At 49.8% G+C, this 137026-nt stretch overlaps 7 protein-coding genes across 36 annotated transcripts; 2 read left to right on the top strand and 5 right to left on the bottom strand.

Annotated features, from left to right (window-relative positions):
• Positions 1-397: 397 nt before the first annotated feature.
• On the bottom strand, positions 398-13980 carry NFATC2IP (nuclear factor of activated T cells 2 interacting protein). 2 transcript variants are annotated; one of them, XM_084755848.1, is made up of 8 exons: positions 13514-13980; positions 12667-12739; positions 9328-9448; positions 8746-8826; positions 8470-8656; positions 6518-6662; positions 6274-6383; positions 398-2605 (listed from the first exon to the last, which is right to left on the bottom strand). In XM_084755848.1, the coding sequence occupies exons 1-8, from the start codon at positions 13661-13663 to the stop codon at positions 2447-2449; spliced, it is 1026 nt and encodes a 341-aa protein (XP_084611974.1). In that variant the 5' UTR covers positions 13664-13980; the 3' UTR covers positions 398-2446. The 2 variants fall into 2 exon arrangements, with proteins under 2 accessions (XP_084611974.1, XP_084611973.1); XM_084755847.1 differs by having other exon boundaries at positions 13289-13979.
• Positions 13981-26810: 12830 nt separating this feature from the next.
• Positions 26811-33877, bottom strand: CD19 (CD19 molecule). Of its 2 annotated transcripts, none has more exons than XM_084773191.1 (15): positions 33712-33872; positions 33207-33467; positions 32720-32914; positions 32305-32586; positions 31050-31157; positions 30775-30823; positions 30463-30551; positions 30053-30154; positions 29824-29922; positions 29669-29737; positions 29531-29587; positions 29375-29431; positions 28439-28525; positions 28222-28328; positions 26811-27543 (listed from the first exon to the last, which is right to left on the bottom strand). In XM_084773191.1, exons 1-14 carry the CDS (start codon positions 33797-33799, stop codon positions 28237-28239), a joined length of 1635 nt encoding a protein of 544 aa, XP_084629317.1. In that variant the 5' UTR covers positions 33800-33872; the 3' UTR covers positions 26811-27543; positions 28222-28236. The 2 variants fall into 2 exon arrangements, with proteins under 2 accessions (XP_084629317.1, XP_084629318.1); XM_084773192.1 differs by having other exon boundaries at positions 26816-27433; positions 33712-33877.
• A 10290-nt stretch (positions 33878-44167) lies between these two features.
• Positions 44168-59695, top strand: RABEP2 (rabaptin, RAB GTPase binding effector protein 2). 2 transcript variants are annotated; one of them, XM_084773189.1, is made up of 14 exons: positions 44168-44563; positions 44734-44917; positions 45299-45508; positions 50029-50186; positions 54390-54500; positions 54582-54926; positions 55555-55650; positions 55741-55839; positions 56429-56584; positions 58007-58184; positions 58282-58293; positions 58380-58435; positions 58687-58803; positions 59145-59695. In XM_084773189.1, the coding sequence occupies exons 2-14, from the start codon at positions 44857-44859 to the stop codon at positions 59244-59246; spliced, it is 1701 nt and encodes a 566-aa protein (XP_084629315.1). In that variant the 5' UTR covers positions 44168-44563; positions 44734-44856; the 3' UTR covers positions 59247-59695. The 2 variants fall into 2 exon arrangements, with proteins under 2 accessions (XP_084629315.1, XP_084629316.1); XM_084773190.1 differs by having other exon boundaries at positions 44169-44884.
• Positions 59650-77238, bottom strand: ATP2A1 (ATPase sarcoplasmic/endoplasmic reticulum Ca2+ transporting 1). 2 transcript variants are annotated; one of them, XR_014777456.1, is made up of 22 exons: positions 76907-77238; positions 76581-76598; positions 76156-76238; positions 74676-74780; positions 73394-73532; positions 71736-71816; positions 70966-71051; positions 70533-70830; positions 70186-70352; positions 67216-67304; positions 66892-66994; positions 66528-66659; positions 64217-64342; positions 63908-64126; positions 62418-62753; positions 62016-62236; positions 61716-61918; positions 61434-61519; positions 61209-61342; positions 60902-61019; positions 60323-60755; positions 59650-59927 (listed from the first exon to the last, which is right to left on the bottom strand). XR_014777456.1 is itself a non-coding variant. In XM_084773181.1 (22 exons), the coding sequence occupies exons 1-22, from the start codon at positions 77022-77024 to the stop codon at positions 59902-59904; spliced, it is 3006 nt and encodes a 1001-aa protein (XP_084629307.1). In that variant the 5' UTR covers positions 77025-77238; the 3' UTR covers positions 59650-59901. The 2 variants fall into 2 exon arrangements, 1 of the variants encoding a protein (XP_084629307.1); XM_084773181.1 differs by having other exon boundaries at positions 60638-60755.
• Positions 77239-81425: 4187 nt separating this feature from the next.
• Positions 81426-90632, bottom strand: SH2B1 (SH2B adaptor protein 1). Of its 6 annotated transcripts, none has more exons than XM_084773187.1 (10): positions 89386-90630; positions 86524-87548; positions 85979-86080; positions 85676-85767; positions 85394-85569; positions 83555-83758; positions 83206-83417; positions 82905-83073; positions 82384-82483; positions 82042-82208 (listed from the first exon to the last, which is right to left on the bottom strand). In XM_084773187.1, the coding sequence occupies exons 2-10, from the start codon at positions 87457-87459 to the stop codon at positions 82190-82192; spliced, it is 2010 nt and encodes a 669-aa protein (XP_084629313.1). In that variant the 5' UTR covers positions 87460-87548; positions 89386-90630; the 3' UTR covers positions 82042-82189. The 6 variants fall into 6 exon arrangements, with proteins under 6 accessions (XP_084629308.1, XP_084629310.1, XP_084629309.1 ...); XM_084773186.1 differs by having other exon boundaries at positions 82069-82208; positions 82852-83073; positions 89386-90632; XM_084773182.1 differs by lacking the exon at positions 82384-82483 and having other exon boundaries at positions 81426-82208; positions 89386-90631.
• A 19958-nt stretch (positions 90633-110590) lies between these two features.
• TUFM (Tu translation elongation factor, mitochondrial) lies at positions 110591-114153 on the top strand. The gene is made up of 9 exons (XM_084773897.1): positions 110591-110747; positions 110856-111050; positions 111523-111689; positions 111910-112014; positions 112101-112398; positions 112478-112582; positions 112698-112849; positions 112947-113066; positions 113813-114153. The coding sequence occupies exons 1-9, from the start codon at positions 110705-110707 to the stop codon at positions 113984-113986; spliced, it is 1359 nt and encodes a 452-aa protein (XP_084630023.1). The 5' UTR covers positions 110591-110704; the 3' UTR covers positions 113987-114153.
• Positions 114154-115779: 1626 nt separating this feature from the next.
• ATXN2L (ataxin 2 like) lies at positions 115780-128607 on the bottom strand. 21 transcript variants are annotated; one of them, XM_084773879.1, is made up of 24 exons: positions 127833-128606; positions 126331-126367; positions 126171-126227; positions 126014-126085; positions 125647-125797; positions 124696-124820; positions 123320-123411; positions 122307-122507; positions 121062-121237; positions 120820-120930; positions 120283-120474; positions 120088-120159; positions 119787-119857; positions 119337-119632; positions 119180-119249; positions 118590-118736; positions 118417-118489; positions 118138-118328; positions 117785-117914; positions 117576-117697; positions 117210-117422; positions 116833-117076; positions 116524-116683; positions 115780-116289 (listed from the first exon to the last, which is right to left on the bottom strand). In XM_084773879.1, the coding sequence occupies exons 1-23, from the start codon at positions 128114-128116 to the stop codon at positions 116529-116531; spliced, it is 3282 nt and encodes a 1093-aa protein (XP_084630005.1). In that variant the 5' UTR covers positions 128117-128606; the 3' UTR covers positions 115780-116289; positions 116524-116528. The 21 variants fall into 21 exon arrangements, with proteins under 21 accessions (XP_084630005.1, XP_084630008.1, XP_084629998.1 ...); XM_084773882.1 differs by having other exon boundaries at positions 115780-116266; XM_084773872.1 differs by having other exon boundaries at positions 116524-116560; positions 116887-117076; positions 127833-128604.
• Between the last annotated feature and the right edge of the window lie 8419 nt (positions 128608-137026).

The following is a 137026-nucleotide window of genomic DNA, read 5'->3' as shown; positions in this document are numbered from 1 at the left end:
CAATTATTTCAGTGTTATGATTCTCCTAAGGTATGGCATGGAGACCGTGACACAGGCTCCCTGTCTCACTGGAGTCCCACTGAGTTCCAGTTCTGAAAGTCTCTGTGGAGGGGTCTATAAGAGTTCTGGCACGTATCTTCCTAGCACTCAGGAGGCAGAGGCAGGCAGAGCTCTGCGGGTTTGAGGCCAGCCTGGTCTACAAAGCAAGTCCAGGACAGCCAAGGCTACACAGAGAAACCCAATCTCAAAACCTCCTCCCTCAAAAAAAAAAAAAAAGCCATGGTTTCTGTTAGGCAAGGACAAGAAAGAATGGGTGTCTGGGAATAACTAAGGGTCACTGTCACAAGAACTTCATTTTGGATCACATGAGAGCCACAAAGACAGAACTCCTCAAGTGTTCCTAAATTAAAGGCATCTCCCTTTATTGAGCTGAAACTGAATACATATTAGTGTCTTCAGATTCAATAATGGGCATACAAGAGCTGAAAAACCTGGAAGATATACCATATCATGGATTATTTAAACATTATAAAATCCAAAGTGACAATCTCACAAAAAAATTCAGAAGTTGACATACTTTTGTGAAAAACAGACTACATATTAGTAGATTAAAGGTTTTTTTTTTTTTTAGTAGACAACGCTTAGAAAACTGGCTCATTATAATTAAAATAACACTTGCTCTCCCACACATAGGTGCATCTCAGATGGTTTATAAATGACATACAATAGTCAGAAAGCAGCACAGCCCAGCAGCAACCAGCGAGGAGCAGGTTGAAGGTTCAGAACAGTCCACCCACACCAAGGCAGACCAGTCAGAACTCTAGTCTCACTTAGTGATCTCAGTGTGACAGAGGAAAAAAGCCAAAGAACAAAAGCCATAAAGCTAAGAGAAGAAAAGGGAAGTTTCTTAAACTAGCTTAGATGTCCAAAGATCTCAACCCCAAGGATTCCCCACTGGAGCCCTCCCACTCTAGAAGGTCTTTTTCATTTTCCCTTAAAAATAAATAAATAAAAACAAAGCAACAAGCATTCTAACAACAGCCAACTGTCTACATTAAAATTAAGAATGTCTGTTTAGTGAAAATTCCCCTTGGACACAAAGTGCTGTTCTGCAGGGTATTTGCCATTACCCAGAGCACAGGCAACTCCTCAAGAAAAAGAAACACACAAAAGGAAGCCTCACAAGGAGACCCATAAGGTGACAGGCATAGAGATGGTGGCTGGATAAAGGACATTAATGTGTGGTGCTTTTTACACTTGGACTGCTACAATCAGAAAGTTTAACAGCACCAAAAGCTGGTAAAGACAGGAAAGAGAAGCCCCAAGAAAGGCCAGTCCACATTCTGAAAAAAGCTCTGGAAAACCAGAAAAATAAACCTGTATAACAACAGCCCCACCGTGGACGAGTACGCCAGAGAACTACCTATATATGGAATATGCTGTGGCCTAGAATATGGTTCCACGGAGCTGGAGACTCAGGCATCTCCCACTTAAGGCAATGTGTGAGTAAAATCATCTAATGCCACTATGTAGCACCACAGCAGAGCAACAGCGGATCCAGAAGGTGCTAACATGGCTAGAGCATCACCCAAACTGAGTGGTGACAGAAGGTCTATTGCACAACACTGTAATACAGTAAAATTACACGCATTCAGAAATATCCAAAGATACAAATATACTAAGTGGGTGCTAACAGGAGAGCATGAGCGAGGGAGGATCAAACACCAGAGCAGGCCCAACCTCAACAGCTGCATGTGTTCAGATGTAGCTGGACGTACATGCCATGAAGTGCGCACCAGACAGTGGCTAGAGCCCTGGAAGAGTGGATGCGCTGGCTAAAGACACAACTGTCGTTAGCCTTTTAAAGGAGCCCACTTTTCTACCACTCCTCTGCTTCAGCATATGCCATCACTTGTTTATTTTCCTACAACCAAGGATCCCATCAGGGAAGGTACCTCAAACTGTATCTTCTGCCCCAAATGAGAATTAAAGTCATTGTTGGTTCCCAATTGTGGCATAAATCCCAGGCCTGGGCACCCAAGTGCAATGGCCATTTAGTTCAACGCGCTCAATATATGCAGTTTCACAGAACAGATGTTTGATGAAGTAAGGGCACTGGTGAACATGAAATGGTAGGGAAACCAATATCCCTTCTCTGTGCCCCAGGAGCTACCAAATACACAGCCACAGCCACACAACTATCAAACAGTCAACTGCTTGAGTCTATGGTCAACAAGACAGGCCAAAGGTCATGCCTTGGTTTTGGCTCAACTTCATACATCCTTAGCATGTGCACAGTCTAGGATTCAATCCCCAACACCAAAAATAAATAAATAAACAAGTTCTAATTCATTTTGTTAGCCCCACGGGGCAAAAAATAATGACAGTAAAAGTGGGAGCTATTGTCCCCAAGTCTTGGCTCTGCATCTGAACAGGGAAGGAAGCTTCAGCCCCAGACTTCGATGAGATCTCCAGACTCCATGCCCAGGTCAGCTGGCAGCTCCTTGCCCGAAAGTTTTGTCCCATCAAAGAAGAAGGAGAGCTTGCGCCCGGAGAGTCCCATGGCCTCCTCATAGTGTGACATGAGGACCTTAAGAGGAGAGTCCTGTATGGAGACACAAACAACAGATATAAAATTGTGAAAGGTAGGCTGGGAGAACCCACAGGGACAGGCAGAGAATGTAGGACAGTGACCGTGAGCGCAGTGCAGTGGTCACACACACACACGCTTTCAAGTCCAATGTGCTAAGTTCATTCCCCAGCACCAAAACAAAAAAGTTAACTTTTAGCCAAATATGCCGCACCTGCCTGAAATGACATTACTTGTGGGGTGGAAGCAGAAAGAGCCCAAGTTTGAGACAAGCTTGGGCTACATAGTGAGATTCAAGCCAACCTGGGCGACAGAGTGAACTTCAGGCTAGCCTGGACTACAAAGTGACTCCCAGACCACCCTATTGTATATAAGGAGACCCTGTCTGAAAATAAACTAATCAAAACAAATAAAGCAAGAAAAGAACATAAGACAAGGAAGGCAAGGGCACATCAGGAGACAGAGACTCCTGGAGGGGAAGGCAGGCTTCTCTCTAGGGACTAGCCACTGGTCCCTCAGGAACTGTGGAGTGGGGCCATGGAGGACAAGACTCCAGGGTGCAGGCTAATAAAAGTGGGAGCCTCAGTAACAGCCCCTCTGAAGGAAAAAGTGAACACAGATTCTTTTTTTTTTTTTTTTTTTTAAGATTTATTTATTATGTATACAGTGCTCTGTCTGCATGTACTCCTGCAGACCAGAAGAGGGCACTAGATTTCATTATAGATGGTTAGATAGATAGATAGATAGATAGATAGATAGATAGATAGATAGATAGATGGATGTGGTTGCTGGGAACTGAACTCAGGACCTCTGGAGGAGCAACCAGTGCTCTTAACCTCTGAGCCACCTCTCCAGCCTGTGAACACAGATTCTAAAGTAAGTTGTTCTGTGTGACTTAGAAGGGTGTTATGGGTTGGAACTGTCTGCGCCAAAGACACCCTGTCCTGTGCATGTGAATGTGGCCTTATTGGACTTAGGACACAGAATCAAGGTGAGATGTGCTCACACCTCATTCACATGGCTAATCTATTATGACTTAGGTCTTCACAAGAGGAAACAGAGACACCAGGAGTACAGCAAGGAACTCTGGCTGCCACCAAAGCTACAAAGAGAGAAAGAAGATTCAACGTGGAGCTTCAGTCTATAGAACTTTAAGAATCCATTTCTGTTGCTCTAAGCCTACCAGTTGTGGTAGAGTCACTCCTTGTTCTTCAGAAGTGATATATTCAAGACACTTAGCTGGTACCTCAAGTCAAGCACCAAACCCCACATGCACTATGCGCAGTGCACGCCTGTGACAGTGTTAAGTTATAACCAAGAACAACGGGGCAGTGATACAGCTCAGAAGGTGAAGGCACTACCTGGAGCATGAGGACCTGAGTTCCAATTCACATTGTAGAAACAGAAAGCTGATGCCCTCCACTTGTCCTCTGACCTCCATACATATCCCATGGCCTATGCGCACATAGACACACATGCACTATATATAAATATAAATATATATATATATATATATATATATATATATATATATATATATATATATATATATATATATATCTTGGCTGGCCTCAAACTCAGAGATCAGCCTCCTGAGTGCTGGGATTAAAGGAATGTAATCACATCTGGTAAATCAGAAGAACTTTAACAATATGATATGTATGCAGTAAGAATTATGATTATACAAAAACGAAACAAGAAAAAAAATTTTAAAGTGAAGGTGTTTGCTACCAAGCCTAATGGCCTAGTTCAACCTCCAGAACCCAAACAGTGGAAGGAGAGCCACCTTCCACAGCTGTCCTCGGACCCTCACACACGCACTGTGGTGCAAGCACCCACACAAATATACAAACACAAAGAAAACCCTAAAACTAAAACAAAAGTAAGAAGTATAACTCTGGGCTATGGTACTAGCTCAGTGACAGCGTAACAGCTTAGCATGCACAAGGCGTGAATTAAATCTCCAGCATCACCAAATAAATAAATGTCATCATCACTGTATATCATTGTTACTATACAAGGGTCCTTTCCAGTTGATGGGAAGTCAGGATATGGGAAAGGGAACTGTGGTGGTTTGAATGAAAATGGCCCCCATAGTCTCATGGCGGGCAATTCCACTGGCCTGTTGTCAGGGACCTAGTAGCTGCTTACATCATGACCTCCAGCCCCACCTCAGCTGTTGCCACTGCCACCACCAGGTACTTGTCTGCTTTTCCCCTTCCCCAGGTCCTCCCTCCTGTCCGCTCCCCAGCTCTGTTGCATGCCTAATTTCTCAGGGGCACGCCTTGGTTCAGCCCGCCAAAGGAACTTACCCCACACTGCCTTGTATTTCATAACTGTGGCACTATTTGAAAGGGTTAGGGCTGTGGCTTTGTTAGAGTACATATGGCCTTGTTGGAGGATGTGAGTCACTGAGGTGGCCCAAGCCAGACCCAGAGTCAGACTCCTCCTATGCCTACTGACTGATGTACAACTCTCAGCTATCTCCCTGGCGCCACACCTGCCTGCACACCACATGGTGACAGCCTGAAGCCTTCTGAACTGTACGCCAGCCCCGGGGAGATGTTTGCCTTTATAAGAGTGAAGCGGTCATGGTGTCTCTTCACAGCAATGGCACCCTAACTAAGACAGGGACACAGGGTGCTAGCAGAAATGGGAAGGAGGCCGTGGTGGTGTGAGTGAGAGCGCCCCATAGCTGCTGGCATTTGAATACTTGATCCCCAGTTGGTAGCACTGTTTGGGGAAGCTAAGGAGGGGTGGCCTTGTTGGGGGAAACAGGGTTTTGGGAGTTTAAAAACTTCCTGTCCTAAAAAAACAAAAAAACAAAAAAAAAACACTTCCTGTCCTGCCAGGTGTGGTGGCACATACCTTTAATCCCAGCACTCAGGAGGCAGAGGCAGGTGGATCCCTATGAGTTCAAGGCCAGCCTGGTCTACAAAGCAAGGCCAGGACAGCCAAGGCTACACAGAGAGACCTTGTCTCAAAAAAACAAAACAAAAAAACAAAAAAACAAAAAAAACCAAAAAACCTTCCTGTCCTTTAGGTGTTTCCTGCTCTGGTTAGCAAGGGCAGCTCTCAGTAACTATCCCAGCAGCCTCACAGGCTGCTTCCACTCAGTCACCATGGACTCTAACCTCTGGAACTATAGCAAAAAACAAACAAACAAACAAAAACCACCCAAAAACAAAAAACAAAAACCAGCCCTCTTCTGTAAGTTGCCTTTATTAGGATTCTGCTTCAGTCTGCCTACCTGCCACAGGGGCGTGGCCCTGCCCAGGGCCATAGAAAGAACAGACCCTCCTGGTGGTCTCTCTCTACTCCCTTACTCTCCTCTCTCTCTTCTTACTCTTCCTGTCTCTGTCTCTCTGGGGTACCCTGCCCCTTTCCTTCTCTCCCCATGCTCATTTAATAAACCTCATATAACACAGTATCTGGTGCCTTGTATCCATCATTATCTTATTCTCATATATAAAAGCCTTGGTCATGGTGTTGTATCAGCAACAGCAGAGTAACTAATATAGAACTTGAACAATGTTCTTTCTCACCATGACGTAGGCTGGGTAGGCACCCAGACACGGGATAATTTGCAGCATGAGTTGGGAGGCGTCTATGCCCTGCCAACTGACCAACTGACAGGAGACTGGGAAGGAAAGGGGCGGGGCATGGACAGCACTTCTACTCACAGGAGAGAGTGAGATCTCCAACATCTGGTGTCTGTCCTTCCCCTGCACCCGGAGCTGGAGCTGCTGGGGTGTCTCTGTGGCCTCTGAAGAACTTGCTAGCACCACACAATCTGTGAGAAGAGGATTGAGAGACCAGGCTGAAATGAGAGTACTGGAAACAGAACCTGCCTCTAGAACTCTCCCCACAGCCCCACCACCCCCGGCAAAGCTTCCTCAAGGCTTCTCTTCCTTGCCCTCCACTCACCAATGATGTCAGCCACTCCAAGCTTTAGGGTCCTAGGGGTGGCAGTAGGAGACAGTTCTGTCTCTCCATAGAGCAGAAGAATCCTGCTTGGGGATACCCCAAGATGATTGGCCATGTGGTCCACCACATTCTGAAGGGGCTCCGACTAGAAGACAAAGGGATCCCCCAGCCTTGAGAGTCCTCACCCTACCCTGAGTCCCCAGCCTTGAGAGTCCTCACCCTACCCTGAGTCCCCACCCCAAACAAAAGCTCCTGGCCTGAGCTACTGGCTGAACAATTCCGCTGTGAAAATTCCCCACATGTACCTGGCAAGTAGCACAGATAAATTAAACTGCTGGGGCTAAGGAGATGGTTCACTTAGCAAAGTGCCTGGCATGCAAGCAAAAGGACCTGATTTTGGATCTCCAGCGCTCCATGAAAAGCTAGGAGTGACAGGTAGCCCATGCGACGGCCACGCTGAGGAGGTGAAGATAAGAGCTGCAGCAGTGAGCTCCAGAGTTAGGAAGAGGCAAGTGAGGAAGACCCCAGACATTATCCTTTGGCCTCCACAAGCATATGCATGCACATACTCACACCTGCACTCAGACACACATCCACAGGAACATACCCATAAGGACAACACACAAACACACAAATAATCAAATAGATAAACGCAGACATGGATTTGTGGACTAGGAGGTAAAAAAGGGAAAAGAGGGTAAGGCCCCAAATATACCCCAGACACTGCTACCATTTTTTTTTTTTCCTTCCTTAAAATCAGAAATCTGGGCCTTTGAGGAAATCTCCCATTACAAAGTTAGGTAAACTCATTCTTTTCTTCAGTGTCAGAGATGGAACTCACATACACCATGACAAGTTCTCTGTCACCGAAGCACAACTCCAACCACTCTCTATGTTCGAAGCACCCTACAGAGCAAAAGAGCAACACTGATAAGGCCACAAGCCACCAGTTTGCCATCTTGGGCTTAGCTGCTTGCCCATGCCAGGTCCGTGTTCATGAGGGCTCATTTCTGCCAGCCCTCTTGAACTGACCATCCTACATAGATACCAGCCTTTGCCAGGAAGCTGGGGAGCTCAGGAGCATTGTGTGCTATCTGCTATGTCCGAGGCAGGAAGAGCATAAGAGGGAAGCACAGGGCCCTGAAGGAGAGAGACAGAAGACTCAGCCTAGAGAAGAATTCCTTTAAAAGGCTTCAGGTACTGGAGAGACGGCTCAGCAGCTGAGAGCACTTGCTGCTTGTTCTCCCAGAGTCCTGGTTTTGGCTAGCAGCACTGTATCAGGCAGCTCACACCCGACTGTAGCTCTAGCACCTGGGAACTCAATGCCTCCATCCACAGGTACCTGCACTCATGTGCACATATCCAAACGTAGACACAGACCTAGATATAATTTGTGGGGAAAGGTTGTTTTTCAAGACAAGGTTTCTTTGTGTAGCCCTGGCTGTCCTGGAACTAGCTCTGTAGACCAGGCTGGCCTCAAACTCACAGAAATCCACCTGCCTTTGTGCTGGGATTAAAAGTGTATACAACCCCTAGATATAATTAAAAAATAAATCTTTTTTTTTAAATGCCTCATAAAAATACCATGTATTTCTGTGTGTTTGTTTTTCAAACAGGGTATAGCTATGTAGTCAATGCTGATTTCAAATTCTAGATTTTCACGCCTCCCCTCCCAAGTGCTGAGACTACAGGTATGTGCCAACATCACACCTGGCCTGAAGATGGTATACTAAGTAGCCTTGGATAAAGTTGGCCAAAAAGAGATAAAAATGAGGAAAGCTATGCACAAAGAGAACAATGGGTCTAAGGGACGGAGAGATGAAAAAGTAGGAGTAGCCCCAGAGAGCAGGATGGAAAAGAAGATGGGCCCTTCCTGTTAGCATACTACATTTCGGTGCCCGTGTCTCCAAGGGAAGACACTGATCCAGCCCGTGCTGGTCCCAAGCACTCACCGTGCTGACAGGCAATCTGACTAGGTCAGCCCGGCACCGGACCTTGAGTGTAAAGAGTCGATGACTCTGTGGCAAGACAGGCCCCTCCACTACGACCACCTCGTCATCTACGTTCTGAAGGGCTGGAGTATGGTGCTGCTTGGGGCTCAGGCAGGAGCGGAGGGCCTGGAGGCGCTTGTTCACTTCCCTGGGAGGGGACAGGACATTGGCACAGTTGAGGCTGAAGCCCTCTCCAATGCCCTGCTGCAGCGCAGCCGAAGCCCCCGGCCCCCGCACCTTAGCTTCTGAAGCGCCTCGGTGTGCTTTCTGTTTTTGTTCCTCGAAGAAGGTCGGGACGAAGGAGAAATGGCCTGGTCCCTACAGAAAGCAGAGAAGGGCAGGATGGCAGCAAAGGAGAGATTCCAGCCCACGCTTCCCTTCGTGGGCTGGGGACCTCCAGGAACCTGAGTGGAGGACCAAGAGGAAATCTTCCGGCAATGGAAACACCTCACTTTAGGATTGTCATTTTCCAGGGAAATGTCAGTTATCCAGCAGACACCAGGCACTGGCTATTCAGCTACTCACTGATTGCCACGCTGCGTGATCAGCCTTGTTTTACAGATGAGAAAGCAGAAGCAGTGTGGACAGGGACAGCAGGTGGAACCTGAGCCACACCCCACATTTTCACCACCATGCCTAAGGACGGTCTAGAAGGTCCTGTGTCACCCTCCAGGATGAGCCATCCCCCTCTACACTGGAGCCTCACCTTCCATCCCTTCTCCTTAGCCTTTTGGGAGCCACCCAAAAGTCCTGCTTCCTCGGCTTACCCTTCCAATGCCCTTCCTGCTCCCAGGGCCTGACTGCCCCAGCCTCACTCACGCAAACGTCTCCATTTTCTTCTCTTCTTTCTCATGCTTATTCCTCAGCTTCTTCTTCCAGGGAGAACTTCGAAGCAGGGCGTCCTCAGGGGAAGGACTGCCAGAATCCGTCATGTCTGCCTCTAGGGGCAGAGGAGAGAGAGGAAAGAGCTGGCTTAAGAGATGGCTGAGGAGGCCTGGTGTGGTGGCATGTGCAAAACTCAGTACTGGGGAGGCTGAGCCAGACGTCAGGAATTGGGGCCCGCATGGACCAGAGAGCGTGGGGTTTTTGTTCTGAAAATAGGTAGGCAAGAGGTAGGGGGTAGTTCAGTGACAGAGCACATGCCTAGCATCCAAAGGCCCTTGAGTTCAATCTCCACAGACCAAAGAGGAGGGCAGGGCAGCATGCTAAAAGAAAAAGATAGGAGGCCCACATAGCAGTGTGAATGTATGTGTGCACATGTATAAGTGCATGTCTGAGTGTGTATGTGCACATGTGTAGACCAGAGGTCAACCTCAAGTGTCATTCCTCAGGCACCATGCGTCTTAGTCTTTGAGATAGTCTTTCACTGGCCCCAGCTGGTCAGCAGGCCCCAGGGATCTGCCTGTCTCCAGCTCCCCAGTGCTGGGGCCTTCAGCAGGTGCCACCATGTTCAGCTTTTTTCTACCTGGGTTTTGGGGCTCAAATGCAGGTCCTTCGGCTTGCTTAGTAAGCACTTTACTGAGTCAACACCCCCAATCCCTATATAGCACTTTTCAATATTAGAAGCGTATTTGAGCAGGGTGTGGCGGCACATGCCTTTAATCCCAGCACTTGGGAGACAGAGGCAGGCGGATCACTGTGAGTTTGAGGTCAGCCTGGTTTACAAAGCAAGTCCAGGACAGCCAATGCTACAGAGAGACTTTGTTTTGAAAAACCAAAAGAACAAAATAAAACAAAACAACACAGAGAAGAAGGGGCTTAGAGATTGCTACTGACATCTAACCATTAGCAGTTAGGATCCTAAAACTTCTATGTGGGAAAGACTGTAAGCTTTGTCACAGGTGAAAGCAGTCTTGGCCGGCTTTACCTTTGAACACACCATGGATACCTTGAAATATCCTGGGCCTAGAATTCAGGAAGCGGACCTGGGGACACCACCTGGACTATTGTTTTTCTAATCGACCCTCAATGGGAGAAGGAGACCGCCCTTCACATGTGAGGCAGGCAGAGAGGAGAGATAACAGCAGGTTGAGACCAGGCTTGAGCACACGTGGATCAGCGAACAGGCTGGACCAGCACGCAGGCCAGAGACACCAAGGGACCCGTCCCATTGAATGGATACCGGAAGTTTCACTCTTGTTTCCCTTTAACCTTTTTTCCCTCTTGTGTAAGCTAGTTGGGTTGTATAATAAAGTTTAATTGTTAAGAAACAAAGCCTACAAGTGGTGCCCAACCTGGGGCATGAACCCTCTCTATATGCAATGTCCCCTACAACAGAAAATCTTCCAGTCTAACTCATCAGTGACACTGAGGTTAAGAAACATTGTCCTAGCCGACGTGGTGGCGCACGCCTTTAATCCCAGCACTCGGGAGGCAGAGGCAGGCGGATCGCTGTGAGTTCGAGGCCAGCCTGGTCTACAAAGTGAGTCCAGGATGGCCAAGCCTACACAGAGAAACCCTGTCTCAGAAAACCAAAAAAAAAAAAAAAAAAAAAGAAGGGGCTGGAGAGATGGCTCAGCAGTTAAGAGCACTGACTGCTCTTCCAGAGGTCATGAGTTCAATTCCCAGCAACCACATGGTGGCTCACAACCATCTATGATGTGATCTGATACTCTTCTGGCCTGCAAGTGTACATGCAGGCAGAGCTCTGTATACATAATAATAAATAAATAATTAAAAAAAAAAAAACAAAGAAAAGAAACACTGTCCTGCAGCTGGAGAGACGGCTCAGAGGTTAAGAGCACTGACTTCCTCCAGAGGTCCTGAGTTCAATTCCCAGCAACCACATGGTGCCTCACAGCTATCCATAATGTTATATGATGCCCTCTTCTGGCCTGCAGGTGTACTCGCAGGCAGAGTACTGCACACATAATAATAAATAAATCTTTTTTAAAAAATTGTCCTAACTAAATATGGCAGCTGCTGTAGGACTGAGATCCTGCCTTTTTTCCCCCTTTAAGATTCATTTACTGGCCAGCCTGGTCTACAAAGTTAGTCCAGGACAGCCAAGGCTACACAGAGACCTTGTCTCAAAAAAAAAAAAAAAAAAAAAGATTCATTTACTGGAGGGAGGGCATAGTTTATGCTACCACACATTTGTTGGGGTCAGAGGACAACTTTCTCTCCTTCTACCTTGCTTCTGAGTCAGGATCTCACTGGGTGCATGAGCTTCCAGCAGAGTCTCCTCCTGTACCCAACGTGAGTGGCAGATGTGCACCGTCCCATCTGGCTTTCTGTGGGTGTCAGGTCATCAGGCTTACATGGCAAGTGCTTTTACCCATTGGGCCATCTCCCCAACTCCAATTCTATACTCTTAAAAACCTCCCAGAAACACTCTGTACTACTGGACATGGGTATCTTTTATATTGCACTTTTATGTTACAGGTGCTGTCCTAAACCATGTACATGGAAAATAAAATATATATAACCCCTTTAATTCTCACCAAAAATCCTTTAATAGGTCCACTACTATTCATATGTTCCTGATGAGGAAAACTTGCCCATGATCACAGTCATAAAGGATTCAAACACATGACTCCTGAGCTTGTTTGTGCTCAGCCTTTTACACTCCCTCACTTAACAGGAAGAAGTCTTGGTCTCAGGTCTATGCAGACTGATTACTCCCCTATTGGCCTTGACTTTTTAATCACCAGCCTTTACAAAGGGTTTGCAAAAAATCCTATCAGTAGGGAAGAATAAAGAGTGAGCAGCCCTGATAACATTCAAAGAAGCGTCTTCTGACCCCCGTGTTCCCAGGGAACAGAACACTGTAGGAGCAGGGAGTTACTAGAACACAGGGTCTCAGCATTCCCTGCGCCTCCATTATGATAACACAATCAGAATGGGGAGGGGAGGAACCTCAAGATCTGCACACCAACCTATCCCTGTGCCTGTTAGGGTATGAAGGGGGAAGAGGTGCACATGGCTACTAAGTGCCTTCTGATTAATGAGCCAGCTCCTTTCTGGACCAGAACTTTTCCCTCGGTCAGACGCAAGAGTCCCTTTCCCCAATCCCAGTTAGTATCGGGGACATATGTCAATGGGACAGTACCCAAGCACCACTCTCCAGACCCTAGATTCCACTGAAGCACAGAGAGAGAAAACAACACTGACTGCAGAGATGTAAACTCTAGGAAGCCTGGGAAAGCCCTCCCTTACCGTCTTCAGGCTCTGAGGGGCAAAGTTTCAAGAGGGATGAGTTATCTGGAATGAGGTTGAGGCTGCTCTGTACCTACAAAGACAAAACGGGGAGAGAAGGTGGGTCCCACACCCTGCCAACTCTACTCAAGCCTGGAACGACTTCTCCTCTCATATCTAGCTATCGTCTTCTCTAAGGACTCCAACCTCTGAAGGGCATTTGGCTTCCTCATGATCCACAAAGATGCAGTACCCTCCTCCCACACTGTTCACTAAGGCTCTCTGAGGATGCAGGCTTAGTTACCCTTTCTTAACCACTTTGCTAGCCCCGGCCACCTAGCTCACCAGAATACCTAAGGACCCTTGGTTCCCGGAAACCCCCAGTCCTTTCTGAATCCCCATAGATGCCTCCATCCCACCCCCTAATAGCCAACATCCAGCTTGGATGCCCCAGATCCTCTCTGGTACCCAGTCCCTCAGCCTCCCTCTGCCTGAAGACTACAAACCTGGATAACTCTATACTTCCAACATTCCCGAAGCCCCACGTATCCCCAATCTCCAGGTATCCATCACACACACACACACACACACAACGCCGGGCTTAACACTCCCTCAACAACCCTCCTTGGGAACCTGGCGGCACCTTCCCGGAGTACACAGGAACCACCGGCGCCTCGCCGGGATCCAGCAGCAGCCGCCGCCGCCGCCGTCGGACCAAAGTACGCGGGGCTCCTGCAGGCCCCTCGCCCGCCCCTTCACTGTCACTGTCGTTGTCCTGCCCGGAGGCGGCCGGAGCAGGGGGGCGGGCGGCCGGCACCTCTACCGGGTCCGCGACGATTTCCAGGACCTCCTCGTCGCTGTCACTGACCAAGTCCACTAGCACTGTGTCTGGAATGAGCCGAGACGGAGACTGCGGGGCACGAGGACGCCGGCCACGGGCGACGCGGGCTCCCCGAGAGCCTCGGCCGGCGCCGCCACCGCGGGACCTCGGACCCCGCTTCCTCCCGGGTTCCGCCATCTCTCACACAGCTTCCACACACACCGGCCTCGACAGCGTCGCCAGGCCCCTAAGGGACTCTACGTTTCATTGGACGAACAGCCTGCCAGTCAGAACCTCTTCCCGCCCACAACCCCTGGCTCCGCCTACCCACTTTTTCATTGGTTAATGTATCCGTCTATCACGCACCCTCCACTAAAACAAAGGCGCCAAAGATTCCAATGCCTTTGGTGCAATCAAAAAAGGTTTCGATTCTATACAGTTCACCCATTGGCTAAACTTCCTTCTAATCCAACCTTCCCCAGGAACCGCCCATTGGAAGAATTAGTCTTCCGGATTGGGAGAAGAATTAGTCTTCAGAATCAGTCTTCCAGGTTGGTGGAATTCTGGGAATTGTAGTCCTCGTACTCGGAAGTATCGAGTAGGCCGACTATTAGAAGCTGAGGCCTATGTCACTCCTTTGTCTCCTCAACCTCATTGTGACAGGAGTTCCGTTCAACACTGAACACTTTCATACATGTCACCTCGGACATCCTCTACAAACACAATAGCAACACATCATACACCATAGCACAGCGCAACTTAGAAACACCTTTTAGAGCCGGGCGGTGGTGGGCTTTAATCCCAGCACTCGGGAGGCAGAGGCAGGTGGATCGCTGTGAGTTCAAGGCCAGCCTCGTCTACAAAATGAGTCCAGGTTAGCCAAGGCTACACAGAGAAATTTTGTCTCGAAAGAACAAAACAAAAAACAAGAAAGAAAGAAAGAAGCAAACAAACAAACACCTTTTAGAACAAACACAAACTAAAATAAGGTGCTTGTTTCTCCCTGTTGGGAAGAGAAGAAGCTTTGGGCACTTCTCCTTTCTGTCCTTTGAAATACAGATGTTCTGCGGTTTACAGCGAGATTACTCTTGAAAAAAAGCCTTGCATTTGCTATACCTAGCCTACAGATGTACACAGTGTGGACAGAGCACGGGGTTGACGACTGCAGGCTGACTGGGAACTGTGGCCAGCGGCTCCTCTCCAGCACAACGCGCTGTCCATGCTTGGCTGGTTTGGGAAAAGATACCAACAACTTCGAAATTCGGAGAGGAGTTCCTACTGCTGGTCTACTGCTTATCCGCTGGTCAATACTATTGAGAGGGCTGGCCACAGCTAAAGGGCCATGGCTAGAATCACGTAGCCTCCGCAGGCACCAGTCCCACAGCCACAGATAGGATTCCCCTAGAAGCCTTTAACAGAGGCTGTGAGCTCCCCCGCGGGGGTCATACGGATAGTAAACCCCTGCATACTATTTTTACATACTATTTGAGTCTGGGGTCTTCCTTCAGCGGTTTTCAGACCCTTACACTATAAGTGTTTAAATGATCTAAGTTTATGAAGGCTTTTTAGAGGCACACCCAAGCTGCATCTCTTCAGGGCATGCCTGAAGCAAGCACAATATCCACATAAGCTTTTAAATAAACCAATTCAAGACAAAATAAAAGTACAAAAGGGCCCCTAGGGCGTTTCCTCACAAGGGTTTACCTTGTTTGCCCCTTGTTGACCGTATTCATTAGTCTAAGGCCGGCTTTTGCTACCCCGTCTGCATATTCCAGAAGGTTTAGGCCTTCTTTTGGAATTAGCTTGGCTCTGCTTACAATTCCTTTCAAAATGACCGTGCTTGCCATAGTCAAAATATTTGACAGGTTGATTTTTTTCTTAAAGCTTTTAGGGATTCCTTCTCCTATTAAAGTTGCATCATACGTATGAGATCCAAATACCCACTGTATTTCTAACCCATTCATCTATTGGCGGTGATATCCTTGCCTTTAGAGACCTAATCACCTTTTTGCATGCAGAATTAACATTTTCTTCTTTTCTTTTTGTTTGTTTGTTTGTTTGTTTTTTAGACGGGGGTTTTTCTGTGTAGTCTTCGCTGTCCTGGACTCTCTTGGTAGACCAGGCTGGCCATAATTAGCATTTTCAAAAGCCAAAGAGTCAATTACTACCTGCCTAGCTTCTGAGTCTGATTGTGGAGGAATGCCTTGAGTGGATGTAGCAGTTGTCAATAAAGCGCTGTTTGACCAATCAGCTGAGCAGAAGGACGTGGAAGGCGGAGCTTCCGAGAGGAGGTTGGAAGAGCAGATAGCAAGACAGTTGACTGTTGGGAAAGAAGCCGCCCCAGGAGTCATCAGATTGGCAAATTATTGGTATATATATAGGTTTTGAGGCCATAGGATTAGAGTAGTTTAGATTCTGCCCAGAGTAGTGGTTGCAGCTTTAAAATACACTATAATCTCACTGTGTGAGTATTGGCACCCTAGGCCATACTGGTAAGTTAATTGCAATATCTGATATTCTTTTATTTATAGCTGAAGTCAATCTTTTTAAAAAAATAAAAATCAATGAATGCTTCCTTTGGAATTTGTATGATTTTAGTAAATGACTCAGACCTTTTTCTGTTTCTCCAACCTTGTCCCAAGCACTTAAAGTTGCTGTTTGACATAGTGCCAAGGTGACATAATCATATTCAATCTGCATTTTACCTCAACGTAATGACTTTTATCTAGCAATTGATCTTGGGAAATATTGTTTTATTTCTCTGTTTTTTATGTCCTTAGCTTTTTTCCATCATAATTGCCACTGTAACTGAGGACCAGCTTTTAATATTGCTTTTGTCATATCTTTCCAGTCTTGAGGGATTACTTTTTTTTTTTTTTTTTTTTTTTGAGACAGGGTTTCTCTGTGTAGCCTTGGCTGTCCTGGACTCGCTTTGTAGACCAGGCTGGCCTCGAACTCACAGTGATCCACCTGCCTCTGCCTCCCGAGTGCTGGGATTAAAGGCGTGCGCCACCACGCCCGGCTTACTCTATTTTGAATAGACCAAGAATTTACTATCTGCTTCACAAAAGGTCAGTGTATACCATATGAAACAATTGTTTGTAGGCGTAAAGGTATTGTGTAGTTTAAATTCTGATTTCTGTCTCAATGTTGGGTAAATACTGTTCTCCAATTGTTCTCTGGAATGCCAATAAAGCAGCTTACAACCAATCGCTGAGCAGGGGAGAGAATAAGGCTGGACTTCCTGCCAGGTAGCTGAGGAGGAATTAGAGGAGGAAGTAAGGGATCGAGCCAGGGTATTCAGCCAAAGAGATAGAAGTGCAGGAAAGATCAGGAGAAAGGAGCTGAGCAAAGCTACAAAGTGCAAGTACCCGCTGGGAGGATGTTTGCTGGGTGTCAGACAAAATAACACAGAGGGTTAAGAATAGACATAAACTGCTCAAGATTGTGTTGTGAAGCTTAATTTTAAACAAATATAAAAGAGTCTCAATTACTTGTGTGATAGCTAGATTAAGAAATAAGTTAAGAGAAAGCCAGGCGGTGGTGGCGCACGCCTTTAATCCCAGCACTCGGGAGGCAGAGGCAGGTGGATCGCTGTGAGTTTGAGGCCAGCCTGGTCTACAAAGTGAGTCCAGGACAGCCAAGGCTACACAGGGAGACCCTGTCTCGAAAAACCAAAACAAAAAACAAACAAACAAACAAACAAAAAACCCTAATGTTTGATAGGTTACCTCTTCCAACAAAATAAGCCAATCCAAGCAAGATTAGAAGTATTAAAAGGGCACGTATATCTCAGACCTGGGGCTTCTGGGCAAGATCAGCAGCCTTAGGACATGAGGCCAGAGGAAGTAGCACCCAGACTATGGTGGGCAGGGTTCTTAAGGATTATAGGTGAAGGAAAATGAAATGTCTGCCACATGCTGGACTTGTGCCCAGCTGTGGTGGAAGTTTTGGTTTCTTTAAAAAGTCATTTAAGGAGCTAGTTGTAGTGGCACATGCCTTTAATTCTCGCACTTGGGAGACAGAGGCAGGCAGATTGCTGTGAGTTCGAGGCCAGTCTGGTCTACAAAGCGAGTCTAGGACAGCCAAGGCTACACAAGAGGGAAACAAAAAACAAAAAAAAAACCCACCCTTATTTTTGTTATAGAAACAGGTTTTTATTTTAATCGCAGGTGTGAGATATGGAGCTGCTTTTAGTTTGTCCACAGCTGATAATTGCCTCAAGAAGCTGACGGAGGGCGTGGCCTTTGCCAGCTGCAGTTAGTGGAATTCTGAGGACTCGGGGAGGATATAAATATCGGTGGGAGCCCGGGGAGAGAAGGACACTTTGAACAGACTGTTGGAGGAAGAAGGCTGTTGCTGTTTGCTGTTTGTTTGCTGTATATCCTGACAACTGCGATTGGTATTGTCCCAAAGAACCCCACCACCCAGTCGGGCATGGTGGCGCACATCTTTAATCCCAGCACTTGGGAGGCAGAGGCAGGTGGATCGCTGTGAGTTCGAGGCCAGCCTGGACTACAAAGTGAGTCCAGAACAGGCAAGTCAAGGCTACACAGAGAAACACTGTCTTGGAAAACCAAAAAAAAAAAAAAAGAACCCACTACCCTAACCACCCAGAAGTAGCCAAAGATAAGTCCTCCCTCTCTCCCCACTAACCTCTTTTCTCTCCTACCTACTGTTGGGGGCTGGAAGGGATTAGGAGAAATAAGGAGTGGAAAAGAAAGAGACATAGAGGTCTAAGGAACGCTATTTAAATTGATAATAAAAAATAGCACCAACACCCAGGTATAGTCATCTGGGGGCAGCTTGGGAAGGTGGCTGCTCCAAGTGAGGGAGTTGGGGCAGTTCTCAGAATGCCAGGAATGTGGAGGCTTTCCTCAGAGGAGGAAGAGTTAGAGAGAGAGAGAGAGAGAGAGAGAGAGAGAGAGAGAGAGAGAGAGAGAGAGAATGGAATTTACTGCATCATGTTGGGGAGGGAGGGCAACCAGAAATGTCAACCAAGTAAATATTTATACTAATAAAGACACAGGAGGCATAAACTGAGGTAAAATCAGCCAGACGTGGTGGCGCACACCTTTAATCCCAGCACTGGGGAAGCAGAGGCAGGCGGATCGTTGTGAGTTCAAGGCCAGCCTGGTCTACAAAGAGAGTACAGGACAGCCAAGGCTACACAGAAAAACTAAAACAAACAAACAAACAAAAAGCTGAGGTAAAATCCTGCTAGCTCAATGAGGTACCTTTATTTTGTGAACTATATACAAAATTGTCGTGGACCGGTCTCAGTTGGGTATAGGTCCTTGGGACTGAGAGTTCTCGAAGTGCCGGTGGGCAGAGATAGGCAAGTGACAAACTGAGACAAACCCAGAGGTACTATTTGAATCTGAGTATATTTTGCAGACAAGCAAGCTAGGTTTTTATACATTTTTGAAATGGGAAGGGTTTTTTTTTTTCATATAATTTAAAATACAGAATGCAGAGTAACAATATTGTCATCAATCCTGAACTGCAGTTCTTAAGTCATTAGCTTGGTATCAGTACATGTGCCCTCTTTATCAAAGGTCAATGTTCTCTCATTATGCCAAACATCTGTGAGTCAAGACAGTTTTTTTCTTGGCTCTTCTTTTTAGCTGAGCATCACTATCTGGAGCTTTCTTAAACACTTTATTTGTAAGTCATAATATAAACTCTGATTAATTCTTAGTCATGTTTTTATTAACAAGTGGGACTGAACTTGGTGGTCAAACCGCCTGAGTGACCCTTGGCTGCAGTCTCAAGTTAAGGCGTCTCCTAGCAACACAGTTACATTTGAAAAGTTCTCGATATGACAGTAGGTCTGAAGAACAAAAACAAAGACAGCATATTCCAAAACAAACGAGTGAGAAGAAAAACCGCAGTCATTTCCTCCTGACAGGAGCATCAGACCTATTCCAGGAGGCTCCCCCTTGGGTAAGGGTCGTCGCCTCGGGCTCTATAGTAACATTTGTCACACAGACTCCACTGGAGGGGTCGTGACACAAAATATCTATTAATAAGCCTGACTCTACAACTAAACTACTTTAGAGATCTCTTTCTGTGTCGTTCAACCTAGCTAGTCCTCATTTCTCTTGACTTCTCTAAACCCACGAGGGCTCCTTAGCTCCCTTTCCTAGAATTCTGTCCTACCTGGGTCCTGCCAGCTGCTTCTCTGTTGTTCCTGCAAGGCCAGTGAGAGGGTCCCTGTCTCTTACCAGGAGCTCCTCCCATTAAGGCTCTTTCAAGCGAGAGAGAGAGAGAGAGAGAGAGAGAGAGAGAGAGAGGGAGAGAGCGCACTCTGAAAGGTCTAATTGCTTATAAAAGAAGTCTGTGGCTGCCCCCCCCCACACCCTTGGCAGGGTGACCCATGTCACTGTCATGGGGGGCTCCAAGTCAGGTCAGTAGCTACTGAAGCATTTCCCCTTTACAGTGGGATGGATAGCTCAACTTTGCCTCAGGTCATAGAGCAAAGACCACAAGACCTCTCCCAAGAAACTTGCCTTAAAACAGGCAGGAACTGCCCGTTCTTCAGCATTTTTTTTTCAAGACAGGGTTTCTCTGTGTAGCCTTGTCTGTTTGTCTGTCCTGGACTCACTTTGTAGTCCAGGCTGGCCTCGAACTCACAGAGATCCGCCTGCCTCTGCCTCCCAAGTCCTAGGATGAAAAGCGTGCGCCACCACCGCCCGGCTCTTCAGCATTCTTATCTATGGAGGCTTTTAGTGGCACATCCAAGCATCTCTTCAGAACACACTTAACTGTATCTGACAGATGCAGTATCTATTTAAACTTTTGTATTTGCTAAAACATAGGTTTTCTATGTACAAGAACCAAATATCCTGCTGGCATTCTCTCATGCTCGTAGATTGTCCACTGGAGACATGCGATTATTGCCAGTCAGTACCATGGCTGTGCATATGTTAATCCTTCTGATGGCTTAGCAAACCCCCTGCCTTTTCAAAACTCAGCAACTCAAGCCACAGCCTTCTCTTTGAAATACAGACATCAAAGGAGTTAGTTCCCCAGTGTCCTGGTCTAAGTGAGAGAAAGGGTCAGAGCCTAGATTCAGAGGAGCTCTGTTCCAACATTCAGCTATCACTGTCATAAATTATAAAGTTGTTGCATCACTCTTGCCCCCCCCCCCCACAAAAGCCAATTAGCTAACAGAGTTTGTCTCCCAACTTACCATAATATAGTTCAGATGTTGACGGACCTGGAGCGATGCCTCAGCATTTAAAAGCCCTTTCAGAGAACCCAGGTTCAGTTCCCAGCACCCACACGGCAGCTCACAACCCTCTAGAACACTTATCTTGTTTCAGGGTATCCAGCGCCCTCTCCTGGCCTCTGTGGTAGCTTCATGCATGTGGTGCTCCGACAAACAACCAAATACACACACACATACAGACACACATAAAAACAAATCATTTGAGCCGGATGTGGTGGTGCACGCCTTTAATCCCAGCACTTGGGAGGCAGAGGCAGGTGGATCATTGTGAGTTCGAGGCCAGCCTGGTTTACAAAGTGAGTCTAGGACAGCCAGGGTTACACAGAGAAACCCTGTCTTGAAAAACCAAAATAATCATCATCATCATCATCATCATTTTTTTTAAGTTACAATGACTTTGTGTTTTACTAAAAGATGTTATCAGAAGCTGCAAAGATGGTTCAATGGTTAAAAGCACTGGTTGCTCTTCCAGAGGACCCTGGTTCAATTCCCAGCACCCACATGGCAGTGCACGATTGACTGTAACTCAGTTCCAGAGGCTGCAATGTTTTTTTTTCCTGGCCTCCTCCAGCACTTGCATGAGCATAGGGCACATACATGCAGACAAAACAACTCATACACATAAAAGTAAAGTAAATGAATATTTGTTTTTAATTTAAAAATCAAATTGGGGCTGGGTGGTTGTGACGTATTCCTTTAATCCCAGCACTTGGGATTCACCAGAGGCAGGTGAATCTTTGTGAGTTTAAGGACAGCCTAGTGAGATCCTGTCTCGGAAAAACAAAACAAAACAAACAAGCAAACAAAAACATCAAATTGGAGTAACCAGGCCTAAGAACGTATCAGACAGGCCAGACCAAGGAAAGAGTATAACTTCCTCATATGGAGCCCATGAGGTTACAGACACCTAACACTGTGACAGAACATCCCCACACTACTAACCTGTCCCCTGATACCTGAGGGACGGATACACATGGACTGACAGCAAAAGAGCCTCTGACTTTCCCTGGAGCTTCATCTTGGCTCCGGTCCCCACTGCTGCCTTGGCCCTCCTCCAGTGCCTGCCCCTGCGCACCTGTTGGACTGTCCCAACCTGGGCTGAAAGCCACCTCTTCCCGCTTTGAACCCTGTTTCCAGCAGTTCCCTCCTGACCCTGGTCTCATTAGTTATCAATACAGACTGCCTCGGCTCTTTTCTGAGAACTTGTGAACTCCCTTTGTGCAGTAAACCATATATAAGCATGTAGATATACTTTACCATATGCTGCATTATGAGAGTTAATATTAGTAATTGTGACTGGGGTAAAAGAACATGCATTCACTTTAGCCGACCACTAGAATAGGTGGATTTTTATGTGACAAATTGATGCCATTAAGACCACTGACTGGAGCTTGGAGAGATGGCTCAGTGGTTAGGAGCACTGTCTGCTCTTTCAAAGGACCTGGGTTCAATTCCCAGCACCCACATGACAGCTCACAACTGTCTGTAACTCCTGTTCCAAGGGATCTGACACCATTATACTAATGCACAAAAAATTAAAATTTAACTTTAAAAAATAAAAAAAGACCACTGACTGGAGAGACAGCTCAGAGGTTAAGAGCACTCTCTGCTCTTTCAAAGGTCCTGAGTTCAATTCCCAGCAACCACATGGTGGCTCACAACCATCTATAATGTGATCGGATGCCCTTTTCTGGTCTGCAGGTGTACATGCAGACAGAGTACTATGTACATAATAAATAAATCTTTTTTAAAATAAACAAATAAATAAATAAAGGCCAGAAGAGGACATCAGATAACATGATAGATGACAACACGTGGTTCCTGGGAATTGAGCTCAGGACCTCTGCAAGAGCAGTCAGTGCTCTTAACCTCTGAGTCATCTCTCCAGCCCCAAAAGAAATAAATCTTAAAAAAAAAAAAAAAAAAAAAAGATCACTGACATTATGAATTTATTGCTACTCAGTAAATCATGTCACTGAAAAAACACAAACATGTTCCTGGCATAATGTGCTCGGGACAGTGGCTCTGCAGCAAGTCCTTACCCCCTGAGGCATCTTGCTGACTATATTCATTGTGAAGGGTTGGATGTCAAACCTGAGGCGGCTTCATGCACGCTTGGCCAGTGGATTAGTCAAGGTTCTCCAGAGAAACCGAACTGGGAGCATGAATTCTATTGCCAAGGCCGCAGCAGAGAATAGTTCACGCTCAAAAGGTTTCAGAGTGTATGTGAGCTTACTCAGTCGGGTTAACATGAAACGGTCTGGGTAAAGCAGATGTAGTTCCTGAGTCTGTGAGGCTGGATGTCTCAGCAGTCCCAGTCTGGTGTGGAAGGCCTGAAGAGTTTCTGGAGAGCTGCTGGTCACCCTCAGTCTACACTGGAAGCCCAGGTGAGTTGGTTCCGGTATCTGCCGCAATGGCACAGGAAGAGGATGGAGGAGCTTGCCAGCGGAGCGTCAGCAGCAGACGACAAGCAGAGCTTCCTTTTTCCACATCCTTTTATCCTTTTATCCCAGCGGTTCCTCCCACCTCAAAAAATCTGATTGAAGTGGGCGTAGTGGCACACACTTTTAATCCCAGCACTCAGGAGGCAGAGGCAAGAGGATCAATGCGAGTTCAAGGCCAGCCTGGTCCACATAGTGAGTCCAGGACAGCCAAGGCTATACAGAGAAACCCTGTCTGGAGGAGAGGGGGGCAGGAATCTGATGAATAACATCCTGTACAGTACCTAGAGGCTTGCATTTAATTGACTCCAGACCCAATCAAGTTGATAAGTACCCTCTGAGCTATGATCCCAGCCCACTCCCCCACCCTCCCCTTCAAAAATTTTCTTTACTTATATATTTTATGTATATGAGTGGTCTGTCTGTTTGTATGCCTGCATAACAGAAGAAAGCATCAGATTACCCCACACACACACCCACACACACACTTTTTTTTTTAAAGACAAGAGTCTAACTCTATAGCTCCAGCTGGCCTGGTCCAGAGCCTCCTGCCCCAGCCTCTTGAATGTTGGGATTAGAGTTGTGTGCTACCACCCATGGTCAGAATGGCATCTGGATAGCTACCCACAATCCATTCAGGACACTTCTCCTACCACATAACAGGCAGAACCCCTCCCACACCTGCCCCAACTCAAAAGCACCCCAGACTCAACCCTAGACAGGATCAAAGACACACAGCCACCAGCAGATGGGGCTATTTTCCTGAGTGTAACAAAGAAAGACAAGGTGTTCCAGCTCAGCTCAGTAGCCAAGTTAGTCTAAATGCCCTGTTGCAGACTCAAATATGTTGTCCTGTAGTAGTATACATAGACCAGACTGGCCTTGAACTCACAGAGCTCTGCCCACCTCTGCCTCCCAGAGTGCTGAGATTAAAGGCGTGGGCCAGCACGTCCAGCATTCAGACAGTTCTTGCAGAGGACCTGGCTTGGGTTCCCAGCAGCCTTATGAAGGCTTACAACACCTGTAGCTTCAATCCTAGGAATATGTTGCTCTCTTTTGGCCTCCACAGGTGCTGACTGCATGCTCATGGTACACAGATAAGCATGCAGGCAAAACACCAATACACACCAATACACTTAAGACAAAAATACAATTTTTATAAGGAAAATTTTTCCTCTATGTCTGAGATTTTGAAAAATCAAATCTCTAGAAAAACTGATAAGTTAACAAGGGACCAACCTGTTTTATTTTTGTTTTTGTTTGCTTTTCAAGACAGAGCTTCTCTGTGTATCCCTCCTGGAACTCACTCTGTAGACCAAGTTGTCCTTGAACTCACAGAAATCTGCCTGCTTCTGCCTCTGCCTCTATCTCCCTGAGTGCTGGGATTAAAGGCAGGCACCACCGCTGCCACCACCTGGCACATTAACCAGCTGCAGGGGCACACACCTCTAATGCCACAACTCAGGAGGGAAAAGCAGGAAGATCAGAAGCCCAAGGTCATCCTAGGCTATAGAGACATCTGGAAGCCAGACTGGCACACATGAGAACCTGTCTCAAAAATAAAAATAAAAAGCCAGGCACAGTGGCACACGCCTGTAATCCCAGCACTAGGGAGGAAGAGGCAGGTGGATGTCTGTGAGCTTGAGGCCAGCCTGGTGTTTAAAGCGAGTCCAGGAGATCCAAGGCTTCATAGAGAAACCCTGTCTTGAAAAAACAGAAAAGATAAACTAAAATTTCTAGGTACTGGAGAGATGGCTCAGCAGTTAAGAGCATTTGCAACTCTTATAGAGGACCTGGGCTCTGTTCTCAGAACCCACACAAAAACTCACAACCATTTCTAACTCCAGTTCCCCGGGGATCTGATGACCTCTTCTAACCTCTGTGGGTTCCAGGCATGGACAGGGTACACATATATGCAGGCAAATACTCATACACATAAAATATGTATAAAAAAGAACACTGGGGCTGGAGAGATGGCTCAGAGGTTAAGAGCACTGTCTGTTCTTCCAGAGGACCTGAGTTCAATTCCCAGCAACCACATGGTGGCTCACAACCATCTGTAATGGAATCTGATTCCCTCTTCTGGTGTGCATTATCATATAAATAAATAAATAAATCTTTTAAAAAAAAACACTGGAAAGTTTTTTTGTTTTTTACGTAGTCAGTCTCACAGAGAACTTTGAAATGTCTATTGTCAGAAAGACTGGGTTTCAGAGACTGGAAAGATGGCTCCGTGGTTAGGCTCTCTAGCTGCTCTTCTGGAGAACCCAGGTTCAATTCCCAACAACCAAGTGGTGGCTCACAACCACCTGTAACTCCAGTCCCAGAAAATCCAACATCCTTTTCTGGCCTCTTCAGGCACCACACAGGTGTGTGGTGCACAGACAGACCCAAACACATAAAATAACAAAAACCTTAAGACTTTTTTTTTTAAAGAAAGAGAGAGTAGGTTTCAGATGCCAGGCTGAGTTCCAGAAGGCCACCAGAGCCTTCTGGTGGTGGCAGGGAGAACAGGACCAATGGAAGACATGAGGAATCAGTGACCAGCGCCAACTCACAAAAAAAGGATGCCTTGGAGCTCGCTCGTGAACAGTTTCTGGGGCTGAGGACTTGCTCTGAAAGGCTTTGTGGTTGTCGTTAGTGTAAGAGCAAGGCTCCACGTGGAGAGACAGAGCGACTCCATGCTCAGACTTCAGCTGCGAGGTGTGGGACGGCAGCTGTGTCACTTAGTATCTAATGGTTAGTTCCTCTCCTAAGAATTGTGTCGGGAGGGAGGAGGCTGAGCTGTAGATGGAGCACAGGCCAGACACAGCCAGAGCCCGGCAGGTAGGCTCCAGCACCACAGTGTACACAGATGCAGAACCAGGCAGAAGAACTAGATTGAATGGCCTCACCGCCTAATAAGCCGACAAGTCTTGGAATGCTAGTTTTTTCCTCTGCCTGCCTCAGTCTCTTCACCCATGAAGTTGTCAGAGCATCAGTGTACTTAGAGGGATCTTGTGAAGATAATGAGTTAATAAACATAACTGATGAGCCGGGCGTGGTGGCGCACGCCTTTAATCCCAGCACTCGGGAGGCAGAGGCAGGCGGATCGCTGTGGGTTCGAGGCCAGCCTGGTCTATAAAGCGAGTCCAGGACAGCCACGGCTACACAGAGAAACCCTGTCTCAAAACAACAACAACAAAAACAAAAAGAAAACCCATATAGGAATAAATACATTCAAATCCTTCTCCTCCTACACTCTCACGAAGCAACAATGCGCGCAGATCCGTATGATCCCAAAACTGTGTGGGGATTTGTCCCCACCACCAAGTGACTAGTTAATTTTTCAGGGACACCAGGGACAGCCTTGGATCTGGTTGAATCCTGACACTGTCTCCCTGGAGAAGTTAGGTCCCACAGACCCCAGTTGTTCTACGTGTGCAGTTGTGTTTGTTTTGAGACCAGATGGCCTTAAGTGCCCCCCTTCCCCGCACCCCCCCCATCTTTCCGCCTTAGGCTGGTAAATCCTAAGGCTGCCCATTAGTGCGCCACACCTGTGCTTTTGAGAAACTGATACAAATCAGGATCCATTCCCACAAGACTCTTCATGCGAAAGCCTCCAGGTGTTCAGCTGAGCAGCCGAGGTGTTCTCCAAGCCCGTCCTCTCTTTTCTGCTTTTGTTTCTGTAGTCCAAGCTGGCCTGGAACTTAAGATCCTCTTTGGTCATCCCTCCATATTTATGCACAGGCAAGATTGATTAGTTCAGTGGCCATCAACTTAACCTTTCAGTTCCCCTTCCTGGAGGCTGGGTGGGCTCAAATTCCCAACCCCTCTAATCGTACCTGGTCTCTCTCATCCTGAAGCTACCCCAGTGCTACCAACCATCAGTTAATGGTACATACGGACACACACATGGACACACACACACACATCATTTCAGCGATGCTAAGAATTCTAAAGATCCAACAACAGGAAATACAAGCAGAAAGCAAACATATATTTCTCGAAACGAGTTTGGTACAAGAAAAAAAAAAAAGACAAGCATACGGGCATTCAATTGTAGTTCCAACTAGTCATGAGGTGAGGGGATCACTTGATCCCCTAAGTTTAAGGCCAGGATGGGCACATGTGTGCTGGTTAGTTTTGTTGTTGTTGTTTGTTTTGTCGCCTTTACACAATGAGTCATTTGGGAGGAGAGACTCTCAGTTGAGAAGATGTCTCTGTCAGGATGGTCTGGGGAGCATTTTCTTGATTACTGACCGTGAGAGGGCCCAGCCCACTGTCGGCAGTGCCACTCCTGGGCAGACGACCCTGGATGGTATAAGAAAGCAGGCTAAGCAAGTTGTGGAGAGCAGGGCAGTAAGCAGCACTGCTCTGTGGCCTCCGCATCCTCAGCTCCCGCCTGCAGGCTCCTGACTTCCCTGGAAGACAGACTACAAACTGTAAGATGAAACAACTCTTTCCTCTCCAAGTTGCTTGGTTTTTGTTTTTTTTTTTTAGTTTGGTTTGGTTTGGTTTTTCGAGACAGGGTTTCTCTGTGTAGCCTTGGCTGTCCTTTGTAGACCAGGCTGGCCTCGAACTCACAGCGATCCGCCTGCCTCTGCCTTCCAAGTGCTGGGATTAAAGGCATGTGCCACCACGCCCGGCTCCCAAGTTGCTTGTTTATTATAGAAATAGAAGCCCTAACAAAGATACATATCAAAACTTCATATCTCTCTCTCTCCTCTCTCTCTCTCTCTCTCTCTCTCTCTCTCTCTCTCTCTCTCTCTCTCTCACTCTCTCTCTCTCTCTCTCTCACACACACACACACACACACACACACACACACACACACACACACACATTCTAACCAAGGTTATTTCAATGATGGACACCTTCTGCTTGGGATGTCCAGATTTCAGAGTCAGATGCAGTTCTTGGGGCCTGAGGAAGCCTAGGCTATGCAGAAGAACACAAGGAAGGGAAGGAGTCTAGGTCCCATCCCCCAGGCCCTGGAAGGCCAGTCCCTTGCACTCCCCACTGCACTGCACTGCCATCCTTGTTCATTTCCCGCTCCCTCCCCGCCCCCTCCCCTCTCCCAGGGACTGTGTCCAGCTTACCTAGTCACTTGGGAGTCACTTAGTACACCAAGCCTCCATGTGGCCCTCTTCTCCCCATGGTGGCTCTGGGTCATCAGACTTATTCATGTTTTCATAAGAGTCTGCATCTAGATAAGATTTTTTTTTTTTTTTTACAAAGAAGAAGAAAGTATAAATAGGACGGAAGAAAGCCCTGGAGGCGGGAGGGTCCAGAGGACAACAGTGCAGAAGCACCCACCTTCCTCATGACTGGGGCCAGACCGAACTGGTCGGAGCTGAGGAGCCGCATACAGGATCCCTCTCATATCCTCATAGGACTGGGACCCTGCTTCAGCAGGGGATGGAAAATTAGAGACCCAGAAATGCAGCTGGGGTGTGGGGAAGGGAAGGACTGCCACAAGAGGGAGTTAGGCAAGGGAAAACAGAAGCTCCTCATGTCAAACTAGGAAGGACTTGCTCAGCATCAAGCTCCTACTCAGTTATAAGATGGCCACGGCTAAAGGAACGGAATTAGGGGTCAAAGTCAAGGTCATAGGAAACTACACAGACAGCTGGAGTCAAGCCTGAATTAGACTGGGGTGAGGTCGAGGTCACACACCCCGGGACCCCTCCTCCCTCCTACCCTCCCCACCCCCTGTAGGCATACATTGGGTTCAATGTTTTTGTTGATTGGTTGGATTTTTTTTGGTTTGTTTCTGTTACAAAGCTTTAGCCTAGGCTGGCCTGGAATTCACTAAGTACCTCAGGCCAGCCTCAAGCCAATGGCTATGTTCCTGCCTCGGCTGGGATTCTAAGCATGAGAAACCGTCAGGCCCATTTGGGTCAATATTGGTGTTCAAGGTAAGAGATGGTAAAAACACTGGGAAAACAGGATGGGGCCATGGGTGGAGTTAGGAATCAAGTTTAGGCTAAGACCAGGATTAAAGCTGGGGTGTGGTGGCACATGTCTTTAATCCCAGCACTTTAGAGGCAGAGGCAGGCGAATCACTGTGAGTTTGGGGCCAGTCTGTTCTACAGAGTGAGTTCAGGACAGCCAAGATAACACAGAGAAACCCTGTCTCAAAACAAAAACAAAAACAAAAACAAAAACAGGATTAAGTTTGGGTTTGGGGTCAGGGCTAGGATTATATCAGTTGAAATTGACCAAAGAAGCATGGTCCTAAGCACCCCTCACCAAGTGAGGATGCTTCCCGGCTAGGGTCCCACGCAGACCCATGGGGGCTCAGGAAGTCTGGAACAAGAAGAGAGAGATGTCACTTTTGCTCCTGGTTTCCAGCCTCTTCCAAGAATGACTGCCCTCACTCCCTCGCTCCCTCACAGGCATACACACCCATCGTCTTGCCAACTGGTTGGGCCAGCTCCTCATCTGCATTTTCATAAGACTCAGCTGTGGAAGAGAGCACATAGGAGTTGCTCCCCTGTGGTAGGAGCTTTCCCGGCCACCAGCCCCACAAGAACCCCACATTACCACTGGAGAAAGAGTCTTCCTCCTCTGGACCTGTGGGGTCATTCTCAGGGTTCTCATAGCCACTACCATCTGGGAGAGAAAGCAGGGGCATCTCTAACAAAGGCCCACAGCCCATGGTTGGGGAAGTGTTGGGACCAGAGGGAGTGGGACCTCACCCTGGGAAAGCTGGTCCTGCCCAAGGTTGGAGTCATTCTCATAGAACTCGGAGCCCTCCTCGCTGTCAGGCTCTTCATAGGCCTCCCCTTCTTCCAGCCCTGAGTTTGGGACCAGTGTGGAGAACTGAGCGATGTCTCTCTCTTTCTCTTCCTCCACCCCCCCAGTCCATTGATCCCACCACAAGCTGCCCCAACACTCTCAAAGTGAGGAACAGTCCTTCAGTCTGACCTGTCTCGTCGTTCTGGGCTCCGGCATCATGGACTTCAATGCGTGGGTTTCCATAGGACCCAGAGACACTCCCTAGGCCAGCAGCCCAACGCTGAGCATGGGCTGGTGAAAAGAGTGTTTTCAGATGGCTATCATCAGAGTCAGGGTGGGAAGCAGACAATGTTTAAGCCTCTTCAGAAAGCCTCGGTGTGCCTGGGTAACTGGCCTTGAACCATGGGGAAAGGATCTAAATCTGGGCCTTGGCCTCACGTTCTAGGATAAGGTTGTACTCTGGCCAAGGCCCAGGGGCTGGACTTGACTGGGCTCTGTTCTCAGAAGATTGGAGAAGTGAGGGCGATGCATAGCTGGCTAGCAGGGGAGGGAAGGGCCTGAATTGAAGGCCCCCCAAAGTGAAGGGGGTGTTCCCTCACCCTGGCTGGAGGTGGGTGAAGGAAGGGAAAGCACATTCCCGTACTGGTTCTGAGTTCCGTTTCCTGAGGGAGGTGTCACTTTGAAGAATCTGGTGGGAGAAAAGGTTGGTGCACCTTGAAGCTAAACCACACAGGGAGTCCCAGTTCCAGTCCATTCTGGAGGTTAATTGTGTGGGGATGAGTTTGAGACAGTGCCAAGGAAGGTGACCTCTGAACTTGGGCAGTATTTCAATCAACAGAGATGGCACCAATGCTGGCCCCAGGGACAGTAAGAGTATAAAGCTTGTGGCAAAAGGGCTCCGGCATCTTTACCTTCTGGCGGGGTCTGTCATTCGCTTTCTTTTCCTCTTCAGGATAAAGGCTGGAGAGATTTAAAGAGATGGATCAGGGGAGGGGCTGACTGGCAGAGGAGGGATTTGTGGGACACAGGGGAGGCCATATGGGTCAATAGAGGAAATGGTTTTACAAACACTAGGTGCCCCGGGAAGCTTGAGAAGATGGGGCTATGGACACGTCGGATTGGCCAGTGTGGGCTTGTTCTGAGAAAGATGGGGAAGAATTTGGGAAAATTCGGGGACATGACTCACCTTTTCGAAAATAGAGAAAAGCCACCAGAGAAACCATACAGAAGGTAACATATACTAAAGTTACAACTGGGACCATCCATCCACCGGTCCTCAACATCCAGAGCCACACTGTGGGGAGGAAGGGGCTATGAGACAAAAACCCCACAATGCATCGTATCCCCAACCCAAGGGACCCGAGCAAGACACAGACTTAAAGGCTTAATCTCTGCGGAAGGCTCTCCTCCCTTCCACTAAGAAGAACTGTTGTTCCCAGGAGGGCAAGGATTGTGCCACAGAGCACAAGGCACTAACAAAGCACACACAAAACATGGCTATTATCCAAACAATATGAGGATTAGGGAAGGCTACCCCTGCAGTTCAGGGTGACCGTGGTCAAAATGTAGGGCAAAGGTGAGTCTACCAATTTAGAGTGGGGATCCAACACATGTTGAGACCAACTCTGGAGTGGAAGTTGAGGTAGCATTTAAGGGTTATGGTCAGCATAGTATGGTAGTTTTGTAATAGGGAGACAGCCTAGGCAGGACATTGTGGCCAATTTGATGGGCGGAGCGAGGAAAAAGAAGAAAGTCAGGCTCCTAAATTGGGCAAGTGGGCCCATGTATGTTCTTCTGGTTGCTCCATTTGTACAAAGCTATCCACAAGAGTATATATGAGCCGGGCATGGTGGCTTTAATCCCAGCACTCAGGAGGCAGAGACAGATGGATCCCTGTGAGTTCAAGGCCAGCCTGGTTTACAAAGTGAGTCCAAGACAGCCAAGGCTACACAGAGAGACCCTGTCTCAAAATAAAAGCATATATATGATAAAGATGCTGAGTTTGACTTTATATATCAAGCCTGAGATGTCCATGGGACATCAAATGACAATTCCAGGAGATGGCTGGGAGTGGGGAGTATAGAACCCAGGTGATAACCCAGACGTGGTAACCTAGGAGCCATCAGAGTAATGGATGGTAAGTGAGAAGAGGGTGTGGATAGGAGTGAGTACAAGACCCAGGACTCTAACAGGGAGGAGCTGGGGAGGAAGAAGCCACCAAAACACTCTCTCATTCTCTCTCTCTCTCTCTCTCTCTCTCTCTCTCTCTCTCTCTCACACACACACACACACACACACACACACACACACACACAGTGCTAGGTATGAAAACTAGAGCCTCATACATGCTAAGCACACACTCTACCACAGAACCACACCCCTAACCCTTCCAATTCTTCCAGTTGGTCCACACAGATTCCCAGGATTGGGAGAAACCCTACCTGACCTTGCAATGACCTTCACATGCATCTCCATCATCAGGTTTCCTTGGAGACAATAATAGGTACCACCGTCATCTGAAACTGTGGCCTGGGACAGGGACAGAAGAGACCCCCAAACCCACATCTCTCTGACTGGGTGCTCTCCACCAAGGCTTAGGCTCAGTAATGAAACATTAGTCCTCTTGGGATGCACATGGGTCCAGGAGAAGGAGCCTCCTACCACTGGGACAGGGGGTACGTCACAGGACAGCCAAAGTGTGGAGCCAGGGGCCACAGTGAGATCTAGAGCAGGGAGAGAAAAGGTAAGGACAGTACAATCCATGGGGGCCCTGTCTCCCCAAACTCCCCAGTTCCCAGCACCATCCCTACCCTCGGGCCTCCACTTCCCAGCATCCCCACAGCACTGTCCCCTTACCTCTGTTGACTAGGCTCTGATTCAGACTGAGTCTCCGTGGGGGACATTCAGGCACTGTCCCCCTAACCTCAGGATGGTCTTTAGTCCACACATACAGCGGGGAACCAGAAGCAGGCCTGTGGCTCCCCGAGGACCTGTTCCCCGAGTCGCAGCCCAGGTCTTCTAAGTCTGAAGCATTCAACCGGAACAGCTCCCCTGGGAAGAGACCCCAAAGTAGACACAGATCATGAGAGAGGTGGGGGGCAGATACAGCAACCCAGAAAAGCAGGGCCAGAGATACAGGGAAAAAGCAACTCTAAAAGACAGAAGAGTGAGACAGAAACAAGCAGTAGCTCAGAGCAGTTACCAAGCCATAGAAACCAGCTGCCTAGAGCCAACTCCATCCTCCTCAGCCGAAGTAGCCCCACCAAACCGAAGAACTTCCTCAGTCCATGGAGAGCCTCTCTTTCCTACTAACCCCCACCACCCAGCCCTGCCAGGCACTCACCACTACCCTCCACGTTCACCGTCCAGGCAGGATGCCAAGCGTTCTTGAAAGGTCTCTTCTGGCACAGGTAGAAGCCCCCCATATGGTCCGAGACATTGACAATCACTAGGAAGATGCCCAGGGGCCCCACGTGCAGGCCCAGGCCTGGGGACCCCAGGCTCAGCTCCAGGAAGGGTGTTGACTGGTTCCCTCTATACCAGGCCAGCTTCTCAGAAGAGACAGTTGAGTTCGGGAGGCACGGCAGCACAATATTGCCTCCCTCTGTGGGGAGAGGAAGAAGGCAGCCTCAGCCCCCCTTCCTTCCTCATAAACCAAAGGACCTCGGAAGTCCACCATATGGGAAGCCCTGAGGCTCTTTCTGAGTCTCCCAGAAGTTTACAAATAAGAAGATAGAGGATCGAAAAAAAAAGGCCGGTTACTCAACCCAGAACCCAAGCTTCCAAGCCTAGCTCCTTCCCCTCAGACATACAGACATACAGACACACAGACATACAGACATACACACCTTCTACCTCCACCAGTAACTGCTTCTGGGGTGTGCCTACTCCAAAGGTAAGGAAGAGGAAGAAGGAGAGGGGGAAAGGAGATGGCATGGTAGCCAGGCTCCCCGGGGCACCCAGCTCCTGTGTGGCCGCGCAGAGGATGCTGGGCAAGCAGAGCCTGGTGGGCAATGAACCATGAGTGTCTGTGGGGGTGGTGGCGGTGGCAGCCGCCTCTATAGAGGAAAGGGGTGGTCACACCTTAGGCCTCCGTTTGCAGGCACTCTTCCAAATCCACGACACTTGTCCCCTCCCTGTCACCCTGAATTTAGCCCAAGTAAATGACTTTGTGTATGATTTGGCAGGGAAGTCTTATCAGCTAAGGCTAACGTCTTCACCATCGCACGCCACAGTGCTTTCCACTTTTCCTGGTAAATATTTGTCAAATGAGTGGATACAGATTTAGGGATCTCCTTTGTCTCCCCTTCAGCAGACTCCAGGCTCTGACCCTATTTCACACCTCTGCCTCCAAAGTGGTGGGATGCCTGGCTTCCACATTTTCTCTGTCATCTGGGATAGCATTAGGATTTTATTTTATTTTGAGACAGGGTTTCTCTGTGTAGCCTTGGCTGTTCCTGGACTTGCTTTATAGACCAGGCTGACCTTGAACGCACAGCGATCTGCCTGCCTCTGCTTCCCAAGTACTGGGATTAAAGGCATGTGCCTGGCTAGTATTAAGATTTTATGTTGGGTCTGGTGATCCAGGCCTATGGTTCCAGCTACTCGAGAGGATCAGAAAAGTCAAGGCAGCTTGGACTACAGAGTGAGTTCAAAGTCAACCTAATGTACTTAGGGAGACTCTATCTGAAAATTTAAAAAAAATTTTTTTTAAAGTAGCAAACAGGTTGAATGCAGTGGCACATGCCTTTAACTCCACCACTTGGGAGGCAGAGGCAGGTAGATCTCTGAGTTCAAAGCCAGCTTGTTCTATAGAGTGAGTTCCAGGACAACTGGGGGTACACAGAGAAACCCTGTCTCAAAAAACAAAAAAGTGGAGGACGTAGTTTAGTGATAAAGTATACACAAGACCCTAGATTTAATCTCAGCTACCTGCAGCACATAGCTATAGACACAGACAGACAGACAGACAGACAGACACACACACCATATACTGATTCCAGCTTGGGCTACATAGCAAGACCCCACCTTAGAAAAGGAAAAAGCAAATGGATGGAGGCACACACCTTTAATCCCAGCAGCTGGGAGGCAGGAACAGGCAGAGAGCTCTGTGAGTTTCAGGCGAGCCAGGGCTACCTAGTGAGACTCTGCCCCCATCATCTTCAAATAATGCTAATACTAATACTAAGGCATTGTGAACTTGATATGTAATATAGTCCAATGGTAGAACACTTGCCTACCATATATCATATACCTGAGTTCCCACACAAGAAAAAAAAAGCGGGGTGTGTGTGTGTGTGTGTGTGTGTGCGCGCGCGCGCGCGCGCGCGCTTTGGTTTTTCAACACAGGGTTTCTCTGTATAACCTTGGCTATCTAGACTCACTTTGTAGACCAAGCTGGCCTCAAACTCACAACGATCCACCTGCCTCTGCCTCCCAAGTGCTGGGATTAAAGGCGTGCGCCACCATGCCAGGCTTAATAGTGTGGCTTTTTTTGTCCTAGCTTACAGTTCAGTTTCTGAAAGACAGCATTAGCTAGTGGCTGACAGTGGAGCCCATGCATCTGCTGCAGAGCCACAGAGGAACCCATGCGGCTGCTGCAGAGCCATGGTGGAGCCCATGCAGCTGCTGCAGTGGAACTCATGCATTGCTGCAGAGCCACGGTGGAGCCCATGCAGCTACTGCAGAGCCACGGTGGAGCCCATGCAGCTACTGCAGAGCCATAGTTAAATTTCCTCATCTCTAGTAAGAGAGTTGACCCCAGAGACTGTTCTGGGGACAAGGCAGTCAAAGCTGGGAGAGGGCTGGACAGCTGTGCGGGGAGCAAGAGGCACTGTGCTTTGCTAGAAATGCCTTCTGACTAAGGTCTCTATCTTCCAGGTAAGTCCTGCTTCAGTTATGGAGGAGACTCACAGAGACAAGGTTCAGGCCTCAAGAAGGGGAGGAAACTATCTAATGTCACACAGGGGTGGTACAGTGTCTATGTGTGTGTGTTGTGCATGAGTGTGTCTGTGTGCGCGTGCGGACGCCTTTCACTGATGACAGCACGCAGAGGAAAGACTAGAGACCCCAGAGACCTGCTTTCTTAGTTGAGTCCCAGGCCTATCTCTACTGGGCTGTGACTTCCTGTTTGCCCCAGGCAAACCTCAGGGGACATCACAGGTGGTGGGGCCCTCACTTCCCTTGATTGAGCTAAGGGGGCAAGAAGGGAGAATGAGACGCAGGAAGCAGAGATTTCTAATAGTAGGCAGATCCCCGCCCCCACTGCCTAGCACCTAGCAGCGTTGTTTCTCCCTTCTAAGACCCCACAAAGGCATTCCATCCAACTAAAAAACAAAACAAAAAAACACTCCAGCCCGTGTTGGGAGGAAATGGGGCCATTTTCCATTTAGCCCTCCAGCTCTCTTCCTCCTTTGTCACATTTACCTCACCGCACATCCCTCCCACTCTCAGGGCCTTCGCGCACCCCGCCTTCCCGCTTGGCTAGCTCCCCGTCATTGCTTAGTTCTCAGTTCCAAAGTTACTTCCTCAGAAAGGGCTGCCCAGAACCCCCAGGTACTTCACACCCCTGTTATATCTCCTTTCCAGCATCTGCCCCAGTCTTAAATTACACTTGCTATTAGCTAATGTCCTATGTACATCTTGAATCAGCATGCAGACTGTTCACTTCTTAAGGCACTGGCAAACTGAGCCAGGGCCTTGAGCGAGGGCTGTCTAGGAGGAAGGGAGGATCCACAGCCCTAGGCTGTCCTTGCTGATAGAGGTCTTCTTCGTGGTCCATAGATGGGCTCTGGTTTAGGGGGGGGTTAATAAGCATTTATTGGCTAGAGGAAGAAGGGAAGTTGGGAAGAATAAAGGAACTCTTCCCTTGAGGTGGAGAGACAGCCTGCTTCACGGCTTGAGGACCTCAATTCAGTCCCCAGAATCTTGTGTAAAAATGCCAGGCATGATCTGGGGAGATGGTGTGGTGGGAAAGGGCTTACTGCACAAGTGTGAAGATCAGAGTTCAATCCCCAGAGCCCTCGGAAATGCCAACTAGCCTGCCTATAATCTCAGCCTTCTCAGAGCAGACTGACCAGCAAGACTAGCCTTAATCGGTGAACTCTGAGTTTGATTGAGAGATCCTGACTCAGTGAGTAAGGTGGATGAACAGGGGAGGATGAGTCTGACATCTACCTAGGGCCTCTAAATGAATGTACACACACATACACACACACACACACACACACACACACACACACACACACACACACGTCTGAATAAAAAAAGAAAGAAAAAAAAAAAGGAAGATATGATGACCCCTAAGTGTGGTAGAGGACAAAGTTTACTGTGGATATGAGAGAGAACATAGCCAGGGCAGAGACATCTGGGAACGTCCAGAGTGAATGAGACCCCTGAGCTGGGCCATGTGAGGAGAGGGGGAGGGGAAAGCCAGGAAGCCAAAAGAGGAAAAGGTAAAAAGGACCAGGTAGCCCCATGGCTGGACTGTATAGGAAAGAGCAGCTGGGGGAAGGATAGGCCAGGCCCTGAGCTTGAGAGCTCAGGGCAGGAGGCACTGTATGCCAGCCATACCTTGTAACAGGCAGGGATTGAAGGATGCTGGGAGAACCCGGTGACCACATCCCTTTTGATATGCTGTGTGTGAGACCTAATGTCCCAGCATTTTGAGTGATAAATCTTTCCTATGACTACTACTTGCTGACTTTGGGGTGTCGCTGTTTGGGGACTCAAGAAAGCTGGAATGCTGGCCGAGGCCTGGAGAGAGAGGAGTTCTGTGTGTTTCACTTGCTGTCTGGGCGATGTGGCACCATCTGGGGCCTAGGGTAGCGCAGGCCTCATTGTAGCAGTCTGTAATGCTGGACCAGCCGGAGCTAGCCCCTCTGGGGCTACCTCAGAGAACACTGTGGAGAAATGATTCAGCCTTTAATAGAGCATAATTGTAGCCATTTTGGTTTTTAGTCTCTATCTTGATTATAAGGTGAAATTAAACTCAAGTTTTCAGGCTCTGCCTTCCTAGTGATTATGTCTCTGTGGTTTCATTTCTCAAACTTTGTATACTTTGCTACTTGGATACTCTGTAAAGTCCCCAACTACAGACCAAGCAAATTAAAGGTCAGTTAGAAATGTTTTGTCTAAGCTGGGCATGGTGGCACACTCCTTTAATCTCAGCACTCTAGAGGTAGAGGCAGGCGGATCGCTGTGAGTTCAAGGCCAGCCTGGTCTACAAAGCTAGTCCAGGACAGTCAAGGCTACACAGAGAAACCCTGTCTTGAAAAACCAAAAACAAACAAAAAACCCAAATTGTGGGCACTTTGGGGTTGATTGCCCTCCTTTGATCAAAGTAAGGTCAGTCCCCCAAGTTCCTCCTCTACAGGAAAATCAGAGTTTCTGGGCCTGGTAGCCAAAGACTCATTATACTCTGTGTGGCAGCTGAAAATTACATGCTGTCCTATATGACGCCCAGCTCCTATTATGTTTATTAATATAAGCTTTAGCACACAAAGCTGGACAGACACTCAGCTATTCTAACCCATCTATGCTGGTCTGGACCACCTCCCAGCCATGTGCCCTGGTACCTGGCCGCTCCTGCTCCACCTTTGTCCTGATGGCAACCTCCTCATGGCCATCTTCCCCTCAACTTCTCTCCTTCTACCTGGCTCTCCTCTTTTTTCCCCTGGTCCCTACCTGAGACCCGTGACTGGCCTCCAGTTCACTCTCGCCGAGCTACGGGCTGATCAGTTTCTTCATTAACCAACCAGAGGTGATGAAGAACAACTTTCACACAGCATCGAGACCGGAAATGCTTCACAGAAATGACAGTGTCAGGCTGGTGAGGTAGCTCAGAGGCTAAGAGCACTGGCTGCTCTTCCAAAGGTCCTGAGTTCAATTCCCAGCAACCACATGGTGGCTCACAACCATCTATAAGGAGATCTGGTGCCCTCTTCTGGAGTGCAGGTGTACATACAGGCAGGACACTGTATACATAATCAATAAATAAATCTTAAAAAGAAAAAAAGAAACGACAGTGCCCATGTCTGACTGCAACCAGATCTCTGGGCTCAGAAACCAGCATCTGAATACACAGTGCACAAGAGCATCCCCCTAGCACCCAGGTCTGAATCCCAGCACTTCGAGGTTTCCTTCTAGGGCTTTGTGTAGGCCTGGCTTGGCAGATAGCTATTGCTTAAATTTAGTTTATATCATGGAATATCTTAATCTCTCCATTGTGATTGAAAGTTTTTCTGGGTATAATAGTCTGGGCTGGCATCTGTGGTCTTTGAGAGTCTGTAGAACCCACCTGGATTTTAGAATCTCCTCTGAGAAATCATGTGTTATTCTAATAGGTCTGCCTTTATAAGTTGCTTGGTGTTCTTCCCTTGCAGTTTTTAATAGTCTTTCATTGTTCTGTACATTTAGTATTTTAATTATTTTGTGCCTAGGATAATTTCTTTTCTTGTTCAGTCTATTTGCTATTCTGGATGCTTCTTGGACCCTGATAGACATTTCCTTCTTTAGGTTAGGAAAATATTTTTCTATGGTTTTGTCGAAAACATGTTTTGAGACTGGAGTGATGGCCCAGTGGTTAAAAGCACTGGCTGCTCTTGTAGAAGATCTGGGTTCACTCCCAGCACCCAAGCAGAGGCTCACAACTATCTGAAACTCCAACTGCAGAAGATCTGACTCTCTTCTTGGGCACAAGATATAGTTCACATATGTACATGCAGGTAAAAGGACACTCATAAAGTAAAATAAATCTTTAAGATTTATTGATTTATTATGTATACAGTGCTCTGCCTGCATGTACATCTCCATATCAGAAGAGAGCATTAGCTCACATTATAGATGGCTGTGAGTCACCATGCGGTTGCTGGGAATTGAACTCAGGATCTCCAGAAGAACAGTCAGTGCACTTAACCTCTGAGCCATCTCTCCAGTCCCATAAAATAAATCTTTTAAAAAAATGTTGGATATGGTGAGACAAGCCTTTAATTCCAGAGGCAGGCAGGTTTCTGAGTTTGAAGCCTGCCTGTTTTACACACTGAATTCTAGAACACCCAGGGCTACACAGAGAAACCCTGTCTCACAAAAACAAACAAACAAAAAAGAAAGTAATAGAAAGAAAAGGAAAAAATTGTATTTTCTGTGACCTGGGCTTCTTCTTCCTTTATTCCTATTATTCTTAGATTTAGTGTTTTCATGGTGTGCCAGATTTCCTGCATGTTTTGTACCAGATTTTTCTTTTAGATTTATTTTTTTCTTTGACTGAGGTATTCATTTCTTTTATTGTTGTGGAGTAGTCAGAAAAGAATACTGCCTAGACATGAGTTTAAGTCAATAAAATGTCTTTATTAGCTAGCAAGCGGTTATACTGGGTATTTGAGAATGCCGGTGTAGCACTAAGCCTTTCTCAGGGTGAGTTTTTAAGTACAAAAAACATGTTCTGGGTTGACATACTTCAGTTAACAATAAAATTAGTAAAAAAACAATGTTAGTACATTTAAAGACTTTCCCAGAACTGTGGGCTTTGATGAATTAGGTCCTTGTTTTCATTTTGGCAGGTGATACAGTCTACATGCTGACTTTTACCATCTGAATGGTATTTCCATCATGGAGTCAGTCATGCTAAGGTCTGGGGGTCTGGTATACTATCAGGTCATTAATGCCTGAGATTGTCTCTTCCATCTCTTGTATTCTGTTGGTGAAGCTTGCCTCTGAGGTTCCTGTTCAAGTCCCTAAATTTCCATTTCTAGATTTCCCACAGCTTAGGTTTTCTTTATTGATTCTACATCCATTCTTGTTTTGTTTTCCAGGACAGGGTTTCTCTGTGTAGCCTTGGCTATTCTGGACTCACTTTGTAGACCAGGCTGGCCTCAAACTCACAGAGATCCCACTGCCTCTGCCTCCCTAGTGCTGAGATTAAAGGTGTGCAACACCTGTGTGACACTACACCCAGCTCACTTTTATTCATTTCCTTCCACAGTTTGTGTTTTTAAAGATTTCTTCGAGGGATTTCTTCATTTCTACTTTACAGATCTCTATCATATCCATAAAGGCTATTTTAATGTCTCTGTCTCGTGCTTCAGCTGTTGTCATTTTCAGAGCCGATTGTGGTAGGGCTGCCGGGCTCTAGTGCAGACCTATTGTCCTGGCTGTTATGGGTTGTATTTTTATGATCACATCTAGGCATCTCGGCTTGAGAAAATTGTAACTCTAGATACTGATGTCTGGTCTTGCCTTTGTTGGGCAGCTATTTCATTCCTCAGTTTCTGTTGCCCCCTCTGGTTCTTTGGAGGTTGTGGTGTCTGTGTGTTGCTGGCAGGGAATTCTGGGATCAGGCTAAGTGTGACCACTGGGGATTCTGGGTAAAATGTATTCCTATATATTGGGAGCTGACACGTGGGGATGCCTAGGAGGTGAGGGCTTAGTGGGTCCACAGGAAAGAGAAAAGCAAGGCTTTCTGCCAGGATCTGTTTACTCCCCAGGCAATGGGGACAGAGGACGAGGAGAGGCTACAACAGGGAGTCGGCTACAGGTGGAGCTGAGGCTAGGGGACTGGACCTGGAAAAGAGGTGAAGATCTGCAGTCAGTCTACCTGCTTCCCTGGCCAGAGTGGCCTGCGGGTCCCCAGGGCCGCCTGCTGCTGTAGAGGGCTGGGGTGATGGGCTGAGGCGGTGGCCTGCGGGTTTCCAGGGCCGCCTGCTGCTGTAGAGGGCTGGGGTGATGGGCTGAGGCGGTGGCCTGCGGGTTCCCAGGGCCGCCTGCTGCTGTAGAGGGCTGGGGTGATGGGCTGAGGCGGTGGCCTGCGGGTTCCCAGGGCCGCCTGCTGCTGTAGAGGGCTGGGGTGATGGGCTGAGGCGGTGGCCTGCGGGTTCCCAGGGCCGCCTGCTGCTGTAGAGGGCTGGGGTGATGGGCTGAGGCGGTGGCCTGTGGGTTTCCAGGGCCGCCTGCTGCTGTAGAGGGCTGGGGTGATGGGCTGAGGCAGGTGGAAAGATCTGTGCGATGCACTGGAGATGGTAGAAGCTGAGAGAGGAGGCTGCAGGAGGTGGGGGACAGAGGTGGAGGAGAGGAGGAAGACATGAATATAGCCTGTTTCCCTCCTGTTTTGTTTTTTAAAATACGGTCCCATGTGGTTCATGTTGGCCTCAAAAGCTGCTTTTTTGCTGAAGGTGAGCTTTTTCTTTTTGTCTTTTTCTTTTTGGTTTTTCGAGACAGGGTTTCTCTGTGTGTAGCCTTGGCTGTCCTAGACTTGCTTTGTAGACCAGGCTGGCCTCAAACTCACAGTGATCCACCTGCCTCTGCCTCCCAAGTGCTGGGATTAAAGGCGTGTGCCACCACCGCCCTGCTTCTTTTCTTTTCTTTTCTTTTTTTTTTTTTGGCTAAGTTTGGGTTTTTGTTGTTGTTGTTTGTTTGTTTGTTTTTTGAGACAGAGTCTAATGTAACTCAGGGTGGCCCTCAAGCTCCCTAAGTAGTTCATGATGACCTTAGCATCCAGATCCCCATGCCTCCACGTGCTGGGATTACAGATATGAGCTCCTAAGCTTTGGCTTTTGGGAGGGGGGTTATTTTTGAGGCAGGGTCTTGCTATGCAACCCAGACTGGACCAGAACTTCTTCTGCCTCAGCTTTCCAAGTGAACTCTTATATTCTTACATCACTGCTTCTGCTGGTATATTTGCTTTAAAAAAGAAACTAGGCCGGGCGTGGTGGCGCACGCCTTTAATCCCAGCACTTGGGAGGCAGAGGCAGGCGGATCACTGTGAGTTCAAGGCCAGCCTGGTCTACAAAGCGAGTCCAGGACAGCCAAGGCTACACAGAGAAACCCTGTCTCAAAAAAAAAAAAAAAAAGAACAAAGAAATTAATAGTTTGTTTGCTTTTTGGGACAGTGACTTATTAGTTATCTCTGGCTGGTCTGGAACACTCTTAATATAGGCTAGGCTAGCCCAGAATTCAGGTAAATCTGTTTGCCTCTGTCTCCCAGTGCTGAGCTTTGAGGCACTATCTGCCATATCTTGCTTTTATGTGGGTGCTGTGACCTCAGGTCCTCTTGCTTTCACAGCAAGGGCTCTTACTCACTGGCCCATCTCCCCAGCCTCTCATGTCTGCCTTTGTTAGAAGCTGCCATGCCCCTCCCCCTGGAACGGCTGCATCAGTTCCCACGCCCGGCATCTGTACTGCACATCTGCAGCAGCATTTGGTGTCACCACTCCCTCATTCTGAGAGATGTGTAGTGACAGCTCTCTAAGGCTTGATTTGCATTTCTGTAATAGCTAATGATAACCAAAAAAGTTAAGCCCTTTTTCATAAGAACGTTTGCCACCTGTGACATCGGTATACAACAGTCTGTCCCTTGCACATTTTCTCTACGCTCTACACCAGGATGAGGCTTGATCCACACACTGGGAAGATCACTTACATCAGTCTGTCCTTCCCACATTCTCCAACTAGACCACTTTAAGCCAGGATGAATGAGACTTGATTCGTGTGTTGGAAAGATCCCTTCCGCTACATTGAAAGGGACTAATGTGACAGGGCAGGACAGTACAGAGGTTCTTCTATCTCATGTTCTTGCTAAGGGCATTTTGGGTTTAACTAGAATTTGATCTCCTGGATGGGAAGGCTGTGGAAAGTAACCCTACACTATTCTAGGAACCTGAGATCAAGATGCTCAGCTAACTCAGCTTCAGATAAACCCTGCTCATTCAAACCTCTTCTGCTAACTGCTTATCTCAGCTTCTGTTAAACCAATTGTTAGTGCAAAACCTCCCCCTGCCGCTGCACAGCAAGACAACAGGACGTGGTTCTTGCCTTTGAAAGGAGCCTGCGCCAGGTGTGGAGTCGCACGCCTTTAATCCCAGCACGCGGGAGGCAGAGGCAGGCATATCGCTGTGAGTTCGAGGCCAGCTTGGTCAACAAAGTGAGTCCAGGACAGCCAAGACTACACAGGGAAACCCTGTCTCGAAAAAACAAAAACCAATAAATAAATAAATAAATAAATAAATAAATAAATAAATAAAAGGAGCCTGCTCTAAATGCTCGGTGCTACCTGAGTGTAGTCCCAACCAGCTGCAATAGTCTTTCAATTGACTATAGACTGTGTGTGGGTGATCATCTGCGGTGGGCTCCCTGTAACGCTAAAAGCCCACCGGAGGGTCATAGGAGGAGATTAGGGACTGTTATCTTGCTAGTGCAGGAGGGATGGATACTCCGACTGGGTGTGGAGCTGAACAAATGAGAAACGCATCCTGGTATAACTAATTGGCGCGGACTTCCAAGGTGGCCGCAAAGAATCAAGGACTCCCAGGTTCAAGCGTCCTTTATAGAAAACAGATTTGGAGGCAGGACAAGTCAGGCTCTTACTTCTTTGAGTTGCTGTGACCCTCCAAAGCAAGAGGTCATACATAATGAGAGATTGACCTAGACCCAGGCTGAAAGATTTACAGCCGTGGGAGTGGAGAAAGGGATTTGCAAGAAGCCGTCTGAAAATGGGGGTGGAGACACGCAGGTTTCGCACCTCTGCCACTGACTGCGCCAGGCTTCAGAACGCGGACCCAGCCCTGGCCCGCGGGGCGGAGGTGCTGGGAGGGCTGGGCAGCGCCTCGCTGTAAGGCGAGCCCGACTGCGGCGGAAGGGCGGCCGGGCGGAGGGAAGAGGGAGGTCGCGCGCTGCCTCCTCCAGAGCTAAGGCCCGGCGTTCCCGGAGGTGAGCTCGAGTGGAGCCTCAGAAGACTCGCGGGCACCAGGGAAAACTACTGCACACCCGAAGTCTCCCGAGTTTCCAGGGAGCGAAGGAGGGCGGGTGAGGAAAGGCGGGACTCAGGGCCCCGCAACCACTCGAACGCCTTCGGCCTCTCTCGACTATACCCCCGCTAGCCTCCGCGGTCCCTGCAGACCCGATCCGGAAACAACCGAGCGGATCCGGAAACAGCCGAGCGGACCCGGAAGCGGGAGTGCCATTACCAGTGAGTGCGGGAATCCGCCGTTTGGGCTGAGACGATGGCAGCAGCTGCGCCAGCAACACTGGGTGAGGACCGGAGGCACCGGCGGCCAGTGGCCGGTGCGTGAGGCCTCCGCCGTGCACGTGGGGAGCAGGGGGCTGGGGGCGGAGCCGAATGTCGCGGCTGGAGGCAGCCTGCCAGCACGGAGGCTTGGGAAGGGGGCGGGGCACAGCGCCCACCTCGGTGGGCGTGGCCTTATCGGTGGGCGTGGCCTGGGGTTGGGCAGGTAAGCGGCGGGGCGGGGCGGAAGAAGGGGCAGGACCACTGAAAGGGATTGGACAGTCGAGCCAAGTACGGTATGGGAGGTGAGAAGGGGGCAGGCGAGGTGAGTGGGATGAGGCCTGTGCAGATGGAGTCTGGGACTAGGTTACCGGACTGCTAGCTAGTCTGAGGTGTTAGGAGAACCATGGGAAGAAAGGTTGGTCCCTGGTCCCCCACAGCGCCAGATCCCCAGCCCCAAGAGGAGCAAAATGATGCATCCGAGTCAAGTGAGCTCTGCCGGCTTCGTGCCGAACTGGCCGGTGCACTGGCAGAAATGGAGACCATGAAGGCTGTGGCGGAGGTGAGCGAGAGCACCAAGGCGGAGGCGGTGGCTGCAGTGCAGAGACAGTGCCAAGAGGAGGTGGCTTCCCTACAGGCCATCTTGAAAGGTGAGGAACCTGTCCCCAACACACCCACCTTGGCGTCCCTCTAACCAGGAATGCAGGATGAGAAAGGCTTCAGATGAGCTTCAGGTAGCTCAATAGAGAAGAGTCTGTACCAGAAGAGTGTGTTTTGCAGAGAGACACCACAAGTGTTGTCAGCAACTCTGGTCAAGTCACAGCTAAGTGTGGCACCCATCTTTACCCATGTCTCACGGTTGTCATTTCTCAACCTTGCTGACGTCAGCTCTGCCCTGTGTATGAGCCAGAAACTTCTCACTTCCCAGCACCAGCCTTATGTTCAGCCTCGGGGCTCTAAACTCAGCCTGTTCTCTCTGAGCTTAGCCCTGTGGTTCCCTCCCTTCCCAGGCACCCCCACAGCACCCTCCACAAATGCATGCGTCTCCTTCCTTCTCCTCCTCTGTCTCATGGCCTCTGTGGATTGGTAGACACCAGCCTTCTTGGTTCTAGGTCCTCCAACTTTTCCAGTTACCTGCCCTTCTCTTCTGGGCAGAGGTCAGAGTCTCTTCGAGGATGGCAGACCTGCCCTTTCTGTGCCCTGGCATTAGTATTACTCTGGCCGGCTCTATTGGACTATACTGACTGCCTCAGCACCTCACAGATCTCCCTCTATGGTCTGCCCTTGACTTTGGCTTCATGGTAAACTGCCGAAAATTCTCTTTTCACTCGACCAGGCGTGGCCGTTTATTCTGTAACCCCAGCTCTGGGGGTTGGAGATTGGGCATATCCCCAGCAGCTTGCTGGCCAGCCAGTCTGGCCAGCCAGTCTAGCCAAAACAGAGAGCTCCAAAGTCAATAAGACAGCCAAGCTCAAAGAAATAAGGTACACAGCAAATACGGAAGCCACTTCATAGTGACCTCTGGCTTGTGTACACACACAAAAGAAAAGGTATCCTAAGTTAGAGCAATGGCTACTCTTTATCAAACACTTGGGATAAGTGAGGCACAGAGCTAATGCTCTATAAGGTAAGCTGGTATTTTCTTTTGAGACAGGGCAGGGATGGCCTCATACTCTGTGTGTCAACAACAACAACAACTTCTCTTCCTCCCTTCTTCTTCTTCTTCTTCTTCTTCTTCTTCTCCTCCTCCTCCTCCTCCTCCTCCTCCTCCTCCTCCTTCTTCTTGAGTTAGGGGTGTGTGTGTGTGTATGTGTGTAAGAGAGAAATGTGAGGGTGTCACATGTGCAGTGGTACACCTGTTCAGCCAGAGGACAGCTTTGTGGATTCAGTTCTCTTTTTCTGTCTTTGTGTGGGTTCCAGAGATTGACCTCCTCAGGTCATCCGGGCTTTCGTGACAAATACCTTTAACCACTGAACCATCCCAATGGCCTTAAACTTGCCATCTTCCACCTCCAAGGGCAAGTATTAAGGCATACACTACCACACCTGGCTTTCTGCAACACTGGGAGTCTAAGCCAGGCCGTGTGCATGCTAGGGAAACCCTCCGCCAACTGAGCTGTGTCCCCAGCCCCGCTCTGTCTTCTGTTTTTGCTGCAAGGATCCTACACTGATGCTATCCTGGAATTTCAGGCCAGCCAGGGCTACATAGTCAGACTTTGTCTCAAAAAGATAAACAAATATTTGGCCAGGCATGGTAGTGGACACCTCATTTAGGAGGGAGAGCCTGCAGGATCTCAAGTTCCAGACCTGTTTTGAAAAAAAAAAACTGAATAAGTAAAGGAAAAAAATTAATGTCTACTTAGCATCACTTCCACCTGCTGCTAATCTGTAGCTTAATTTCCAGACTCCTTGGTGTGGCATTCAAAGCCTTCAGAGCCATGCCTTCCCTGTATCCTTTGTTCATCCTTATATTTGGGCTTGGATGATGAGCCAGCATGTGCAAATACACCAGCCCTTACTAGTCTTGTCTTCCCTTGTTTATGTCCCAGCACCACCTCCTGCCAGGCCCACCGAGCACCGACGTTCCTTCCTCTGGGATCTGTAATTGGCGAGGAGGCTGTCTCACCCCACATCCTTACTCTGGTCATGGCTCTCTTCACTGAGCTGTGAGTGCCAGGTTGTGGCCTGTCTGATCAATTGCTGTATCTACAGAGCCCAGAGTAGATATTTATCACTTTTATCAAGTACTTATTGTTCGAGACACATTAATAAGAACAGATATGAGGGGGGGAAAAAACAGATATTAGACCTTCAGCATTAGTTTTGCTAATAACTGGGCAATTTGTGTTTCTCCCCACCACCACCCCGTGTGTATGTGTATATATGTGTGCAGCGCACGCACACTTATATACAGGTGTGTGTTCCTAGGTGCGCTTCCATGTGTAAACTAAAGGCCAGTGTCAAGTGTCTTCCTTCGTTGATCTCTGCTTTATTTGTTTGTTTACTTATTTTTGAGGCAGGCTCTCTTACTCAGTCTATAGCTCACCGTTGAACTAGGCTGACTGGCCAGCAAGCCTGTCCCTGCCTCCTCACCCCTGGGATTATAGGCACATGCTGTTGTGCATATTTTTTACTTTTATTTGTAATTTATGTGTATGGGTGTTTCGCCTGAATGTATGTCTGTGTGTGTGTGTGTCGTGTGTGTATGTCTGTACCACTCAGATACAGTGCCTGCAGAAGTCACGGAAGGATGGACCCGAGTTCCAAATTCTCTAGAGAAGCAGACACTGAGCTTGTCTGTTTGGTGTTTGTCTGTTTGTGTGGATACCTGAGATTTGAACCTCAGGACCTCATGCTTACAAGGTCAGCACTTTACCATCTGAGCCATCTCCCAGCCCTACATTTGTGATATTTTTAGCTTAGTTTAGTTTGGTTTGCTTGACACTGGGTCTCACTGTGCAGCTTAGGCTAGCCTCACTCCTGTACTTCTCCCACCTCGGCCTCCCAAGCACTGAAGTTACAGGCCTATCATAATTTCATTGGTTTGGTTTGGTTTTTCGACACAGGGTTTCTCTGTGTAGCCTTGGCTGTCCTGGACTCGCTTTGTGGACCAGGCTGGCCTCGAACTCACAGCGATCCGCCTGCGTTTCTGCCTCCTACGATTAAAGATATGTACCACCACTGCCCACCTTTTTGTTTTGTTTTTTGAGGCAGAGTCTTTCTACATAGCTCTGGCTGTCTTGGAGCTCATTCACAGAGACCCTGCTGCCTCGGCCTCCTGAGTGCTAGGATTAAAAGTGTGTGACACCATGCCTGGCTCTCTGCTACCATAATTGATTCATCAGTTGTGCAGTTTACCCCTGAAGTCACATAGAAAGTGACACTTGCCGTAACAAGAATTCCAGTTTGCGGGATGGAGGGTGGGGGGAGGTGCAGTGGCACACACCTTTAATCACAGGGTTCAGGAGGCAGGGGCAGCCAGGTCTTAGAGAGCAAGTTCCAGGACAGCCAGGCCTATACAGAGGCATCCTGAGTCAGGTGGGGGGGTGCTGCTTAGCTCATACTGTGCAGTTTGTGTCACAGGCTGCGTAAGCGGGGCCTTGAACTGTATCTGGCGTGTCTTAGGGTCCAGGTCCTGTTTGGCATAATCTCATCCTGTGCTTGAGGAAGGGCAGAGGGCCTCTGGGGACCGTGGCTGTTTGGAAGTTGTCGCTGACTGCTCTGCCCAACTCAGCTCTCCCATTCGCTCTGACCTTCAGCTGTGTCTCAGGATATTCAGCTCTCCTTGGCTTCCCCCATGCTGAGGCTAATAACCATAAGATCAATTTCTCTTCAGGTTACCTCCTAGCAACGTAGAGGACTCATAGTTAAGTGAATGCGTGTGAGATGAATGATCTGAAAGGAATGCTTTCAGTTTTCTCTTCCGCGTGTACCAGAACAATCTCCTGTTGACTGACTTTTCAACTTGGGTTTTAGGGGATCTTAGTCTGTTTTGTGTTTACTGGGATGGGATGGCAATGGATTCTTGGCCTTTATGACATATTGCTTCCTTTGCTTTTAGTAATAACAAGGCCTCAGGCAGAGGTGGCTTGCACCATTTTTCCCCCCCAGACAAGGTTTCTCTGTGTATCCTTGTTTTGTAGACCAGGTTGACCTCCAACTCACAGATCCCCCAGCCTCTGCCTCCCAAGTGCTAGGATTAAAAGTGTGTACTCATACTTTTAATCCCAGCACACAGGAGGCTGGTGGGTCTCTGAGTTCGAGGCTAGGTTGGTCTGTAGAGCAAGTTCCAGGACAGCCAGAGCTACACAGAGAAAACAAAAACACACAAATAAGAATTTAAAAACAAAAAACAAAAAAACAAGGCCTCATACTTGCCTGGTTTTAGTAAACATATTCTGGGGCCAGTTCCTCATTTGGAATATTTCTGAGCAACATACTGTCCAATTGGTCCTCACTGTGTGCCTGGTGTTTGACACCGTCTATCCTTCATCTTGCTTCATCCCGAACACCCAGGGTCACACACTCCCTCCTGCTCCTGAGGGCACTGGCGCCCAGAGGTGCTGAGGCCTTGCCAAGGGCCCTTCCTGTCCAGCTCACCGTGGTAACTGCTGCAGTTGGTCACCTGGGAGCGGGCATGTACCAAGCACCCACCCTTCCCGCCCCACAGACTCCATCAGCAGCTACGAGACCCAGATCGCAGCCCTGAAACAGGAGCGGCAGCAGCAGCAGCAGGACTCTGAGGAGAAGGAGCGAGAACTAGGCCACCTCAAACAGCTGCTGGCCCGGGCCCACCCCTTGGACTCCTTGGAGAAGCAGATGGAAAAGGTTGGGGTGGGATGGCCTGCCTGCCCTATCTGTCCCTGGGGTGTGGAACCCTAGACATTGCTGTCCTCCCTCGCCTGCCCGTCATAGGACACAGTAATGACTCCAGGGAGAATCAGAGCCTAGCAGGATCCTTGCTGGAGGTGACTGCCTTTGTTTAATAGGAACAAGGTCAGCTGTGCAGTGCCAAGGAAGGGAATTAACCCTTTCTGTGCTAGGCACTGCTGAGTGCTCAACAGTGTGAACTCTTCTTGTTCTTAGCCCCCGTGGTATAATGCGTCCTTTGCTATCATGAATAACAACGGGAGGTTGGGTATGGTGACAGCTGCTGGTTGTCCCAGCTATTTGGAAGGTTGAGGCAGGAGGAGTTTGAGCCCAGGGCTTCAAGATAGCCTGGATAATATATTAAGACCTTGAGTGTTTGCCCCTCTGTCTCCCTGTCCCTCCCCGACCCCCACCTCCACATTGAGACTGGATCTTGCCCAGGGTGACCTTGAACTTGCTGAAGGCTTCTCTTGAGTACTGGGATTTATAGGTGTGGACACCCATAGCCACCTAGAAACCTGGAAGGTTTTTTTTTTTTTTTTGGTTTTGTTTTTGTTTTTTGAGACAGGGTTTCTCTGTGTAACAGTCCTGGCTGTCCTAGAACTCTCCCTGTAGACTAGGCTGGCCTTAAACCTGCCTCAGCCTCCCAAGTTGTGGGATTACAGACGTGTGCCACTGACTAGCCAAGAATTTTTTGTTTGGTTTGGTTTGGTTTTTTTTTTTCAAGACAGGGTTTCTCTGTGTAGCCTTGGCTGTCCTGGACTCACTTTGTAGACCAGGCTGGCTTCAAACTCACAGCGATCCACCTGCCTCTGCCTCCCAAGTGCTGGGATTAAAGACGTGTGTCACCACCGCCCGTGAAGAATTTTTTTTTTTTTAATATCTGCATGTGTTGGTACATACCTATAATCCCAGCACTAGAGAAGCTAGACAGAAGAAATTTGAGTTTGAGGCTAGCCTAAGGATATGTAGTAACTCCTCCATCTCAAAGACAATAAGAATAAACTCTAAGGCACGTATATATTTCCATATTCTCCCTCTTATGATCAGTATGCGTTCTTACCTTATTTCATCTTCACAGGAGCTCTGTGAGGTAGCTATTCAGTTAGAACCCGAGGAAACAAGAGCTGGAGTAAATGTCCTGCTTATGAAAGAAAACAAAAGCCGCTTGGTGGCGCACGCCTTTAATCCCAGCACTCGGGAGGCAGAAGCAGATGGATCACTGTGAGTTTGAGGCCAGCCTGGTCTACAAAGCGAGTCCAGGACAGCCATGGCTAACACAGGGAGACCTTGTCTCGAAACCAACCCCCCCAAAAAAAGATCAAACAGGAGCCTGGGGCTAGGGCTGTGGTCCTGTTTCTAAAGTGTTTGCCTAGCATGTACAAAGCCCTAGATTTAATCCCAGCACTGCATAAAACTAGGCTTGGTGGCACATGCCTGTACTCGTAGCATTGTGGTGGCACATGCCTGTGCTCCTAGCATTGTGGTGGCACATGCCTGTGCTCCTAGCATTGTGAGGAAGGAGAATCAGAAACCCTAGCTTAAGGCCACTTGGGATTTGAGACCCCACCTTAAAAGTCCAAACAGCAAAATGAGAGCCCAGGAAAGAAAGCCTTTAACTGGCAACTTCCACTAAAGTTGCTGTTTGCATCCAAGCCTCCTCTGGGCAGAGGACAGGGTGTGGTTCATCAATGGCAGCCCCTGGGACAGCATAAGGAGCTTCCGGTTTGGATGCCACTGCCTGGCACTCAACTGTGTTATGTATTTTGCATGTGCATAGAGTGTGGGTTCCATAGTTTGTCTAAGGAGGCTTTGGGGGGATTCAGGAGGTTGAAATGGGGTGAACTGGGACGGGTGGTGGTAAGATGATGCGTGACTGGCACGTGTTGCCCGGAGCACATGGCAGTGGGGCAGGACTGGTTTTTACTGTCCCCACTGCAGGCTCCCAAGCTTGAAAGGAGACAGTCAGGAAATGGTCAGCTTTATGGTTGGGGTGTAAGAACAGGAAGGCGTGTCAGCTAAGATGAGGTTTGGCTGCATGTGACTGGAAACACAAAGCAGCGGCCGTTTAAATGAGATGGGAGTTTTTCTGTTTAAAGTTCAGACTGATGAAGCAGTTCAGCAGGTCATTGGAAACCCACACTTCTGGGGCTGGGAAACGGCTCAGCAGCTAAGAGCACTTGCTGCTTCTCCAGAGGATGTGAGTTCAGTTCCCTGCACCTACTTGGTGGCTCACAACTGTCTGTAGCTCTAATTCCAGAGGATCAGATGCCCTCTTCTGGCTTCTGAGCGCGCCGGATATGCACACAGTGTATGTGTATATGCCAGCCAAACATGCTTATACATAAGATAAAATATTTAAATTTTGGGGAAAAAGAAAAAAGAAAGAAAAGAGGGGCTGGAGAGATGGTTCAGCGGTTAAGAGCACTGGCTGTTCTTTCAAGGGACCTGAGTTCAATTCCCAGCACCTACTTGACTGTAACTCCTTCTTGTTCCAGGGACCCAACACCCTCATACAGACATACATTCAGGCAAAACACCAACGTACATAAAATAAAAATAAAATTAAAAAACCCGAAAAGAAACCTAGGCTTCTGCATTGCTGTTTGACTGTCACTAGTAAATTACCCCATGGTTCAAGATGATTGCTTGAATGCTAAGCAATCACATGCACACCCCAGCCAGCAAGGCGATGTAAAAGAAGACACACCTTCCTTTAAGGAGTTGGCCTGTGAATTCACATATGGCACGTGTGCTTTTACATCTCATTACCTAGAACAAAGTTGTGTGATCACTTTTGTTCCAGAGCAGCTGAGAGGTGTAGACGGTGTTGGAAAACAGAAACTATCTTCAGCTATGCCCAATTAAAAACCCGAGATCCTAGCCAGCCCACCTGTAATCCCAACACCCGGGAGGCAGAGGCAGGCAGATCCCTGTGAGCTCAAGGCCAGCCTGTTCTACAAAGCCACGGCTACACAGAGAAACCCTGTCTCAAAACAAACAAGCAAACAAACCCAAGGTTCTGTGGTATAGAAAGATGCATGTTGGGCCGGGCGTGGTGGTGGCGCACGCCTTTAATCCCAGCACTTGGGAGACAGAGGCAGGCGGATGCTGTGAGTTCGAGGCCAGCCTGGTCTACAAAGTGAGTCCAGGACAGCCAAGGCTAACACAGAGAGCCTGTCTTGGGGGTGGGGGGAAATGCATGTTAGAGCTGGAGAGGGACTTGGGGTGGATTTGCTCAAAATACTTGTGTACATGTATGAAATTTTCAAAGAATAGCCGGGTGCAGTGGGTCTGTAATCCTAACATTTAGGGAGGAAGAGACAGGTGGGAGGCTAGCCTAGTCTACAAAGCAAGTCCAAGGCTATACAAACAAACCCTGTCTCAAAAAACCAGGGAAAAAAAAGATTAATCAATTTGGGGCTGGAGAGATGGCTCAGAGGTTAAGAGCACTGGCTGTTCTTCCAAAGGTCTTGAGTTCAATTCCCGGCAACCACATGGTGGCTCACAACCATCTATAATGAGATCTGGTGCCCTCTTCTGGCCCACAGGTGTACATGCAGGCAGAATACTATATACAATGTATATATAGTAAATAAATAAATCCCTTTTTTTTTAATTCTCAAAAAATAAGTGAAAACAGTTTTATTTTGTTCCGTTTAGTTTTTCGAGACAGGGTTTCCTCTGTGTATCCCTGGTTGTCCTGGACTCACTTTGTAGATCAGGCTGGCCTCAAACTCACAGCGATCCGCCTGCCTCTGCCTCCCTAGTATTGGGATTACAGGCGTGCGCCACCATGCCTGGCTGTGAAAACAGTTTTAAAATATGGATGTGGAGGGGGGGGGGCTGGAGAGATAGCTCAATGGTTAAGAGCACTGCCTGCTCTTCCGAAGGACCAGGGTTCAATTCCTAGCACCCACATGGCAGCTCACAACTGTCTGTAAAATATCTAAGAAAAAATTAAAAAATGGATGTTAGGGCAGAACTGTATGAAGAATAAATAGACAAGAGGAAGCTAGTTGTGGGTCTGATTCTTTTTCCCTAAAAACACTAAAAGCCTGTGTTCTGGAGTCTCAAGTGCGTGGGCGTGATCTTCAGGGAGGATTAGTGGCTGTTATTCATGACAAGGGCCTGTCACTGCCCACTGCCCCATCCCTCCAGGCTCATGAAGACTCAGAGAAGCTCCGGGAGATTGTGGTACCCATGGAGCAGGAGATTGCAGAGCTGAAGGTGAAGCTGCTGAGGGCGGAGGAGCTGATCCAAGAGATCCAGGTGAGGGATGGCCAGGGGTGCTTAGGGAAGGAGGGGTGCCTGGGACACTGGCCCTAACCTCTTCCCTGAAACGTTCCCTAGAGACGGCCAAGGCAGTCTGCCTCCCTGCACGGCTCCACGGAGTTGCTTCCACTATCAGGGAACCCCTCGCCCCCACTGGAACCCTTGGAGGAGCCAAGCGGAGATGCAGGCCCAGCTGCTGAGGCCTTTGCCCACAACTGCGACGACAGTGCCTCCATCTCTTCCTTCTCCCTCGGTGGGGCAGCTGGGAGCGCCTCCCTGCGAGGCCCTCAGGGCCTCAGCCCTGAGCAGGAGGAGACAGCTTCTCTGGTGTCTACCGGCACTCTGGTCCCAGAGGGCATCTACCTACCCCCTCCTGGGTACCAGCTTGTTCCAGATAGCCAGTGGGAGCAGCTGCAGCTAGAGGTGAGTGGACTGGGCGAGGGCCTGTGGGCATTCCCGCCTCCCTGGTTATGTAGGGGCCTGCACTAAAGCTACAATGGGGAGGCTAATGGGAGAGAGAAAGGTCCCCTCCTAGCCAAGGAAGTTGGGCATAGCGTACATAGAGATGCTACAGAAGATACTGTTATGGTGAGAAGTGCCCAGGACAAAACTGAAAGGGAGTGGGGTGTGGCTTAGTGGGAGAGCACTTGCCTAGCCTGTGCAAGACCCTGAATTCAAGCCAGGCTTCGGTGGCGCATGCCTTTAATCCTAGCATTCGGGGGACAGAGGCAGGCGGATTACTGTGAATTTGGGGTCAGTCTAGTCTACAAAGCGGGTCCAGGGCAGCCAGGGCTACACAGAGAAACCCTGTCTCAAAGAACCAAAAGAAAAAAAAAAAAAGACCTTGAATTCAGTCCCCAGTACTAGGGGGGAGGGGGAGGGGGAAAAAAAAAAAGAAATTGCAGCTAGCCCAGAAGATGGCAGCAGAGATGGAGAAATATGTCTCTCCATCGCTCCACTGTTGGAAGAGCAGCAGAGCTGAGGGGATGGATGGGGAAAGGAACGGTGGGCACAGTCCCCTGCCAGCCGAGCTGAGGTCTGGGTCTGGCAGGGGCGGCAGCTGCAGAAGGACCTGGAAAGTGTCACCCGGGAGCGGGACGAGCTGCAGGAGGGACTGAGGAGGAGCAATGAGGACTGTGCCAAGCAAGTGAGTCTGGCAGCGTGTCAAGCCCCCACAGAGCCCTCCGGCCTCCCGCCACTCCTCACCATCTCGCGCTTCACCCTCCTCCCTCCTTAGATGCAGGTGCTCCTGGCCCAGGTGCAGAACTCAGAGCAGCTGCTTCGAACCCTGCAAGGAACTGTGAGCCAGGCCCAAGAGCGTGTGCAGCTGCAGATGGTGAGTGCTGGGCCTGGGGTAAGAGGAAGGGTCAGGACCACTTGGGGCCCCAGAGGGCATGGAAAGTCAGGGTATCCCTCCTGCCCCCCCCCCCATCCAGCTACTCTCACTAGGTGAGTGAAGATTTTGGGGGTGGCCTGACTGGCTCGAGCTTTGTAATCTTGAACTAACTAAGCCCCACAACCTTGGAGTGTGCCTCTCACAGTCTGTGAACAGAGCTAGCAGGATCAACACTGGCCAGCTCCACCCAAGAGTGTGTGAGGTCGGCCTGGTCTGATGTCCTGGTTTTAAAGAGAAGCCAGAGATCTGGAAATGGAATATCGCCTCCCAGTTTGAGAATTGGTACTTTGGCACTTAAAGCATGTTTCAGGGGCTGGCAAGCTGGCTCAAGTGGGTAAAAGCACTTGCCGCAAAGCCTGATGACCTGACTGACTTGGTAAATTGTCCTCCGACCTCCACAATACTTGTGCTTGGACAGGAGGCCATCCAGGGCTTCCTAGTGTCAGTCTCCCTGTGGAGCTCCAAGTTTAGCCTCAGGAACTAGAGACATCCATCCTTCTAAATGCCTCCTCCGTTGGTCTGTCCCCAGGCAGAACTGGCCACTTCTCACAAGTGCCTGCACCATGAGGTTAAAAGGCTAAATGAAGAAAATCAAGGGCTGCGGGCCGAGCAGCTGCCACCCTCTACCCTCCAGGGCCCGAGGCAGTGGGAGGACAAGGGCGAGGCCCTGCCAAACTCCATACAGGTAAATGGCACCAGGAGCCTAGTGTCAACAGCCCGTGGCTGCCTCCTCTCAAAGGAGACCTGAGGACAGACCCTGGCTCTGGAGTGTTAGCTGTGTCTATGACTTATTTTCTTCATCTGATAAATGGAACCGTGCCATCTTCCCAGGCTTGGTGTGAAGAGAAAGAATTAAGGAGGGCTGGCCACAAGTGAAGCAGCCAGTGGTTATGTTTGCAATTTTGACCACACCCCTTGCTGCCTGCGCTGTCCTCACTGCTGGGGTTAATTGCAGGACAAGCACTGTGCTGCCGAACACATTTTGAGCCCTTGATTTTATTTTATTTTTTTTGAGACAGGCTGGCCTGAGAGTGGGTCACAGGCAGGCCCCCTGCCCCACTCATCACACCAGGTGCTGTTTGCTGTTTTCAAGTGACTTGAGGTCCTCAGAGTCTCTGACCCCGCCCTCCCTGAAAGCCTTTGTTCTTTTAGTCTGTAAATAATTGGCTCATAAACTAGTGGGTCATCTAGTTCCTCTGGCTAACATCCACTTCAGTGTGACCTTGTAGTCTTTGATTTCTCCCTTCCTAAATTCTTGGCTAGTTGGTTTGAGTTTTTTTGTTTGTTTGTTTGTTTTAATTTTATTTTATGTGCATTAGTGTGAGGGTGTCAGATCCTTTGGAACTGGAGTTACAGACAGTTGTGAGCTGCCATGTGCGTGCTGGGAATTGAACTCTGGTCCTTTGGAGGAGCAGACAGTGCTCTTAGCCACTGAGCTATCTCTCCAGCCCTGGCTGGTTTGGTTTTTTGAGATGGTCTTCTAGAGTCCCAGCTGGCCTGGACTTCCCTAGATAGCCAAGGATGCCTTGAACTTCTCATCATCCGCCTCAGGCGTGCTGGGATTACAGGCCCGCACTGCCACCTCCCTCAGGGTTTTGGTTGGTTAGTTGGTTTGGTATGGGCGTTTTGTTTGTTTTTTGGGTTTTTGAGACATGGTTTCTCTGTGTAGCTTTGGCTGTTCTGGACTCGCTTTGTAGACCAGGCTGGCCTCAAACTCACAGCGATCCACCTGCCTCTGCCTCCCGAGTGCTGGGATTAAAGGCGTGCGCCACCACGCCCGGCTTCCCTACCCTCCCCCCCTTTTATTGTAGTTTTCATTACATACATAATGGAGAATTTAACTTGAGTTGTTTGGAAGCTTCTAAGTATTCTGGAACTTTCTATACTATACTATTCTTGAAAGTCCTGTGTATCGTGTGGCAGTCACAGGCTTCCATTCCTTCATCCCCCTGAACATCTGCAGCTTGCTTACCTCTCTGACTGTGGCATTTGGCTTCTTTTTTGTTTCAACTCCCTCCCTTCCCTCTTTTCACATTGTCCATCTGGCCAGTGTTTCCCGCCCTCCTCTTCTGCCCTGCACCTAGCAGGCCCCTTGCATCTCTTGCAGGAGCTGCATCTGCTGGTGCGGAACACCCAGCAACAGGCGCGTGCGCGGCAGCAGGCACAGGAACATGAGGCTGAGCGCCTGCGCATTGAAATCGTGAAGCTGCGGGAGGCCCTGGAGGAGGAGACAGCAGCCAAGGCTAGCCTGGAGGGACAGCTGAGGGTGCAGCGAGAAGAGACAGGTGAGGGAAGACAGCAAGTTCCCACTGGGCCTCTTGCGTCAGGAGGAGGTGCGGTGGAGACCCAGCCTTGACCTCTCTCTCTCTCTCACTCCCACAGACGTGCTAGAGGGTGAGTAGGGGTCAGCGCCTTGTGAGGGGCTGCAGCAGCGGTTTGGGACCGTGTGGGCCTGACTTCCTTGCGCCTTGACTTCCCAGCATCCCTGTGCAGCCTAAGGATAGAGACAGAGCGGGTCCAGCAAGAACAAAACAAGGTGAGTGGCACCGTGGCCTGACTGGGCTAATTCAGCTGTGTGGTGACAGCTCCCCCCCACCAACCTTTCCTGTCTCCCTCAGACCTGGTGGCAGAGAGCCCCTCCAGCAGCCACCTGGGTCAAGCCAGAGGAGGCCAGAGTCTGGTGGTATTGAAGGGACACCAATGTTGGTCATCCTGTGGCTGTGGCCACCCACTGTCTCATCTAGCCCAAGATGAGTCAGGGCCTAGCCCCATGTCTTGTCCCCGCAGGCCCAGCTCACAGACCTCCTCTCTGAACAGAGGGCCAAGGCGCTACGGCTGCAGGCCGAGCTGGAGACCAGCGAACAGGTGCAGAGGGACTTCGTGCGACTGTCCCAGGCCTTACAGGTACTGGCCCGGCCTTTCCTGCCTCGCTAGAACGGCTCTGGGTGACTCGTCCTAGGTCTCACAGGACAGCCCCTAATTAGGAGAAGTCCTTTTTCTAGGCCTGGCACGGTCTTTCCCCATGAGCTATTTATTGATCAAAAACATGGAAGCTCTTGCACACTTCTGCTGCGCGACAGCTTCATGCCGTCAGCCCCACCAATGGCCCCCAACACCCAGACTTCCTCAGGCCAAACCCCTTCCCTTGACCCCCATCTGAACACAGACCGGCCCGTGCAGAGCTGACCCCTGAGGGGGCTGGCTGGTCAGGCAGGGTTTTCCATAGTGTCCACCCAACCACACAGGTGCGCCTGGAGCAGATCCGCCAAGCAGAGACTCTGGAGCAAGTGCGCAGCATCCTGGACGAGGCACCCCTCAGGGACATCAGGGACATTAAGGACTCCTGAGGGGCCAGGCGATTAGCTTTCCTGCTGGTAAAGCTGCCCCTTTCTGCACCAGAACTGTGAGGCATGGACTACAGGTCTTAGAATGGAGTGCATCCGCTCCAAACCTGGCTGGTGGTGTCCCCCCAGGGCCACTACTTCCACCGAGGGTGGCTGGCCTGCTTCAGGCATGATACCTGGATGAGGGTCCCAAGGTGCAGGCTGAGCCCTGCAGCTCTCAGGCTGCCCCCTCAGGCCAGCAGCCAGTCCCGCTCTGTGGCATGCCCAGCTTGTGGCTTAGAAGCTTGTTGGATGCAGCGGGCTCCTCACACACAGGCCCTGGGACACACAGCTGCTTTCCGGACTAGAGGACACTAAGGTATTTTTGTCCACCTGAAATAGATCCCAAGAAATATGGAGGCGAGGCCAGACTTTTCTGTCATTTATTTTCAATAAATAAGCAGCTCAGCTCAGTCAGTCGCCTTGTCCCTGCGAGCCCCAAGCCCCGTTGAGGTTGGGAAGGGGATTTACAAGGTCAGAGGGGGAGCAGGTTACTGAAGGGGATGGAGGGCGGGAAGTTGTTTATAAACGGAAGTGAGGGGGGGGAGAAGGGTCTGTGCCTCAGCTCTGGCTGAAGAGGCGTTGCTGTGGGGTGGGGAAGGCAGGGCGAAGGGGCTGGTTACTTCCTTCTTTCATCTTCTGGATCTGCAAGAAGAAAGGCAGGGATGGAGCAGGTGGGCACAGGAGGGAAAGCTGCATCTCCTTGTGCGTCTCCAGCACACGCACCTGGAGGGGCCTTTGGCCTCCTTCCTTACTCACCTGCGGTGTGCCAGACCCCAGCCCACCACAGCCACCACAGCCCCAGCAGCAGAGACAGCCAGCGCGACGCAGCGCAGCCCAGCAGACTGGAAGGCCAGGGCCCAGCCTCACAGCTGCCAGTGCCCACAGTAATGGCAGGGCCCTCGTGTGGAAGCGGGCAGTGGCAACAGCAGCAGTGGCTCCAGGGAGAGCTGCGAGCGCAAGTGACCGCGGGGGGTGCGCGGGGGCTGGTGGGCGAGCGGCAGGGTACAGCAGCTGGGGCAAGGTGGGTAGGGAAATACCTGTGACACGGCTCAAGGACATGGAGGAGGGGGCGGTTATCCTATGGCCAGAGAGGACAGAGAGAGGCCGTTATCAAGGGGGAAGTAGGCCCTCAGGGCCGTAGGGCTGAGCAGCTTAGGGGAAAGTCCCACCAGTCATAGCTGGAGTGGGGACAGGGCTTGGGCTGCAGTCCCTGGGGACACTGGTCCTGCCAGGGCCAAAAAGAACTTACCCACCTACAAAGGAAGAGGGGGGTGAGTTGTGACGCGCGTTCGCGGCGCAGAGGGCAGGGGCTCCGCTCAGGACTGGGGAAAGGGAAGCGGGATGTCACTCACCCTCCAGATAGTTCCGAGCAATGAACTTGAGCAGCTCGTCTAGCCCGATGACTGGAAGGGAGATCTTGAGGACCATGAGCCACTGGGTCAGGTCCAGGGCCCGAAGCTTGAAGATCATCTGGGGTGGGGACAGCAGCCATCAGGACAAGAGGAAAAGGCGGGCCAGGGTGACATGGACTACCCTTTGCTGTGAGCACCCTACGGCCACAGGCCCTATGGGGGCTCCCTGGGGTGGGGGAGAAGAGGCAGCAGAAGGCGGCTCACCGGCAGGGGGTCAACATAGAGGATGAGGAAGTGGAGGGACATGGACAGGCAGATGGAGCCCAGCAGCCAGATGTTCACCCAGGGCGGCATCCGCAGCAGGGACTGGTTCTCAGACAGGCTGTGGCAGAGGCCAGGCAGATGGAGGGACAGGGATACAGAGAAAGGTGTGGTGAGGTAGAGTGGAGAGAGGAGCGAGATGGGGGCGGGGCGAGAAGATCCACAGGGGGCGGGGCAAGAAGATCCATGGGGGCGGGGCAAGAAGATCCACAGGGGGCGGGGCAAGAAGATCCACGGGGGCGGGACCTACCTGTTGAGAGCATTGCACATCTCAATGGTCACCAGCACAGACAAGGCCATGGTCATGGGCTCGGGGGCCTCAAAGACCTCACAGTCCAGGCCATCAAAATCAGGGTTGTGCTCAGTGCATTGCATGAAATGGGTCTGCAGAGGAAGAGACGGACGCCTAAGATCCACAGGAGCCTTCAAGGTGCCCTCCCGGTGCCCACCCCTCCGCCCTCCTCCTCCTCCCTACCAGCTGGTGGTAGCTGACGTGAGGCCCGTCCTCTGCATACAAGAACCACCAGGCCGCGGCTCCCACAGTGGCTGCACCCACGTAGCCTGTGGTGGGGAGGAGAGAGAGGCGCTGAGGTCAGGGCTGAGGTGACAAGAGGTATCAGGAAGAGGTATACAGCTGGAGACAGCTGGCTAAGGAGGAGGCCTCTTTGGGCAGCTTGAATTGAGAGAAGCTGGTATCAGGGACAAGGTCAGTCCCAAGGGCGGACTTAGAAGGGCTATTGAGTCCCTTCTCGCTCACCCCCAATTGCCATGTAGCGGAAAAAGAGCCAGCCGCTGATGAGGGGCTCCTTGGGACTCCTGGGGGGGCGGTCCATGATGTCCAGGTCAGGTGGGTTGAATCCCAGGGCAGTAGCAGGGAGTCCATCTGTCACCAAGTTCACCCAAAGCAGCTGCACAGGGATCAGGGCCTCGGGCAGCCCCAGGGCCGCTGTCAGGAAGATACTGCAAGAGGAAGGAGGCCGGACATCAATCCTGTTGCACGTGCCATGGTCCCCCACTCTCAGCCCTGTTGTTGTTGCTCAGCACCCTGGCTGCTCACCAGACCACCTCGCCCACGTTGGAGGAAATGAGGTAGCGGATGAACTGCTTCATGTTGTTGTAGATGGCGCGGCCCTCCTCCACGGCAGCCACAATAGTGGAGAAGTTATCGTCAGCCAGTACCATCTCGGAGGCTGTCTTAGCCACAGCGGTACCAGATCCCATGGCAATGCCAATCTCGGCTTTCTTCAGGGCAGGGGCATCATTGACACCATCCCCTGTCTTAAGGTGGAAGGAGAAAGTGAGAAACTACAAATTCCAGACGCCTGTATTTCCCCTCCCCAGACTCCATACAAAAACTGAATTGCCCCCTCCACCCCCGCCCATGTGTGTCGGCGGGGCCTCTGCGCATGCGTGGGGACACTCAGAGCCTTGACCCAGGCCGCCCTCTGGGAACTCTCACCATGGCTGTGATCTCATCGTAGGACTGCAGGTACTCCACAATCTTGGACTTGTGAGAGGGCTCCACTCGGGCAAAGCAGCAGGCGCGTCTGCAGGCTTCCCGCTGCTCAGCCAGGGGCAGATCATCAAACTCTCGGCCAGTGTAGGCGCGATCCGCCACCTCCTCGTTCTCCGAAAAGATGCCAATCCGGCGGCAGATGGCAATGGCCGTCCCCTTGTTGTCCCCAGTAATCATGATAACTCGGATCCCGGCATCGCGGCACAGCTGGATAGAGCCTGTGACCTCCTTGCGGGGTGGGTCCAACATGCCCACCACACCAACAAATGTCAGATCCATCTGGAAAGACAGTAGATGGTCACAAGTCAGGGTGTGGTTTGGGACAAAAATGAGGGAGCTCAGAGGGAGGAAGCACTTTCATTCCTTATAGTGCCTGCATATCCTGACGGTGCCATAGCCTGCTGTTCTAAGAAGAGCTCAGTGAGAAGGTGGAGGCGCGGCCTTTAATCCCAGCACTCAGGAGGCAGAGGCAGACGGATCTCTGTGAGTCAAGACCAGCCTGGTCTACAGAGTTCCAGGACAGCCAGAGCTGTCTGCCCTGGGTTGTAGCCCCAGGACCACACACAAGGGCAGCACAGGACTGAAGGATAAATGAAGATTTGTTTATTATGTATAGTGTTTTGCCTGCAGGTACTCCTGCAGGCCAGAAGAGGGCGAGGGCACCAGATCTTGTTATAGATGGTTGTAAACCACCATGTAGTTGCTAGGAATTGAACTCAGGACCTTTGGGAGAGCAGCCAGTGCTCTAAACCTCTGAGCCGTCTCTCCAGCCCCTGTCATCTTTTCCTGGCTTTTGTTTCCATGGTTGTTTTTGAAACAAGGTCTTGCTTGTATAGTTGAGGCTGGCTTACCACTATCTCCTGAGGGCTGAGATACCAAATCTAGCTGGATTAGGTCTTTCTTTCTTTCTTCATTTTTTTTCAGGGGGCGGGGAAGGGATTCGAGACAGGGTTTCTCTGTGTAGCCTTGGCTGTCCTGGACTCACTACGTAGACCAGGCTGGCCTCGAACCCACAGCGATCCGCCTGCCTCTGCCCTCTCGAGTGCTAGGATTATAGGTGTGCGCCACCACACCTCCACGCCAGGCAGGGTTAGTTGTTTCATGTCACATTTTTTTTTTGAGACAGGGTTTCTCTGTGTAGCCTTGGCTGTCCTGGACTCACTGTGTAGACCAGGCTGGCCTCGAACTCACAGCAATCCGCCTGCCTCTGCCCTCCCAAGTGCTGGGATTATAGGTGTGTACCACCACGCCCAGCAGAGTTAGTTGTTTCGTGTCACATCTTAATGCCTTGTGATTTGGGGATCCACAGGACACAGCCGTGGACTTGACGCAGGAGGGAATGACAAGAGCAGTAGCAGACAAGAAGGAGCCACTGGGAAAACTGTCTCCACACAATTCCTGGGACAAAAAGGGCCTTCCCAGGCTTAGCTCACCTCGTACTCCATGAACTTGGCTGAGTCATCTAGAACCATCTCCTCCCGTTTTGGGGGTGTGTCCCGGGTGGCCAGGGCCAGGCAGCGTAGGGTATCCCGGCCAGTGCCCCACTCCTTAATCACGGTCATGATCTTCTCCTTCACGGGGCCCGTCAGTGGCACACGGGTTGTGCCAACACGCACATAGTTACAGCGGTCGATGACCCCTTCAGGGGCACCCTAGAAAAGCAGAGACCCTGGCTCACCTTCTGGGGTTCAGAGAGTAGGCACAGGGAAGGACCCCAGTGTCAGGGGGTGAAGGTGTCTGACCTTGACAAACATCTTGTTGCCTACAGCGGCCCGTGAAGACTTAGCTGGGGAACAGTAGACAGACATGGATTTCCTGTCTCGGGAAAACTCCAGGGTGAATTCCTTCTTCATTAGTTGGCGGATCACCTGGGAGGTAAAGACCAGATTCCTTTACAACAGTTCAAAGGGACCGAGATGTCAGCGTAGCCCTATTGCTGAGGCTGAGCCTAAAGCAAAGCCTGCTGCCCACAGGACAAATGCAGAAACCCGGGCTGGTGCCTACCTACAGTGGGCTCTTCGATTTTCATTTTTGTAGTACTGAAGATAGAACTCACGGGTCAGCTGGGCATGGTGGCTCATGCCAGCAGAGGCAGCTGGATCACTGTGAGTTCGAGGCCAGCCTGGTCTACAAAGTGAGTCTAGGACAGCCAGGGCTGTTACACAGAGAGACCCTGTCTCAAAAAACCAAAACAAACAAACAAACAAAAAAAATAAACACACTTTATAGGTCACACAGGCTGGGTTCTACCATTGAGCCACACTCAGAGTTCAAGTGTCTAGTTTAAAGCACAACAGAAACAGAGTGGCCTTGCATGCTGCTGCCCAAAAGAACATTCAGTGACCAAAGAAATGTACTGTCCGCACTGTCCGACGTGGTGCCAGTGGGAAATGCAGCCATTTTGACCAAGACTTTTTTTTTTTTCCTTTGAGATAGGGTCTCTCTTTATAGTCCTGGAGGGCCTGGAACTCACAGAGATCCACCTGTTTCTGCCTTGAGAGTGCTGGGGTTAAAGGTGTGCACTACCAAGCCCAGTGACCAAAACTCTCTTAGAAACAGGGTCTCTAAAGTCCAGGTGGTGTTGAGCTTATGGTAATTTCCTGCCTCTGCTTCCCAAACACTGCTAGTTAATTTGAATATAAATAACACATGCTTTATTAGACAGTGTGGGCCTAGTACCTAGCACATAGTGAAAAATGAGAGCCATGGCCAAGCAAGTCCAAGAGTGATTTACACTTAAAATCTCAGCACTTGCAGACTAAAGTTGGAATAGTGCTGTGACTTCAAGACCAATCCAGGCTGTACAACAAGGCTTTATCTCAAAACAAAACAAAATGAAAAAAAAAGATAGCCTTTAATTACCAACTCTCTCACAGAGGGGACTAAAGTACTAGTACTAGCTCAATGGTAAAGCACCAACCTAGCATGTGAGAGGCTTCGAGGCTTAGTCCCAGTACCACATACAAATAAATAAACAGATAAACAAACCACCGTCCATAGAATCAAATTAAAATAACAAGAGCCGGGGAGGTGACAATGAAATAACATTTGCCTAGCAGGCATGAAGCCTCAAACTCAATCCTTAACACTGAAAAAGATTTTTACTTTTAACTTTAATATTTAATATATAAAACATTTTATATTTAATGTTTAATATTTTAAATAAGGTGGATATTGCTCAGTGGGAAAAGCGTTTGCCATACAACCTGATGACCATGCAAGCCTGATTCCAGAACCATAGTGCAGGGCAAGAATGAATCCCAAAAGCTCTCTGCCTCCACATTCACACATAGAACACAGCCCCCACTACACATCCTACACCCTCACCACACACAATTAAAGAATCAACAGAATAGCACTGCGTATCTTACACAAGAAAGGAACTTTTAAAAGAATTGATAAAAAAAAAAATTAAGAAAAGAAATAAGCCGGGCAGTGGTGGTGAACACCTTTAATCCCAGCACTCAGGAGGCAAAGGCAGGCAGATCTCTGAGTTCAAGGTCACCCTGGGCTACAGAGCTAGTTCCAGGACAGCCAGGGCTACACAGAGAAGCTCTGTCTTGAAAACCACAAAAAAAGAAAAAGGAAAAAAAAAATATTTCCTTGCACATGTAAGTTTCTGGGTTTCATTTCCTAGTACCAATAATGAAATATAGAGAGAAATGGAGGAAAGCCAGCCAGAGGGTCACCACGGGCGCTGACCTTGTCCCTTGGATCTCACTTTGTGGGATCCAGGCTGCACAGCCCAGACCTAACACCAAGACCCGAGAGCTGATGGACACCAAGGTGCTATGGCTAAACTCAGGGCCAACCCAGCAGGTGGCACCATGGCTTCCATCCAGCTGTGTCCAACCTTGGGTCACAACACCGCCACAAGAGGAAGTGCCCTCCCAGGCTATTGTGGTCAGACAGCAGAAGCCATATCACTGTGAGGAAAAGGGGGTTTCCCCATAGCCCAGGCCAGGTTGGAAAAGCCGCGGGGTAAAGCCACTGCCTATGCAGTTGGGATCCCTGGATCTTGGGGCTAGGCCCGTGGAGGGCATCCTAACTCACCGAGTTGCAAGCATTGGCTCTCTCCACTTTAGAAAGACTCCTCACTTCTGTGTTGAACACATTCATCTTTTCCACCAAGGTGGTGAGGGCTGTCTCCGTGGCCTCGCCCACCTTCTCATAGACGCCTTTGGTCTGAAAAGGGCAGAGGAGAAAGAGGAAGTGTGTGCCTTGGTTCCCTGCCCTCTGTCCTCACCCAGCACGCACATCATCATCATCATCTGAACGGGACAAGAAGAAGCCAACCACTTCCTTCTTGCATTTACGTTTGCTTCCTAAGTCCTCTTCCTGCTGGGAGGCCCAGGAAGCACAGACTCTGAGCCACGGGAATGGAAGGAGTGGGTTTGGGGGCGCGGTAGAAGGTTACCTCATTGAAGTCCAAGGAGGAGTCATTGCAGAGGGCGCAGATGGTAGCCAGCTCCACTAGCCCATCGTACTGCCCTGCTCGGATTGGCTTATCGTTCTTCAAGCTGGCGGCAAGGCAGGAGGAAGGCAGGAGAGAGACAGTGGAGAACGGAACATGAGATGCAGAGAGCACAGAGAAACAGGAGAGGAGGGTGAACGTGGAGAGGGAGGAGTGGGTGGGAGAGGACAGCAGGGAAGAGAAGAAGGAAGGGGAACCGAGCAGGAGACCCCACGGGAGGGAGGTGGCGGTGTGCACACAGCCCTGAGGCGCCCACTGAGGACTTACACCTCTCCCTCAGGAGCGTAAGTGGAGCCGGTGATGGAGAACTCGTTCAGGAGGCAAACATCGCCGTCCACCTTGTCAATGATGAACATCTGCAGGGGGGAAGACCACACACAGAGACTCCGCATTCCCATCCCTGACTGTAGGCCGCCCCAAGTCCAGACTAAGCGAATCCCCAAGCATTTCCCCTAGTTGCCTTCTCCCTGAGCCTCTGTACTGCTCCCCGTCACTCCTGGGTTTGTAATGATTCTTCATGTTGGCAGTGGCCTTACAACCAGTCGCTGAGCCAGGAGGTGGTGGCACACACCTTTAATCCCAACACTTGGGAGGCAAGGCAGGTTCTAGGCCAGCTTGGTCTACACAGGGAGTTCCAAGATAGCCAGGGCTACACAGAGAAACTTGTCTCAATCAAACCCAACACACACACACACACACACACACACACAATTACTGAGGTCTATGTAAGGCCCTCTTCAGGTCAGTGCACAGATGTCTACTCCAGGGTGTGGTGGGAACCGGGGCCAAACACACCTGTGAGCAGCAGGTACATTTACAGCTCCAGTGTGGTGTACCACGGCTTCCTGTAGGTAGACCTAACAGTGTGGGGTTTTTTTTGCTATGACATGGGGGCTTTTTGTTTTTGTTTTTTGGGGGTATGTTTTGTTTTGTTTTTTGTTTTTTCTGAGACAGGCTTTCCCTTTGTGCAGCTCTGGCTGTCTTGAAACTCCCACTGTAGACCAGGCTGGCCTTGAACTCACAGAGATCCACTTGCCTCTGCCTCCTGAGTAGTGGGATTAAAGGTGTGCGCCACCACTGCTCTGCAACCTTAATTCATTTTTTGTTTGTTTGTATGTTTGGTTGGTATTTTTGAGACAGGTTCTTAATTCAGTTTTTTTTTTCCGAGGGGGGTTGGGGGTTTGTTTGTTTTGGGTTTTTGTTTTGTTTTGTTTTTTCTAGACAGGGCTTCTCTTATAGTCCTGGCTGTCCTGTACTCACTTTGTAGACCAGCTGGTCTTACAGTGATTCACCTGCCTCTGCCTCCCAAGTGCTGAGATTAAAGGCCTGCACCACCACACTCGGCTCAGAAAAGCTTTTTTTTTACATCAAAAGTACATTACACTGAACTCTGTTTAGGGCTCGGCAGGGACATCAGAGGAGGAAGGAGCACCTAAGAGAGCCTGAGACCCAGCATGGGAGTGTAGGCCTGCAATCCCAGCTCTTCTGAGGCGGAGGCAGGAGAATGAGGAGTTCAGTGCCATCCCTGGCCTGTGCTACAGGAGACCCTATCTTGGAAAGAGAGACGAAGAGGGAGGGGGAGTATTCTTAGAAAATTCAAATCTCTTCTTTCCTGATGTGTAGCATTTCCTTCTAGTTATGAGTACAGTCCATGGATCGCACCAGTGTTAGCAACGCCTGTGATTCTGGGTTGAGTGGGGTGACACAGACCCAGGCCCCGCACTGGGGCTCAGAAATGGATCACTTGAGGCCAATAGTTCAAGACAGGCCTGGAAAAACCCTGACAAAAACAAAACAAAACAAAACAAAACCCTCTAAAGTAAGACTGACTCTGTAGGCAAGGACCCCAGATGCCTGTCCACCATGCCCTTGCTCTCCGTAGCACCCCACACTCATCAGCCCTTGCACCCTGTACCCACTGCTGGAGCTTACTGTGAATAATGTTGCTAAACCATAGGTTTGCTTTAAAAATATTTTGATAGCCGTATCTCAATCATTAGCTTACTTTATGATCATATCTATTTTAATTTTTGAAAACAAATTTTTTTTTTCCGAGATAAGGTTTCTCTGTGTAGCCCTGGCTGCTCTGAACTCACTTTGTAGACCAGGCTGGCCTCGAACTCACAGGAATCCACCTGCCTCTGCCTCCCGACTGCTGAGATTAAAGATTAAAGGTGTACACTAGCACCACCCAGCTGCTACTTTTTTTTTTTTTTTTTTTGAGACAAAAATCTCAGTGGTGCTGGGCTGGCCTTAAACTCCTCAGTGGAAGCGATCCTTGTACCCCAAACTCCCAGTAGTCGAGACCCCAGATACATGAGGCAAAGTCTAGCTGGCTTCATACTCAAAATGTTCCTGCTTTTGCCTCCTGAGTACACACTACTATGCCTGGCTCTGCTACCTGTAAGTATTGCATCTTTGGTGAACCCCTAAATCTCCCTAGGTGCCAGTTTATTTTCCTGAAAAGTGAGGTTAAAGAGAATGTGCCCGAACGGACTGAGAGGAGACACATGGCACGGGGAAGCAGCTTACGGTGGCTGGGTTTTTTGTTTGTTTGTTTTGTTGTTTTATGCTTTGTTTTGTTTGTCAAGCTGACACAAGTTAGAGAGCCCTGGGAAGAGGGAAACTCAACCGAGCAATTGCTTCCAACCAATTAAGCTGTAGGGACGTTTTCTGGGCTAATAACTGATTTGGAAGGGTCCAGACCGCTGTGGGCAGTGCCATATCAAGCAGGTGGTCCTGGGGTGCATAAGGAAGCAGGCTGGGTGAGCCAGTAAGCTGCGCTCTTGTGTTCCCCTCAGAGTCTGCATCAAGCTCTAGGCTTGAGTTCTCGCCTCCACTTCCCTCGACGATAGACTGTAAGCTACAAGATGGAGTAAGCCCTCTCCTCCCGGAGTTGCTTTGGTCATGGTGTTTATCAGAGCTACGGAAAGCAGCCCAGCAGCCAGCTGTCCTCCATGGTGCCTGCCTGGGCTCCCACACTTGAGTTCCCCCCTCCCTTCTTCCCTCAATGACTGGAGCAGGTGAGCCGAACAAGCCCTTCCCTCCCTCAAGCTGGCTTTAGATTAGTTTTCTGAAAGAAACAGACCGGAAACTAACATGGCTCTTCCCTTGATCTAAAGGTGATGCTTAATCAACCCTGAGCACTTCCCAGGCCACGCCCATCTTGAGGATGTCCACCCCCCACACGGTGGCGGGCAGGCTCTGATCTGGCATGCTGCCTCTGCCTCTCCTGACCTTGCACACCGACATCTGGTTGGTGGTGAGGGTCCCTGTTTTGTCAGAACAGATGACAGAGGTACAGCCCAGGGTCTCCACAGAGGGCAAGCTCCTCACGATGGCGTTCTTCTTTGCCATCCGGCGGGTACCCAAGGCCAAGCAGGTAGTGATGACAGCAGGAAGCCCTTTGGGGGACAGAAATGGTGTTGGCGAACAAAACCAGGAGGAAGGAGACCTAGTGTGGTCGCCACACGACCGCCGCCAAAGCTGTCAGGTCCCTCCCCATGGGACCCGCCATTGTTACTTTCTCTGGAAATAAGTCTTTGGCAAGGAGACAGCAGATGAACAAGGGCTGGCCGTCTTACCTTCTGGGATGGCCGCCACGGCCAAGGCCACAGCGATCTTGAAGTAGTAAATGGCCCCCCGGAACCAGGAGCCCCCATGGACAGGGTCGTTGAAGTGGCCAATGTTGATGAGCCAGACAGCCACACAGATGAGAGAGATGACCTTGGACAGCTGCTCCCCAAATTCATCGAGCTTCTGCTGCAGAGGGGTCTTGTCCTGCTCGGTAGCAGCCATTTGGTCTCGGATCTTGCCAATCTCAGTGCTCACGCCAGTGGTGGCCACGATGCCCACGGCCTTGCCGGCTGCAATGTTGGTGCCCTGGGAAGGCGAGGAAGGGACAGGGTCAGGCAACAGGCGATGCTTGCGCTATACGCTGGGGACCCTTATATCTCCTTCCTCTGGCATGCTTCCCTCCTCCAGCCCGGTCCTCTGGCTGGCTGTGTGACCGCTTACCGAGAAGAGCATGTTCTTCTTGTCCTGGTTGACAGCTCGGGGGTCAGGGACAGGGTCTGTGTGCTTGATGACAGATACAGACTCTCCTGTAGAGAAAGGGCCAAAGAGTTGGCAGGTGCTGTCATGTGCCTCTCCTTAGCATTCTGGCCCCTCCCGATCAGCAAGCAAGTACTCCTGCAGAGGTCTTGCCTCTGGAGGAAGGCGCGTGGGACAAATAGGAAGCCCACTGTCTTTAGAGCACGTGACTTTGATGGCTCCATTCCCATTTGCTCCCCATGTCCTGGTGGAAATCAAATAAGCCAGTGGGTGTGGAGCATCTGGCTACAGTGTATCGCATTCCTAGGAGACAGAAGTCCCCAGTACTGGTGTGCCCTCCCCACCAAGGACAGGGGCTCAGATCCTCTTGCTATGGGCCCAGTTTACACTGTTTCCCTCCCAGAATTTAAAGTGTATCCAAAGTTCCACAGTCTATCTTAGACTCCCTCATACAAAGGCTTTTCGGGATGGTGGAGAAGATGGGGCAGTTTGTGGCATGGGTGATTTCCTTTGCCCATATAGGGGTAGGGCAAAGGCTAGATGGAAAATAGTCATAAACATCCTCTCCCACGCCCCTTGTGACAGAACGAAGGCCATGCCACACAGATGACACTGCCTCAGAACCAGAAAAGAGGTCCCACTACGGGATGTTCTCCTGCCCCCACCCAAGATCTATTCCATGTGGGTCTACCTAGCTCCTCCCTCATTACACCCTCCCGTCTGAGGCAGCCTACCTGTCAGGATGGACTGGTCGACCCGCAGGGTGGTGGATTTGATGGAGAGGATGCGGATGTCTGCGGGGACTTTGTCCCCAACTGCAGAGAGAGGAGGGAGTTCAGCTGGGAACGGACTTCACTTTCTTCCCAATCTCTGCCTCCATCATCCATCCTAGAGCATCATCCAGCCCTGCCTTTCATAGGCCCCCAGCCTCTATCCCACCCTAGCCCCACCTGCCGCAAGCCTGTAAAGGGGAGGCTTGCAAACCTCCTGGCGTGAGAGGTGTGTGCTCATTAAAATGTACTCTCAACAAGTGAAAGGAGAATTAGGGACAAGCCAGCTAGAACTGAGAAAGGGAAAAACAAGGGGAAGGCAAAGAAGGAAATGTAATTTTGTAACGCAGAGAGAAAAGAGGGCAACTTGGCGGATCAGAGAGCAAGGCCGACGCTCAGAATAACCAGGCCAAGGGAGGGTGGAAGTGGAGCGTCCCTGACTGCAGCTCACAGGGCTTCACAGAGGGGACGTGGGAGCCAGGCTGTGAGAGCACCTTGGGAGGAGCAGAGGGGAGCACTCTGCCAGACCGGACACTTTTTTGGGGGGGAACACACACACACACACACACACACACACACACACACACACACACACACACATCTCCTCAGGCCTCTGCCTAAAGCCACCTGGGTCCCATGAGTGGAACTGGGGCAAAGTTCACTTGCTTTCCTTTTTCTTGGTTTCTAAGGTCCCTCCTCCTCCAGTGCCAGAGCAAGCACGAGGGAAGAGGTCAGCAATGGGGTCAGACAGACACCCTTGTCACTGAAGCCCGAGTAGTATTTATAGACATTCATGGCACTGACCCCAAACTGTCACCATAGCAGGGACCGCCCTGTAATGGAGCTGAGGGGCTGCAGCCCACCAGCTTCCCATCCTGCACTTCTCCTGGTGGTGACATGGTGCAGAGGGTGACAAAGTATGAGGGACTAGGGACTAGAAATACACATTGGCCAAGCTGGGGACCTAGGGAGGTGGAAAGTCCTGCTCAGGGCAAATATAAAAAGCGCTGAAGGGGGCAGAATCCTAGTAATCTTAGCTACCCAGCCGCACCCCTCCCTGAGCCGGCATTAAGTGTCCCTGAGGGGGCAGGGCCCTCCTTGAGCGCCCTCCTCATAGGTCCTGTGTTCCCAGCTGGAAGAGGACTAGGAGTTACCCTTACATGGCGGTGGGGGTTGTCATCTGCCCCCCCCACCCCCCACTGCCTTCTGCTTTCATTCCTTCCCGTTCTGAAAGGCCTCAAGGACACTGAGGGGTCAAGACTGAAAGCTGACCACTCGTGGGTGGAAGGCGAGGGGAGCCAGGCCCGGGAAGGGGTGGAGACGGGGCCATTGGCAGGGCCTGCCTTCCACCTGTTGCTTGCAAGTGTTGGCTGAGAGGAGGGGGGCCGGGGGTCTGTCTGCTGCCTTGGGGACAGGACTAGCTGTTCCTATTGAGACTCTAGTAGGGAGAGGTGCTGTGGCCCGAGTGTCCTGAAGTGACCCCTGAGGAGTCCAGGAAGGAGAAGCAAAGATGCCACCACCCTCATAGATAGCAGGGTCAGGGCTGAGCAGCCCTCTGCTCTCTTCTTGGCCTCAAGACCCAAGGTCTGCCCTCCTGGACCATCATCCATACTGGCACTCACCAGCCACCTCCACAATGTCCCCAGGGACGATGTCCCGAGCCTTGATCCTTTGCACTGACTTTCTGTCAGCCCTGTAGACTTTCCCCATCTCAGGCTCATATTCTTTCAGGGCCTCAATGGCGTTCTCTGCATTCCGTTCCTGAGGAAAACAGAAGAGCAGAGCGGAGTCCCGGAGCAGCAGAAGGCTGGTCTGGGTCCATGCAGGAAGAGTGAGGAACACACAGATAGAGGAAGAAGGATTGCGATGCTAGCCAGAAATAGGAACACGGCAGAAAAGACCGGCTTATGCGGTTCTGGCTGGCACAAGGAGAGATGGACGGAGCCCCACATCACAGCAGTGGTGTGTTTGTGGTAGAAAATGTCACCAGTGGCTACACAAGTGAGACGGGCGTGGGCTGAGAAGAAAGGAATTTTAAAAAAGAAAAACACAACCCAGAAAGCAAGGGACAAGGAAAGTAAAGTGGTGATGTTAGCTCAAGGAGAGAACTAATACTTTATTGAGTGCCTACTATGTGCAGTGAATTTCATATTCTTTTTCAATCACACCAAGCATGGTGGCGCACGCCTTTAATCTCAGCACTTAGGAGCAGAGCCAGGCAGATAGCTGTGAGTTCAAGACCAGCCTGGTCTACAAAGCGAGTCCAAGACAGCCAAGGCTACACAGTGAAACCTTGTCTTGAAAAAATAAACAAAAACAACAACAAACAAACTAAACCAAACAAACAACGACAACAACAAAACAGGAGCTCACTATGCAGCCTTGCCTGGCCTGGAACTTTTTATAGACCAGACAGGCCTCAAACTCACAGAGCCCTGCCAGCCTCTGCCCCTGCAATTGTGGGACTAAAGGTGTGTGTCACCACATCTGACGTAGTCCCTTTTCCTTTCCTGTCTCTTTGTAGTGGGATTATAAGTGTGTGCCACCCTGTCTAGCTTTTTGTTTTGTTCTGTTTTAAAGACAGAATTTCACATGGTAGTCTGGGATAGCCTAGAAGTGGACAGTCTCCTGCCTTTGCCTGTGGAGTGCTGTAGGTCTGTGTCACTCCACTTAGCTTAAAAGCCCTATTTCACAGGTGAGAAAACAGGCTTAGGGGCATGGAGAACTGCCTCAGGTCACACAGTAAGCAAATGTGTTTTTTCAGCTCTTTCCAACACTCCATCCATTCCCAACCTGGATGAGGGGACCAGAGTAGTGGGCAAGGCTAGGGAGACGATGGAGGAGGAGTGGACCGGAAGGGGGCTCAGTGCTCAGACACGAGGGTGGGGAGGGGTCAAAACTAACCTGCCAGACCCCCACAATGGCGTTGGCGATGAGGATCAAGAGAATGACAAAAGGCTCAACAAAGGCAGTGACAGTTTCTTCTCCTTCCTCAAACCAGGCTAGTACCTGAGAGGGGGAAAGGGAGAACAGCAGGTGGTGACAAAGTCTTTCGGAAGACCACTGCAGAGGCCAGCCGATGTACAGAGATAAGGGGCCGGTGGAACGCTGCAGCCCTACGTTTATGTGAGGTTCTTCACACGGCAGGGCTCCGAGTACACAGACCCAGGCACCCTGGTGATGCTGGGCAAATAGGCAGACACACACACTTGGGGATTAATGGGGAGTGCTTTCAGGGTTCCCTGACCAAATTATTGGCTTGTAAGCAAAGCTCTGAGACACCCAGGGTCAACCACCCCGACGGCCACAGCCATCCCATAGGGACCCAAGCCCAGTAGGAAAATCCCTATGGTCCTCGGAGGGCCCAGCCCACCCACAGCCCTCCCTTACCACCAAGGCATGGGAGCTCCAATTTCATGAGCGAACAGGAGGGAGGTAGGGTTACAGGCGTCCTGCACCCACCCCACCCCAGCTGTTGCCACTGCCAGGCAGCAGCCACAGGCAAATGTCAAGGAGCAAATCTGAGGAGAGGGAAGGGAAGCTCTGCCAGCTGAGGCCCAGGAGTGCATGGGGCCTCCACAGATTTTTAAAAAATTCATTAATTAACTAACTAATTAATTAATTTTGTTTTGGTTGGTTTGTTTGGTTGGTTGGTTGGTTGGTTTTGCTTCCTAGGTCTTATTTTCCAGCTAAGATGCCAAAGAAATTCTAAAAGGCAAGATGGACTGCTGGGAAGGAGGGTGACAAGGAGCCAGCAGCAGGGGCTGTGGACACTGGAGATGTAACATGGGGCTGGGGGAAGAGGTGAGGATACAGAGGAGTAGGCGCCAAGCTCCGGCCCTAGTGGAAGTGGGCTGTGGTAAAGCTGCCTCCTGTGGAGACTGTTGAGGACTGGTGTGGAGGCGGTAAGGGCTGGAGGGCACACTGGCAGTTACCTCGCTATCAACAGCACCTTCCCCACTTTCTTTTGGCCACTCAACATCACAAGCTGGAGAGGGCAGGGCAGGATTGGTAAAGCAGAGTGGGGAGGGGGGGTGGACCAAACAGGGCAGGCTGGGAGTGGTAGTGGCCCCACAGTGGGCACTGCAGACCACACTGAAGCCAGGAGCCCTGCACTTAGAGGGTAACCTGAGCCCTTGAGGCGGCGCGGGGCGGGGGGGGGGGGGTGTTGGTGGTGGCTTGGTTTCAGGGTATTGGCTGAGAACACTCTCAGGGCTTAAAATAAACTGTCTCTGCTGGGGAGGAAGCAAATTAGCAGCCCACCCCCAGCTGCACCGTGGAGACTAGGGTGTTTAGGGCTTGGATGAGGGCATCTAGGTTGGTAGGAGTCACAGGCGGATCGCAAGGCCCCCGCAGCACACAGCACACAGCACACAGCACTTACAAAGGAGATGCAGGCAGCCAGGAGAAGGATCCGCACCAGCAGGTCTTCAAACTGCTCTACCACCAACTCCCACAGGGACTTGCCTGGGGGAAGAGACAAGAAGATGAGTCCCAGGGGTTAAGATCCAAAAGATGAAGTTCTGTGGCTCTGGATGGGCTGGGGTCCAAAGCCTAGAGTGCCCCGCTGGTCTAGGTTGATGGGTAACCCAGCTTGGCATGACAGAAAGAGATGAAACAGCCAAAGAGGCGCTTCAAATTGATGGACGGCGATTGTCCCAGGGTTAGGAGGCCTCAAGGAAAAGTGTCTGGAGACCTCAGACACTCGGCTTTGGGAAGGGTCTCTGCCTTTTGGGTAAGGGCTGTGGGTCTGGGTAAGGAAGGCAGGGAGCCAGGCATGAGGCACATAGGAGGGCTCAGGTAACTTACCTTCCTCAGCAGGGAGCTCTATCCAGGGGAAAAAGAAAAAAAGGATAAATTTAGTAGGGTCCTACTACTCTCATGTCCCCCATACCCCAAACTCTATGGCCAAGACAAGAGAAAGAGTCAGGCTATCAAAACGGCATCCGAAGTTCAAGGTCACCCCCATGAAACCTCCCTAATTCCAGATCTTAAAACTTTTTTTAGTACCCTCCTCCTCCTCCTACAAGAAACAGCCCATGGCCCTGCTAGCCCTTACAGATGCCGAGGAGGCAGTTCCCACTGGTGAAGGCCGAAGGGCAGCCACACCAGCCTCCCCTCTGAAGGGTACTTACCATTGGGGCCGTATTTTTCCAGATGTCGCTTAACTTGGTCTGGGGTAAGGCCGGTGGTCTCGCTCACCCCAAAATAGGACAAACATTCCTCTGTGGACTTGGAGTGTGCGGCCTCCATTGTGCTCCCTTCTTGGGGGCCCGGGGGCGATGTATTCCTTCTTAAGGGCCTCTCACTTGTGGGGGGACTTCTTCAGCGTGTCCACCTGCCTATTGATTTGGGCTTCTTCTTTTTTCTTGCCTGCCCCCCCCAAGACTCTTCTTCCTTCTACAAAGTTCTGACCCCAGTCCCACTTGCAGCAGCCGGCCACCCCCCCAGCCCCCAGCTGGTCCTTATGAGGGAGTGGGGGGGAGCAGGCTCCCCCTTCCCCCAGATCAGGGATTGGCTGGCTGAGACCCCAGCAGGAGGGGTCAGAAGAGAGAGACGTTTCTGCTGACAGAGAGAAACAGTAGGGCTGCAGCCTGAGATGTCACTCATGAGGGAAGCAAAGGTGGCCCCAGCCCTGGGGGGGGGGCGGGCAGGGAGTAAATTCACTTTCTGTTATCTGCTGACCCCAGTTGCCTCAACTTCCCCAGTTACACTAAATGCCCAATTCCCAGCTCACCCCACCCAGGTCTCTCCTTAAGCCCTCTCTGCCCATAGGCCTCATCACTCCTTTATCTTTTTCCTGTCTTGACCATCCTGAGCCCCTTCCTACTGTCACATTCTCCTCCCCCTGCCTAGTGTGTTCAGAGGACAAAGGAGGTACTCCAGGCCTTTTGGGGGGGGGGGTGTCAAGTGAGAAGGGAGAGCATCTTTGGGGAAACAGAGGAAGTGGCTCCAGTGAGATCAGGGGAAATAGGGAAGGGAGCCGGTCAAGGGGACAGGGCAGATGGTAACCTTACCCTAGGGAGGGGTTGCTGCAGCCATCAACAAGGGATTTAGTGTCCAGGCCCTGGTAAGCAAAGCCAGGACTGTCCGTCTCTCCTAAACTCCCCCCGCCACTACCGCTTTAGCTCAGCCTCTGGGAACACAGCCTTTAGCTCCCCCTTGAAACTGGCAGGGAATCCCCCCTGAAGAAAATGGGACACCCAGGCAGCCAGGTAACCCAAGAGGCTGCAGAATGTGCTGATGGCAGAGGGGGAGGGCTAAGTGTCTCAGGGAGGGGCAAAGGAAGAAGGCTTTCCTCAGCCCACACTGCCCTTCAACCCCAGGGGCTTCATGGTTGACCCCCAGAGGCTGGGGGCTCTCAGAAGCTCCGACCCTGATGCAACAACCCACTGAGGGATTGAGGCTCAGGCCTGGTAAGAATGTTCTGGAGCTGGGCCTACCCCTTGCCAGAGGGCCCAAGGGCAGGACCCCTGAAGCTAGGTAAAGCAGAGGTTCCAGAGAGGGAGGGAGGGGTAGGCATGAACAAATGAAGACAGAACAGAGTTAGGAACAGAGACAGCAAAGACTTCCCGAAGTCTGAGGAGAAGAGGGAAAAGAAACAGCAGGGTGCTGGTGGTGGCAGTCAGGTGGGCGCCCCCCCCCCCCCGGGGGCTGGGTGCAAAGCCACAAGTTGTTGCTGAAGGGCTGGCCTGGGTGTCAGCTTCCTCCGAAAAGCAGCTGCTCCGAGTCACCCTTCCCCACCCCAATTCACCATTGGGGCATCTTTTGATTTCCACCAAAGCAGCTGCTGGAGGAGCAGACAGGGTACACGGGCCAGGATGCAAGCAGAGAGGAATGTAAGGCCGAGAAGTTTCCATGCGAGTAGGGATTAAAAGGTCAACAAGGGCCAGCAGCATTGGAGCCCCTGGAGCATAGGTCCCATCCCACCTCTACCTGGGCCTCAGTTTCCCTGAAAAGAACCAAGGGGCACTTCCCACACCAGGGCACAGACAGCCCACAGACAGAATGACAGGAGCAGCAGAGCCCGGCAAAACAAAAAGAGGGGTCCCCCCCTTCTTGTTTGGGGTGAGAGCTGGCCAACATGGATAGACAGAAATGCAGGACTGGACCTCGGATTCATCCTGCCTTCTGCCCAGGCCTGGGGGAGGGGTGAAGTGAGGACAAGGTGTTCCTTCCCGCCCTCTTTTCACAGTTTCCACGAACCCCTCCCTTGAAGTAGAGTCCTGCTGTGACCTGAGGCGGAGGGACTTAGACAATGGGTGATAATGTTGGGGTCACATAAACAGGCATCTCTGCCTGGCCCAGGACCCTCCATCTCGGGCCAGAGGCGGGCGCAGTAGCCGTGGAGGCTTGGGCCCTAGCTGGCTTGTCCCCAGCAGTACCTGGAGGAGTGACGGGGTACTGCCTTCCAGCAGCAGGAATGCCCAAACATGGACAGGGGGAGTCCGGAGAGCTTCAGAGAAGCAAGGAAAGGAGGCGGGCTCTGCAGGACACCCTGGCCAAAGAGGCTCTTTGAGGTTATTCATTTCTACCTCTTTCAGCTTCGCAGGCAGGCAAATGCAGGCTGGAGCCAGCTACCAGCCCAGATCTGTGGTGAGACACCTTCCTGCACTGTCATCTGTGGTGGGACAGGGCAGAGGAGGCAATTTTACAGACCACTTCCCACTACATCAAGGTGGAAGGTGTTCTTGCTCCCGGGTTCTGAGGAGAGGGCTGCCTGTGAAGGGCATCGGGGCAGAGCCTGGCCCACTCCTGAGTTCCACAAAGACTTACAGGGAGTCTCACTGTCTCCTGGGCTCTTCTAGCCAGGACATGGCAGTCTGGGGGTGTCTTTCTGCCCACCCCAGGACAGCAAGTCCTTGAGGGTGGCAAGGCATGGGGAAGGGGAGCCTTTGAGCACCAGTTGCCATGAGATTAGGGAAGGATCAGGCCTCCCACTCTGAGGTGCTCCAGCCCTCACTGGCCATTGGCTAGCTCCAACAACCTCACTTGGAGAACACAACACCCAGGTCTCCAGCTTCCTTCCCCCAACCTCTACCACAGGGCCAATTGAATCCCTAGTCAAAGCCAAGATTTGGGGAGCCCCAGGGATAAGGTAAAGCAAGAGCCAGCAGGCTTCCCCAAGCCAACCCCCATCCTAGGTAGCCTGTCAGCTCAGCTGTCTCCCGTCCATCTCCCCACAGAACTGACACGAGGCCCAGAATAGCAAGGTCATGAGCATGGGTAGGTCCTCCTGGAGGTGGGGCAGAGGCTGTTCCACTTTCCCAGGGGAGGGGGGGTGAGACAGTGGAAGGGAGGGTAACACAGTAGGTGGGAGTCTTCAGATCTTGCTTTCCTTCTTGTACCCCTGCCCCGCCCCCAAGCTGGGAAGCTAGGGCGCCCCTGTTGGAGAGCATAGATGCTGTGCCAAAAGATGTATTCAGGACAGGATCTATATTTAAAAACAGGACTTTGATGGTGATGGTACGGATGGTTGCAAACTCCATGCCAACCGAAAGCCCATACCTCAGGGATGCAATCGAGTAGGAAAGGGAAATGTGCAGAAGCTGGGACTTGTGACTCTCAAAGGAGGCCTTGTGATGTGTGTGTGACATGTGCATGAAACTCAGACGTGTATGAAAGACATGTGTAAAGAAACATTTAGGCCAACCTGTGTCAGCAGTACCAACTAAGATGACACTTCACTTTCACAGAGGATCCCAAGGCCTAGAGTCGCCTGCCTTGCCCCTTTGTCCACACAGCAAAAGAAAGGCAGCACCAGGACTGGGAGCCAGGACTGTTATCCAGGCTCCAGCTTGTCTGACAAGAGGGGACAATCATCCTGGTCTTGGGCTCCTCTGCAGCCTGGACATGCAACTCCAACTCCATGACTCCATTTCCTTCTGCCTACTTTCTTCTTCCTAGGGTAAGAGCTTCACTCAAAAACAATTCAGTGGAGCCGGGCGTGGTGGCGCACGCCTTTAATCCCAGCACTCGGGAGGCAGAGGCAGGCGGATGCTGTGAGTTCGAGGCCAGCCTGGTCTACAAAGTGAGTCCAGGACAGCCAAGGCTACACAGAGAGACCCTGTCTCGAAAAACAAAACAAACAAAATAAAAAAAACAAAACAAAACAAAAAAAAAACAATTCAGTGAGGGGGCTGGAGAGATGGCTCAGAGGTTGAGTATGGCAACCACATGGTAGCTCACAAACATCTATAATGTGATATAATGCCTTCTTCCCGGTGTGCAGGTGTACATGCAGGCAGAGCACTGTATACATAATAAATAAATAAATCTAAAAAAAAAAAAAAAGAATTAGTGAAGCAAAGGCCTTTGGTGCCCATAAATCCCATTCAACAGACAAGTTGGTAGGGCGCAGCTCTGCAACCCCTCAGGGGCTGAAGCAGGAGGGTCACAAAGGTTGGGTACATAACGACAGAGTCTTAAAAGATAGCTTCACCCTGAACAACAGAATGTGCTGGAAACCCCCAAAGGTACTGTTGAATTCTGCATTGAAACACTCAGCAAACGAAGGGGACTACAGACAAAAGGACTAGAGTGTGAAAAAGGCTGGACCTAGGCCAGCTCTTTGGCCTGAGCTCAGGAGCCAGCTTTATCCGCTGCCCCAGGTCCTACTCCAAACATCAGCCACAGACATCGTGATGGAACTAAGATAAATCCTTTATTTATTTATTTATTTATTTATTTATTTATGCTTTTCCATTTTGTTTAAAACAACAACAACAACCTTAATATAACTGACAGCCCTTCCCCCTCACCCTTGCTTGGGTGGGGGTTATTTGTGGGGAAACAGCCCCCAGAGACGGGGCTGACCATAAGAGCCCCTCAGGGAGGTAATGGAGCCCAAGTCCTTGGCCTTGGGGCAAGGGCACCTGTAGTGTAGTAGCTGGGGACTTGACAGGGCTCTTGAACCTCTACTTGTACCAACATACACACCCTTGGTGACAAGGGTCAGGAAGCAAGAGGGGAGGGGACTCCCACTTTCCTCTGTATCCCTACCCAGCCCAGTCTCACAACTTAAGGCTGGGAGCAGGAAAATGGAAGGTGGACAGGTATCTCACACAAAGGAGTACTGGTTATTAATGGCTCTGGGGTGGCCCCCTTCTTCTCCATTGCCCCCTAGTGGTAGCTGCTGGAGCTGCACCATCAGGGACACTCCCAAGTCCCCACCAGAGCCAGCACCACCCTGAGCCTCAGGGGCTAGTGCTATGGCCTCTTCCAATTCAACCATGGGGACCAGCTCAGCCACGGGGACCAGCTCTTCCTGGACCCCTCCACTGCCCGCTTTCTCTTTCTCTTGCCTCTCTTTGGCTGCTGTGGCTGTGGCTGCCGCCACTTCTGGCGCCCCCGACGCCTCTTCTGCCCCAGGATGTGGGGGATCTGTCCATGGAGAGGGTTCAGGGGGCTGGGCTGGGTCACGGGAGGTGCTCCGTTCTGGATAGGAATGTTGAGAAGACACACTGATTGTGGACGGAAGCGAGTTCTTGTGGTAGCCTCCCCTTTGCTTGTCCTCCCCAAGGAGCCATTGCTATCTCCCCCAGAGCCCATCTCCTGAGCAACCCCCTCCATGGAAGATGAGTCATGGCGGTGGTGAGAGGACCACACTTACACACAGTCACTCGCTCCGAAGGGCAGGAGGGTGGAGGAGGCATCGGGGTAGCATCGGTCGCCCTCGCACACCCCTGCATGGCTCCCAGCCTGCTCCCGGCCTGGGGGAGGGGGGCAACGTGGGGATAGATGGGATGGTGGGGTGGGGGAAAGTGAGAGATCAGACAGGGACATCAGACATCAAGGGAGGAAGGAGGGGAGCCAGACCGTGAATCCCCCAGAAGGTCAAAGACAAGGCCAGGAGGATGGGTCCAGGAGACAGACAGTGATGGAGTGGAGGGTCCGATGGAATGGGAATGCAGCACCCGACTCTCCACTGTCCCTGGCTCCGGGAGGAGCCTCTGCCTGCCTGCATCCTGTCAGCCTTCTCTGTCCCTTTCAGGCCCCTGCCCAGGCCCCCTGACTGCCCTGTTCCCCACTAACAGGGCCTTTCCTCCAACCCCCCACCCCGTCTTCCTGGCACACACACCTCACTTCTTGGGTGCACGGGCACCTCCTCCCCTGCAGACCTGCTCTGCTCACCCTGCTGCCGCTGGGAGGGCACATAGCTGACAAGGACAACATCACTGGAGCCTCCAGACTCCAGGGGGATGGGGTGCACCCGGAAGTGCTCAAGCATATCGAAAATGGACTGGAACCACAGATGTTGGACCCGGCACTGACCCTCCTCATTCAGTGACAAGCGCAGGTGCTGAGGGCAGGATGAGCAAGTGAGGAGGGAGGTCAGGTCCCTGTCAGTTGTCAGTCCATCCTCCCCTGTACAGTGGCATTCCCAGGTCCACCCAAACACTGCCAAACAGAGCTCTCCTTCAAGGCCACTCACCTTGGCCTTGCCCTGGAAGTTGAAAGTGAGGACATATTCACCACGTCTTGTCTCACTCTGACGTACCAAGAAGACACCATGTGAGCCAGTACCTCCTTCCAGCACTAACTGGGCAGCCTTGAGTCGAGAGAGCATGCCGTGGAACCAAGGATAGCCTGAGAGGGGCTGATCCCCCTCACCTCCCTCTGACTCCCCCTGGAACAGGAATGACCCTTCAGGAAGGAAAGAGAGGGAAAAGCAGGGCGTCAGAGGTTTCTCTCCAGCCTTGTTTTCCCCTTGAGACACATCTTCCCCAGGCAGCTCCAATACAGCACCACAAACCAAAGACAAATACACATGCATCCAATACCTGTGGCTGCTTCCGGAGTGTCCAGGGGAGGGTAGGGGGTTGAGAGGGGGTGAACTGTCCCTGCTGGGGGCCCCTCCTCAATAGGAATGCGAGGGGGCAATTCTGGAGGAAGCAGTTCCATTGAGTCAAAATGGGAGGCAGCAATGGAGGCAGAGCTAGGGGAGAAGGACGCTGAAGGCCGGTCTGAGAGGCCCCCATAAGCTCCTGAGAGAAAACAGAGGCCTAACTGAGAATGCCACAGGTTCCTCTCCAGCAGGCCTGGGCTCCTGTCATCTCCCCGTTGGCTGTCCACTTGTGTGCCCAGCCCCCGCACACCTCTGGAGTGACCCTGATGGATTGTTACAAGGTTCTGACTTACACTGCTTGCACTGCTGAGGGGCCATGGTTATTTCGAGGAGGTCCTAGAATCCAAATGTGCCTATGTCTTTTCTGAATCAACAGCTGAAAGATTATTGCAATGGTTGGTGGGGTGAGGGATAGAAGCACTGAAAATTGTCCACATTAGAAAGGAGCCCTCTGTTTAGACTAGGAAAAACTACCAACTTGAAGCACATCAAAAATTCTTGTCAGGAGGAACACTCCTGTCCCAGGCCCACAGAAGGCTGAGGCTGAGGCTCGCAGGTCAGCCTAGAGCACACAAAAGAGCTGGGAACAACTTCAGTGATAGTGCTTGCCCAGCAAGAGCCAGGCCCTGGGTTCAATCATCAGTGACAAAAGGAAAAAAACAAAAAAACCAAAAAAACCAACCTTCCTCTTTCCTACTAACCCCTTCAGGACAAATCAACTTGCTTTTTACTTTTACTACACTGTGAGTTCTTCCCGTTAGTCAATTTAGCCTATCTACTTTCCAAGCGTCCTGGCACTGCCTGTGCCAGCTTTCAGCAAAGGCCCTGGCTTCCTTGAGGCTACAGTCTTCTCTCCCCTCAGGAGAGCATTCTGTCTATGCCATCTCCTTGCTCTCTCACTCCTGAGTTCCCAGGGGCTCCCTGCTTGGGCTGCTCAGAGGACACTAAGGTCAGAGGACCCTGTTTTGGAGACCTGCATTTTATTGGGACTAATGTCTTACCTATTCAGTTACAATGAATCCATGGAGACCAAGGAACCCATTTGAAACACCTGTGTTCCGCACCCACCCCAGAGCCCAGCCCGCAGCCAGGGATACACTAGGGCCTGACTGAACTTCTGTCAAACTTCAAGCCCAGGCCAGCAACCATTGCCACGGTGCTTAGAAAACCGGAGTTATCAGTAACTAGGTTAGCATCACCCATCTTTGTCGGCAAACTCAGGAAATTCATTTCCTCCCTGTGGTCTTGCTACATACAATCTGATGTAAGGTCTATGCTGGCTCTAACAATCCCAGCCTATGATAACTCTTCGTTGGCTGAATGCAGGCCATGTGCTAGGCACAATGAAGCCGAAACTCAGAACCAGTGGTCAGGAGAAAGGGGCAGAGCAGACGCAGTCTAGCATAGGCTGGGCCAGACAGATGTATGAGGTTTTGGTCAGGCCAGAAGAAAAGATGCAAAGGCCACTGACATACACTGAGATGCACGACAAGACTAAAACAAAGATGCCCACAAACTATTCTGGAAACTTGCCAAAGAGAAGCGTTACTTTCAGACAGAGTGGTGGCCTACAGGAAGGAGGCTGAGTGTGAAAGGTTAGGTAGGAGTCTCGTGGGGCCATGCAGGGTGGTGAGAGTTATGGTCTTACACGGCAGACAGTGACCTAAGAGTACATGGAATGTTTAGAGACCAAGAACAAGCAATCGGTAGGTTGTAGGGAGAGAGCTAGGGGAGCAGGGGCCTGGCCCAGCGGCTGGTGAGGACTCTACCTTACCCTGCGACAGGCGGTCGTTACTCTCACTGGGTCCCAGCAGCAGATCCTGGCTGGGCAGACTCTCTGAATGATTCAGGCAGGGCAACTCCAGGCTGTCTGTGTTATCCTTTGTGAGGAAGGAGGTCCCAGGGGCCAAGGGAAGGGTCATGGGACGGGGGCTGATAGCAGGGCAGGGTCTACAAAAACAGGGAAAACGGTGCTGGGGAAAGTCACCAGGAGAGAGACACAAGACTGCTCCCCTACCCATGTGTGGATGCCCTTAGGGAGAGGCAAGCTTCTTACCCTGGGCTTAGGCACTCTTGGATGTCAGACACCCAGGCCTTCACATGAAGTGCATCGGTTGTCTCCAGGATGTACTCTGAAGGGCCTTCTACCTAAAGGGCCAAGACGTGGGGCTTCAGCCAGGGCAGACGATAGGAGGCCTACAGGCCACACCCAATCTGAGGAACAGGAGAAGCCCCAGCCCCAGGAGCAGAGCCTGCCCGGACATACATCCTTCCTGCTGCTGCAGACACTTGCCTAAGTCTATCAAGAGAATTTTCTCAAGCACAAGTACTTTCTGGGAGCAGAGCTTGGGGTTCCTACCTTAACCACAAATGTGTTCTCCCGGTCAGGCATCTCTAAGGCCGTGGCTGTGCGGACATCAGTAATAGTAGAGCAGGGAATGCTGAGGCGGGGCCGAGAAGCCTAGATGGGAACGGGGTTAGGAATTGGCCTTTTAAACCAGGCGTGGTGGCGCACGCCTTTAATCCCAGCACTTGGGAGGCAGAGGCAGGCGGATCACTCTGAGTTCAAGGCCAGCCTGGTCTACAAAGCGAGTCTAGGACAGCCAAGGCTACACAGAGAAACCTGTCTCGAAAAACCAAAAATAAAAAATAAAAAGAATTGGTCTTTTGGTGTGTCAAGGCCAACTGCCCCTCCCGCAACTCACCCACCTTTCCTTCCTAGGAGAGGTGAAAAAGTCATAGTCCTTTGGTCTCAGATGCCCCCATGGCAACTGAGAGCACACAGTTAGCACTGCCCCCAGGACACCATGTAATGGGCTAGTCCACAACACCATGGTCACCTGCAGAGCTGAGCAGCTCTGCAACCACTGTCCCTTCCTTCTACCCACCCTCCTGGGGGCTCACCTTCGGTGGCACGAAGAACTCCAAGCGGCTTCCTCCTCCTCCTTCTCCTTCACTCCGGAGCAGTAAGCGACATTTCTGCCACTGAGGCTGCCCTCCTGCCCCTGAGGTCAGCCCAGCTGCCCCTCCTCCACGGCCCACTCCTGCGGGGTCAGGGGCAGCCTCTTCAGCGCCCATGAAATTCAGCAGCTCTTCCCTCTGTACCATCCCTGCTCCGTCCTTCAAGGCTCCCCCTCCACGACTTAGTCTGAGCCTCTCAAAGCGGTGAGTCCATCTCTCCCCAGGGGAGGTGCCATCACTAGCCAATGCCCTACCAACTGTCCCGGCACCACCAGAGGAGTTGGAGTTGCTGTTTCCACCTAGCACTGGAGGGCTGGATGTGGTCTCCAGAGGCCCAGCTGAGGAGGGCGAGTCAGCGGCCCCCCGCCACTGCAGGATGCCTCGTACAGAACCTCTGACTGAGCGGCCCACCGACCGGAGGGAGAAGCGCTTCTTGAGCTTCGGCTTCGAGGATGTTGTAGAGGAAGAAGAGACTGAAGAAGGAAGTGGGCCAGCCAGGTCCTCAGAAGATCGAGAAGGGCCCAACACTGCCAGGGGCCCACCCACCCTGCAGGTCTCAAGGTCATGTGGTGGTGGGCTCTCCACACCAGGGCTCAATGGGGCCAAGACAGGTGGAGAGAGTGAACCTGAGGCCCTGGCCACCTCAGCTTCGAAGTGCTGCAGGAAGAGCTCGGCAAAACGGCCCGAAAAGGCAGCCTCTGCTCCAGGCTCTGCATATTGCGGGTGGGAGGCCAGGTAGAGGCGGAAACGGCGGGCAAGATCCAGGGCAGCAGCCCTCGCATGGGACTCACAGAACTCTTGCCAGCTCGGGGGAGGGGGTGCTGGCAGTGCTGGCGGAGAAGGGAAGGCCCCATCCTCCGGGGACGGGGCACCATTCATGATGGGCCCCAGGAGGAGGACAAGGGGAGCCTGTGGGGAGGGGCGGCAGAGAAGGAAGCTGCCAGAAGACGCGGGGTGAGCGGCCACAGCTGCAAAAGGAAGAGAGGCATATATATTGAGTCACTGCCGAGGTGAGAATGGCTTACGTCCCAGGCCAAGCCAGAGACTCCCATATGGCCTCCTCAGAGGGCAGCGGGGGAAAGAGAACTAAACTGTTTTGCTCTCCTCAAAATCAACCCCACACACACCCTAGGGATGAGGGATGCTAGGTCCACCCTGCATGTTTCCTGCTACCTCTGCCACCACTCTCTCTGTTGTGGGATCCCAGAGCGAAAGCCTCTTACGTCAGAGCAAGGACTCTTACAGATTCCACTGTCCCTTCTCAAAGACAAAGCCTTCCCTGACTATCACACACTTTCCATATGCCATTCCAGAGGGTTCCACGGGTCATTTTACCTTCCCTTAGAAAACTTAATAACCTCTTACAGATGAGGAAGCAGAGACTCACACACGTCCCAGAACCAGATTCTACTATATCTCGCACTACACAGTTGTAGCCTCCAGGCACTTGCTCGACCAACCTCACCCATGGCTCCCACTGCTGTTCTCAGGTGACCAAAGGGTGCAGGGATTTAGAGACCCGTCTTCCAAGCTGATGCTACAACCCAGCACTTAAGCCCTGCGTGGAGACTCAGAGTGACTTAAGACCAGTCTCTGGGTTGCCCTCTTTCGTCTAGCGCTGACAGGTAGCAGCACTAGAGAAAAAGAGACGGTGGCTGGGTCAGGGCAAGTCTTTACTGGCCACAGAAGTAAGCAATCACAAGGAGCGAGGGCTCACGACTGTTCTCTCCCTGAGAATGCCTGTGAGACTTGGACCGAAGCCCCAGCTCAGCCCACCTGTTAGCTTGGGTGAGCCCAGCCTATTTTGCATCTGTGGAATACAGCTAATAATCTCTAGCCGCTGCAGTTGTCAGGAGAAACGAAGTGACAAGGAACATGTCCATGCTTGACACAAAGCAAGCACACAAGACACGATTACCATCTTCACTGTTTGGACGGGGGAAGGCAGTATTATGGGTCCCATCTGCTCTCTAAGAGAAACTCGAGAAAGGAAGAGCTTCTGAGGGTATCCCAACTCTAAGTCACAACCAGAAAGTGACAGAGCTCTGTATGCAATTTACAACCAGTGGCTCTTTGGTGAATGGTCCTGCCCTAAGATATACTGCAAAGTGACGTCCCTGGACACTATCTGTCTACCCTAACTATCTGTGATGTCAGCCTCCTCATCAAACCTACAGCCAGGCTGTAACTCAGAGACACCCCCGCCCCCCACCCCGGCTCCCGCTCCCCCTTTTCCTTGGCCTAAGCCTTACACACTCCGGATGGCTTCAACCACGGGGACAATTCCAAAGCATGGAGAAGTAGCCAGGAGATGCGGGAGTCACAGAGCACGGGGGAACCCGGCCAAGAGGTGCAGGCACAGCAGAGACAGTTCCCAGCCAGAGGCCACCGCGGCTCGCACAGGCCCACCCAGCCCCGTTCAGCCCGCTGACCCTGCGGTTCCTGGCCTGGTGACTCAGTTTCTCTTCTGCCAAGAAGGCTCAGTCACAATTTCCCGGTGCACCTGCCTCTTGGCTTAGTTCTGACATTCCAGAAGGGCGGGTGGTGGAGGCTGCGCTCCCGGTTTGGACCCTCCGGGCCCCGTGGTCAATCCCTCGGACCCGATCCTATTCGCTGGACACCTTCCACATGCCCCGGGGCCAGAGCCTCCGGGAGACTAACGCTATCTGCTGCCCTCTCGGGAGCCAAGCAGCCCTCCAGCCCCGAGCCCCCACGCCCACCCCCGCCCAGACTCCTCAGGCGCCAGGGTCGAGTCCCGGAGAGGAAAGAAGCACTTGAGAGGGGGGGTTCCGGTTCCGGTCCCACCTGCATCTCGGTCCCCGCGCTCAGCTCCGGCGGCGGCGGCGGCGGCGGCGGCGACGGCCGCAGCTCCCGCTCCCTGTGCCCCCCCGCCTCCGCGACGAGCTCCCAGCACTCGCTTCTGCGCAGGCGCCGGGACGGGTTTTCCCGACGCGGAAGGAAGCGACCATAGAGAAGAGCCGCAAGAAGGAAGGAACCTTCGGACTCACTTCCGCCATCGTTCTGGGCGCCGAGCTTTCAGGACCCGCCGACGCGGGTCTCACCGGACTCCCGTGGCTTCTGCAATTAGACCTAAAAGAGACCACTAAGGCAGCTGAGGGAAGCGTTCGTTCCCAGACGAGCGTCCTCCGAAGCAAATCGGAGACAAAGGCGAGAAGTCAACCATAGAGAAGCCATTTGAGAGGAGAGAGTAGCCGCCCAGTACGGGAAATCAGCGAGATGATAAAGTTCTTTGAAGAGTTGGCTGAAGCCTAGAGCGCCTGGCCCTGCACCGAGGGGGACACGGACACCGCCCCCAGGGAGTTGGGCGAGCGAAGTAGCGGTGACCTTGGGAGGCCGAGTGAGCAGGCGGAACCTGAACTTACGACCTTGGCTTTTCAGAGAAAGGGGGTCCACCTTAGACGGGAACTAAAGATGGGGCAGCAGTAGGGAGGTCAATTTCCGACATGCTTGGGGGGACATCAGGAGGTACGTGGACCTAGAGCCTGAAAGTCTAGAGAGGCTTCAAGGAAAGTTAACAGGGACGAAGACCTGAAAGTACAAAGTGCCTTGCGTAGAAATATCCTCTAGCAATCCAGGTTCGCATTGGTCCGGCTTCACTGTGGCTTAAGTAACCGAAAAGGCCAGAGAAGATAGCGATCGTAGACGGGGCAAAAGATACCAACCCATCTCTGGCTCGCCGTCTGTAATTATAGTCTACTCGTTTCTTTGCCTTCACCCACACACCGGCTCTCATGTCTCGGTGGCAAGATGGTTTTCCATATATTCAAATTTAAGTCCTAATAATTTAGCAACTCAGTTTAAGGAGCATCCCTTATTTCTGGGATATCCAGTAAAATTTCCAGAACTAAGCTACTGAAATGACTCGAGTAAAAAATGCTGTGCTTCCTAGGCAAGCTTAATAACCAGAGTTCCCTCCCCAGAACCCGCTGTGCAAAGAGAAAGGATGTTGGAATGTTATCTTCTGACTTCCAACATGCCACACACGCTTATGACATATACATATACAAAGCTGGCCATGCTGGCACACACCTGTAATTCCAGCACTCAGGAGGCAGAGGCAGGCAGATCTCTGTGAGTTCGAGGCCAGCCTGGTCTAAAAGAGAGTCCAGGACAGCCAAGGCTACACAGAGAAACCCTGTCTCGAAAAACCTAAAATAAAAAAAGGAGCCAGCCGGCTTACTAAATCAAGTGCTGTCCTGGAACCCAGAAGCAAGTGACCCAAAAGATGGATATAGATGAATGTCTTGTCTTGTATAAAGAATGTTTGTCTAAGGGTACTATCCTGCCTTCCATAGAGCTAGAAAACCTTAGAAAAAACAAGTACTGACTTAGTCATTTGTTTTTTAAAAGATCATATATGTAATATACATATGATTTGCCTGCATGTAAATGCACTATGTGTGTGCAGTGCCCTGGGAAACCAGAATATTCCCTGAAATGAAGTTACTCATGGATGCCAGGAGTTAAACCTGGGTCCTCTGCAAGAGAGGCAAGTGCTCTTAACTCCTGAGCTCCCTCACCAGACCCGTGCCTTAGCCCATCTTTGTTTGGTTGGTTTTTGGTTTTTCAAGACAGGGTTTCTCTGTATAGTCTTGGCTGTCCTGGACTCACTTTGTAGACCAGGCTGGCCCCAAACTCACAGTGATCGCCTGCCTCTGCCTCCCAAGTGCTAGGATTAAAGGAGTACGCCACCACGCTCTGCAGTTTAGCCAATCTTTTTTTTTAATGCTTTATTATTACGTATACAGTGCTCTGCCTGCATGTACACCTGCAGGCCAGAAGAGGACATAAGATCACATTATAGATGGCTGTGAGCCACTATGTGGTTGCTGGGAATTGAACTCAGGACCTCAGGAGGAGCAGTCAGTGCTCTTAACCTCTGAGCCATCTCTCCAGCCCAGCTTGTTGGCCAATCTTAAATCATGCAGAATGTGGCCTATAGCATCAGCTCAGCTGATGCCTCTGTTGAAGTTTTTATGATGAAGAAGAAGAAGATGATGATGAAGAAGAAACAGTGTTCTGCCTGAATGTGTGCCTACATGCCAGAAGAGGGCACCAGATCCCAGTATAGATGGTTGTGAGCCACAGTGTGTTTGCTGGGAATTGAACTCAGGACCTCTGGAAGAACAGCCAGTGCTCTTAACCTCAGAGCCATCTCTCCAGCATTATCCAACGTACTTACACTTTAAAAGAAGAGACAAATGACAAGGATTCCTTTTAGCCGGATGGTGGTGGTGGCGATGGCAGTGGTGGTGGCGATAGAGGCACACGCCTTTAATCCCAGCACTTGGGAGGCAGAGGCAGGTGGATCTCCATAAACTCAAGGCCAGCCCAGACTGACTACAGAGTCAGTTCCAGGACAGCCAAAGCTGTTACACAAAGAAACCCTATCTTGAAAAACCAAAGAAAAGAGAGAGAGAGAGAGAGAGAGAAAAAAACCGATCCCTTTGCTGTGGTCCATCTCCCGTATCCTCCCACGCCCTCCTGTAGCTACCTATCCATCCGTCGTCTAGTAGGGCCATGGTTCAAAATTAACTACTACCAAACCGCAACCAACCTCCATAACTAAACAACAACCACAGACCCAACTTCTTGGAACCCTTACGTTTGTTTATGTACCCTTTGAGAAGTTCACAGAATTCCAAAAGTCACACAATTGCGGAAATTGTCTGTAGCTGGAGAAACCATGCTTCTACTAGAACATGGGCAAATTATAGTTAACTGCTGCAGAAAGTCCAAAGCAGTCCCACATCCCCACACCTGGCATTAAATGAAAACACGTTCTTACAATATTTCTGTGGTTTTTTTGTTTGTTTAGTTGGTTGGTTTGGTTTCTTGAGATAGGGTCTCTGTGTGTTAGCCTTGGCTGTCCTGGACTCCCTTTGTAAACCAAGCTAGCCTCAAACTCACAGAGATCTGCCTGCCTCTGCCTCCCAAGTGCTGTGATTAAAGGTGTGCACCACCATGCCCAGCCGTATTTCTGTGTTTTTAAAAAATATTTATTATGTATACAGTAGTATTCTGCCCAAATGTATGCCTGCACACCAGAAGAAGGGACCAGATCTCATTATAGATGGCTGTGGGCCACCATGTGGTTGTTGGGAATTGAACTCAGGACCTTTGGAAGAACAGACAGTGCTCTTAACCTCTGAGCCATCTCTCCAGCCCTATTTCTGTGTTTTTTAAAAGAAACTAAAATTCCAGAATTCTGTGTGGATGGTGGGGTAAGGGGAAGAGAAAGTAGGGTTACCATTTGTTCTAATGAATAATGAGAAAAAGAAGAGTCCTATTTCTCATGTGTTAATTCTGTAAGATTCAGTCTCCTATGTAGAGCAGATTCGTTAACAGCTCTGTTGTGAATACTCAGAGGTGTTGTGGCCAGGCTCTTAAATAAATAGATGACGCTTACTTAAATCAGCCTCAGAACTGAAACGGAAACTAGAAATAAGCTACAGTATCTGTAGGCTTAGATTTTCCAAAAACTTACTTTATTTAGGGTTCTTAAATGTTTCTATCTCCCTTCCAACCCACCAAACCAGAGGTAAGAGTGAACAAAGGTTAATAGGGGCCGGGGATGTGGACCTTCTTAAATGTAGGGTTTTTTCTTTTCTTTTCTTTTCTTTTCTGGTTATTTGAGACAGGGTTTCTCTGTGTAACAGCCCTGGCTGTCCTGGACTCACTTTGTAAACCAGGCCGGTCTCAAACTCACAGAGATCCGCCTGCCTCTGCCTCCCGAGTGCTGGGATTACAGGCGTGACCACGCCTGGCTTCTAGACGTAGTTCTGCAGGGCAGTTCCGCTCTGCATTGTCAGGATAGCAGCAGTCCACTCAAATAGCAAACACAAGCAACAGCAGCATGGTCCAGCAGAAACCAGCGAAGAGATGTGAACCACTGCAAAGGGTAGCAGTGCAGAAAAGCATCCTCGCTGTGGGCTTCCATTTATATTCTCAGTTCACCCTTGGATGTTTTCAGGTGGCCATAATCACGCCCCTCTCATGAGACAGCTCCCAGCAAAATATCACATGACACTGGGTTGTTTTTTTTTTTTTTAAGTATTTATTTATTATTATATATACAGTGTTCTGCCTGCATGTATACCTGCATGCCTTAAGAGGGCATCAGATCACATTATAGATGGTTGTGAGCCACCATGTGGTTGCTGGGTATTAAACTCATGACCTCTGGAAAAGCAGTCAGGGCTCTTAACCACTGAGCCATCTCTCCAGCCCAACACTGAGATTTTTGTTTGTTTGGTTGGTTGGTTGGTTGGTTTTTCAAGATAGGGTTTCTCTGTGTAGTCTTGGTGGTCCTAGACTTGCTTTATAGACCAGGCTGGTCTCGAACTCAGAGCGATCCACCTGCCTCTACCTCCGGAGTGCTGGGATTAAAGGCATCAGCCACCACACTCGACTTTGACAATTTTTTAAAGGGGGATATGAAGCTGGGTGTGGTGGCGCACACCTTTAATCCCAGCACTTTGGGAGGCAGAGGCAGGTGGATCTCTGTGAGTTTGAGGCCAGCCTGGTCAACAAAAAGCAAGTCCAGGACAGCCAAGGCTACAAAGAGAAACCCTGTCTCAAAAAACAAACAAACAAAAAAAAAACAAAAAAAAAAGGGAGGGGGGATATGAAGTGGGAAATTTCTGGTTTCTTTAAAAACTCAGTGTCTACCAGCACTCAGGATGCAGAGGCAGGCAGATGGTTGTGAGTTCACGGACAGCCTGGTCTACGAACTGAGTCTAGGACAGCCAGGACTGCAAAAGAAACCCTGTCTTGAAAAACCAAAACCAAACCAAAACAACATATCAGTGTCTACACAGAAAACCCTGTCTCAAAAAACAAACAAACAAAAAGATTTGCTCTGGTCAGATCTAATCTTTATAAGTTTTTGTTGGTAATCATAGGTATATATTTTTGTTTGTTGGTTGTTGTTGTTGTTGTTGTTTGTTCAAGACAGGATTTCTCTGTGTAACAGCCCTGGCTATCCTGGATCAGATGCTGGGATTAAAGGCACGTCCCACCACCCCCAGCTGGTAACGATATTTTTCCATTCCCTGTAGATACATAAGCATAACCATGTCCCCTTCTTAAGACCCTTACAGGTTTCCACTCTAATGTTAACACATCTGTATAGTATGTTGATTGGCCTAGTTCCTCGATTTTTTTTCAATAACCCAGTGCCTCTCAGCTGCTGTTGTTCCTTTTCCACCAACATTAAGAAAATTTATAGTTATAACAAAGCATTATTTAGTCTTCCCCTGGGGTTTTTTACTCTTCCTTTTTGCTTAATAAGCATCTCTTTTGAGGTATGATTGGCTCTTTCTACAATTGCTTGTCCTGTGGGATTGTGTGGTATACCAGTAATGTGTCTTATATGGTAATATGCAAAGAACTGCTTCATCTTATTGACACATATTCAGGAGCATTATCAGTCTTAATTCGTACCTGTATCCCCATAATTGCCATTATTTCCAATAAGTGTGTAATTACACAATCGGCCTTTTCAGAACTTAAAGCAGTTGCCCATTGAAACCCTGAGTACATATGAATGGCACGGTGTAAATAACTTTGTTTTCCAAATGGTACCCCTAGGGTTACTACCAGCGGGTAATAAAATCTGGTTATATAGAAAACACATAGGACATTTTGTAAAATTATTTGTTTGTTGTTTTGGTTTGGTTTTTCAAGACAGAGCTTCTCTGTGTAGCCCTGGCTGTCTTAGACTCACTTTGTAGACCAGGCTGGCCTTGAAATCACAGCAATCCACCTGCCTCTGCCTCCCCAGTGCTAGGATTAAAGGCGTGCGCCACCATTCCTGGCATAAAATTATTTCTTTGGCTTTTTGCCAAGTGATATAATTTTTTTTCTTTAATCCTTTCAGGTTAACATAATGTTTCTCATGAAAAATTGAAGCTTCAAACACATTTCTTTTTTTTTTTAAGATTTTATTTTTTTTTAATTGTATTATGAGTACTCTGCCTGCATGTACACCTGACATTGAGGTCAGAAGAGGGCATCAGATCACATCATAGATGGTTGTAAGCCACCATGTGGTTGCCAGGAATTGAACTCAGGACCTCTGGAAGAGCCAACAGTGCTCTTAACCTCTGAGCCACCTCTCCAGCCCCCAAACACATTTTTTATTAGTAATTGATCACTTTGCTCATTCCCTTGTGCCATAGACCTTGCAAACCTGTATGAGACTGAATATGAGTAATACATAATGGACAGATTCTGCTTCTGATGGCCTGCTGTAATTTCATAAACAATGAAGTTAATTCTGAGTTATCAGGAACAAATTCAGCAGTCTCTGCATGCAAAACAACTCCTTCTGCATAAAAAGAATCAGTAATTATGCAGGCAGCTCTCTGTGAGTTCAAGCCAGCCTGGACAAAGTGCAACCTAGACAGCCAAGGCTACACAAAGAAACCCTGTCTCGAAAAAACAAAAACTAACAAACAAAAAGGAATCAGTAATTATATTAAGAGATTCAGGAAAATCTAATAATATATAAAAATTGCATACAATTCTGATTTTTTAACAAGCATATGGACTTTTGGTCACCTTGCTTGTTTTGTCTGACTTGTAACCTGCCATCCCCTTCTTGTTTGCATCAGTATAGAATGTCGGTGTCTCTGGCATTGCTGTTCCCTTTACGATACATGGAAGAAGCCAATTAGTTCTTTTTATAAACTGTTTATGTTTGCTTTTGGGATATTGTTTGTTTTTCAAGACAGGGTTTCTTTGTGTAGCCTTGGCTGTCCTGGACTCACTTTGTAGACCAGGCTGGCCTAGAACTCACAGCGATCCACATGCCTCCGACTCCTGAGTGCTGGGATTAAAGGCGTGCGCCACCATGCCCTGCCCTGCTTTTAGTATATTTTTTATTAATTTCTCCCAAGTAGTTACCCCAAGCTCTTTGTCAATCTTCATTGATCACCCATAATGACATAATCGCAGCATTAGTAAGGAGTACAGCAATTTCAACCAGCTATGTTCCTGATAATTGCTGTAGTCTTATTCTACCTTTTGTAATTAATTCAGAAATCTTTCTACATATGTCTTCAATTTTTTTCCTTATGTGCTAAGAAAATCCATTCCATAGTATTACTTTCCCTTTGCTTAATGAGCCAAGTAGGATGAGTTGAAGGCAAAATGACCAAAATACAATCAGGTTTAGGATCAATTCGATCCACACATGCATCTTGTAGTCTTTGTTCTGCTTCAGCCGTTAGCCATCTTGGACTGTTTAAAAATTGAATCTCCTTGTAATGTTTGAAACAAATTACTTAACTCATAAGTACTTAATGCAGTGGTAGGCCACAGCCAGTTAATATCTCCCATTAATTTTTGAAAATTCTTAAGAGTTTGCAATTGATTGTTACATTAAATTGTAATGGTTCGGCCAAAGTTGGCTAATAACTGACAGAGTCTGAATGTACTTTAAAGCTGTTAGCACTATGTGTTGAGCAGAATCTAAAATGGTACAAATCTACTGGTAAACTAAGCAAACTACTCTAAACCTCATAACATACATATATTCCAAGCACTTGCCACTATGATCCTTGGACTTTTTCTCTGCCCTGTTGGGTCCTCATCCACTGTCAACCATACTCCCCTCTCAACTGTCAAACCTGGCTCCACCCCCTCTCTAGGAAGTCCCACCTTCCACTTCCTGTCCTTCTGCCCACTGATTGGCTAAACAGCACTTTATTGACAGTTGTTACATCCACTCAAGACATTCCTCCACAGTTCCCCTAATAATACAATTAAAAAAAAAACTTTTACCTATACATTTATATCATTACACCAATATACAATATAAATACACAAGAGGAGCTGGAGAGATGGCTCAGTGATTAAGAGCGCCGCCTGCTCTTCCAGAGGTCCTGAGTTCAATTCCCAGCAACCACATGGTGGCTCACAACCATCTATAATGTAATCTGATAACCCTCTTCTGCGGATAAAGCACTCATATGCAATAAATAAAATAAATAAATCTTTACAAATATATATATATATATATATATATATATATATATATATATATATATACACACACACACACACACAAGAACCACAAAACAATCATTATATTTATGTTATACTCATAATGTTTCACTGTCTTCAACCCCATCAGAGACTTGAGAAGGAATAAAATTAACTAGCTGAGTACATAGAAAGTGCAGGTTAGCAGCTTCCAAAATTAAAAAAAAAAATGACAGAGACACTTTGCTGCCTTAACAGTCACTCAAAACTCCTTAACATGTTGGAGCATCATCTTCAGCCTTCTGGCCCAATATATCTGACAGGCATATTTGTGAAGCAGGAACTATTGAGGACTGGCCTATCCCGTCCTGGCAGAGCTTGGCCATCTACTCCACCTGCATCCAAGCTTGCCCATTTCAGGCAGGATTCCGTCTGTGGCAGAAAACAAGGACATTTTTCCCCAGTGGCTGGTTTGCCACATCTGAAGCCATCTCCATAAGGAGGTTCCTCGATGCTCATTACCTTCTTTAGGGCAGGCTGGGTGTTGCCAGGAGTCAACCTGTCTCATTTTCAAAGAATCCTCAAAACAATAAAAATTTCTTTAAATGCCATATTCTGTAGGTCTCTGAGGTTTTTGAAGATTTTTATCTAAATATTTTACCTTATCTATATATTGAACCTAGGATGTATATTCTTGTGATAAAATTGAATAGTCTAGGCTACGGCGAGGGTCTGCAGATTGAAAAGACGTCATTCATGCTAAGACAGAACTGCTTATATAGGGGAGGAACCAGCAATCGAACAGCACTGTGGAAAGTCCCCAAGAGGGAGCAAACCAAGGGCCAAATCATGAGACTCAAAACAACTAAAATGAAGGCAACCAGTGGAGCACAATGTTTCACCTGCAGACAAAAACAAGTAAAGTTTCAATTGCAGACAAAAACAAGTAAAGGTCAGTACCAGCACAGCTGCGTCCCCCTTCTGTATATAAAGTGAGCTCCTGCCTTATGATGTCTGGGATGTCAATGTATGTCTTACCCGTCATGGGAGAGCCCATGTATAACATGAACTGAACTTCCTGTCTTAGGTTGATCATACATCCCCGGGATCTTACCTGTCATTGAAGATGCATTTATCCAGATTTGGGAAGTGGGATTGTCCACTAAGGACAAGACTGCTTGCTTTAGCCTGAATTGTTGAGCAGTGTGTGTGTGGAGTTGACATAGAAGCATAAGGGAGAAACCTCCTATGCCACAAGCCATGGTACCAATGGCCAAGGTTCCATCCCACTCCTTCATCAGGTGCTATCTGAAGTCTAGCTGCTCCTAGGACATCCTGAAGATCTCCAAAAGCCTGTAATAATTCAATCTCTTGTGGGGTTGCCAAAAGTATGTCTTCCATGTAATGGACGATATATAAGTCAGGGTACTTTCTACGGATAGGATTAATAGCAGCTGCTACGTAGGTCTGGCAAATGGTGGGGCTGTTAGCCATACCCCGGGACAGCACAATTCACTGATACCTTTGATAGGGCTGCCTTAAATTTGTGGGTGGCATGCTAAATGCAAAGCGGGAGCAATCGTTAGGATGAAAAGGAATGGAAAAAAAAACTATTTATTTATTTATTTATTTATTTTGGTTTTTGAGACAGAGTTTCTCTGTGTAGCCTTGGCCATCCTGGACTCACTTTGTAGACCAGGCTGGCCTGGAACTCACAGAGATCAGCCTGCCTCTGCCTCCTTCTGCCTCCCGAGTGCTGGGATTAAAGGCGTGCACCACCATGGCTGGCTGAAAAAAACCAATCTTTTAAGTCAGTAACCAACATATGCCAATTCTTAGGAATAGCCATAGGGATGGGCAATCCAGGTTGAATGGCTCCCATAACTACCATGGTTTTATTAACCACCCGTAGGTCCTGCAAAAGTCTCCATTTACCAGATTTTTTATTACAAAAATAGGAGTGTTCCACGGGGAAGTAGATGGCTGTATATGACCTGCAGTCAGTTGCTCATTGACAAGCATCCTGGCAGCCTCCAATTTTTCTTTAGAAAGGGGCCATTGCTCAATCCACACAGCATCATCACTCTTTCAGGAAATAGCAGTTGGTGCTATAGGAGGCTGCCTTACAATGGCCCGGAAAATTTCCCAAACCCCGTCTATCCGATGACTGCTGAGCTGGGCCAAGGTCATCGGATATTGGAAAATTGCGTCCCTGCAAGTGCTTTCCCAAACCCCGGCCTGGAAAGAATCCGTGGTCTGCAAGCATTCTTTGCACAGGCTGCGGAGTCAACACAGCCCCCATACCCTCCAGAATATCCCTGCCCCATAGATTTACAGTAATATTAGGCAGCACATATGGTTGAAAAGTCCTGGAGTGGTCTTCGTCATCCCTCCATGTTAAAATCTTAGGACTCCTCATAGGGGCTCTTGCTGTGCCCACACCCTGAAGTTGAGTGCTAGTAGCTTGCAAAGGCCACGCTTTCGGCCAGTGAGTCTGGGCAATAACGGAGGAATCCGCTCCAGTATCAAGCAAACCCTGAAACTTCCTACTATTTATAGCAAGGGTTGACATGGGTCGATCACCTAAGGTGGAAACCCAGCAAGCAAGAGGTCCAGTGGATCCAAATCTTTCATGTGACCTGGATGATTTTAAAAAGGGATTGTTGGTCTTAATTTTAGGGACAAGCACAAGCCGAACAATACCGGTGCCCTGGGAAATGACAGTAACCCCTTTAGTTGCTTCAAGCATAATTTTAATCTCCCCCATGCTATCTTCATCAATTATCCCAGGAATCACACGTACCCCTTTCATGGCAGCACTGCTTCTTCCAAGTAACAGTCAGAAAGTTCCTGAAGGTAGGGGCCCCAGGACTCCCGTACCTATAGCCTGGCGTCCCATTTGAGGAGTTAGTATGACTCGGGAGGAGGCACAGAGGTCCAATCCTGCGCTCCCTGGGGTGCCTCGGACAAAGTCCCGGACATAAAGGGATTTCTTTGCGGGACAAATTGGATAGAACATTCTCTTGCGCAGGTGTCTGCAAGGCTCCGTACGCCTGCCTCCGCAGGGCCCGGAGCGGTCCCCGTTCCCATTTCCCTGCACGGGATTTTCCTGGACTTCATTTTAAACAGCTTCAGCCTTCCCAAGGTTTTCTTTCAACTTTCCTATCTTCGCTAAGTAAAGCGTCTCTCACTAACCTCCAGAGAGAAAAGGTAGCTGCAGGAGTCGTCTCTGGGCCTTCCTTATGTAAGGCCTTTTGCAAATCTGGCTTTACCTTGGCCCAATCAGAAAGATTTAGGCCCCCAGAGACGAAAAGCCATGGGCAGCTCTGCTCTACAGTTTGGATAAAATCTCTTGTCGTTTTATACTTAATCCCGGTGCCTTGTTTCCTAAGCAGTTTCACTAGTTGCCCCACCAGAACGGTGCAAGAGCTAGCGGCCCCCATCCCAAGGCACCCGTGTCTTACCTCCAAGGGCGCTGGCCAGCTTCCCAGGCGATCAGACTTTCCCTGCTTTCAGTATCTCGGCCAGCACCCGCGCTGCTACAGCGAGGGTCTGCGGATTGAAAAGACAACACGTCACTCTCCTAGCTAAGAGAATGCCTTTTATTGGGAGTTACAGAACTGCTTATATAGGGGAGGAACCAGCAATTGAACAGCACTGAGGAACGTCCCCAAGAGGGAGCAAACTAAGGGCCAAATCATGAGACTCAAAACAACGAAAATGAAGGCAACCAGTGGAGCACAATGTTTCAACTGCAGACAAAAACAAACAAGTAAAGGTCAGAACCAGCACAGCTGCAGTTCCCCACAATTTTACCTTATCTATCTCTTGAACCTAGGGTGTATATTCTTGTGACAAAATTGAATAGTACAATGAATTAAAAATAACCTTATTTTACATCAATATCTAATACTCTATACCAATGAATTAAAAATAGCCTTCTATTCACTACTTTTAACTCCATTATCATCCTCTATTTTACCGATTTCTTTCTTTCTTTCTTTCTTTCTTTCTTTCTTTCTTTCTTTCTTTCTTCAACAAACACAGTGTGTAGGCATAAGGTTATTGTGTAGTTATTGTGTTGTGCTGATTTCTGTGCCCTCCACGTCTGGTTGCAAGCTTTGGTCTGAGAATTTACTGTCTAAAGGTTGTATAAACTCTGCTTCCCAATTGTTCCCCTGATAACGCCCATAAAGCAGCTTACAGCCAATCGACGAGCAGAGGAATAGGGCTAGACTTCCTGCCAGCCAGGGGAGGAGGAGTTAGGAGATTCCGCCAGGGGAGAGAGCCAAGGAAGATCAGGAGGAAGGAGCTGAAGCTGAGGAATGCTACAGTGCAGGTGTCCCTGGGGTGTTTGCTGGAGCAAGGCAAAGTAACACAGAGGATTAAACTGCTTCAGCCAGGCGTAGTGGCACACGCCTTTCATCCCAGCACTTGGGAAGCAGAGGCAGGTGGATCGCTGTGAGTTCAAAGCCAGCCTGGTGTACAAAGCGAGTCCAGGACAGCCAAGGCTACACCGAGAAACCCTGCCTCAAAAAAACAAAAACAAACAAACAGACTTAAAATGCTTCACAATTGTGTTGTGAAGACTTGTATTATAAAAGAGTCTCAATTATTTGTGGGCTATCTGGGTTAAGAGAGAAACAAACGCAGTTTTGTTTTGATTTTCAAACAGTTTTATAACAATAACTTCAACAACGGGGACACCATGGCGGTTGAGTCTTCTCTGTGTTGAGCCTCCAGCTGCTCTGGTGCCACTTGTTCAAGTGTCTGTAATTTTTCTTTTGTTATGGGCCGCTGCCCTTGCCACACGGGCCTGGTTAATAGCCATTTTAGGGGCAAGGCTGTCGGTATGTCAGCCGTGGCCCCTTTTATAAATGTGGACATTCAGTCCCTGTGATGTCCTGTGTTTGGACAATGGACCCAGCTTGTGATTGTTGTCAAACACACATATCAATCCCTTCCCCAGGAGCATCTACCACATGACCCCTAATTTCTTCATTTGCTGTCCCTGGAATTGCAGGAATATTAATTTGAGTACCCCATTGTTGTAAAAGATTCCTTCTCCATAAATTTATGTCAGCCACATAAGGTCTCAACTTCCCTGTTTGCCCTTCTGGTCCCACACAGTTAATCCATCGGACACTTTGTCTTATTTGTGATAATTTATCAATCCCTATAAACTGGGTATAAACTTGCTGAAGTGGCCATTTTGGATTCCACGACGTTGGGGAAAGTATACTAACATCAACTCTTGTATCTACCAAACCTTCTATTTCAACGCTGTTCATTTGTACCATTAAATTGAGTCTCTGATTGTTAACCACTGTTTGCCAGAACACATGTCTTCTGGTACTCCCAGCAGCCTTGCCCTTGACATAAGGAAACAGTACCAGCTGAGCAATTTTATCCCCTGCACTAATTTGCATCTCCTTTTTCACATATGCCATGATTTTAATTTCTTCCTTGCAATCCCCATCTACAATACCTGGATGCACAAATAAATCCTTGAAAAGTCAATCTACTTCTTCCCAAAATTATTTCTACTGTCCCTGAAAGTAAAGGATCATAAAGACCAGTGGTTATCTTGTAACATTCAACTTTTGGGGATAGTGTGAGAGGTGCATCTGTGGCCAGATCCAAAGATGCACTGCCTTCTGTTGCATGCATAAGATCAGAAATACTTAGCTTCGATTTTCCTGCTTGCTTGGTATCTGCTGGCTGAGCAAAGGGAAAAGGCTGGTATTGTTTGCCATGGGACCTGGAGCTGACAGGCCCCTCTGTTGGTTTCCCAATGGCACGAGATTACCTCGTATGCCCCTCTTGGACCTATGTATGATCCCTAGACCAATGTTTGCCCTTCCAACAGCACCTACAATACCCTGGAAACCCTTGTGTTCCATTGCAGCTGGAACCTGCTTGTCCTCTTTTATGAATACCATTTTCTCCAGAGTCAATGCACCTGCTGTTTTGATCTCTGAAGCTTCTAGCCTTAAAATTTCTTTGGAAGCCGGGCGTGGTGGCGCACGCCTTTAGTCCCAGCACTCGGGAGGCAGAGGCAGGTGGATCGCTGTGAGTTCGAGGCCAGCCTGGTCTACAAAGTGAGTCCAGGACAGCCAAGGCTACACAGAGAGACCCTGTCTTGAAAAACCAAAAAAAAAAAAAATTTCTTTGGAAATGGCCAAATTCACCACAATTAAAGCACCGGGCATTTTGATTCCTGAGACAGCTTGTCCTATGATATTGGCATGATGCTCCTGAGAGCCAATAGGAGTTGTCTCTCTTATCCATTTGTCCATCAGGGGCCCTTGTGCTTTTAATGGGCTAAGTGCTCTCTTACATTCAGTATTTGCATTTTCAAAGCCAAGATCTCTATCAATGACTGTCTGTTTTCAGGGTCTGATATGGCCCTATTTATAGCTGAACCCAATCTCTGTAAGTCAGTAAAAGCTTCTGCAGGGCCCTATATTACCTTAGTAAATGATGTGGATTCCCTCCCGCACCCCCACCCCACCCCCCACCCCATCCCACCCCCCCCACCCCCCCCACCCCCCCCCCCGCCAGCTCCTCAGACATATCCCAAGCTCTTAAAGGTGCAACATGACATAGTTCAATTATGACATTGTCAGATTGGATTTGTTCTTGTAGGTCAGCATAAAGCCCTTCACCAAGCAGTTGGCCTTTAACCACATTTTTCTCCCTTGCTTTATTATGTTGTTCTGTTTTTATGGCTTCGTGCCTCCACCACAACAACCATTGTAACTGTTGACCAGCTTCTAGCACACCATCCCCTCCAATCTTGGGGAATAACTCTATGCTGTGTAGCCTAGTTACTTAATTTTTTTTTTTGAGACAAGGTCTCTCTGTGTAGCCTTGGCTGTCCTGGACTCCCTTTGTAGACCAGGCTGGCCTTGAACTCACAGTGATCCGCCTGCCTCTGCCTCCGGAGTGCTGGGATTACAGGCGTGCGCCACCATGCCCGGCCATGTCAACTCATTGTAAGCATGACCACCACTGTTACCAGGTATATGCTGCACAAAGCCTGGAAGGCTGATGGTACCTGTGTAGCTCCAGACAACCCCTCTGGTGTCACATGTGGCTCAATACTAACTCGTTGACCTTGTACATCCTCCTGTCCTTCCCTGCCCCTTGTCTCACAGAGGAGCTCTGGGCACCTGGCAGCGAAAGTGTGTGGTTGCAGCCTGCCTTCCGGCCTAGCTTGCCTCCCTCTTTCTTCCTGCAGGAAATTCTTGGTCTCAGACACCAAGCCTGAACCCTGTTGCTTTCCTCCCACTGTCTCTTTTTGCTTTTCAAGCACTTCAACTGCTGTTTGCAAACTCTCTAGGGGCATAGCCAGCTCCACAATCCTTTCAAAAACAAAAGGATTGAGTGATCCTTCTGAGTTTTCAGCTTTTCCCTTGATCTTTTTCAAAATGGAATATATGTAGACTATGAAGCAAAACCAGAAAACTCTCTCTGGGAGCAAGGCAGGAGAGAACCCAGAGTCAGTAGCCACTGTTTTGCCAACCTCCCTAAACAACACTGCCAACCCATAAAAACCTGCTGATTGCTCTGTTGCATGAGAAGCAATGTTACCCGTTATACCTAAAGCCACAGCTGGGTGCCACCTGTAGGCTTATGTTTTTAAAAACCTACATTAGGCCTGGAGAGGTGGCTCAGAGGTTAAGAGCACTGTCTATTCTTCCAGAGGTCCTGAGTTCAATTCCCAGCAACCACACGGTGGCTCAAATCCATCTATAGTGTGATCTGTTGCCCTCTTCTGGCCTGCAGTGGTACAAGCAGGCAGAGCAATGTATATGCAATAAATAATAAAAATTTTAAAAACCCTACATTATTTAGGGTTCTTAAATGCTTCTTCCTCCCTTCCAACCCACGGCCAGAGGTAAGGGAGAATGAAGGTAATAGGGGTGGGGATGTAGACCTTTTTAGACATAGTTCTTTAGGGCTATTCCACTCTGCACTGTCAGGACACCAGCTATCCAGTCAGATAGCAAACACAGATTAGTAGCAGCCATCAGAAGAGTGTATGTTATGATACACATACTTGGTTGTGAAGAGCAGACAATCCTGGCTCAGACCATCTGGAGCGTACTCCTCTTCCTCTGTAAGAAGACTGCTCTGTGAAGATGCTTATCGCTTTACCATCATCCATGACTTTTTTTTTTTTCCTTTTGGAGACAAGGTCCCATTCTGTAGTCCAGGCTGACTCAAACTAGCAATCCTCTTGCCTGGCCTCTATAATGCTGGGATTACAGGTGTGTAGGACCAAATCTGGCTGAACCAGAAGAATTGTACCAGCCATGTTAGGATTTCTTCCTGTAGCTTGAGAAAGGGCCATCTTGAGCAAAATTGGGACCCATGGCTGTTAAATAGGAGTGCAAAGTGTCTACCAAATAATAGCTGAATAAATAGGTCGCTTCAGGTGGGGAATGGAAGAAAGGTCATCTCATTCGGGTGGGGGATGGAAGGAAGGCCATCCCATTTTAAGAGCATCTTCCAAAAGTGTTAATGATTCTGCACACACACACACATACACACACCACTCTTTTTCTTTCATTTTTCAAGACAAGGTTTCTCTGTGTAGCCCTGGTTGTCCTGGAACTTGCTCTGTAGATCAGGCTGGCCTTGAACTCAGAGATTTGTGTGCCTCTGCCTCCCAAGTGCTGGAATTAAAGGCTTTCACCTCAACTCCTGCCTCACAAAAAAACTTTTTAAAAAGTGTTTGTTGGGCTGAAGAGATGGCTCAGAGGTTAAGAGCACAGTCTGCTCTTCCAGAGGTCCTGAGTTCAATTCCTAGCAACCACATGGTGGCTCACAACCATCTATAATGTGATCTGATGCCCTCGTCTGGTATGCAGGCATATATATGCAGGTAGAACACTGTATATGTAATAATAAATATTTTTTTAAAGTGTTTGTTAGCCAGACATGGTGGCGTATGCCTTTAATACCAGCATTCAGGAGGCGGAGGCAGATGGATCCCTGTGAGTTTGAAGCCAGCCTGGTCTACAAAGCAAGTCCAGAACAGCTAGGGATACACAGAGAAACCATGTCTCAAAAACCAAAACCAAAACAAAACAAAAGCCTTTGCTTATTCGCCTACTTATTTACGTATGTTTGTATATATATTTATTTTCATATGTGTGTATGCATCATGATGCACATGTGAAAACCAGAGGACAATTGTGGGGGTTGGTTCTCTGCATCCATCCATGTGGGCCTCAGGAATTGGACTCGGGTCATCAGGCTCGGTGGAATCACCTTTACTCACTGAGCAATCTCACCAGTGCCTCACCTTTTTATTGGCTTTTATGAGACAGGTTCTTATGTGTTCCAGGCTAATCTCAAACTCTCTGTATAACAGAGGGTGACCTTAAACGTTCAGCCCTCCAGTTCCTGCCCATCAGTGCTGTTCCAGGGGCTGGGGTTGCGGTCACGAGCACAGCACCGGGTTGCTCTAAACCTATAGCAGAATCAGTGCAAACCCAGGCCTGGAGCTCTAATATTAAAACCGCAGAGGTGCGACTCAGACAATATGAAGCATTGACAAACCAGTCTTGTGCATTCCATCCCTGTACCTTTTGTTTGTTTTTGTTTTGTTTCTGTGTAGCCCTAGGCACTCACTACTTAGGCCAGGCTGGCCTCAAACCCAGAGATCCGCCTACCTCTGCCTCCCAGCTGCTGGGACTGAAGATGTGCAACAACGCTGCTCAGCTTCCGTGGACCTTTTTTGAGGCATTGTCTCATGTATTCTAAACTGCCCCTGAGTTACAAGGTAGAGGATGACCTTGACCTTCTGATCCGCTTCTGAGTGGGCCCCCCATAGTAGGTCTATGCTGGGCATATGCCCTGCCAAGGATCAAATCCACGGCTTTGTGCAGTCTAGGTAAGCACTCCAGCTGAATCACATGCTTAGCTTGTCTGTTTGCTTCCTGAGACAGTTCTGAAACCCAGGCTAGCTCAAATGTGATCTTGCAACCCTAACCTCCCGAAGGCTGGGATTTTAGCCATGCATCACCATCCCAGGCTTTTGTTCTTTTTGTCAGAATCTCTTTTTTTTTTTAATTGCAAACACTATCCAATCACCAGGGCATGTGTGGTAATGTGGCCCACAGAACAGTTAAATGGTACCCTGCTGCAAAATGGAGGGGCGCTCAACAAGACGTGGAGGACTAGATCCACACAGTCCATCAGAGGAGATGGTTGACCTCAGATTTACAGTGATCTGCCTGCCTCTGCCTCAAATGCTGGGATTAAAGGCATTTGCCACCAAACTTCCTGACTAATTACTTCTGGAAACACTGTCAGAGACTAAACCCCAGAGATGAGTTCTACTAATTTAAAATTATCTGCTTTCACTTTTGCATGCTCCACTTACTGTATTAAAATACAAACAAACAAATAACAACAAACAAACAAAAAACTCCATCTGTGTTCTGTACCACACTTTGTCGGTCTCTTCTGAAAAAAATTATAAAGATTTATGTGTTGGGGCCTGCAGAGATGGCCCCAAGTGCAGAGCTTAAGAGCACTGGCTGCTCTTCCAAAGGTCCTGAATTCAATTCCCAGCAACCATATGGTGGCTCACAACCATCTGAGGGCATGTGATCTGATGCCCTCTTCTGGCTTGCAGGTGTACATGCAGACAGAACACTGTATATGTAATAAATACATAAATAAATACACACACACAGGTGTTTTCTTGCATGTATGTAATTGTGTTATGTGAATGTCTGGGGTCCACAGAGGCCAGATAAGGGTACCAGATCCCCTGGAACAGGAGTTACAGATGGTTGTGAGTTGCCATGTAGGTGCTGGGAACTGCAACCAGGTCCTCTGCAAGGGCAGCCAGCGCTCTTAACTGCTGAGCCATTTCTCCAGCCCCTCCTCTGGTTTCTTCTTCTTCTTCTTCTTCTTCTTCTTCTTCTTCTTCTTCTTCTTCTTCTTCTTCTTCTTCTTCTTCTTCTTCCTCTTCTTCTTTTTCTTTTTCTCCTCCTCCTCCCCCTCCTCCTCCCTCTTCTTCCTCCTCCTCTTCTTCTTTTTTTCTCCTCCTCCTCTTCTTCTTCCTTTTTATTTTTATTTTTTCAAGACCACCTAGCTTTCCTCTGGATTCTTTAGATAAAAAGATCACAAAGACTGCCAGGCTTGGTGGCCCATACCTTCAATCCCAGCATGGGGGGAGGGGGGCAGAGGCAGGCAGATCGCTGTGAATTCAAAGCCAGCTTGGTCTATAAAGCAAGTCTGTGACAGCCAAGGCTACACAGAGAAACCCTATCTCAAAAAACCCAAAAAAGATCACAAAGACTGAGGAAAGTCTGTTTTGTTTTGTTTTGTTTTTTTTAATCTGTGCTCAGGTCTTAGACCTGGAGTTCCGGCCGCAGTGTCTGAGGTGCCGGGATCATCAGCGTGTACCTCTGTCTAGCTCCCCTTGACTATTAGAAGAGGTGTGATGCAGCTTCTTGTTTGTACCTAGACATTGAATCATCTCCCTAGGGATGGAATTAGGGAATCTACAGCATTTGGAATAAGTGCTGTCAACTGAGCTTTGATTGTGTAAGTTTCAGAAGGCAAGACAGAGTTGGGTAGCTTCTAGTCTCACTTTGGGAGAGGTGAGACGTGAGAAGAGATGGGCGTGAAAGTTAAAGGTCATTACTACTCTTGGTTTTTGTTTGTTTGTTTTTTTGTTTTTCGAGACAGGGTTTCTCTGTGTAGCCTTGGCTGTCCTGGACTCACTTTGTAGACCAGGCTGGCCTGAAACTCACAGTGATCTGCCTGCCTCTGCCTCCCAAGTGCTGGGATTAAAGGCGTGTGCCACCATGCCTGGCTTACTACTCTTTAAAAAAAAAATTTATTTATTATGTATACAGTGTTCTGCCTACATGAACCTTTGCACACAAGGACACCAGATCTCATTATAGATGGTTGTGAGCCACCATGTGGTTGCTGGGATTTGAACTCAGAACCTTTGGAAGAGCAGCCAGTGCTCTTAACCTCTAAGCCATCTCTCCAGCCCTGGCTTACTACTCTTAACATTCATTTAGCCAGCAGACATTTACTGGGTATTTGCCATATGCTCCACTGTGGAGACAAACATTAGAAGCTCCCAAAGCTGGTCTTCATCCTCAATGTCATGTACACAAAGTAAAGCGGGCAGAGCTGCCAGCAAGAAGACTTCTCTGGGAGCCGCATGCGCGTCTTTAATCCCAGCACTGAGACAGGCAGTTCTGTATAGTTGGGAGGCCATAGGGAGTTCAGGCCAGCCAAGAATATATAGTGAAACCCTGCCTTGGAAGGAAGAGAGGGAGGGAAGGTGGAAGGGTGGGAGGGAGGAAAAAAGAGGAAAAAAAAAAAAGAAGAGAAAAATCTTTTTCTTTCTCAGCAGGGCGTGGTGGCGTACGCCTTTAATCACAGCACTAGGGAAGCAGAGGCAGGCGGATCTCTATGAGTTTGAGGCCAGCCTGGTCTACAAAGCAAGTCCAGGACAGCCAAGACTACACAAGAGAAACTCTGTCTCAAAAACAAAAACTCTTTCTCAGGTGGCCAAAAGACGATTGAGGGAGGAGGGTATGATTTCGGAATGTTAGTAAGCACAGGGCCCTGCAAGAGACACGGGGGCTGGTATTTAATGGCTAAGAACTGAAACTCTCCGGAACCCGTCCCTGACTCTAGTTACTTTTGCCTTTCACAGGCTGGGAGATGGTCCCTCTGGGCGGAACCTAACCGCAGCTAACGCCTAACATAAGCTAACTCCAAGCCGCTGCTCTGGAAACTACAACGCCCATAATCCTTCGGGGGCACTCGTGCATTGTGGGATGTTGCGCCTTTTCCTCCTAAAAAAAAAAAAACGGCCCCTCAGGCCGAATTGTGGAACATTTCCATCCTTCCCCGCGAGACACCAGAATCCTCCTCTTCCGCCCCATGCCCGGATATCAGTGGCCATGACCATAGAAACTGGCTGCTAGAGGCTCCCAGACTCGCTCTCCCGACCCTCATTTCCGCCGGAAGTGACCTGTAGTTACTAGTGCCCGTCCTTCCTTGCACGCGCGGGCTCCGGGTACCTAGTTCTAGGTCCCGGTCGCCGAGTTCTACCACAATGGCGGCCGCCACCCTATTACGATCGACGACCCGCTTCAGCGGTGAGGGGGCGGGGGGCGTGTTGGGCGCAGGCAGCCTGGAGACCTGAGGGGCGCCGAGGGTAGCCGGGTTCGGATCCACTCCCTGACTCCAAGCGCCTTTCCCCGCAGGTCTCTGCGCCTGCCCGACCCCATTTCTGCAAGGTCGGCTGCGGACGCTGAAGGCCCCGGCATCGCCCTTCTTGTGTCGCGGCCTCGCTGTAGAGGCCAAGAAGACCTACGTACGTGACAAGCCCCATGTGAATGTGGGTACCATCGGCCATGTGGACCACGGCAAGACCACCCTGACCGCGGCCATCACGAAAAGTGAGTGGGCCTGGGTTGGGGGCGTCCAACAGTGTCCTGTCAGCCGGAAGGACCAGAGCCAGAGAGTAGGGTGTCTGTAGTCCACTGAAGTTTACTCTGGCGCCAGAGGACAAGTCAGACGGGGGGTGGTTTGGAAGATGCAGGAAATCAGTTTCCCTGCACAAGAACTCCCGAGTTGCAAACTGAAACAGTCTCAATGGCATCTCTGTGGAGTGGTCTGTAAAGAGATGCTGCCAATGGACAAGTTAAAGCGTCAGTGACAGGGGCGGACACCTCGAACAATTCTTTCTGCCACTCCCTTCTCTTCTTCCAAAGTTATCTTTTCTAGAAGAAGTGGAAATTTTAGGGCGATTTACCAGCCCGCCCCCCCCCCCCGCGCGCCCGTTTTTCATATGAGGGATCTAGGCATGGGCCCCAGCCTCGTCTGCAGCTCGGAACCCAAGTTGAGAGGTGTGTTCTCTTCCTCTGGTAGTTCTAGCCGAGGGAGGTGGAGCTAAGTTCAAGAAATACGAGGAGATAGACAATGCCCCAGAGGAGCGAGCTCGGGGCATCACCATCAATGCAGCCCATGTGGAGTATAGCACTGCTGCCCGACACTATGCCCACACAGACTGCCCTGGTCATGCAGATTATGTTAAGGTGAGGTTTGCTGGGGACAGCCAGAACCTGCTTCAGGTCAGCGGAGGTTTGAGGGGAAGGGGGGGGGGGGAATTATAAGATAGTGGTGTGTACAAGGATTTGTGGCCATGGCTGTGGGTGGTGAGGACATGGCAGCGACGGGGATCTTTACAGCTACCTCTAGTTAGACGAGGCAGTGGAGGAGGTCCCTGAACTAAGCCAACTTTCCTCTTCCACCCAGAATATGATCACAGGCACCGCCCCTCTGGATGGCTGCATCCTAGTGGTGGCAGCTAATGACGGCCCCATGCCCCAGACCCGAGAGCACTTACTACTGGCTAAACAGGTACCGGGGTCTGAGTGGGATGGAAGGGCAGTGAGAAGCTGGCCGTCTTCTCGGGATAGTGTCTCAGCTTCTTCTGTCACCTGCAGATCGGGGTGGAGCACGTTGTTGTGTATGTGAACAAGGCAGACGCCGTCCAGGACGCAGAGATGGTGGAGTTAGTAGAGCTGGAGATCCGGGAGCTGCTCACTGAATTTGGCTATAAAGGAGAGGAGACCCCAGTCATCGTAGGCTCTGCTCTCTGTGCCCTGGAGCAGCGCGATCCTGAGCTAGGCGTGAAGTCAGTGCAGAAGCTGCTGGACGCCGTGGACACTTACATCCCGGTGCCCACCCGGGACCTGGAGAAGCCCTTTCTGCTCCCTATAGAGTCAGTTTACTCGATTCCTGGTGAGGCCTGTGCTCACCCCCGTCCCCACGGGAGCCACCTAGCCTGAGGTCCCCCGTGACCTGGTGTGTTTCTTCCTAGGCCGGGGCACAGTAGTGACAGGTACACTGGAGCGTGGCGTTTTGGAGAAGGGTGATGAATGTGAGTTGCTGGGACATAACAAGAACATCCGCACTGTGGTGACAGGTATCAGAAGGGACGACTTCAGATCCAGGGGCGAGCGCCGCGCCATCCTTCCCCGAGTGTGTCTTCACCTTCCTTCAGCCCCAGCCCACCTTCCCTTCTGTCTTCTTCCTCCTAGGCATTGAGATGTTCCACAAGAGCCTGGAGAGGGCTGAGGCAGGGGACAACCTGGGCGCTCTGGTCCGAGGCTTAAAGCGGGAGGATCTGAGGCGTGGCTTGGTCATGGTCAAGCCAGGCTCCATCCAGCCCCACCAGAAGGTGGAGGCCCAGGTGAGGGCTCCAGGTGGCGGCTTGGCAGGGCTGAGGCAAGTTGTCCCTTGCACAGAAGGGACTCCAGACAGGTCATCCCACCCTTATTCTCCTCTAGGTTTATATCCTCAGCAAGGAGGAGGGTGGCCGCCACAAACCCTTTGTATCTCATTTTATGCCTGTCATGTTCTCCCTGACCTGGGACATGGCCTGTCGTGTCATCTTGCCTCCAGGAAAGGTATATTGGGCCTTGGGATATGAAAGGGGTAGAACTGGGTGGTAGTGGCGGGGTCTTCAATCCACGATACACACCTGTAATCCCAGCACTCAGGAAGCAGAAACAGGCGGAATTCAAGGCTAGACTCGTCTATAGAGGGGGTTTCAGAACAGCCAGGGCTTAAAACAAAACAAAACAAAACATGTCTTGAAAAAAAAAAAGTAAGAGTGAAAGGGGAGTTCTTCCTAAAGATGTAGCATGACACACATTAGCCTTTTCTTTGGGTGGAAAGGACTAGATGAGAGATGACAGCTTATCCAGATTAAGATAAAAGTTTAGCCACGCCAGCATTTACGCAGATGCTGTAGAAAAGAGCGTATCACGGGCAATGGTAGAACACGCCTTTAATCCCAGCACTTGAGGCAGAGGCATGTTGATTTCTGAGTTCAAGGCCAGCCTGGACTACAGAGCTAGTTCTAGGCCAGCCAAGGCTACACAAACTCTTATCCCAAATAACCAAAAGAAAAAAGTGTGTGTGTGCTGTTTCATGGATCATGGAGGGCTCAGAAAAGTCCTGTTGCCTGAAACTGCAGAGTACCTAATTCCTGATTGAGGCCCCTTTTACTTTTTCCTGCTGTTTCCTGGGCCTAGCACCAGGAAGGCTGAAGCTGTTCCCAGACGGACTCTCCAGCCTGTTGAGTTTTCCCATAATCGAGCCCCAACTGCCAGCAGCTGGTGACTGCCTTGCCCTTCTCCCTCCCTGTTAGGAACTTGCCATGCCTGGGGAGGACCTGAAGCTCAGCCTTGTCTTGCGGCAGCCCATGATCTTAGAGAAAGGCCAGCGCTTCACCTTGAGGGATGGCAACAAGACCATCGGGACCGGCCTTGTCACTGACATACCAGCCATGACAGAGGAGGACAAGAACATCAAATGGAGCTGAGGCTGGACTTGTGCTCAGGGTGTTGAGCTTAAAGCTGCCCTCGTCAGCGTGCCCTCCTGTGGACACAAGCTGTATCCAGGCAGAGTGCAACTGTGGACATTTCTCCTGCTCACAAGGAGTGGCCTGCCAGGAGAGGTAGGCCAATAAACTGTTGATGAATAGTTCAACCTGTGTTGTGTGCCTTCTGTGTTAAGTAGGGAATGTGGGGGAGCACTGAATTTGGGGTACCCCGCAGCCATTTGAGCCATATGTAGCATCAAGTCCATTACTGGCATACAGACTCAAAGCCATCATCAGTGCTGTGACAGCTTGAGAAAAAGAAGTCAATTCAGTGGCCTTTGTGTGACTTTCCTAGGCTAGAGCCACCTGGGTTCAGCTTGGTGCTAATCATGTCTTTGCTTTTCTGTGTCTACTAGGTTAATACCTGGCTTTCTTTTGTATCTGACTTCAGGTCTAGCACTACTGTAGCAAACTTGTATTCTGCGTTTGACAGGTCATCACTGCTTCCAAGCAAGATAAGCTTATCCTAGCTTGTATGGCCCCCTGGGTTCAATTCTTGGCACCAAATATACACAGAATATTAAGGCTTTGAAACACCTGCCAAACAAAAGCAAAAACTAACCAGCCAAAACCCCTAAAACAGCAAGGGATGGCAGTACATGCCTACAGCCTCAGCACATCAGAGGCAGGAAGGAGGAAGGGCCAACTTACCTGAAGTCCTGTCTCAACACAAAAACTCAGGAACTCAATGAACATGAACAAGACTATAACTTGGGGTACTTAGGAGTAAATGTTCTTAGACCCAATCTTACAATTGTTTTTGAGAAACCAAAAAACCTGGTCTTTGACCTCAATACTGAGGCAAACAAACACATTAGGGTTTCATAGTTTTGGCTATGCTGGGGCTATACCTACGGCCTCATGCATACCAAACTTTCTACAGCAACAGGATCAGGTAAGGAAAGATGTGTATGGAAAACAAAAATACCATCCACAGCAATTCCTGATATTGTATAAGCTCAACTGCCTTCCAGGTTTTTTTTTTTTTTTTTTAAGATTTTATTATGTATAGAGTGCTCTGCCTGCATGTACACCTGCAGGCCTGAAGAGGACACCAGATCTCATTATTAGATGGTTGTGAGCTACCACGTGGCTGCTGGGAATTGAACTCAGGACCTTTGGAAGAGCAGCCAGTGCTCTTAACCTCTGAGCCGTCTCTCCAGCCCCGCCTTCCAAGTTTTAAAATACTTGCCTAGAGGTGACAAACTTTAATCTTCCCATAAGTCGAAGGACAGTGGCGGCTGCACCCTCTAGTTCTAGGCATATTCAACCCACCATTGCTTCTTGGCTTCCCTTTACCACTGTCCTGAGGGAGTTTAGTATTAGTCTTCATTGTTCACCCTGTCCCCCTCTCAATATAGTCATACCCAGATTCTGGGGGGCATTTCCTGCCATCCACATTCTCTTTATTATGGCCAAGAGGGGTCTTCATAGGCCTCTGCTAAGCACTCTCTCTCCTTAGTCCTCTGCTTCCTTAAGAATACTTTGTTGGGCTGGAGACAATTAAGTGGTTAAGAGTACTGGCTGCTCTTCCAAAGGTCTAGAGTTCAATTCCCAGCAGCCACGTGGTGGCTCACAACCATCGATGAGGTCTGGTGCCTTCTTCTGGCATGCAGGCGCTCATAACCGCCTGTAACTACAGTTTAGGGCATCTGACACATCAGGCTCAGTACTAGTATACGTGAACCAGTAAGTGTGATGTTTTTGAAGGTCAAAACTACAGGCAGGTTAAGTTAGTTTAAAATTTTATTTTTTTTATTTATTTTTTTAAAATTTTTTTATGTAATAAAAAGTAAAAGTCCTTGAGGCATCTGTCTGTCGGTCTCTCACACAGGACACTCAAGTTAATGGGGAAGAACAGGGGGCCCAAGTTTGAGGTTATAAATAATAGAAAATAAAAGATCTTCCGTTTCCAGCGGGTGGGGGGGTGGGGGGGACAGATGAGAGGATGGGAGGACAAGACTGGGTGGGACCCGGCAGGGACAGAGCAGGAACCTCCCCCACCCCTGCTGGACCCCAGCCCTGCCCACTTCAAGGACCTCTCCCATTCAAGGTGCTTGGCAGGAATTCCCCAGCTCCCCAAGGGAAAGGGGTTGGGGGCGGGGCTAGGACTGGTCCGAGCTGCTGGGGGAAGAGACATAGATCACTCTTCCCTCCACTCATGGAGGTCTCAGGTCGCGGCCAGGACAATCTTCAGTTCCCCGGGGGGTGGAAGGGGAGCTGCTGGGAGGGATGAGATTGAACTGGTTGGAGGGGAGAGAGAGAGAGCAGGAGCATTAGAACCCGAGCAGCTGTCCCTCTGTCAATGCGTCCAGGGGGTGTGGGGGTGTGGGGAGGAGCGGCCTCCTCCAGGAGTCTCAGGGGGCTGTCAGAAGCACAGGTCAATCGCTGTTTCCCAGTAGGCCAGAGCCCTTACTCAGTTGCCCAGCTCAGCCCCCCACGCCCCAGTCTGGCCCTGTCTGCTGCGCTGACCTTACCTCGGCTAAGTCAGGAGACAGTCGGGGTCACTGAGAGCTGGGGAGGCAGTGGGGAGGGGGGCTGCTGGATCACAACTGAGCGAGGACGGAGGGAAGCAAAGGACAGAGCCAGGAGCAAGCCCCTGGCGGCGGCGACTGTGGCTTCTGCCCACCCTACATACTTCACAGACAGGTGTGGGTCGGCGGGCGCCCTCTGGGACAGCCCTGCCTCCAAGACCCCTCAATCCCCACCCAGAACCCGTGCATCCTGCCCCACCTGCAGCCCCTCAGCTCTTCCATGCCAAATTCCCCCAGCTAACGAGAACTCACGAATCCTGTCATCGGCTCCTCCTGGAAATCCAGGCGCCTGGCCAGGCTGCTCACCTTGGGGGTGTCCGATGTAGGGGTAGGGTGAGGGTGTGGAAGCTGAGAGTGCAGGCACCCCACTCGGGGGCACCGCGCCTTGGGGGGGGCCCCCATGGCCTTGAGGGGGGTGCAGCAGCATCACCTGGGGCGGGTGGGGAGCCCCAGGGTGTGGGGGCGGGGCTGCTGTGACTCCAGTTTGGACATGGGCCTGTAAAGAGAATTAGCTTCAGCGCCTTGACAGAGGTTTCTGAGATCCCTTATCAATGCAGGATGGCAAAGTGGTACTCACACTCTGAAAAGGACTACCAAAAAAAGAGAAGCAGCAAAGCCTGGGCTCCTACCTGGGTAACATGGGCCATGTTGGTGAAGCCGTGGGGAAGCTGCTGGTGGGGATGGATGGCATACACCGCAGCTGGCTGGGGGAAGCTGCTCTGAGGGGACTGGGCGGAAGGTCCCGGTGGGAGAGAAGGCGGCGTGCCTGTTAGGGCCCCTGGATGGTACAGATTCTGCTGTGGCTGTCCACTGCCCAGGTGTGGGGCCTGCCCCGCCTGGTGCTGCGGGAGTGAAGTGGAGCATGAGTGTCGCCCGTTCTGCTATGCAGGCTAACCACCTGCTCGAGAGCGATCCAGATCCACCCGGCCCTCTTCCAGCCCCCATTCCTGGCTCCACCGCTCAGACCCCCCAGCCCAATGCCCCATTGCAGGCACCTGAACGGGACTGGGGGCCGCATGCTGGGACTGTGGCTGGCTCCCAGTAGGCGTGGTGGCCGGCTGCGGTTGGTGGCCATGGAGCTGTGTGGCATGGTGTGGATAGGACTGGTGAACAGTGGCTGCAGCAGGGAGGGAGGGAGACCTAGTGAGCACACCACATGGACAGAGGCCCACAGCCCACTGAAGGAGTGGGCACCAGAACTCACCGTAGAGGGCTTGGGGGGTGGGCTGCTCTGCAGAGGGGTACTGAGGAGTGGAAGATGACACAATGGCCTGGGGGTGGCTTCCCGACGTCAACATTCGTGGGTTACTTTGAAGCATAGGGGCAAACACCGGCTGGTGGAAGAAACAGCAAAGCCGTGAGGGAAGCAGGCTGAGCCTCAACAGTTATCTTCAAGATACCAACAACCTTAATTCAGAGGGGAAAACTGAGAGCAAGGGTTCAATGTCTTGTTACAGGAATCACATTCCAACACACTTGCCAATGCCACGGCTGGCCACCACCATTCAGAGTAACCCTGCTCCCTTCCTCAGCGGATCTCAGAGGTGGGCTCTGTACCTGTGAAGGGTAGTGTGCCATGGGCTGCATCATGGCAGGCTGGCCTGGGAACTGCTGTGGGTTGTAAGGGATGTAGGAGGAGTAGGGTGTGGCGGCCACCAGGGGTGGGCCAGCAGCAGCAGCAGCAGCCTGCATCATTGGGGGGGCTGAGGCTGGCTGGTGTTGGTCAGAGCGCTGTGGGGGGAGTGAACCTGTGTGTGGACGGAAAACAGACAAAGCTCAACCTTCACCTGACAGGAGGCCTAGGCAGCCCCAAGTGTCCTTCCCAACCCTGCTCACCTTTTGCACCCCGGTACTTGCCCTGCTGCCCAGGCACCGAATTGGATACAGGATATGGATACATCTGAGGTGCCTAAGAATAAGAACTGGGGCTCAGCAGGTGCGCACCATCGAGCGAACAAGCCCGAGCAGGCCTCTCAGCACTTCCCTTGGGCTCACCTAGCCTCTCCTACCTGCACAGCTGGTCCCATGTGGACCTGAGGTATGTATGAGATGTACTGCGGACTGTAGAGCCCACTTTGGCCTGCTGTCAGCACCGGTATGGAAGGTGTGGAGTGAGTGCGGGGGCCAGGTGAAGTTGGGGTACTGGTAGATTTGTTCTGTGAGAGACAAGAGAGGACATTTTACTTCTGTAATCCCACTCCAGCCTTTCTAAATCCATGGACTGCTGGGTGCCAAATAGTCTGTACTTTTTCCTTAGAGCGTTACAGCAAACCACAAGATGGGCATTCTCAAATTCAGAGGGTGTGAAGTGGTGCCTGAAACCCAGAAGCCCCGTGAGTACACCAGTTAAAGCCAAGTCAGCTGATTCTGTGAAGCTCCAAGTCCTAACCCTCAGACAGTTGACATGTAAGAACCAAAGCAACCTGTCAGAATCCATCAGCGGCCCTTATCACTCAACTGACAAGGTTCTTCCCAAAACAGACGGTGACAGCGATGGGACCATCTGCTATCCTGACAGCAAAGTGCTCTCCTGCACTGCTCTACTTACTGTCCCCTCCAGGTAACCCAAGTACAGCTACACATGACAGTGCCAGCTCACCACAGACAGCAGAGGCTTTGTTGGATTGAACTCCTTGGCATTGGGGTTCAAAGTAGACTTCTTTACTTGTCTGTAAGAGAAAATGAAGCCAGCTGTCGAGCCATGCCCTTCACCAGCTGATAAGCACCAAAGACCCTCACCACCCACCACCACTTACTCAGTAACAGGGCCCTCCTCTTTGTCATCTCCCTTGCCGAGACCCACGGGGGGACTGCCAGTCTGGCTGGGGCAAGGTGGTAGGAGCTGGTCTGGCCCCTCAGCAGCCCCTACTGCTGCCAGGGCTGGTTTGTCTTCCTTGTCCAATATGGACTCCGTCTTGGAGGAGACTGGGGGCCCCATGGGATCTGTAGGCAACAGGCCGTCCACCTCCTTCTCCTTTCCTTTGGCCTCTTCTTTTAAGATCCGGGAAGGAAAGGGATCCAGGCTCGTCTCGGGGGAGCTGCTAGCTTGGAGCTGGGGAAGAAGCACTCCATGTATCGTGCTGTCCGCTGCAGGTCCCGGTACCCCTCCTACCCACACTCACCCGTGCTGCAGCTCGCCTTCCCGCCTCCTGCGCCCCACACCCCACATCCTGCTTCTAGCTTAGCTCTTCTCAAGCGTCACTCACCTTAAACTGGGCCCCAAACTTCCTCAGTTCTTCCAACTGAAATCGTTTTTGTTCATTCTGAAGGCCAGGGACTATGAGAAAACAGTGAAATAAGGAGAAAACCACGCTTTTTCCCCCTGAAAGATTACACAACACTAGTTAGTAGTAGTCCAAGACAAGAAACCAAAACACGAGCTGTTGAGAATCTTAAAAGAGAAATGAAATCCATGGGCAGATTGAGCACTGCTTTTGAATCCCAACAAACTTCCAAAGGGAAATGCTCGCCTAAGCAAATGGGACCAGACAGTAAAACTGCCCTCACCTTTCCCAGCTATCCGGGCCAGCTCTTGGGCCTCCAAAGTCCTACTGGACTCCTTGGTTGGGAGTTCTTTCACTAAGGAGCGAGAGAGGGAGAGAGGGAAGGAGGAGGGAGGGAGGGAGAGGGAGGAGGAGAAAGAGACTAAGATTCTGCTCTCCAGTCACACCCACAGCACTCAACAATTCTCCTGGTTCTTACCATCTGTGGGGGGCAGGGAGATTTTTGGAGATGCTGGGGAAATGGAGCCTGCGCCAGGATCCACAACTGATGATGTCACAGGGATGGAGGCAGAGGACACCACTGCTGAACCAATGGGAGGCTCAGGACAGGAAGCTGAGACTGGGGCAGGGGCAGCCGACTTGGGAGACCTTGGAGGGTACATCCGGCCCACTGGAAGGAAAGGGAGAGCCACACACTGGTTACTGGAGGCCAAGCCGCACGTAAGGCGAGACACAAAGGAAATTCGTAACTTTCTTACACTCAGGGTCACAGCTTCTCCAGGTCTAAAATGCTGGTAACAAAACTAAAGTTTCAACAAAATACCTCACAACCAGCCACAACTTAAGACATGCTTAGAATTCAGGGAAACTGAAGTCCTTGCCCCAAAAAGGTCTTTAAATCCAGGAGCCATACATACAACCCAAGCATTTACAAACTGTGTCTCAACACTTCAACAACTTGACTCATTCACCACGACCGCCCCCCACCCCGGCGCCAACCCCACTGACGCTCTACCTGCAGGTGCTGGAGGGACAGCAGCTTCTCCAGAAGGCCTACTGTTGGGTGAAGACAAAGTCTTGGCGCCTCTCACAGGCCGCTGTGCCTTGGGGGACATGCGGGAAGGGCCTTTTTTTTTTTTAAAGGTAAAGAAAGAAAATAGCTGCTTATCACAAGAACATGGATCCATCATCCTAACAACCACTTAAAACCCTATTAAACACCTTTCTCTCTTTTACCAAGTATACAGCATAACCTACCTCCATTGATACCACGTGCCTCAGACCCAGGGCCAGGGCTGCTGTTGTCAAGATGGTGAGGGCCACGAGGTGGCAAAGAGCTAAGGCCAGGCCGACCTCCTCGAGAACTGCTGCACCGAACTCCTCCCCGGGGACCTTCCCGAACTCGTTGAGGCAGAGGGATATACTTTCCCTCCCTGGGAAAAGACTTACAGTAAGGAATGCCCCCAAACACGGAGCCCTTTCTTTCTAAATCAACCCCACACCTGACTTCAGTTTTCGCCACCATACCTGACCTGTCATAGACCAATGAATGTAGCTATGGGTTTATGACATTATTTCTCAACCCAGAACCAGTCCAAGTAGCCAAGAGCTTCATAATTTTACCACTCTTCATCTATCAGAATGGCCAAGGAAACACTTTTATGAGGTGCTGAGCATATACAATTTCATATTTGTGATGGAAGAAACAGTACACAAAAATATATTAGTGAGGAAAAACTACAGTGTGCTGGAGAGATGGCTCAAAGGTTAAGAGCACTAGCGGTTCTTCCAAAGGTCTTGAGTTCAATTCCCAGCAACCACATGGTAGCTCACAACCATCTATGAGATCCAGTGTTCTCTTCTGGTGTGCAGGCATACACGCAGGCAGAATACTTTGTAAATAATAAATAAATCTTAAAGGGCTGGAGAGATGGCTCAGAGGTTAAGTGTACTGACTGCTCCTCCCGAGGTCCTGAGTTCAATTCCCAGCAACCATCCATAATGTGATCGCATGCCCTCTTCTGGCCTGCAGGTGTATATACAGGCAGAGCATTGTATACATAATAATGATAATAATAACAACAATAATAATAATGATAATGATAATGATAATAATAATAATAATAAAAATTAAAAACAAAAACCTACACACCATAAAAAATTTAGAGCTCAGCTGGGCATGGTGGCACAAGCCTTGGGAGCTTAGGAGGCATAAGCTGGTTATCTCTTGTGAGTTCGAGGCCAGCCTGGTCTACAAAGTGAGTCCAGGACAGCTAAGGCTACACAGAGAAACCCTGTCTCAAAAACCCCCAAAAAACAAAACAACCAAAATTAAATCTCTAAACTGTACTCTTGCTGAAAATTCAACTTTCTAGGTTTTAGTCTAAATCTTAAAATGGGAACCACCACTAGGTATTAATGTACAGTCAGTCAGGTGGTGAGGTTTAACAATAGTGTACAAAAGCTCTTGGCCCAGGCCCTACTGTAAGCCCCAGTTGTTACCTGGACACCAAGCTGGGGCTCTCCCGCCCAGACCCCTGCCGCTGGACTGCACTGTGCTTCTCCTCCTCCGTCCGTCCATCATCGTTTTCCATGGCAATCCGTAGGCGGTACTGGGGGCTTGATTCAATCTCTCGAGCTAACTGGGCTGCGCGCAGCTCCCGCTGTCTAAACTCTTCCGAGTTGTCCTTTTCTAAGGGAACCCTGAGAATACACCCAAAACGTCATCATCCCGGTGCAAGGAAATGATAAAAGGACAAAAGTTTGTGGCATTAAAGCTAATATTTCAAGACTTTAAAAAAAAAAATAGTATTGAGGACTGAACCTAGGACCTTGCAGATGTCAGACAAGTGATCCATTACTGAACTTAACCCCCAATTCAGTCAGTATATTTTCAGACAGCTGCCAAGGATCTGTTCTGAATCTTATACTCTGGGAGCTCAGATTAGGTTAGTAAGCACCTTCTACCCCCAAGCTTGTTTTTGCTTTTTCTAGCCATAGAATTACCAGGTTTATCACCCACACTAGTGAAGCTAGGGTGAAACGGTCCATGCTTCTGGGAGAGAGATTACAATGAAACAGGAACTAAGCCAGCCAATTTACTATAAAGATTTATCCACCATGGACCGGAAACCTTCAACAGTTTTGAGATGGGGCCGGGGGTATGCCCATGTTTCTACAGGGAGTGAAAAAATATGGTTGCCGACAAAACTTATAAAGATTAGATCTGACCAGGAAGATTTCTTGGCACCTAAAACTCACTGGTCTTTTTAAGGGGATAAAACTCAGGTCCTTATACTGACACAGCACACACGTTACGGCCAAGCTGCATTCCCTGGTTAACAAAGCAGTGTCTACCACACGGAAAACAAGTCAGCATGCAAACCAGGATGGAGGACCACATATACACGCACAACATGCAAAGACTGTCCTTCAGATGGCTGCTATACTGACAGTAAGCCCTGCCTCCCACCCACCCACCACCACCATCGCCTTCAAGCTCCCAGAACACCTACGTGTAAGACGACAGACTGCTGTCGTAGGTGGTCTTCACGCCATAGTTTTCTTCATTAAATTTGAACATCTCGTTGGGATCCCATCCATTGGACTAAGAGAACAGGAAGAATGTCACAGTCAGGCAAGGAGGGGAGATGGCATGATGCCCTTTCCTTTCCAGCAAGTTAAACACTTAAAGACTCCTGTGCAAAGTAAACAAACCAACATGCACTCATTATCAAGATTTGTTTTTCAAAAAGTCTCACGTGGCCCAAACGCAAGGAAGCTAAGGACTGCCCGGAGCTCTGGGCTCTCGTGCTCGCACACGCTCAACTCTAGAGTCAAAGGTGCTCTCATGGCTCTGTATGCATTAGTTCTCTTCTCTCTAAGAAACTTTTTTTTTTCTTATTATACTTTTGTGAGTCTGTCCTGTGGCACAGCAGGCATATCAAAGTCTGAGGAAAACCTGAGGGAATCTGTTCCTTTTATTTTCTTTCAAGAAAGAGTTTCTGGGGCTGGAGAGGTGGCTCAGAGGTTAAGGGAACTGACTGCTCCTCCCGAGGTCCTGAGTTCAATTCCCAGCAACCACATAGGGGCTCACAACCATCTACAATGTGATCTGATGCCCTCTTCTGGCCTGCAGGTGTATGTGCAGCCAGAGCACTGCATACATAATAGTAAATATATTAGAAAAAAAAAAAAAGAAGAAAGAAAGAGGAAAGAAAGAGTTTCTATATATCTTGGCTGGGTCTGTCTTCGTAGATCAGGCTGGCCTCGAACTCAAAAGAGACCCACCGCCTCTGCCCCCCAAGTGCTGGGATTGCAGGTATGCACCACTGCACTTGGCAAATCCATTCCTTTTATCACTTGGCTTGGTGGCAAGCACCTTTTACCTGCTGAGCCACCTTGCCAGCCCCATTTATAAAACTTTAAATTCATCCAAGTAATTGCTGTTATGAATATGGACCTACAAAGCTGTAACCTTATGCAGTTTTACTTCCTGTTTTCCTTTAAAGACAGACTTTTTGTTATATAGTCCAGGCTGGTCTGTATTCCTGTCTCAACTTCCCAAGGCTGGATTAGACACATGGGTTACCACACCCAGCTTATGCTTTCTGCCACAATGAAAAACTAATGCCATGAAAGTGCCTTCTCAACGCAGAGATCGGAGCCCTTTTCTACCTTTCTTTTCAAGAGTCAACAGTTGATTACAAGAATGACCTCAGAACAAAACGAATACCCCCACCACACACGGCTCCTACACACACCCACACGCGCACACACCCGCCCCCACACCACACACCCATGCGCGCGCCCGCGCGCGCACACACACACACCCCCATCGACAGCCCGCGCTCACGGCACGCAGCGGCCGGCCCAGGGCAGGGGAGCACACCATGTCGGAGTCCAGGTCGTAGTCGTCGCTGTTGCTGTCGCCGCCCTCCCAGCGCTGGAGCACCTTCTCCTTGTGCTCCCCATTCACCTTAGAGTTCATGGCAATGGCCGAGTCAGTGAACTTGTCTGTGTGGCAGAGACGAGGAGCAACGTCAGGAGACAGAACATCTCACCTTCACTCCTCGACCCCATCGAATTTAATAAAAAGGACGTGTGTTAAAAATAAAAACCCGAGCTGGGCGTGGTGGCACACGCCTGTAATCCCAGCACTCGGGAGGCACAGACAGTTGGATCGCTGTGAGTTTGAGGCCAGCCTGGACCACAAAGCGAGTCCAGGACAGCCAAGGCTACACAGAGAAACCCTGTCTCGAAAAACAAAAAAAACACCCAAACTACAGATCTAATAGTAATTAAAAAGCAAAGTTGGCTGGTGTGGTGGCACACACCTTTAATCCCAGCACTCAGGAGGCAAGAGGAAGGTGGACTGCTGTTGAGTTCAAGGATAGCCTGGTTTACCAAAAAAAAAAAAAAAAAGAGTCCAAGACAGGCAGGGCTGTTACACAGAGGAACTGTCTCAAAAAACCAAAAACAAACAAAAACAAAAAACAAAAAAGCAAAAGTTGAAAACTAAACAAGGAAAATAGGAGTAACTATTATAAGTGGACTCTATTAGATACAAAATGTTTTCAAGAAGGAAACCTTATGCCAGGCATGGTGGCCCACGCCTTTAATCCCAGCACTTGAATGCTGTGAGTTCAAGGCCAGCCTGGTCTACAAAGCAAGTCCAGGACAGCCAAGGCTACACAGAACCCATCTGGGTGAGGGTGGCGGGAAAAGAAACCTCAGTCATCTCTACATTAAGAGGCACCAGCAGATAAATCAGGGCCATGTGCTCAACCTGTGGACTTCTTCCTACTCAGAGATCTTGACACACAAAAGCCCAGCACAATACCTTTAGTAGCGTAATTGAAGTCAACATTTCGGAAGTGGACAAGCAGAACATCACTTGGTTTAAACACCATGGTGTCCACAATGTCTTCCCGACGAGGCCCACCTGCTGGCTCTGATGCTTTCCTGTGTACGGCGTCCACTGCCAGTTCAAACTACAAAAGCCCCATTCCAAACATTCCAGGGTCATTATCAACGGGGGAAGACTGTCTAGTATTTCAACATCAAATTCTCATACTGGTCTGCCTTTCTCAACACCAGCCAGAGAACTTAGCAAAAGCCTCAAAACTGCCTGGTGACCGACTCCCAGCACACTCTCAATTTCCCACTCCTACACAGCTTTGGAAATAAGCAAATTTGAGTACACTGACCTTTGAGCTCAGAGTCTTGAAAATGCCCTCGTAAGTGGTGCCATTTTTCACCTTTACGTCACAAGTAGAACCCTAGAATGGTGAAAGATTAAGTCACTTCAAGAAACCAAGACAGCACCTTTCTGAAACACTCAAGTTTTTTAAAACTCTGACTTACCACCACCGCTGTGAGGAAATGCAGCATCCTGGAATTGTTATAGACACCTTCAAACACCTGCCACACAAGGGAAACACAAGGAGCAGCAAATAAATACACTATTTTTTGCCATATTATTTGTCTTCTGAACGTCTCTACAGGAGGAAAAACAGGTACTCACAGGTGACTGTGGGGGTCCCTTTCCGGTGCTCTGTCCCCTGTTAAAAAAAAAGAATGAAAGAGACTAGTTTTAATTAACAGTGAACCACAGAAAAAACGCCAACTTGCTGAGTTAGCCTATTAACCGATTAACTACCAAGATGTTTCAAACTCTCACATTAAAAACAGAAGCAGGCATTTATTGCCAAAACATTTTCTCCAAATGCATGATTAAAAATAAAAAAGCCAGCAAAATTTAATAAACAATGGCTGTCAAATGCTCGTAACAGTCAATGCAGTACAACCTTCTTTCTCCAAGGGGCCAGTACTTCATTCTTCCAATAAACCACTGCTATAACATTAAACAAACCAACAGCCCCAATTCAGTTGTGAAGGTGAAAGCTCGGGCATCCGAGATGCTGCACTACTTGGCTTAGACACATTACCTCCCAAAGGAAAGAAGCATTTTCAGTAGTCTTACATTCCAAATCCCAGGAGGGGCATATTCTCCACACCCCACCCTTTCGTCCTCATTACTCATTCAGCCTGTTACCCACTCTGAAGGGATCCCCAGTCGCCAGGTAACCTTGCTCCACGACGGCTGATGTAACCGGCGGTTGAGGAGGGGGCCGTTGGCGGGGCTGGGGGACCGCGCAGCCGCAAAAGCCATCTACCGGGATGCCTCGCCCGGTTTGCGCCTGCGCACTAAAGCCCACATCCCTCTACCAACCACCCCCCCCCCTTCCGGAACAGAAGCCACCGCGCCTGCGTCTAGCGCCACTCTCTCAATCGCATTGACACACCGAAAAAAAGCCGAGGGCACCCACTCCTCACTCCCCACCACCAGACTGTCCTAAACTCCCTCCATGCAACCCCTCCCTCCCCCGCCTCTGCTCTACATGTTACCGGGACAAGCCAATGCCCGAGTCATAAGACAGCATCGGCGCGCACGTACGAGCAGGGCGCGCGCGCGCGCAGCGGCGTCCCAGCCTGCAGTCTTCCCAGTAGCCGCTGCTTCCGCGCCCCCGCCCACTCCGTTCCCCTCTTACTGGCTACACCGGGAAGAGGAGGGAGCCATCCGCTCCCAAGTCCCTCCCTCCCCATTGGTCAAACTGTGGGCCGCGCGCCCCCCCTCTATTGGCTACAGCCGGGGACCCCTTCATGCAGCTGACTCCCCATTGGCTGAAGCCGGGGACCGCGAGATCCTTCGTGGTAATGGAGCTGGGGACCCCATCACCTCCTCAGCCCCCCCAACACCCTTTTCCGACGGAGCTGGCGGGACGCGCCCCGCCTCCCCTCAGGGCCCAGACCCCAGGCAATGACTAGGCCCAGGGAGCTCAGGACCGCCCTACGGTTCCCGGAGACCGCCCGGAGATCTCTCTCTCTCTTTCCCTCCGACCTGTTGGCACGGGGGGTCTACCCCCACCTTCACGGGGTTCCTGCCCCCCGAGAGCCCCGCTACGGCGCCGGGCCCGGGTGCGCCGACTCCTGGGCTTTCCCCCTTCCGGGAAATCCCGTCCTCACCTGACGCTGCCGATAGCCACTGCCCCTGGCCGCTCCTGATGCTGCGGCGGCGGCGGCGGCGCGGCCAAGATGCTCTCGGCTCCGCGGCGGAGCCCGCTCCCCGCAGCGACTGCAGGCCCCAGGCAGGGGGAGACGGCCGTGGGAGCCGCAGTGGCGGGCAGCGGGCCCGGGAGGCCGCCGTTGGGAGGGCTGGTCCCGCCGGGAGGCCGGCGAGCCACGGCCTGTTGCGTGGGGGGCGGCTGCTGGGGCTGGGAGGTCTGTTGTGGCGGCTGAGGCTTCAACATGATGGCAGCGTCCGGAAGAGAAATTAAAAGAGTGAAGGGAGAGGAGGGCCCGGGGATGATGGGCCCCAGCTGGAGAGCGCGGGAAGCGAGAGAGATCGACAGGCAGGGGGACCCGCCGTTGGCGGGCGGGGGGGAGCCCCGCGGTGTCAGGGGTGGATCGAGAAGACGGCGGCGCGAGGAAGCGCCGCGAGGCGGAAGGGGAGGGGGGTATCTCGCGGGCCGGTGGAAAAGCGAGAGGGCGCGAGCCGGCCTGGAGCGCGTGCGCGTCGCTGGAGGAGGAGAGAGGGAGGAGCGCGGGCGGAAGCGCCGGCGGGGGAGGGGCGCGGGGGAGCGCCGCCAGGCGGCTAGTTCCGGCAAGGAGAGCCGGCTAGAGTTTGGGATCTGGCGGCCGGTCTGGCCCCTTGGGGCGGAAGGAGAGCCGCGCAGGCGCGTAGAGGACCTCCAGGTCTCTAGGTCCCGAGCCACCTTAAATGCAGGCGGCCGCCGTTGCTTCACGACGACTGTGGGAGGGGCCGAAGCCGGGAAGTGGGGAAAGCGCCGGCCGGCCCGCCCCTCCCACGCCGCCGGCGTAACGTCGGGAAGTCTCCGCGGTGGTGTGAGGTGTCACGTCGTAGCGTGAGGTTCTTCCGCCACTCGGGGACGGGTGGGCGGAGTCTCCAGTGCCAAAAAAATCCCTAGGACAGGAAAAACCTAATGCAGGTTACTTTATGAAGGTGGGTTTTTGTTTTTTAAGGTGCTGCTCTCCATCTTAACCTGCTTTAAAATATTGATGAGCATTAAAATGTTAGTTTGAGCGTATTTGCGTCCTTACAAATATGCCCGATTTTAAATTAAATTGCAGAGATTCTTCTTTCCGAGATAGAGAGGCCCTGAACAGTAGCAATAGAGGCTGTTTGAATCCCAGACTTCCTAAGGGTTATTACAAAATCCAGCCTAAGCTATATATGAAGGCACTATTAGAAAACCGTAGTACAGGGGCTGGAGAGATGGCTCAGAGGTTAAGAGCACTGGCTGCCCTTCCAGAGGTCCTGAGTTAATTCCCAGGAACCACATGGTGGCTCATGACCATCTATACTGAGATCTAGCATCCTCTTCTGGCCTGCAGCTGTACATGCAGACAGAACACTGTATACATAATAATAAATACGTCTTAAAAAAAAAAAAAACGCGGCACAGTGCTGGCCTATGAAGGCAGCCTTCATTCAGAATGAGCTGTGGTGGTTCACAACTCTAATCCCAGCACTGAGAAGACAAGGTGGGAGGATCTGAAGTTTAAAGCATGCCTGGATTATATAATAAATTCCAAGTCAGCTGGGGAAGACCTTGTGTCAAAAGGAATGGAAGTTGAACATAGTTGCATGCTTTGGGCACAAGGGTAACTAAGCCACTCAAAGCTCAGGCTAGAGGTACTTGCTAAAACACAGAATGGGTAAGAGTCACAACAGTTCAAGCCCTGGTTGTACCTCAGCTGAGGAAAATGGATTTCTACACAGACGGAATAGATGGGACATGACATACTAAAAAATAATAAAACTTGGGGGCTGGAGAGATGGCGAAGAGGTTAAGAGCACTGACTGTTCTTCCAAAGATCCTGAGTTCAATTCCCAGTAACCACATGGTGCCTCACAACCATCTATAATGTGATCTGATGTCCTCTTCTGGCATGCAGATGTATATGCAGGCAGAGCACTATACATAATAATTTTTTAAAAATTGGATGAAACATGGAAGCCTTACTACTATATCTCTAGCTGGCCTTGAAATCCCTATGTAGACCAAGCTGGTTGTAAACTCACAGAGATCTGTCTGCCTCCTGAATGCTAGGATTAAGGCATATGTCATAGCCAGGTCTTCTCATGGAATGTTGGGTAAAAATCCCATTACTGGTGAACATAATCCAAAAGTTAAATCTAGGATTGAGAGGGTGTAGCAGCCGGGCGTGGTGGCGCACGCCTTTAATCCCAGCACTCGGGAGGCAGAGGCAGGCAGATCTCTGTGAGTTCAAGGCCAGCCTGGTCTACAAAGTGAGTCCAGGACAGCCAAGGCTACACAGAGAAACCATGTCTCGAAAAACAAAACAAAACAAACAAAAAAAATTGAGTGTAGTGCTGGATGTGGTGGTGCACGCCTGTAATCCCAGCACTCAGGAAGGAGAAACAGGTGGATTTCTGTGAGTTTGAGGCCAGCCTGGACTACAAAGTGAGTCTAGGACAGCCAGGAATACAAGAGAAACCCTGTCTTGAAAAAAAAAAAGAATTGAGTGTAGCTGTACACAAGTTCAAATCTGCACTTCAGTATGATAATCTATTGGAGGAGGAAACAATTCAAGTTCATCTTCACATGTAGTGTGAGGCCAACTTGGGTCAAGTGAGAGAGACTCTGCTTACACTTCCCAAAAGATAATGGAAACACAAGAAAGATAAAAGCGGCATCTGGTAGTGGTGCACAAAATAAAAGTGCATAAACATGCCTAGTGCAAAGATTTCATGTTATGTGTGTAGGGTTGTGTGTGTGTGTGTGTGTGTGTGTGAACCAATGAGCCATTCTCCCTACCCTTCTTTTTGAGACAGGGTCTGTTCTCTGTGGTCCTGGATGCCCTGTAACTCACTGTGTACAACAGACAGGCTTCAAACTCAGAGATCTGCCTCCTTTGTCTCTGGAATGCTTGACTTAAAGCCTGAATAAAGCCAGGCATGGTGGTGCACGCCTTTAATTCCAGTACTTGGGAGGCAGAGGCAGGCAGATCACTGAGTTCGAGGCCAGTCTGGTCTACACAGGAGTCCAGGACAGGCAAGGCTAAACAGAGAAACCCTGTCTCGGAAAAACAAAAAGCCTGAATAAAAAAGATGCGGTGAGCCAGGCATGGTAGATAGATAATATTTTCTCCAAACTTGCCAAATACCTTTTGATTACACATTATGTAATCTTACCTATTGGTTTTTATAATTTTTCATAATTGTTCTTACTATATATAAAAAGAATGGCCTTTTGATTTAGACAGAAAAGGGGAATTGTTGGTATATTTTGATACTAATTACTTCTTGCTGTCTCTGTGACCCACCTGCACCTTGCCTAGAGCCTAACCTGTTGGACCAACAAAAGACCATCACACCTGGGCAGGGCAAATGGGATAGATGTGGCTTGGGGAGACAGAGAATCTTGGAAGAAAAGAGATGGGGGCGGGAGAGGAAGGCCATCATGGCTTAGGTGGAGGAGAAGCACATGGCTGGTGTGGATGGAAACTTGGCCCAGATGAAGAACATTATGGATGGTAGGTAGCTTGGTAGAAATTATTAGAACCAGATGGCATAGGATTGGGACTGGTATTCCATACCAGCCCCACTATGGGAAGTAGTTTAGAGGATTAATATCTGGCCTACCCCAGGTTAACTAAGGCTATTTTAAAATATAACATGTCTTGTGTCTTGATTGATTGCTAATGAGTTAAAACATACTGCTGTAATAATAATTATAGGCCTAATAATAAACATTATTTGGCCATACTGGTAATTTAACAGCATCAAATTGGCGCCCAATGTGGGGCTAGGCCTTACTGGTAATTTAACTGCAACACAGGATGTTGTTTTAACTTTTATTGTTGTATGTCTGTTTTCCTTTTCTTTTTTATTTGTGGCAGGATCTCACTGTGTGCTCTAGCTCAGCCTTGAACTCTTGATCCTCCTGCCTCAGCCTCCCACTGCTTGCATTGCGGTCATATGCCACAGTTGAGGGTCCTGGCATTGACACTTCAACAGATTTCCACTTAGTCCACCGAGATTCTTCAGGCTCTTGGGAGCCAGTCACATCAGCTTTTTCTGGCACCATCCATCAAGTATTGATTCCCATTATATACTGGAACCTGATTTCCACTCTTTCCGTAAACACAGCCTCAAGATTGATCTCAGTTCTTCCACAAATTCTACACAGTCCTAAAATAGGGATTGACCAGGGAACAGAGCGGGATCGAATGCAAGAGTTTAAGAATTGCAAGAAGGTCCAGGCAGTGATAGTAAATGCCTCGAATCCCAACACTAGAGAGGCAGAAGCAGCCTGGTCTTGAACAGAGCTAGTTCCAGGACAGCCAGGGCTACACCAAGAAACCCTGTCCTAAAACAACAACAAAAATCTATTGGTTTTATCTGCATTGGTATTTTGCCAATACCAGTGAGGGTGGTGTCAGAGTCACTAGAACAGGAGTTACAGACAGTTGTGAACTGCCATGTGGGTGCTCACAATTGAAGCTGGGTCCTCTGAAAGACAGCCAGTAATTTTTTTCTTGTTTTTTTGAGACAGGGTTTCTCTGTGTAGCTCTGGCTGTCCTGGAACTCTCTCTGTAGACCAGGCTGGCCTTGAACTCACAGAGATCCTCCTGCCTCTGCCTCCCAAGTTCTGGAGTTAAAGGCGTGCGCCACCACCGCCCGGTGACAGCCAGTACTTTTAACCGTCTCTTCAGTCCTCCTCCCAGACTCTGGAGGCTGAGGCAAGATGAAGTGAAAGAGCAAAGCTAACAGCTTAGTGGTGGCAGCGCACACCTTTAATCCTAGCACCCGGGAGACAGAGTCAGACAGATCTCTGAATCTGAATAAGTTCCAGGACAGCCAGGCCTACAGAAAGAAATCCTATCTCGGAAAGCAGAAGCAAGGGCTAGGGCCATATTCAGGCCCCGAGTTTTCTTGTCAGCACTGCAGATGATTGATAGATCAAAGACAAAGTGGATAAGGAGTTTTATACATCTGTTTTTTTTGTTTGGTTGGTTTTTTTTGTTTTGTTTTTTTTTTTGTTTGTTTTTTTTACAAATTCAAGCTATGTGTTGCAAGAAAAATAACCTTGCTTTTTCATCAATAGATTTTAATAAGTTATATGTATGGGTGTTTAGGACCATGTATGTGCCTTGTGTGTCAGAAGAGGACATTAGATCTGAAACTGGGGTTACAGATGCCTGTGAGCAGCCAGATGGGTGTGAGAGTCAAACATGGGTCCTCTAGAAAGCAACATGTGACCTCCACCGCTTCTTCAGCTCTCCAGCCCTCTCATCTATATCTTGACTGGTTCCCTGTCAAATCACTCCAGTGCAAAATAGCCCATGTAATCTCAGTCCATACCCTCCAGACTTAGCGTAAAGCCTACTGTGAGAACCTGTAAAGCTATGATGATGTCATGTACATATATATATTCTACCTGCTTGTGTGCCTGCAGGCCAGAAGAGAGCACCAGATCTCACTATAGATGGTTGTAAGCCACAATGTGGTTGCTGGGAATTGAACTCAGGACCTTTAGAAGAAGAGCTGGTGCTCTTAACCTCTGAGCCATCTCTCTAGCCCAAGCTATGATGTCTTAAAGAGCCCACATTTAATCCTTTGTTTGTTTGTTTTGTTGCATGCCTTAAACTGAAGCACTTGGAAGGCTGAGGCAGGTGGATCCCTGTGAGTTTCAAGCCAGCCTGGGCTATTTGGTAGGATCTAGGCCAGCCAGGGCTTCAATGTAGAGCCTCCTCTTAAAAAAGAGGAAAAAGTTAAATTTTGCTTATTTGTGTATGGTGGGCAGGCACACTATGATACTTCAGTGGAGGTCAGAAGCCAGTTGACAGGGCTGGAACTCCGGGCCTTACCTGCTCTGCCATCTTGCGTTCCTCCATGCTTCCTCATGAGTGCACTCTGACATGCAGCTCCCTGCCAATTCCTTACTTTATGTTGTCTCAGAATTATTTCCCAGGCGATGACAGGAGCTCCACCCCCTTCCCCACCACACCAGGCGAAGCTGAGCATCCTCTGGCATCTGGCCCCTCCCCCTTGCGCTTTCCTCGGCTTTTGCATTTCAGCATCTATACTTCTTTTTTTGTTTTGATTTTTTCGAGACAGGGTTTCTCTGTGTAGTCCTGGCTGTCCTGGACTCCCTTTGTAGACCAGGCTGGCCTCGAACTCACAGTGATCCGCCTGCCTCTGCCTCCCTAGTGCTGGGATTAAAGGTCTGCACCACTACCGCCTGGCTTGTTTCTTAAAATCTCTCCCATCTTAAATAATCCAAAGGAAAATGAAATTCAACACTCCCATCTCCTGAGGGCGTCAAGCTGGTGTCAGTAGGGACAGCATTTCTAAGCCTACATCAAGGCATGGACTCTGTCTGCTACATGACCTCTCCCTGCCTCCTCACTGCTCTTCAGGCCTGAGTGTGGGAAAACATAAATCAGTGAGCGTTAAGTTTCCCTTGAGAAGAAATTTGCCTGATTTCTGTGTGTGCTGATCCCAAAATGCAGTGTTTGCACAATGTTCCAGGACGCAGTGTAGCCTGGTCTTCTCATATTGCTCTGCCTTCTGACGTGCCAAGTCACTATCTCCCTCATCTGTGGTTCCTTCCCACTCTGGGGTCCTCAACCACGGTGTTCTCATGACTACATACAAAAGACATAGAAATGGGCAGCTCAGAGGATGGAGACACTTGCAGCCAAGCCTGAACACCTGAGTCTGATCCCTGGGACCCACGGTGAGAGAACCAACTCTGACCCCTGCGTGAGCACCTGCACTCACACAAAACAAAATGTAAAAACAATTTAGATGTAGAAAGATCTGCTGGCGCCAGATAGTGGTGGCGGCAGCGGCGGCAGCGGCGGCAGCGCACACCTTACACCTTTAATCCCAGCACTCCGGGGCTGTGAGGGGGCAGGAAAGGGGGAGGAAGACAGGCAGATCTCTATGAGTTCGAGGCCAGCCTGGTCTACAAAGCAAGTCCAGGACAGCCAAGGCTACACAGAGAAACCCTGTTGTCGTGGGAAAAAGAAAAGGAAAAGAAAAAACTGAGCTGGCAAGCTAGTTCTGCTTTCCCAGTGGGCCTGGGTTCAGGTCCCGGCACCCACATGGCAGCTCACAACGATTTGAGACCTACTTGCAGAGGATCTGATGACCCTTTCTGGCCTTGGCACCAGGCATACACATGCTACATACATGCAGCCAAAACACATACACATAAGTAAGTAAAGATATAATTTCTTTCTTTTAAAGACAGGGCCTCACTACATAGCTCTGCCTGTCCTAGAACTCACTGTGTAGACCAAGTTGTCCTGGAACTCAGAGATTTGCCTGCCTCTGCCTCCTGAGTGCTGGGATTAATGGTATCCTCCATTATACCTGTCTTAATTTCTTTTTCTTTTCTTTCTTTCCTTTTTTTTTTTTTTACTTTTTATTTTTGTTTTTGTTTTTGTTTTTTGAGACAAGGTTTCTCTGTATAGCCCTGGCTGTCCTGGACTCACTTTGTAGACCTGGCTAGACTCGAACTCACAGCGATCCGCCTGCCTCTGCTTCCCAAGTGCTGGGATTAAAGGCATGTGCCACTATGCCCTGCTTCCTAATTTCTTAAAAAAAAAAAAAAAAGGTAGAAATCTGCAGCAGTCGGTGCTGTTCTTTAGAGTGGCCCAGGATGGCAGTCTCTCTCAGTTTCTTGTCATTCTGAGCTCTTTGTATCCACTGCCAAGTTCCTGAGTGTGGGAGATGGAAGAAGTGGGAGTTGGTTCTTGAAGTCTCAGGAGCAGCAGCTCCCCAGTCTTAACAGCCCCCGATCACTCCCAGGAGAAAGGTCTTCCCATGCCTGGGTGTTCATATGCTTTAGAAATGAGGACACAGCATTTCTCAAACATTTGACTTTTTATTTGTTTTTATATTCTTTTTAATGTTATTTATTGGTCTTTTCTGCTCTCTGAATCAAGGTCACACTATGTGGTTCCAGGCTGGACTCATCTCTGCTCTCTAAGCCACCTGAGTGCTGGAATCACAGGCATGCACCCCCACATTTATCTGACAGGCCCAGGGCCCCTCTATGTTTTTTAAGCACTTGGGATCAAACCCAGGTAAGTGCACTTCCTCGGAAGAATTCTACCACTGTGCTATATTCCTAGCCCTTTGTTGTTTGAGGAGAGAGTTTGCTATGTAACCCAGGGTGACCTTGAATTCTCCAACCTCCACATTCCTTCTAAGTACTAGGATTGTAGGTGAGCACTACCAGGTTCAGCAGAGCCTCTAGCTAATTGTTTTCGGATTGGAACTCCCAATAGCCCAGGCTGGCCTCTATGTAACCAGAGATAACCCTGAGTTCCTGATCCTCCTGCCTTGGTCCCCCAAGGGCTGGGGTTAGAGGCATACGCCACCATTCCTGCCCTTCTCCTCTGATGCCATTGTACACCCACACAGTGTGTAGTGGCCGGACCAGAATATTTGGCATATCCATTACCTGAAATGGTCATCTTTTTTTTTTTTTTTTTTTTTTTGCTGAGAAAATTCAAATATTTTTCTATTAGTTATTTAACAATATTCAATTAATTGTTGCTAACCAAATTTACACTGCTATGCTATTGAAAGATAGTGTCCTCCAGCGCAGCTGTGCCCTTGTACCCACTGCTCACCATCCCTCCTTTATTACCCCAACTTTCACATGTATTTTTTAAAAGATTTATTTATTTTATGCACATCAGTGGTTTGCCTGTATTTGTGTCTATGTGAGGATTTTAGTTGGAACTGAAAGTTATAGACGGATATAAGCTGCCATGTGGGTGCTGGGAATTGAACCTGGGTCCTCTGGAAGAACAGGCAGTGCTCCTACCCGCTGAGCCATCTCACCAGCCCTCACATGGGTTCTTATTTTGAGCAGTGATATGGTTTCGACACCTACTCATTAGCTTGTTCATCAGTGTTAACTAACATGTGCAGTGAACGGTGGGAAGCAGAGGGGGCCCTGAGCGATGTGTGCTGCTGACATGAACATGGCTGTGTCAGTGACCCCAAAGCCTCAGCCCCAGGAGAACATGGCAGCACCTTCCTCTGGTCTGTGTGCAGGTGGTGATAATGTGTGCAGAAAACGTCCACCGTGGCTTTCTCCCCCAACAGATATTTACAGCCCATAGACTGCTCCCCTAGAGAGCCTGGC

This window comes from Acomys minous (assembly GCF_964271855.1).
Source record: "Acomys minous genome assembly, chromosome: 2".
Classification (NCBI taxonomy): domain Eukaryota; kingdom Metazoa; phylum Chordata; class Mammalia; order Rodentia; family Muridae; genus Acomys; species Acomys minous.
The sequence above is the reverse complement of the archived record's forward strand: the minus strand, read 5'-3'. Positions and strand labels throughout refer to the sequence as shown.

Bases quoted from the DNA above. Each gene is read 5' to 3' on its own strand.
- NFATC2IP (XM_084755847.1), bottom strand. From the start codon at position 13,663: ATGGCGGAACCCGGGAGGAAGCGGGGTCCGAGGTCCCGCGGTGGCGGC. The intron at 12,740-13,288 runs GTGCCGCCAGGT...TTGTCTTTGTAG, and splicing joins TTCCTGTGTACTCCGGGAAG to GTACAGAGCAGCCTCAACCT. The intron at 8,657-8,745 runs GTGCGGGGGCCG...GTCCCCTCCCAG, and splicing joins GAGGCGCTTCAGAAGCTAAG to GGAAGTGAACAAGCGCCTCC.
- CD19 (XM_084773192.1), bottom strand. From the start codon at position 33,799: ATGCCATCTCCTTTCCCCCTCTCCTTCTTCCTCTTCCTTACCTTTGGA. The intron at 29,923-30,052 runs GTCAGACTGAAG...TCCCAAACTCAG, and splicing joins AGCCCAGAACGACGAGACAG to GGCTGGAAGAAGGGGAGGCC. The intron at 29,588-29,668 runs GTAATGTGGGGT...TCTCTTCCACAG, and splicing joins GGAAGACTCTTTCTCCAGTG to CTGAGTCTTATGAAAATGCA.
- RABEP2 (XM_084773189.1), top strand. From the start codon at position 44,857: ATGGCAGCAGCTGCGCCAGCAACACTGGGTGAGGACCGGAGGCACCGG. The intron at 55,840-56,428 runs GTGAGTGCTGGG...GTCTGTCCCCAG, and splicing joins AGCGTGTGCAGCTGCAGATG to GCAGAACTGGCCACTTCTCA. The intron at 58,804-59,144 runs GTACTGGCCCGG...CCAACCACACAG, and splicing joins GACTGTCCCAGGCCTTACAG to GTGCGCCTGGAGCAGATCCG.
- ATP2A1 (XM_084773181.1), bottom strand. From the start codon at position 77,024: ATGGAGGCCGCACACTCCAAGTCCACAGAGGAATGTTTGTCCTATTTT. The intron at 66,660-66,891 runs GTAACCTTCTAC...TGCCCTTTTCAG, and splicing joins CCTCCTTGGACTTCAATGAG to ACCAAAGGCGTCTATGAGAA. The intron at 62,237-62,417 runs GTGAGAGTTCCC...TTCCACCTTAAG, and splicing joins ACGATGAGATCACAGCCATG to ACAGGGGATGGTGTCAATGA.
- SH2B1 (XM_084773182.1), bottom strand. From the start codon at position 87,459: ATGAATGGTGCCCCGTCCCCGGAGGATGGGGCCTTCCCTTCTCCGCCA. The intron at 86,081-86,523 runs GTGAGCCCCCAG...GTTCCCATCTAG, and splicing joins AGTTCTTCGTGCCACCGAAG to GCTTCTCGGCCCCGCCTCAG. The intron at 82,209-82,904 runs GTGAGCAGAGCA...ATTCCTATCCAG, and splicing joins GCCCTCCCAGCGGCAGCAGG to AACGGAGCACCTCCCGTGAC.
- TUFM (XM_084773897.1), top strand. From the start codon at position 110,705: ATGGCGGCCGCCACCCTATTACGATCGACGACCCGCTTCAGCG. The intron at 111,690-111,909 runs GTGAGGTTTGCT...TCTTCCACCCAG, and splicing joins GTCATGCAGATTATGTTAAG to AATATGATCACAGGCACCGC. The intron at 112,015-112,100 runs GTACCGGGGTCT...TGTCACCTGCAG, and splicing joins ACTTACTACTGGCTAAACAG to ATCGGGGTGGAGCACGTTGT.
- ATXN2L (XM_084773868.1), bottom strand. From the start codon at position 128,116: ATGTTGAAGCCTCAGCCGCCACAACAGACCTCCCAGCCCCAGCAGCCG. The intron at 121,238-122,306 runs GTAACAACTGGG...GTCTTTTCCCAG, and splicing joins AGCCCCAGCTTGGTGTCCAG to GGAGGGAAAGTATATCCCTC. The intron at 120,475-120,819 runs GTAGAGCGTCAG...CTTTCCTTCCAG, and splicing joins TGTCCCTCCAGCACCTGCAG to TGGGCCGGATGTACCCTCCA.